Source organism: Scyliorhinus torazame, chromosome 18, assembly GCF_047496885.1.
Source record: "Scyliorhinus torazame isolate Kashiwa2021f chromosome 18, sScyTor2.1, whole genome shotgun sequence".
In the NCBI taxonomy this organism is placed as follows: domain Eukaryota; kingdom Metazoa; phylum Chordata; class Chondrichthyes; order Carcharhiniformes; family Scyliorhinidae; genus Scyliorhinus; species Scyliorhinus torazame.
The window spans coordinates 87,305,239-87,446,207 of record NC_092724.1 but is presented as its reverse complement, the minus strand read 5'-3'; the positions used below and the strand labels follow the sequence as shown (position 1 = coordinate 87,446,207).

Genomic DNA, 140,969 nt, shown 5'->3' with positions numbered 1-140,969 from the left:
CTCCTAAGTTATATTTCCTCTTAACCTTTCTCCTAATTTTCCTTGTCGTCGAACCCATATCTTCCTGTAACAACCTGCCGCGTCGCTTACCATTAATGTTTTCACTTCCCGTTTTATTTCTTTTAGTATTCCTGGTCCTATTCACTGAGCTCCCCTCAGTCACTGTACCTTGTACTGTCGCCCTTTTTGATTTTTGACTCTGGCTTCTCTGCCTTACACTTTCCCCCTTACTGCCTTTTATTTCTGTCCCTGTTTTACTACCTTCCAACTTCCTGCATCGGTTCCCATCCCCCGCCACATTAGTTTAAACTCTCCCCAACAGCTCTAGCAAACACCCCCCCTAGGACATTGGTTCCAGTCCTGCCCAGGTGCAGACCGTCCGGTTTGTACTGGTCCCACCTCCCCCAGAACCGGTTCCAATGACCCAGGAATTTGAATCCCTCCCTCTTGCACCATCTCTCGAGCCACGTATTCATCCTCTCTATCCTGACATTCCTACTCTGACTAGCTCGTGGCACTGGTAGCAATCCTGAGATTACTACCTTTGAGGTCCTACTTTTTAGTTTAACTCCTAGCTCCCTAAATTCAGCTTGTAGGACCTCATCCCGTTTTTTACCTATATCGTTGGTGCCTATGTGCACCACGACAGCTGGCTGTTCACCCTCCCCCCCCCCCCCCCCCCAGAATGTCCTGCAGCCGCTCCGAGACATCCTTGACCCTTGCACCAGGGAGGCAACATACCATCCTGGAGTCTCGATTGCGTCCGCAGAACCGCCTGTCTATTCCCCTTACAATCGAGTCCCCTATCACTATAGCCCTGCCATTCTTCTTCCTGCCCAGCTGCGCAGCAGAGCCAGCAAACGGTGCCATGAACCTGGCTGCTGCTGCCTTCCCCTGGTGAGCCATCTCCCTCAACAGTATCCAAAGCGGTATATCTGTTTTGCAGGGAGATGACCGCAGAGGACACCTGCACTGCCTTCCTACTCTTGCTGTCTTTTGGTCACCCATTTACTATCTCCCTCAGTACCTTTCACCTGCGGTGTGACCAACTCGCTAAACGTGCTATCCACGATGTCCTCAGCATCGCGGACACTCCAAAGTGAGTCCATCCGCAGCTCCAGAGCCGTCAAACGGTCTAACAGGAGCTGCAACTGGACACACTTCTTGCACGTGAAGGAGCCAGGGACAGTGGACATGTCCCTGAGCTCCCACATCGCACACGAGGAGCATGGCACGGGTCTGAGATCTCCTGCCATGTCTTAAACCTTCGGTTAACTTCAACAATTTCAATTTCCCCCCCCAAAATTTAAATAAATAAATAAACGATGAAGAAAAAAATAAATAAATATACCAATGAAAAGAAACAGAAAAACTACTTACCAGTCACTTAACAGGGATAAAACGCACTTCCTCCCCACCCAGCTTCGAATTCCCACCTCGATTCAAATTCCCAAACTCACTCTTAGCTGTGTCTCACTCCTGGCTCACTGGGAGAACTCACTGGGAGTGAGTTTACAAATGGCTCTTTTTAAACTGTCCTGAATTGACTCCCCTCCCCCACCTGCTTTTAGATCAAAGTAGATTAAAGTGACTGACACTTAACTGCCAACCAGCTATGTGAGTGGGTGGGGCAGCCCTTGTTAACCTACACTGCACAATACTAGCTTAATTTAAATTTCAGGAGTTTAAAAGGAGCTGCCTTACTGATTCAATTCAATTCAATTCCCACCTCGATTCAAATTCCCAAACTCACTCTTAGCTGTGTCTCACTCCTGGCTCTGTCTTCTCTCTGGCTCACTGGGAGAACTCACTGCTATGTATGGGAGAAGAAAGCCACGGGCCTGCCCGCCTGGTTGAGGGTAGAGGCCAGGGCAAAGTCAGACGCATCGCTCTTCACCTGGAATGGAATGGACTCGTCTACTGCGTGCATAGCGGCTTTGGCAAAATTTGCCGTGATGCGGTTGAAGGCGGGCCTCAGCCGTCAGGGGAAAAATGGTAGATTTAATGAGTGGGTGGGCCATGTTCGCATAATTGGGCATAATAGGAGAAGAACCCCAGCCATCTCTTCAGGGCCTTGGGGCAAGTGAAGTTCCAGGAGGGGGTCGGGGTCAGGCCCTAGTACCCCGTTTTCCACCATGTAGCCAAGGATGGCTAGGCTGGTTGTGCGGAAAACGTATTTCTCCTTATTATATGTGAGGTTAAGGAGCTTAGCGGTGTGGAGGAAATGTCGGAGGTTAGAGTCATGGTCCTGCTGGTCATGGCTGCAGATGGTGACATTATCCAGACACAGGAACGTGGCCCGCAGCCCGTACTGATCAACCATTCGGTCCATCACTCGTTGGAAGACCGAGACCTCATTGGTGACGCCGAAGGGGACCCTGAGGAAGTGATAGAGGCGGCCATCTGCCTCGAAGGCAGTGTATTGGCGGTCCTCCGGGCAGATAGGGAGCTGGTGGTACGTAGAATTCAAGTCAACAGTGGAGAAGACTCGATACTGCGCAATCTGATTGACCATATCAGATATGCAGGGAAGGGGGTACGCATCGAGCTGCGTGTACCGGTTGATCGTGACTGTCATAGATCATAGAATTTACAGTGCAGAAGGCCATTCGGCCCATCGAGTCTGCACCGGCTCTTGGAAAGAGCACCCTACCCAAGGCCAACACCTCCACCCTATCCCCATAACCCAGTAACCCCACCCAACACTAAGAGCAATTTTGGACACTAAGGGCAATTTATCATGGCCAATCCACCTAACCTGCACATCTTTGGACTGTGGGAGGAAACCGGTGCACCCGGAGGAAACCCACGCACACACGGGGAGGATGTGCAGACTCCACACAGACAGTGACCCAAGCCGGAATCGAACCTGGGACCCTGGAGCTGTGAAGCAATTGTGCTATCCACAATGCTACCGTGCTGCCCACCGTAGTCGATGACCATCCGGTGCTTCTCCCCAGTCTTGATGACCACCACTTGGGCTCTCCAGGGGCTGGTACTGGCCTCTATGATCCCTTCCCGCAGGAGTCGCTGGTCCTCTGTCCTGATAAAGGCCTTGTCCCAGGCACTGTATCGTCTGCTCCTAGTGGCGACGGGCTTACAGTTCGGGGTGAGTTTAGCGAAGAGCGAGGGTAGAGCGACCTTCAGGGTCGCGAGGCTACAGACAGTGAGGGGGGGCAGGGGTCTGGGCCACGGGTAAAATTGGGAGGGAACAGCGCGTTACCGTATATGGGTGGATGAAGCTGTCAGTGCTCCCGGAGTCGAAGAGGCAGGTTGTCTTGCGCCCGTTGATCCGATCGGCCATCATGGATTTAGTGAAGTGATGAAGTCGAGACTGGTCGAGGGTGATAGAGACGAGCTTTGGAAGGTGGGTGGGCTGGTCGAGAGTAGCGGAGGCCAGCGTACGACTGGGTGGGCAGGGGTTCCAGGAAGCGGCGGGGTGATTCCAAGATGGTGGTCCCCACGGGTCGCACTTGGTGGGTGGCGTAGAAGATGGCGGCCTCCACGGGTCGCACGTGGCGGCTGGCGTCGAAGATGGCAGCCACCACATGGCGGATGATGTGGTAGATGGGGGCAGTCCCGACAGGCAACACACAGCGCTGCTGCTGCTGGGTCTGGAAACTTTAGGAACAGGTCGGGCCTGGCAGACTTTGGCGAAGTGGCCCTTCTTTCTGCACCCGTTGCAGATCGCGCTCCGTGCTGGGCAGCGTTGTCTGGGGTGCTTACCCTGGCCACAGAAGTAGCATCTCGGGCCTCCGGAGTTGGCGGATTGATGCGTGGCACAGGCTTGCGACGCACCCGGGTCGGGTGATGGCGGCGCCCACGAGGGTGCCGCGTGGTCGGAGGTGAAGGCATCCAGGTTATGGAAGGCCACTTCCAGCGAATTAGAGAGCTGCACTGTCTCTTGGAGGCCGAGTGTACCCCTTTCTAGCAGGCGCTGGCCAATGTAGTTAGATTTTATGCCAGCGACATAGATGTCCCTGATCAGCATCTCCGTGTGCTGGACAGCTGATGCCGCCTGCCTACAGTTCCGGCCGAGTACCCGTAAGAATTCGGCCTGCGATTCTCCGGGGCATTGACGCCTCGCGGCAAGATGCCTAGCGTCCACCTCATTTACTGCCTTTACATACTGCCCCTTCAGCAGTGTTATCGCCTCCTCATACGAGGCAGCATCCCTGATAAGGAGGAAAACCTGCGGGCTTACCTGGGCGTTGAGGACTCGTAGCTTGTGGATGTGGGCGACGGCGTCAGATTGGAGGTAAGTTTCGAAGCAGCTTAGCCAGTGCTGGAATGTCGCAGTGGCGTCGGCTGCTTGGGGGTCCAGTTCCAGTCGATCATGCTTGAGTGATGCATCCATCTTAATCATTTAGCTTATTAAATTGATGTGCCATCAATTATACAAAGCCGAGTTGTGGAACGAAACTGTGGCTTTAATAAGCTAAACGAGAACCTGCTGGCAACTGATACCGAACTGGGGCAGGGCCAGAGTTCGGCCACCTTTATACAGAGCCTGAGGGGAGGAGCCACAGGCGGAGCCAGTAGAGACAACAAGCAATATATACAAAACAGTAACAGTGGTTTACCACAACATATACAATACAGTAACAGTGGTTTACCACGGTATATATAATACAGTAAGTGGTTTACTACATAGAACATACAGTGCAGAAGGCCATTCGGCCCATCGAGTCTGCACCGACCCACTTAAGCCCTCATTTCCACCCAATACCCATAACCCAATTACCCCTCCTGAACATTTTGAATACTAAGGGCAATTTAGTATGGCCAAACCACCTAACCTGCACGTCTTTGGACTGTGGGAGGAAACCAGAGCACCCGGAGGAAACCCACACACGGGGAGAACGTGCAGACTCCGTACAGTGACCCAACGGGGAATCAATTAAAAATCGATTCAAACATAGCATTAAAAATGGCAGCACTGGCATCAAATCAGCCTTCTCTGTATGCTACTGGGGGCTGTTCAATGCAGGCAAGTAAACCTCTTAACCAAGTTTCTTGCCCATTTCCGATCAGGAGTGTATATGTGGAGGTCAGGCTCCATTTTCAAGCATTAATTGGGTTGCAACTTGGGCCTATAACAAGCTTTGCACTGCCCCTCCATGAGCTCTCTGAGGGGAGAGATATGGTACACAGGGAGTCCAATGGGGCTGGGTATTGGGCTGGGAGTACACCGGGCAGCCAGGCCGGCCCTGCGGCCCTCGGTCAGTGAGTTTCTTGGTCTGATTCTAGGCCTGATCTCGGGTTTATGACAATACCTCAAAATGGATTCAACGTCTGCTCACAACACAACAGTGAGAGCCACGAGTAAAATAATCAGCTGAATGGGGCGGTACAGGTGAAATGAAGCGTTGGGTACACTGGGTATTCGGGTGAGATTCAGCGCCGGGACGGAGGCCATTATCTGACGTCTCTGTGGAGAGAAAAACCGCCCAACCCAGGCCGTGTAGAGCGCGCATGCGCCACCCATCCCACGCGGTCAGTCTTGTGGCCGCGCACGCGCAGTGAAAGGGGAAACTGGCTGGCCCGCGCATGCGTATCCTCTTGGCCCGGGCGGATGCGGCTGAACGATGAGGTGGAGTTGCGGGGCCGAGTGGTGGTTCTGGTCCCCTACAAAGTGACACACGTTCCCAGGTGGGAGAATGGTTGCGGTGGCGAGGGGAGCCACTCCGAGACGGTGCGGTTGTGGTTTTAACGGTGACATTAAAACCCTTCCTCTCCAAAAGGCACTGGTCCCGCGGGGGAAGATCCTGCAGGTGACCCCCTCCCCCAATTTGGGGCAACATGGTAGGATAGTGGTGGTTAGCACAATTGCTTTACAGCTCCAGGCTCCCAGGTTTGATTCCCGGCTGGGTCACTGTCTGTGTGGAGTCTGCACATTCTCCCTGTGTCTGCGTGGGTTTCCTCCGGGTGCTCCGGTTTCCTCCCACAGTCCAAAGATATTCAGGTTAGGCGGATTGGCCATGATAAATTGCCCTTAGTGTCCAAAATTGCATTTAGTGTTGGTTGAATGGGATTACTGGGTTATGGGGGTAGGGTGGTGTGGGCTTGGGTAGGGTGCTCTTTCCAAGAGTCGGTGCAGACCCGATGGGCTGAATGGCCTCCTTCTGCACTGTAAATTCTATGATTCCAGCACCCCGGTCCGTCCACACCCCGGCCCGTCCCGTCCCCTCCAGTCCCCACCACACCCCACCCACTACCCAAAGCATCCCCATCCACCCCCACCAAAACACCTCCCCACAAAGACCTCCCCAAAACACCCCTGTCCACTCCATCCACCCCTTCCCCTAAACACCCCCGTCATCTCACAAACACACCTGTCCCGCTCCCCACCCAAAAAAGCACCCCCCACCCCCTCACAAACACCTTCCCCCAACACCTCCCCACTCCCCTCACAAACACCTTCCCCCAACACCTCCCCACCCCCCTCACTAACACCCCCATCCAGCCCCTCCCCAAAACATCCCTGTCCACCCCCCCCAAAAAACACCCCCGCCCAAAAAAACACCCCTGTACACCTCCCCACCCCCCCTCAGAACCCCCCCCCCTCGTAAATACCTCCCCACCCCCTCGCAAAAACTCCTGTCCATATCCTCCCCAAAACATCCCTGTCCGCCTCCTCCCGAAACATCCCTGTCTACATCCTCCCCAAATCATCCCCATCCACCGCCCCCACAAACACCCCCGCCCACCCCCACAAACACCCCTGCCTGAAAAAAAAACCTGTCCAACCCCCAACCCCCCACCCCTCACAAACACCCCCGCCACAAACACCTCCGTCCACCCCCATTCCCAAAACATCTGTCCACCCCCTCCCCGAAACATCTCCGTCCACCCCCTGTCCGAAACACCTCTGTCCACTCCCTCCCCAAAACATCTCTGTCCACACCCTCCCCAAAACATCTGTCCACTCTTTTCCCCCCCAAAAAAACATCTCTGTGCATTCCCTCCCCAAAACATCTCAGTACACTCCCTCCCCAAAACATCTCTGTACACTCCCTCCCCAAAACATCTCTGTACACTCCCTCCCCAAAACATCTCCGTCCACCCAGTCCCCAAAACATCTCCGTCCACCTGTCTCCCCAAAACATCTCTGTCCACTCTCCCCAAAACATCTCTGTCCACTCTCCCCAAAACATCTCCGTCCACTCTCCCCAAAACATCCCCCCCTCCCCAAAACATCCCCCCCTCCCCAAAACACCCCCCCCTCCCCAAAACATCCCCCCCTCTCCCCAAAACATCCCCCCCTCTCCCCAAAACACCCCCCCTCTCCCCAAAACATCCCCCACCCCCTCTCCCCAAAACATCCCCCACCCCCTCTCCCCAAAACATCCCCCACCCCCTCTCCCCAAAACATCCCCCCCCTCCCCAAAACATCCCCCCCCCAAAAAAAACATCCCCCCCCCCCCCAATATTGTAGAACATAGTACAGCACAGAAGCAGGCCATTGGGCCCATCGAGTCTGCACCGACCCACTTAAGCCCTCACTTCCACCCTATCCCCGTAACCCAATAACCCCTCCTAACCTTTTTGGTCAATAAGGGTAATTTATCATGGCCAATCCACCTAACCTGCACGTCTTTGGACTGGGAAGAAACCAGAGCACCCAGCGGAAACCCACACAGACACGAGGAGAATGTGTAGACTCCGCACAGACAGTGACCCACGGGGGAATCGAACCTGGGACCCTGGCGCTGTGAAGCCACAGTGCTATCCACTTGTGCTACCGTGGTGCCCACGGTTTATCCCTCCCAAAACACCCCGTCCATCCCCCCCCCCCCTCTCCCAGCAAAGCACTCCCATCCACCTCCAAACCTTGCCCCCACCTCCTAAGGGGCAGTGTTTTAGGGAGGGAATTCCAGAGCTTAGCACCACGGCAGCTAAATGCATGGATGCTATTCTGAAGCAATGAAAATCAGGGATCTCTGTGTTAAAATCATGCTGGAATGAAATGCATCATTTTGGGTTGCCATCAAGAGTCGGTGTGAATAATTGGGGAAAGGTTAGATAATTATTGCAAGTGTATAAAAAACACTTTACACTGCGTGTTGGGGGAACAAGAGAATTTGTGCCTTTACTCTGTAAATCTTGGGAATAAACCTGGATTAAGAAAAAGACTGGCTTCAGATTCATCCTTTCCTCAATGTCTCAAGATTGACTTTAACACTTGGGGTTGCAGGACTGAAGAAGAGTCCAGAGATGGGGAACGGTGTGGCTTTAGACAAACTCAATCTATACTGTCAGAAGCTCTTCACAGGGAATGGTGCTTACGGAGAACGGGCTGGAAAGGAGATGAGGCCAAAATTAAATCAGCCATGATTGGATTGAATGGCAGAGCAGGCTCTGGGGGCTGAATAGCCTAATCCTGTAAAGTTCTTACTAGCGGATTTGGGAATTCCCACAGCCGCTTATATCCAAGCTGAAGAATTGGGCTAAAATGTCTGCAGTTTCCTGTGGTACTCACTAACAGGAGAACCTGATCACACATACATTGCAATTACCTCACACAGATGGTGTAATCTTGAATATAAAGAGAAAATACTGGACCATCTCAGCAGGTCTGACAGCATCTGCAGAGAGAAAAGGGTGCTAATGTTTCGAGTCTGGATGACTTGACAAAGCTTGACTTTGTGCAAAAGAAGGTGTAAAAAGCAAATCAGCCCAGTTGACATATTCCGATTTTATATTTTTATTGACTTCAATATAACTAGGTGAGCTCCAGACCCGCATGAATATGATTGACCCTGACCTTTGACTAGACGAGCAAGTTATTCAATTGTAACCTTAGCACTGCCACGTCACGTAGCCAGGGACCTGGGTTCGATTCCGACCTTGTCTTATGTGGAATTTGCACGTTTTCCCGGGTGCAACGGTTTCCTCCCACAGTCCAAAGATGTGCAGGTTAGGTGGATTGGCTATGCCAAATTGGCCCTTAATATCCAACAGTTAGGTGGGGTTACGAGTTAGGGCGGGGAATGGGCCCTCTTTCGGAAGGCCGGTGCAGACAGGATGGGTCAAAAAGCCTCCTCTGCACTGGAGGCATTCTATGATCCAAGAAGACATCTCACCACCACCTCAAGGACAAGTAACACGATGTCATGAGCATTAATATAAAAAAGTTCATAATTTTTAATCCATAGATTGTGACCATAGTGCTTTATTCTAAAAATAGTCGTCTTATCAATTATTTTTCTCCTGTCAGTTATAACCACAGACAATATATATGTTTGATGATTTATATTTAATTGTTTACAGGTATCACCAATGGATGCAATCAGAGGAGTTACAGAAGCTCACAGCCTCGGAGCCACTTACCTTGGAGCAGGAATACCAGATGCAGAGAAGCTGGCGGGAGGATGCTGACAGTAAGGACTTGTTCATAATACTAAGGTTTTCTTGGGCTGTCATTGAGCAGGCCAGCAGCAGAGAGCCAGATGTCCATTTTCTCTACGAGGACAAGACTGAATTTGTACAGGCTGTGTTCTATTTGTGTCCATCAAGCTGAAATGTAAATCATTCCATTTCAGGAGCCCAACATCCGCATCAACAATGTCAGCTCAGATTAGATGCTATTCTGTTGTTGGATAGGCCTGAACCCTAAACCAGGGTCATATTTTTATGTCTCTCATTGCCCAATTTTGGCGTGCTTTTTCCACTGAGATGTAACCAAATGTATTGAGATCCACATAGATGCATACAGCCAACCTGAATCCCCTCAAATCCGGGCTTAATATGAACCCTGGTTCCAGAGATAAAAGGCTAGTCTGTTAACCCCTGCACAAATTTGTCTAACAATAACTTGCTTTTATATAGTGCCTTTGGTGGTTTGTGCAGAAGGTCCCAAGTTATGAATTGTATCGCTAACTTATTTATTTGTTGAATCACAATTGGTAAGGTCTATATTAACCGGACGTAACCATAAATAGTTCTCCAATACAGTCCCCACCACTCAATCTAGATCAGATAAATAGTTCTCACTATTTGCCATTACCCTTAAGAGTGAATAACAAAGGCATTGTTTAATGCGCTGCCTGGTTTAAGTAGTTCAGTACTTATCAATTTAAAAGCTATGCTGATTTCAGTCAAAGTCTGCTGTTCATGCCGGTAACAATGAGGGGTGTTATATCATTACCGCAGCCTACTATGGTTTTGCCATGTACCTGTGCATAACAGGCAAACTGTATTGACACAAACATGCACCCCCATCACCCAAATATGGGGTGGAGTGACATCGAAACAAACCTGTTGGACTTTAACCTGGTGTTGTAAGACTTCGTACTGTGCTCACCCCAGTTGGACACAGTACGAAGTCTTACAACACCAGGTTAAAGTCCAACAGGTTTGTTTCGATGTCACTAGCTGTCGGAGCGCTGCTCCTTCCTCAGGTGAATGAAGAGGTATGTTCCAGAAACACATATATAGACAAATTCAAAGATGCCAGACAATGCTTGGAATGCGACCATTAGCAGGTGATTAAATCTTTACAGCTCCAGAGATGGGGTAACCCCAGGTTAAAGAGGTGTGAATTACATCAAGCCAGGACAGTTGGTAGGATTTCGCAGGCCAGATGATGGGGGATGAATGTAATGTGACACGAATCCCAGGTCCCGGTTGAGGCCGCACTCGTGTGCGGAACTTGGCTATAAGTTTCTGCTCGGCGATTCTGCGTTGTCGCGCGTCCTGAAGGCCGCCTTGGAGAACGCTTACCCGGAGATCAGAGGCTGAATGCCCTTGACTGCTGAAGTGTTCTCCGACTGGAAGGGAATATTCCTGCCTGGTGATTGTTGCGCGATGTCCGTTCATTCGTTGTCGCAGCGTCTGCATGGTCTCGCCAATGTACCATGCTTCGGGACATCCTTTCATGCAGCGTATGAGGTAGACAACGTTGGCCGAGTCGCACGAGAACGTACCGCGTACCTGGTGGGTGGTGTTCTCACGTGTAATAGTGGTATCCATGTCAATGGTCTGGCACGTCTTGCAGAGATTGCCATGGCAGGGTTGTGTGGTGTCGTCACTGTTCTGAAGACTGGGTAGTTTGCTGCAAACAATGGTTCGTTTGAGGTTGCGCGGTTGTTTGAAGGCAAGTAGTGGGGGTGTGGGGATGACCTTGGCAAGATGTTCATCATCATCAATGACGTGTTGAAGGCTGTGAAGAAGATGACGTAGTTTCTCCGCTCCGGGGAAGTACTGGACGACGAAGGATATTCTGTCGGTTGTGTCCCATGTTTGTCTTCTGAGGAGGTCGGTGCGGTTTTTCGCTGTGGCGCGTTGGAACTGTCGATTGATGAGTCGAGGGCCATATCCCGTTCGTACGAGTGCATCTTTCAACGTCTGTAGATGTCTGTTACGCTCCTCCTCGTCTGAGCAGATCCTGTGTATACGGAGCGCTTGTCCATAGGGTATGGCTTCTTTAATGTGTTTAGGGTGGAAGCTGGAGAAGTGGAGTATCATGAGGTTATCCGTGGGTTTGCGGTAAAGCGAAGTGCTGAGGTGACCGTCCTTGATGGAGTCGAGTGTGTCCAAGAATGCAACTGATTTTGGAGAGTAGTCCATGGTGAGTCTGATGGTTGGATGGAACTTATTAATGTCATCGTGTAGTCGTTTCAGTGATTCTTCGCCGTGGGTCCAAAGGAAAAAAATGTCATCGATGTATCTGGTGTATAACGTCGGTTGAAGGTCCTGTGCGGTGAGTAGGTCCTGTTCAAACTTGTGCATGAAGATGTTGGCGTATTGGGGTGCGAATTTGGTCCCCATGGCTGTTCCGTGCGTCTGGATGAAGAACTTGTTGTCGAAGGTGAAGACGTTGTGATCCAGAATGAAGTGGATGAGTTGCAGAATTGTGTCTGGAGATTGGCAGTTGTCGGTGTTGAGTACTGAGGCTGTTGCAGCAATGCCGTCGTCATGGGGGATGCTGGTGTAGAGTGCCGAGACGTCCATTGTGACGAGGAATGTTCCTGGTTCAACTGGTCCATGGGTGCTGAGTTTCTGTAGGAAGTCCGTCGTGTCGTGACAGAAGCTGGGCGTACCTTGTACGATGGGTTTCAAGATGCCCTCGATGTAGCCAGAGAGGTTCTCACACAAGGTCCCATTGCCTGAAACGATAGGGCGGCCTGGTGTGTTGGTCTTATGTATTTTTGGGAGGCAGTAGAGATCTCCAATGCGGGGAGTACATGGGATGAAAGCACCTATGGGTGCTCTGAAGATCTGGATCCAAGGTCTTGATCAGTCTGTTAAGGTGGCGGATGTGTTCCTTGGTCGGATCTGCGGGTAACTGTCTGTAGTGTTCTTGGTTGTTCAGTTGTCGGTATACTTCTTTGCAGTAGTCCGTTCTGTTCAGTACGACAGTGGCCCCTCCTTTGTCTGCTGGTTTGATGACGATGCTGCGGTTGGTCTTGAGAGCGTGGATGGCATTGCGTTGTGCTTGGGTGACGTTCGGGGCTGTCTTGTGAATGCGACTGATGAATCTGGCATTGACTTGACTCCTGACGGCTTGAGCATACATGTCGAGTCTAAGGCAGCGGCCTTCCGGAGGGGTCCAATTCGTCTCTTTCCTCTTCGGTTGCTGCACCGCAGATCTCTCGGTCTGCTGTTCCGGTTCATTGATAGTCTGCTTGGGTTCGCTGTTGGCCTCTTGGGGTCTGTGGAAGAATTCCCAGAGCCTCATTCGCCTGATGAATTCCTCCGTGTCTGCCGCGAGACTGATGTGGTCCATTTTGGTGTTGGTGCAGAAATTGAGCCCTCTGCTGAGGACTTCGATTTCGTCTGGTTGAAGGGTGTAGTCTGACAAGTTGACAATAGATTTCCCTGTATTGTTTTCTACTGTGGCACCGGGGGTGGCTTGGTTGCTGCCGGTGGTGATGCCAAGTTTCTCAAGCTTTCTGTTCTTGGTGTGCATATAGGTGGCATAGTATTGTTGTCTCATCTGTTTGGCGGTGTTCCGCAGCTGGTCCGCTGCGGAACACCGCATTTTGTATTTTGACAGAATGTACCTTCATTGTGTTGGACAAGCTGAGATGGGTGAGTGGTTCGTACACAGAAGAGGACTGCATGGTGGGAGATGTGAATCTGTTCCTCACGGATCCTGAAGACTCCACAATGGCTGAAATTGAAATCATGATTGCAGGTTAGCTACCAGTTACAGCACTGTCACTGGGATTTCTGTTAAATGTACAGTACTCATATTGGGCCACAATCTGCTGTTGTAGAGAGTAGCAGCATCTACCATTAGTTAAACATGGCCTGACTGTTTAATATTAATGATATTTTGAACTGCAAGTAGTTGGAAGTGCAAACGGAGTTGAGGCAAACCGGGCATCTGGGATGGCAAGCAGCTGTGTATCTCCTTAACCAATCAGATTGGAGGGTTGTGAAATTAACAGAAAGGACTGAGAAGGAAGTGTAAATTACAACGGGTGAATTCAAGATCAAATCAGGTACAGAAAGAGAAGTAGAGGGGGAAAGGAAGATTGCGTTGGGATAGAGCAAAGACTAATACAAAAGATAACAATTAAAATTAGATTACTCATTTTTAAATATGCAACAACGAAAACCTGAAGGGAAGGGATCTACGCATTTTAAGTAGTTAATGTTTGATACCATAGAACTTTATTGGCAGTAATTAACAATTAGCACGGTAGCACAGTGGTTAGCACTGTTGCTTCACAGCGTCAGGGTCCCGGGTTGAATTCCTGCTTGGGTCACTGTCTGTGCGGAGTGTTGCTAACTTTTGGTTGGTTCAATTGGCTCTGTTTTATAACCTTTGCTCTAGAGTCGCCAGGTATCTGTATGATACTGCCACGAGGTTCAATTCCAAGAAATGATCAATAACTCAATACACCAATTAGTAAGATTCAAATCAAAGCACATTTATTATACACAGTAAATCGCTACTCGTGCATAAACTCCACTTTCTAAGCTATTTCTATCACTAACAGGCCAATACTTAGCTTCGGACTGGCCCACCAGGTCAGGGGAACAAATGGCCTTTCGTTTGGATTCTGAGTCTGCAGGATTCAAAAGCTGGTATGGACTGGTAGCTAGGAGCGCCTATCTCGTAGCGAGCGTTGACTTGAGACTTACGTTCTTGGAGGCCGCCGGACAGGTCACTTTCAAGGGTTGCTTCGCGTTGCTGAGTGACCCTGTCAAGAAGGAGGATTTGAACTTGGGGGGCTTTACTTTATAGTCCCCAGGGGCTTCCCGCCTTTCGGGGCGGACCCCCGTACCTGGTTTCAAGTGACTGGACTTCGTTCCAATCGCTTCGTTTGATTTCTCCAATACTGGAGTTGTTCCCTGGTCGTTTGGCGGTCTTTAGGTGTCCGTTAACCTCTTTTGTGTTGGCTCCTGCTGGCGCCGAGGAGTCTGGCTTGGCCTTGTTTACCTCAAATGTTTCGATTGTTCCCGGGGATCGCTCATTACTATGTAGATGGCTGCTACATTACTATGCAGATGGCTGCTTGTATCGATGCTGTCTGGGTTTCTGCAGAGTCTAATACACAGTAAACTTGCACCTGCTAATTTTTGCCTGTGTTGGTTGAATTTCCCTTCAGCCTTTGGGGTTCTCCATTTTAAGTCGGGAAGTGGCCAACTCAGGTGGCTACAGGAGTCTACACATTCTCCCTGTGTCGGCGTGGGATTCCTCCGGGCGTTCGGTTTCCTCCCACAAGTCCTGAAAGACGTGCTGGTTTGGTAATTTGAACGTTCTGAATTCTCCCTCTATGTACCCGAACAGGTGCTGGAATGTGGCGACTATGGGATTTTCACAGTAACTTAATTGCAGTGTTGATGTAAGCCTACTTGTGACAATAATAAAGATTAAAAACAAATCAAACCCAGTCAATTACCGCCCTATCAGTCCACTCTCCATCATCAGCAAAGTGTGGAAGGAAGTATCGAGCAGCACTTACTCAGCTCACTAAAGAGAGACTGCCCTTGACATCAAGGCAGCATTTGACCAAGTATGGCATCAAGGAGGCCTAGCTAAACTGCAGTCAAGGGGAATCAGGGGGAAAACTCTTCGCTGGTAGGAGTCATAACCTGACACAAAGGAAAATGGTTGTGGTGGTTGGAGGCCAGCCATCTCAGCTAGAGGACATCACTGCAGGTGTTCCTCAAGGTCGTGTCCTAGGCCCAACCATCTTCAGCTGCTTCATCAATGACCTCCCTTCCATCATAAGGTCAGAAGTGGGGATGTTTGCAGATGACTGCATAATGTTCAGCTTCATTTGCGACTCCTCAGATAATGAAGCAGTCCATATCCAAATGCAGCAAGACCTGGACAATATTCAGGTTGGGCTGACAAGTGGCAAGTTACATTCGCGCCACACAAATACAAAGGCAATGACCATCTGCTACAAGAGAGGATCTAACCACCACTCCACATTCAATGGCATTACCATTGCTAAATTCCACAATCAACATCCTGGTGGTTACTACTGATCAGAAACTGAACTGGACTAGCTATATTAATACTGTAGGTACCAGGGCAAGTCAAAGGCTAGGAATTCTACAGCGAGTAACTCATCTCCTGAACCCCCCCCCCCCCCCCCCCCCCCACCCCCCCAACACACACACAAAAGAAGCCTCTCCATCATCTGCAAGGCACAACAAAATGAAATAGTCTCCACTTGCCAGGATGAGTGCAGCTCCAACAACACTAAAGAAGCTTGATACCATCCAGGACGAAGCCGTCCGCTTGATTACTCCCCTTTCCACAAACATTCAAACCCTCCACCACCGATGAACAGTTGGAGCCGTGTGTATCTCTACAAGTTGCACCGCAGTAACTCACCAAGGTTCCTTCGACAGCACCTTCCAAACTCATGACCATCAAGAAGGACAAGGGCTGCAGATACCTGGGAATCCCACCACCTGGAGGTTCCCCTCCAAGTCACTCACCACCCTGACTTGGTAATAAATTGCTGTTCCTTCAGTTTTGCTGCGGCAACACCCTGGAACTCCCTAACAGCACAGTGGGTGTGCCTATACCTCAAGGACTGCAGCAGTTCAAGAAGGCAACTCATCACCACCTTATCTTTATCTTTTTTGAACGCAACTAGGAATGGGCAACAAATGTTGGCCTAACCACTGACCCCCACATCCCGTAAATGAATAAAGAAAAGTGTGCACAGCCCTTAAATTGCTCCAAAACCACCCCATGCATCATTTCAGAGCAGCTCTGATCTTGCATATGTTTAGCCCTTCTCATGACTACCTGATGTCTCAAAGTGCTTCACAGCCAATAAAGTCACCGCTGTAATGCAGGTCCGCGGCAGCCAATTTACCCGCAGAAAACTTTCAGAAACAGCAATGTGATAATGACCAGATAATCTATTGTTTGTGATATTAATTGAGGGATAAATACTGGCCAGGACACAGGGATAACTGACCTGCTGTACTTGATTTTTAAAAAATTATTTGTTCATGGGATGAGGGCATTGCTGGCTGGGACAGCATTTATTGCCCATCCCAGAGGGTATTTAAAAGTCAACCACAATGCTGTGGCTCTGGAGTCACATGTAGGCCACACTGGAGTCACATGTAGGTTAGACCAGGTAAGATTTCCTTCCCCAAAGGACATGAGTCAACAGATGGGTTTTTACGACAATCGACAATGGTTTCATGGTCATCATTGGACTTTTAATCCCAGATCTTTTTTAAAATTCAAATTTCATCATCTGCCATGATGGGATTCGAACACAGGTACCCAAAGCATTAATCTAGGTCTCTGGATTACTAGTCCAGTGACAATACTGCCACGCCACTGTCTCCCCAGGACGCCAGACTCGATAGGCCAAATTGCCTAATTCTGCTATATCTTCTTCATCAGGCGAATGAGGCTCCGGGAGTTCTTCCACAGACCACGAGAGGCCGACAGCGAACCCAATGAGTCAACCAATGAACCGGAACAGCAGACCCAAGAGATCTGCGGTGCAGCAACCGAAGAGGAAAGAGTCGAATTGGACCACACCGGAAGGCCGCTGCCCTAGACTCGACATGTATGCTCAAACTGTCAGCAGTCACGTCAATGCCAGATTCATCAGTCGCATTCACAAGACAGCCCCGAACGTCACCCAAGCACAACGCAACGCCATCTGCGCTCTCAAGACCAACCGCAACATAGTCATCAAACCAGCAGACAAAGGACCGTCATACTGAACAGAACGGACTACTGCAAAGAAGTGTACCGACAACTCAACAATCAGGAACACTACGGACAGTTACCCGCAGATCTGACCAAGGAACACACTCGCCAACTCAACAGACTGATCAAGACCTTGGATCCAGACCTTCAGAGCACCCTATGTGCTCTCATCCCACGTACTCCCCGCGTTGGAGATTTCTACTGCCTCCCGAAAATACACAAGGCCAACACACCAGACCGGCCTATCGTGTCAGGCAATGGGACCCTGTGTGAGAACCTCTCTGGCTAGAACGAGGGCATCTTGAACCCATCGTACAAGGAACGCCCAGCTTCTGTCACGACACAACGGACTTCCGACAGAAACTCCGCACCCATGGACCAGTTGAACCAGGAACATTCCTCGTCACAATGGACATCTCGGCACTCTGCACCAGCGACTCCCATGATGACGACATTGCTGCAACAGCCTCAGTACTCAACACCGACAACTGCCAATCTCCAGACGCAATCCTGCAACTCAGCCGCTTCATTTTGGATCACAACGTCTTCACCTTCTCTTCATCCAGACGCACGGTATAGCCACGGGGACCAAATTCGCATCTCAATATGCCAATATCTTCATGCACAAGTTTCAACCAGACCTCCTTACCGCACAGGACGTTCAACCGACGTTATACACCAGATACATCGATGACATTTTTTTCCTTTGGACCCACGGCGAAGAATCACTGAAACGACTACATGATGACATCAATAAGTTCCATCCCACCACCAGACTCACCATGGACTACTCTCCCAAATCGTTTGCATTCTTGGACACACTCATCTCCATCAAGGACGGTCACCTCAGCACTTCGCTTTACCGCAAGCCCACGGATAACCTCATGATGCTCCACTTCTCCAGCTTCCACCTTAAACACATTAAAGAAGCCATCCCCAATGGACAAGCCCTCCGTATACACAGGATCTGCTCAGACGAGGAGGAGCGTAACAGACATCTACAGTCGCTGAAAGATGCCCTCATACGAACGGGATACGGTGCTCGACTCATCGATCGACAGTTCCAATGCGTCACAGCAAAAAAACGCAGCGACCTCCTCAGAAGACAAACACGGGAAACAACTGACAGAGTACCCTTCGTCGTTCAGTACTTCCCCGGAGCGGAGAAACTACGACATCATCTTCGCAGCTTTCAACACGTCATCGATGAAGATGAACATCTTGCCAAGCCAACCCCACGCCCCCACTACTTGCCTTCAAACAACCGCGCAACCTCAAATAAACCATTGTTTGCAGCAAACTACCCAGCCTTCAGAACAGCAACCACGACACCACACAACCCTGCCATGGCAACTCTGCAAGACGTGCCAGATCATCGACATGGATACCACTATTACACATGAGAACACCACCCACCAGGTACGCGGTATACTTGTGCGACTCGGCCAACGTTGTCTACCTCATACGCTGCAGGAAATGATGTCCCAAAGTATGGTACATGAAATGAAAATCGCTTATTGTCACAAGGAGGCTTCAAATGAAGTTACTGTGAAAAGCCCCTAGTCGCCACATTCCGGCGCCTGCTCGGGGAGGCTGTTACGGGAACATTGGCGTTACATTAGCGAGACCATGCAGACGCTGCGACAATGGATGAACGGACATCGCGTGACAATCGCCAGGCAGGAATGTTCCCATCCAGTCGGGGAACACTTCAGCAGACAAGGGCATTCAGCCTCTGATCTCCGGATAAGCGTTCTCCAAGGCGGCCTTCAGGACGCGCGTCAACAGAAAATCGCCAAGCAGAAATCTATAGCCACGTTCCGCACACATGAGTACGGCCTCAACTGGGAACTTGGATTCATGTCGCATTACATTCATCCCCCACCATCTGGCCTGGGCTTGCAAAATCCTACCAACTGTCCTGGCTCGAGACAATTCACACCTCTTTAACCTGGGGTTACCCCTACCTCTGGATCTGTAAAGACTTAATTACCTGCAAATGCTCGCATTCAAAGCATTGTCTTGCATCTTTGACTTTGTCTATATATATATGTTTCTGGAACATACCTCTTCATTCACCTGAGGAAGGAGCAGTGCTCCGAAAGCTAGTGATTTGAAACAAACTTGTTGGACTTTAACCTGGTGTTGTAAGACTTCTTACTGTGCTCATCCCAGTCCAACGTCGGCATCTCCACATCATGCCTATATCTTATGGTCTGTTTGCACCTGAAGTTGCTATTGCATTTGCACATAAACACGCCGTTATTCTGACAGCACATTATGTCCTCTGAAACTGAAAAACAGCCAGTACAATTCCAGATGGTGTCCTAAACTTGGGTTGCACCTAAGTACAGGTTTGAGATCTGTAACACGAACATTTGAATATTGCTGAAAAGTGCCGTTGAAGCTTTTTGTCACTGAAAACCATTAAGATTACCAGCCGGGCTAGCAATGTGACTCACGTGCATGCTCCCAAGCCACATATATTCATACACAGGGTGCTGTCCTTTGCAGACATAAGAAGCATGTTCATGATTTATGCCTTTTTTTTTAAACTAAAAAAAAACGTGGGAGACGGTCATTTCCTGGTTCATTCCCCAGGGCAATACTTGACCAATTAGTCGACCTGCCTGGTTTGATTTTAAACAAAAGCTTGACAGTTAGCTGTTCCCTGATGCATTCTCCATGGCAATACTTCTACCAATCAGTGTTCACTTGCCCACCAATCAGCATACTCTCCTCTTGCAGGATAAATTGTTGTTCCCATTAGAACTGGTATTCTTCTGAATTGTCCTGAGAAGTGCAAAATGTAAAGCTTCAACACCATGTCTTTTTTCTTCAGCTACTCAAGTTCTGTACTACCAAACAGATTTGATGTACCCCCCGGATTCCTCTGCTCATGTTGATGTACTCTTGGGGTCTCCAATGCACATATTCATCTACTGGAACATTAATTGAGACCCCTTACAAGTCCTGATCTATGGTGGTTCTACTGGTGTATTGTGTTCTGTGTGTTACACATGGTGTTTGTATTCCCTGGTGATATTAAATATTGCGTACTTGTATATTTTAGAGCCGAGTTACAGAGGAATGGGGTTTGGAAAGGAAACAACGATGATGATGATGTATTATGGTGAGAACATGTATTATCTGCTCTACCCTTCAGCTAACGATCCTCCAGTATTAAGCAACCTTCCACATACATGACCACCAACTACACTCCGCTCCACCTCTCACCTGCAAATTATTTCAGTCTAAATAATAAGTCTGTCCATTCTGAGATTCCTGTTCGAGTCGGCTCTCACTCTTTACTACGTTTCCTATCTGCCTTCAAATACAAGAGTAAAAGTGAATCGATGATATAGCGCCTTTATCATAGCAAAACACCCCAAAGTGCTCCCATAGGAATGGTTCCAAACAAAATTTACATGATTCACAGAGATATTAGGACAGATAAACCAAAGCTTGGTCAAAGAGGCACGGTTAAAGGCATTTCTTTAACGAGCTAGAAAGGATTAGAGAGGTAATTCCAGAGTTTAGAGTCTTGGTAGCTGAAGACATAGGTGCCAGTGTTGGAGCAATTAAAATCAAAGATGCCAAAAAATTAGAGGAACACCAATATCTCAGGGGAGATCAGAGATAGGGAGGGAAAAGGCAACGGAGGGATTTGAAAAGGAGGATGAGAATTTGAAAATGGGTGATGATTAAACAGGATTTGGTGAGAGTTAGGAGGGAAAGCAGTGGCGTAGTTGTATTGTTCAGTAATCCAGAGACCCAGAGTCATGCTCTGGGGACCCGGGTTCAAATCCCGCCATGGCATAAAACAATCTGGAATTCTAAAGGTGACCATGAGACCGTTGTCGATTGTCATAAAAACCCATCTGGTTCGCTAATGTCCTAATGGTTTGCTAGGGAAGGAAATCTGTTGTCTTTACCTGGTCTGGCCTACATGATCCACAGCAATGTGGTTGACTCTTAAATGCCCTCAAGGATACAGCTCAGGAACAGGCCCTTCGGCCCTCCAAGCTTGCGCCGACCATGGTATCGGCCTAAACTAAAACCGTATGCACTTACGGAGTTCGTATCATAGATTAACATAGAATTTACAGTGCGGAAGGAGGCCATTCGGCCCATCGAGTCTGCACCAGCTCTTGGAAAGATCACCCTACCCAAAGTCCTTCCATTCCCACCCTATTCATATATTTGTCTAGATGCTCCTTAAATGCCGCTATTGTACCTGCTCCCACCACTTCCCCGGGCAGCACATTGCATATGTGTAAAAAACTTGCTTCGCACATCTGTTCTAAACTTTTCCCCATGCACTTTAAACCTATGTCCCCTAGCACATAAATACTGCCCAGTGTGAATGAATAAAAATAAAGGATTTGGGTGGCCGATTTAGGTGAATTAAGAGATAGGAGGTACTGATAAAAAAGTAACAAAGGTATGGATGAGGGTGTCCATTTTATAGCAGCGCACTTCGAAAATAATGCAGGATGGACAGAGTCAGCATGGATTTATGAAGGGGAAATCATGCTTGATAAATCTACTGAAATTCTTCGAAGATGTAACCAGTAGAGTTGACAAAGGGGAGCCAGTGGATGTGGTACATTTAGACTTTGAGAAGGCTTTTAGCAAATAAGAGATTAGTGTGTAAAGAACAAAGAACAAAGAAATGTACAGCACAGGAACAGGCCCTTCGGCCCTCCAAGCCCGTGCCGCCCGACTAAACTACAATCTTCTACAATTCCTGGGTCCGTATCCCTCTATTCCCATCCTATTAAAGAACAAAGAAACTTAAAGCGCATGGGATTAGGGGTAATGTATTGAGATGGATAGAAACAAAGAGTAGGGATTAACGGGTCTTTTTCAAATTGGCAGGCAGTGACTCGTGGGGTACATAGATACATAGAAGATAGGAGCAGGAGGAGGCCTTTTGTCCCTTCAAGCTTGCTGCGCCATTCATCAAGATCATGGCTGATCACCCAACTCAATGGCCTGATTCTGCTTTCTCCCCATAGCCTTTGATCCCATTCTCCCCGGGTGCTATACCCAGCCGCCTCTTGAATATATTCGAAGTTTTAGCATCAGCTACTTCCTGTGGTAATGAATTCCACAGGCTCACCACTCTGTGTGAAGAAACGTCTCCTTATCTGTCCCAAATGGTTTACCCTGAATACTCAGACTGTTGACCCCTGGTTCTGGACACAGCCATCATTGGTAACATCTTCCCTGCATCTACCCTGTCTAGTTCTGTTAGAATTTTATAAGTCTCCACGAGATCCCCCCTCATTCTTCTGAACTCCAGTGAGAACAGTTCCAACCTAGTCAATCTCTCCTCATATGAGTCCCGTCATGCCTGGAATCAGTCTGGTAAACCTTCACTGCACTCCCTCGAGAGCAAGAACATCCTTCCTCAGAGAAGGAGACCAAAACTGCACACAATACTCACCAAGGCCCTGTACAATTGCAGCAACACATCCCTGCTTCTATACTCGAAACCTCTTGCAATGAAGGTCAACATACCATTAGCCTTCTTTACCGCCTGCTGCACCTGCATGCTTAACTTCAGCGAATGGTGCACAAGCACAAGGACACCCAGGTCCCGCTGCACACTCCCCTCTCCCAATTTACAACCATTCGGGTAGTAATCTGCCTTTGTGCTTCCAAAATGAATAACCTCACACTTATCCAAATTATACTGCATCTGCCATTGGTTTGCCCATTCGACCAACTTGTCCAGATCTTGCTGTAGGATCCCTGCATCCTCGTCACAATTCACCCTCCCACCTAATTTGGTATCATCTGCAAACTTTGAGATGTTACATTTTGTTCCCTCATCCAAATCTAATGAATCTAATATATATTGTGAATAGCTGGGAGTCCAGCACCGATCCCTGTGATACCCCACTAGTTACTGCCTGCCAATATGAAAAGGGCCCATTAATCCCTACTCTTTGTTTCCGTTCTGCCAACCAGTTTTCTATCCACCTCAATACATTTCCCCCAATCCCATGCGCTTTAATTTTGCACAATAATCTCTTATGCGGGACTTTGTCTGAAAGTCCAGATATACCACATCGACTGGCTCCCCCTTGACGACTGTACTGGTTACCTCTTCAAAGAATTCCAATAGATTTGTCAAGCATGATTTTCCCTTCATAAATCCAATCTGACTCTGACTGACCCTGCCACTGCTTTCTAAATGTTCCGCTGTAAAGTCCTTGATAATGGATTCAAGCATTTTCCCCACTACCGATGTTAGGCTTACTGGTCTGTAATTCCCTGCTTTCTCTCTACCTCCCATTTTGAATATCGGAGTGACATGAGCTGCACTCCAATCTGCAGGGACAGTTCCAGAGTCTATAGAATCCCGGAAGTTGACCATCAATGCAGCCACTATTTCCAGAGTCGTCACCTTAAGCACTGTGGAATGCAGATTCTCAGGCCCTGGGGATTTATCCACCTTCAATCCCATCAGTTTTCCCAGCACCATTTTTCTACTAATGTTGACCTCCCTCAGTTCATCCCTCTCACTAAACCTTTCATTCTCCAACATTTCTGGGATCTGATCTGTGTCCTCATTTGTGAAGACAGAACCAAAGTATGTATTCAATTGCTCAGCCATTTCTTTGTCCCTTATTATGCATTTCCCAGTTTCTGTCTGTTGGTGGCTTACATTTCTCTTTACCATACTCTTTCTCGTCACGTATCTACAGAAACTCTCAGTGTCAGTCTTTATGTGCCCTGCAAGCTTCCTTTCCGACTGTACTTTCCCCTTTTTAATCAATCCCTTTGTCCTTCTTTGCTGAATTCTAAACTGCTCCCAATCCTCAGACCTATTATTTTTCTTGGCCAATCTGTATGCTTCTTCTTTGTATCGGATACTATTTCTAATTTCCTTTGTAAGCCATGGATTGGCCCTCTTACCCCCTTTGCTTTTGTGCCAGACAGGAATGAACAGTTGTTGTTCCTCCATGCGTTCCTTGAATGTTTGCCATTGTCTATCCACTGTCATCCCTCCACTGAACGCAGAGATTGGTGCTAGGACCCCAGCTATTCACAATATATATTAATGATTTAAATGAAGAGGGCAGCACGGTGGCCCAGTGGTTAGCACTGCTGCCTCACGGCACCGGGAACCTGGGTTCAATCATGGTTCCGGGTCACTCCGAGTCTATGTGGGTCTCACCCCCACAACACAAAGTTGTGCAGAGTAGGTGGATTGGCCATGCTAAATTGACCCTTAATTGGAAAATTTTAAAATATTTTTAAAAAAATGATTTAGATGAGGGAACAAAATGTAATATTCCAAATTTGCAGATGACACCATGATGGATGGGAGGGTGAGCTGTTTGGAGAATGGAGAGATTCTTCATTGCGATTTGGACAAGTTGAGTGAGTGGGCAAATGAATGTCAGAAGCAGTATAGAACATAGAACAGTACAGCACAGAACAGGCCCTTCGGCCCTCGATGTTGTGCCGAGCATTGTCCGAAACCAAGATCAAGCTATCCCACTCCCTGTCATTCTGGTGTGCTCCATGTGCCTATCCAATAACCGCTTGAAAGTTCCTAAAGTGTCCGACTCCACTATCGCAGCAGGCAGTCCATTCCACACCCTAACCACTCTGAGTAAAGAACCTACCTCGGACATCCCTCCTATATCTCCCACCCTCTTATAGTTATGCCCCCTTGTAACAGCTACATCCACCCGAGGAAACAGTCTCTGAACGTCCACTCTATCTATCCCCCTCATTATCTTATAAACCTCTATTAAGTCGCCTCTCATCCTCCTCCGCTCCAAAGAGAAAAGCCCTAGCTCCCTCAACCTTTCCTCATAAGACCTATCCTGCAAACCAGGCAGCATCCTGGTAAATCTTCTTTGCACCCTTTCCAATGCTTCCACATCCTTCCTCTAATGAGGTGACCAGAACTGCACACAATACTCCAAATGTGGTCTCACCAGGGTCACGTATAGTTGCAGCATAACCCCGCGGCTCTTAAACTCAAGCCCCCTGTTAATAAACACGAACACACTATAAGCCTTCTTCACGGCTCTATCCACTTGAGTGGCAACCTTCAGAGATCTGTGGACATGAAACCCAAGATCTCTCTGTTCCTCCACATTCCTCAGAACCCTACCGTTGACCCTGTAATCCGCATTCAAATATTTTCTAACAAAATGAATCACCTCGCACTTATTAGGGTTAAACTCCAGCTCTGCATCCTATCAATGTCTCTTTGCAGCCTACAACAGCCCTCCACCTCATCCACTACTCCACCAATCTTGGTGTCATCAGCAAATTTACTGGCCCACCCTTCAGCCCCCTCCTCCAAGTCATTGATAAAAATCACAAATAGCAGAGGACCCAGCACTGATCCCTGTGTTACACCGCTGGTAACTGGTCTCCAGTCTGAAAAATTTCCACCCTCTGTCTTCTATGTGATAGCCAGTTACTTATCCAATTGGCCAAATTTCCCTCTCTTTCCACACCTCCTTACTTTCTTCATAAGCCGACCCATGGGGAACCTTATCAAACGCCTGACTAAAATCCATGTATACAACACCAACTGCTCTCCCTTCACCGACACACTTAGTTACCTCCTCAAAGAATTCAATCAAATTTGTGAGGCAAGACTTAACCTTCACAAATCTGTGTTGACTATCCCGGATCAAGCTCATCTTTCCAAATGGTCATAAATCCTATCCTTCAGGACCTTTTCCATTAACTTACTGACCACCGAAGTAAGACTAACCAGCCTATAATTACCAGGCTCTTTCCTATTCCCTGTCTTGAACAGAAGAACAACATTCGCCACTCTCCAGTCCTCTGGCACTATCCCCGTGGACTGCGAGGACTCAAAGATCAAAGCCAAAGGCTCTGCAATCTCATCCCTTGCCTCCCAAAGAATCCTTGGATATATCCCAGCTGGCCCAGGGGACTTGTCGACCCAAAGGTTATTCAAAATTGCTAATACATCCTTCGTCAGAACATTTACCTCCTCCAGCCTGTTAGACGTTTTAGTTGCTGTGAAATGAAGAGTCTAAAGTTCTTGTTCCTTTTCACCAAACACCATTTATTTCACTTCCACAGCCTCTGCACAAAACTCTTAACAATACACCAGCTGACAGAGGCCACCTGAAGCCCTTTACATATCAGTGTCAATTAATGGATACTTAACATAAATGAGACAACTAATTGCAATGTCTCTTAACCCATTACTTAACAGTCTCCCCTTCCTTGGAGAAAAAAAAAGAATTAGGTGAAAACAAAATTTCAAGAAACTGAAAAACACACATGATGTCCCACCACTTTTTTTTTTGTTTTGTTTTGTTTGGACGAGAAAGAAAACAAAACAGTCACAGAAACAAGCGCCCTTCATTAACAATATCCAAAAGTTTCTGTGAACCCGGCCCTCTTTTCGTAAAACAGTCTGACAGTTGATAGCTCCTGTCGACCCATTTAATTTTTGTTATTTCCCCTCTGTCCAACATCTGCTTCAAACTTGCGATGTCTATCCGTAACCTCTTTTCATTGACACTTTTTGTAGAGTGCACATTTTCCCACAGGAATTTATTGGCAATGTGACAGTCAATAGGTATATTACCCAAATCCCCTAATCCCAAAATTTCTTATCAATATCATACTTATATAAAAAGCCATATCCACCGCCTCTACAAGGCTTAACGTCTCAGCAGTCAAAGTGCTTTTTACCATTCTCCTTATTTTCTTTGTTTCCCACACAAGTGGGCAACATTTATCATTGTTCCCCAAAAGGAAAATTATAAAACCTCCTGCGCTTGAAACCCCATCACATAAATTTGCGTAGGACGCATCACTATAAACTATGAGTTTCAAGTGCTTAAGGTCACCTAAAACCGGGAACTTCAAAACACACTCCTGCATTTTTAGTTTGGCCAATGCTTTATTTGCTCTTATTATGTCTTCCACTTTGGGATCATTCATTTTTGTACTCAACTCTAAGACATCAAAACTCACGTCTAGTCTGTCTACCTAACCAGTTCAGTTGCCCAATTAAACTTCGTAGTTGCTTTTTTTCTATCTTTGAAACCATTGCGTCTTTTTCTGAAACTCGGCCACGACTAATTGCTATTGGGGTGATGCTTTCCAAATAAGATTGCTGACGTAAAGTTGCCCCTAATTTAGTCTGTCCAATTTCCAGTCCAATATATTTAAATGCACCGGAAGCCTGACTTCCAACCCTGAATTCTTTCCTCAAACCAGAGATCACAATAGCTTCAAAATCACTAGTCCCACCCCACAAAAAATCATCGACATGCATCATAAAAATGCCAGAAAGATTTCCTTCATACTGCCAGTAAAACATTGCAGGATCGGCTTTCAACTGGCAACAGCCTAACTTTAACAAAACTGACCTTACCGAAAAATACCAGACTTTAGATGCATCATTTAATCCATATTCACATTTGTTCAACTTCCAGAGTACCCCTTCTGTGTTAGCTGCTTCTTTAGGAGGACGGAGAAAAATGCCTCTCTGGAGCTGATGCCCGTGCAAAAAGGCAGCTTTTATATCTATAGATTTGCATTCCCATGCCTTTGTGGCTAATAGAGCCAAGAAGATCTTTAAAATAACCTTTCCTCCTGTAGGTGAATCTACCCTTAAATCCTGATCTTCTAAGTTTTCTTCAAATCCCCTTGCCACGAGCCTGGCCTTTGCCTTATAAGTTCCATCCGGAAGAACCTTTTCTGTGCAAATCCATCTGTGGGATAGAGCTCTTTGTCCCCTATCCGGTACTTCCGTGCATACCCCAAATTCACTCCAACTATGCAATTCTTGCTGTTTAGCTTCTTTAATAACTTTTTCATCTAATTTATTTGAAGCCACCAAAATCTCACATGCATGTGGGCTTCTACTCCTATTAGTATTCGTAGTCTTACTCATGTTCCGAGATCTTGACAAACTACGTCCCCTCTCCCGCCTGGTATCTCGTTCTGTACTGCTACTGCTTGATCTTTCCCATCTGCTGTGGGATGTCCTTTCAATAGTTCACAACCTTTTCCTGCAGACCTGTTCACTATCTGATGTACTATCTGAACTGGCACTGCGTTTCTGTGCCCTCCATTTTTGAACTTCGTTTTCCCAATTCAATGTCTTGACTCCTTCCCCTAAATGCTGTACATTCAACCAATGTTTATACTTTCCAGTGGCCTTCTCTGCTCTACTAATAACAGTTGCATCCTTCCATTGACTAGACCCTTCAGGCAAGTATGTCACTTTTGCACCAACTTTTGGCAGTTGCCCTTTTGGAAAAATGGCCTGTTTTAATTCACCAGAAGTGTTGTGTTCCTTCACAGAAACCCTGTCTATATCAGTTAATTGGTCCTCATAGTTCTGTAACACATGCGTACCAGGTGACTCTGGTTCCTCGTCATGTCTGTCTGCTCTGTCTAAATTTGAAAATTTGTAATCTGTACCCATTATCCTTGATGAATGGACCCTAACAGTTTGATTACCATGTTGCAAAATAATTGTTTTGCCATCTATGCCTATGATCTTCCCTGGGCCTTTCCATTCATCTTAAGGACCATGGCCACAATGTTGTTAAAATCCCTGGCCAAAGGTAGGGTTACTATCGGTCGTGCTGGTGTCCTTCTGTACTTCCTACAAACTTCACAGCGGTCACTAACCTGTTCTATCAGTTTAGTATAGTCGTCATCCCTTACCCCTGCATCCTTTAATAAGATTTTCAGCCTCCGAGGAGACGGATGTGCAAATTGCCTATGCAGTTTTAATGCCACAAGCCTTTTATCAGCTAAAGTCCCATTTTCAACTGCCATTAACACATCCTTAACCACTCTACTTGAAAAATTATTTGTCAGTAATGGAATACAATAGTGTCCCGTCTGTAAATTGTAAGTCCACCGTCTTTCCAAAAACTGTTGCCTTATCCTGTTCCATATCCAGTTTCATGTGTGCTTTCTTCATCGATAGTCTGCTCAGAAGCAAAGGTATCTCACTTGATACAACATCCGTGCTAATGAAATGATTCACTCCGACAGTATTGCAAGGGATCACCACTCTTTTCAGCGACTTCAGAGTATTGTCATCCCCAAACCTGAAACTTGTGGAACTTTCAAATTCCTTAACCTTGTTACAATTTTCAGCATTCAAAGAGTCCAGGTAACATTTTAACCAGTCAATTCCACACACAGTAGATGTGCAGCCACTGTCCAATACAGCACAGTTGAAGGATTCTGCAACCAACACCCTCATTACCGGCGTAAAACTGCTTGTCAATAGGACAATGCCTTCTTTCTGGTCACTATATTTTTCCTCTTCTGACTCTTCTGTGTCATGTGTCTCTTCAAACACTCTATCATAATGAGTTGGACAGTTGAAAGCATAATGGTATTGCGAGTCACATCGAAAACATTGATTTATCATGCCACGTGCATTTCTGGGGTTCATCTTCCTATTGTAGGTTCTAACTGGGTTTCTGTCTTCATAATTTCCTTGTCTCGGTCTCCGTCTATAGTCTTAAGCCCTGTTCGTAGCCATACGATTTTGCCATCCTGTTAGTAGTGTATCTTCCATATTCTGCCTTATTGCAGGCTGACCTATTTGGGTCATCAGAGCCATCGGAATCGAATGTTTCCCCAGAAACTTTTGTAAAGCTTTTGTCATCTGTTCGAATAAGGTATCCTTATCAGTAAACTGAACTCCTGTCAAAACCAGGAGCCTATCCATGTTGCTCACTCTAGCACAGTCAAGTAATTTAAAGGCCAACACAGACTGTGGAAATTCCAGATTGTGTTTCTGCAGCCTTTTATATAGTCTGCCAAATTCCATTATATAGTCTTCCATGAGATATCCTCCATTTTCCGGAACTTATCAAAATCCGACCATGCTTCATATGTACTTAACAAGTCATCTTTCTTATAAATCTTATCCATATAATGTAATAAAGTCTTCTTCTGAGTCTAACTCTTCCAATTCGAGCTCAGAAAGCACTTTGTTTCGGATTTTACTGCCATATGGTAGAGAAAGAGCCAATGCCATACCTTGTTTTCTCTTTCCCAAAGCAGTTACTTTAGTCCACATAACTACTGCACTTCTCCATTGGTCGTACGATTCCCTTTCAAAAAATAAGTGAGGATAGTCATATCCAGCCATCTTTATCCTGGGTTCAGCCATGTATCTTTTATTTTTCCCTTCTCACTCACTCCTTGGTTTGATCAGGAAAAGTTGTATCTTTCAAACCTTCACATTTGCACAGCACCCATCCTCTGCTACTATTGTTAGACGTTTTAGTTGCTGTGAAATGAAGAGTCTAAAGTTCTTGTTCCTTTTCACCAAACACCATTTATTTCACTTCCACAGCCTCTGCACAAAACTCTTAACAACACACCACCTGACAGAGGCCACCTGAAGCCCCTTTACATATCAGTGTCAATTAATGGATACTTAACATAAATGAGACAACTAATTGCAATGTCCCTTAACCCATTACTTAACACTGCCTACCCGCCTGTATCATACTCTCATCCTCAAAAACATGGCCCCTCTCCTTTGTGAACACTGAAGAAAAGTATTCATTCAACACCTCTCCTATTTCTTCTGACTCCATGCACAAGTACCAGCCTCCAGCTTCCCCGAACAGGCGCCGGAATGTGGTGACTAGGGGCTTTTCACAGTAACTTCATTGAAGCCTACTCGTGACAATAAGCGATTTTCATTTAATTTCATTTCAAGTTCCCACTACTGTCCTTGACCGCCCTAACCTCACCCTGGTCATTCTTTTATTTCTCACATAAGAGTAAAAAGCTTTGGGGTTTTCCTTGATTCGACCCGCCAAGGACTTCTCTTGCCCTCTCCTATCTCTCCTAAGCCCTTTTTTTTAGCTCATTCCTTGCTACCTTGTAACCCTCAAGCGACCCAACTGAACCTTGTTTTCTCATCCTTACATACTCTTCCTTTTTCCTCTTGACAAGACATTCAACCTCTTTTGTGAACCATGCTTCCCTCACATGGCCATTTCCTCCCTGCCTGACAGGGACATAGCTATTACGGACACGCAGTATTTGTTCCTTGAACAAGCTCCACTTTTCATTTGTGCCTTTCCCTGACAGTTTCTGTTCCCATCTTATGCTCCCTAATTCTTGCCTAATCGCAGCATAATTACCCCTCTCCCAATTATAAACCTTGCCCTGCCGTATGGCCCTATCCCTCTCCATTACAATAGTGAAAGACACCGAATTGTGGTCACTATCTCCAAAGTGCTCTCCCACAAACAAATCTAACACTTGGCCCGGTTCATTACCCAGTACCAAATCCAATGTGGCCCCTCCTCTTGTCGGCATATTGTGTCAGGAGACCCTCCTGCACACACTACAAAAACTGCCCCATCCGAACTGTTCAACCGTTTGAGGTTCCAATCAATATTTGGAAAATTAAAGTCACCCATGACAACTACCCTGTTTTGCAATTTCTTCCTCCACATCTCTTTTACTATTTGGGGGCCTAAAGAAAACTCCTAACAACGTGACCGCTCCTTTCCTATTTCTAACTTCGGCCCATATTACCTCAGTAGGCAGATCCCCTTCGCACTGCTTTTCTGCAGCCGTTAAACTGCAGATAGCACAATTGCTTCACAGCTCCAAGGATCCCAGGTTCGATTCCGGCTTGGGTCACTTTCTGTGCGCAGTCTGCCCATCCTCCCCGCGTGTGCGTGGGTTTCCTCCGGGTGCTCCAGTTTCCTCCCACAGTCCTAAGATGTGCAGGTTAGGTGGATTGGCCATGATAAATTGCCCTTAGTGTCCAAAATTGCCCTCAGTGCTGCGTGGGGTTATTGGGTTATGGGGATAGGGTGGAGGTGTTGACCTTGGGTAGGGTGCTCTTTCCAAGAGCCGGTGCAGACTCGATGGGCCGAATGGCCTCCTTCTGCACTGTAAATTCTATGATAATATCTATACCCCGGAACCTCCAACTATCATTCCTGTCCCTGTTCTAACCATGTCTCCGTAATGGCCACAACATCGTAATCCCAAGTACCAATCCACGTTCCAAGTTCACCTACCTTATTCCGGATGCTCCTTGCATTGAAGTAGACACACTTCAACCCACCTTTCTGTCTGTTGGTACAGCCCTGCGACCTTGAAACCCTCCTCAGTACCTCACTACTCTCAACACTGGCTTCTGGACTACAGCTCGTTTTCCCATCCACCTGACAAATTAGTTTAAACCCCCCCCCCGAAGAGCCGTAGCAAATTTCCCTCCCAGCATATTGGTGCCCCTCTGGTTCAGGTGCAAACCATCCTGTCTGTACAGGTCCCACCTTCCCCAGATTATAATCCAATTATCCATGTAACTGAAACCCTCCCTCCTACTGCACTGTAATGGCCTCCTTCTGCACTGTAAATTCTATGATAATCTATGATTAATCTAGGACAAAGGTTCGGCACAACATCGTGGGCCGAAGGGCCTGTTCTGTGCTGTATTGTTCTATGTTCTACACCCTCCCTCCTACACCATCCCTGCAGCCACATGTTTATCTGCACTCTCTCCCTGTTCCTCACCTCCCCAGCATGTGGCACTGGCAACAAACCAGAGATGACAGCATGGTCTGTCCTGGCTCTCAGCTTCCACCCTAGCTCCCTAAATTCCTGTTTTAAATCCCCGTCCCTTCTCTTACCTATGTCGTTGATACCGATGTGTACCACGACTTGTGACTGATCCTCCTCCCGCTTAAGGATTCTGAAAACACGGTCCGAGAGGTCACGGACCCTGGCACCCGGGAGGCAACATACCATCCATGAGTCTCTTTCGTTGCCACAGAACTGTCTATCTGTCCCTCTAACTATCGAGTCTCCAATAATTATTGCTCCCCTGCTCTCCCTCCTTCCCTTCTGAGACACAGGGACGGACTCAGTGCTGGAGATCCATTCACCGTGGCTTACCCCTGGTAGGTCATCCCCCTCAACAGTATCCAAAGTGGTATACTTGTTACTGAGGGGAACGACCACAGAGGATCCCTGCACTGACTGCTTCCTCCCAGCCCCTCTCACCATCACCCATCTATCTTGATTCTTCGGAGTAACTACTGTCTATGACCACCTCTGCCTCCCGAATGATCCAAAGTTGCTCCAGCTCCAGTTCCCTAACTCGGTTTCTGAGGAGCTGGAGATGGGTGCACTTCCCACAGGTGAAATCAGCAGGGACACTGACGTCGTCCCTCACCTCAAACATTCTGCAAGAGGAACATTGCACTGCCTTCCCTGCCATCCCCTCTAGATAAAACAAGAAAAAGAAAGAAAGAACTTACCAGTTATTCACTCTACCCATTAGGTTAAAGGCAGTGGAAGGGTGGAGGACACTACAAGTGTAGTGTCTAGGGTTTAGGAACCACCTAACTTAAATACAGGTAAAAATAAAACTCTTGACCAGCAACCACTGCGCACCGCACGAGAACAGCAATCAGCTGTCATGGGCCCACGCAAACAATTTAAATCTTTACTACTTACCCAGCAGTCACTCTGTCCTCACTCCGACCGGATTCAACTGGAAACTCCCAACAGTAAGTTTTTTTTTTAAATGTACTCCCCTACTCAGCAAGCACTCACTCAGCAACCACTGCGCCCCGCACGAGAACACCTCAGGGAAAAGAAAAACTACTTACCAGTCACCAGCCAATCACTTACCTGCAGGCTGTGACGTAACGTTTCAACTTCTTTCTACTTCTACCTGCCCTCGAGTCTCCCTCTTGATCTTTACTCGGCTGGGATCCTTACAGTGATTGTTTTTTTACAGTATATATTTTTTTCACATAAGAGTACCCAATTCTTTTTTTTCCAATTAAGGGGTAATTTAGCATGGCCAATCCACCTACCCCTCACATAGATACATAGAAGATAGGAGCAGGAGGAGGCCTTTTGGCTTTCAAGCCTGCTCCGCCATTCATCACGATCATGGCTCATCATCCAACTCAATAGCCTAATCCTGCTTTCTCCCCATAGTCTTTCATCCCATTCTCTCTAAGTGCTATATCCAGCCGTCTCTTGAATATATTCAAAGTTTTAGCCTCAACTACTTCCTGTGGTAATGAATTCCACAGGCTCACCACTCTTGGTGTGAAGAAATGTCTCCTTATCTCTGTCCGAAATGTTTGGGTTTGTGGGGGTGAGACCCACACAAACACGGAGTGAATGTGCAAACTACACACGGATAGTGATCGGGCCGGGATTGAACACCGGTCTTCACTGCCGTGAGGCAGCAGTGCTAACCACTGCGCCACCATGCCACCCTGGCAGATGCAGTATAATTTGGAGAAATGCGAGGTTATCCATTTTTGATAGCACAAATGAGAAGGCAGACTATTATCTGGATGGCCATAAATTAGGAGAGTGGAATGCGCAATGAGACCTGGGTGTCCTCATGCACCAGTCACTGAAGGTAAGCATGCAGGTACAGCAGGTGGTAAATAAGGCAAATGGTATGTTGGCCTTCAAAGCGACAGGATTCAAGTACAGGAGCAGGGATGTCTTGCTACAATTATACAGGGCCTAGGTGAGGCCACATCTGGAATACTGTGTGCAATTTTGGTCTCCTTATCTGAGGAAGGATGTTCTTGCTCAAGGGAGTGCAGTGAAGTTTACCAGACCGATTCCCGGGATGGTGGGACTGACTTATGAGGAGGATTGAATCGGTTAGGATTGTATTCATTGGAGTTCAGAAGAATGAGGGTGATCTCAGAAACCTATAAAATTCTAAGAGGACTAGACAGGGTAGATGCAGGAAGATTGTTCCCGATGGTGTTTGTGTCCAGAACCAGGGGTCACAACCTGACGATACAGGGTAGACTATTTAAAACAGATGAGAAATTTCTTCACCCAGAGAGTGGTTGGCCTGTGGAATTCGTTACCACAGGAAGTTGTTGAGACCAAAACATTGTATCTTTTCAAGAAGCAGTTAGATATGGCACTTAGGGCAAAGGGAATCGTAGGATATGGGGGGGGGAAAGAAGGATTAGGCTATTGAGTTGGATGATCAGCCATGCTCATAATGAATGGCGGTGCAGGCTCGAAGGGCCGAATGGGCGACTCCTATTTTGTATGTTTCTATGAATAGTGTAATTCAGCCTCAGACAGTCGCCTGGGAGAGGGATGGAGGAAGTGACATGGAAACAGTGTTTGTTACAGTCTGACAATGTGGTTTACAGCCAATGAACTGCTTCTTGAAGTGTAGTTGGAACTGTTAGAATGACATGGGAAGCGTTGCAGCCAATTTGCGCACAGCAATCTCCCACAGACAGCAATGTGATAATGACCAGGTATCCTGCTTTTTTGTGATGTTGATTTTGGGATACATATTGGTTATGACACCGAAGATAAGTCCCCTGCTCATCTTCAAAATAGTACCGTGCAGAGATAGCTGAGTACATGGTCTCAATCTTAATGACAAAGAAGTATATGTGCTCCTTGTACTTGTTGGTTGTGTGATAAACATCTGTTTATTTGGTTGCTTTTTTCCTCAGGAATGACCAAACTGGGGATAAAAACATTTCAAGCCAAAATCAACCTGGAAAATACAATCAGCATTGCTATGTTTCAAAACTTTCACTTTAAAGAGGTAATGCACCGTACTTATGTGCTAACTTTCCATTCCAACTCTCCACACTCTGATGGAAAATGCCTTCTGCATTTAACTGTTGGATCGGTATAACCGGTCAATAATTTCCTGTCTTCTGCCTCCCTTGTTAAACAAGGGTGTTGCATTAGCCATTTTCCAATCCTCTGGGACCCTCCCTCCCTCCAGTGATTCTTGGAAGATTACCACCAATGTCTCTACAATCTCCTCAGCTATCTGCTTCAGACGTCTGGGGTGTAATCCATCCAGTCAGGGTGATTTATCCACCTTCAGACCTTTTAGTTTCCCCAGCACCCTTCTCCTTCGTGATGGCCACGTCACTCACCTCTGCCCCCTGACTCTCTTGAAGTTCTGCCACTGGTATCTTCCATTGTGAAGACTAATGCAAAGTACCAATTCAGTTCCTCTGCCATTTCTTTGTCCCCATTAGTACTTGATAGCACTGTTTATGACTCCTTCCATCACTTTGCTGATGATGGAGAGTAGACTGATAGGGCGGTAATTGGCTGGATTGAATTTGTCCTGTTTCTTGTGTACAGGACACACCTGGGCAATTTTCTACTTTGCTGGGTAAATGCCAGTATTGTAGCTGTACTGGAACAGCTTGGCTAGGGGTGCAGCAAGTTCTGGAGCACAAATCTTCAGTACTATTGCCGGAACATTGTCAGGGCCCATAGCCTTTGCAGTATCCAGTTAACTTTATTTTTTTAATATAAATTTAGAGTACTCAATCATTCTTTCCAATTAAGGGGCAATTTAGCGTGGCCAATCCACCTATCCTGCACATCTCTGGGTTGTGGGATGAGACTCACTCAGACACGGGGAGAATGTGCAAACTCCACATGTACAGTGACCCGGGGCCGCCCGAGTGCTCAGTGCGTGTAGCAGCAGTGCTAACCATTGCGCCACTGTTCCGCCTATCCAGTTACCTTTGTTCAATTGTAAAACCATTACCATCTGATTCCAACTTCTTCCTCAAACTGCAGGGTGAATTCGATCATATTGTGGTCACTGCCCCCTAAGGGTTCCTTCAACTTAACTTCCCGAATCAAGCCTGCATCATTACACATCACCAAATCCAGAACTGCTTGTTTCCTAGAGGCTCTGTCATAAGCACCCCAAAAAAACATCTCGTAGACCTTCCACAAATTCCTTGGAATCCGCTACCAACCTGATTTTCCCAGTCCACCTGCATATTGAAGTCCCCCATGATTATTTTTTTAAAGTATTTTTATTCAGCAAATTTTCAACTATTTTACAATACAAAACAATCCCAAACAAAACCCCCTGACCCCACCTGTCAACTGTAACAAACTCCCGTAAATGCATGATAAACAAACCCCATCACTCCCCTCAGCGCAAACTTCACCTTCTCCAGGGTCACAAACTCCAACAGGTCCGCCCGCCACACCGAGGTACAGGTTGGAGACGCTGACCTTCACCACAACAAGACCCGCCTGCGAGCAATCAGCAAGCTGAAGGCTAAAATAACTGCCCTTGCACCCACCGCAGCCAGTCTGACACCCCAAATATGGCTTCTAACGGACCGGGCTCCACATCCACATGCAAGACCCCCGAGATGGTGCTGAACACCTCAAAAACCCTTCCAACTTTAGACAGGACCAAAACATATGTACATTGTTCGCAGGGCCCCTCCTGCATCGCTCACATACATCCTCCACCACCTCGAACAGCTGGCTAATCTTTGATTTTGTGAGGTGCGCCCTGTGCACTACCTTCAGCTGTATCAGCCCCAGCCTCGCACGCAGAGTTGAGGCAATTACCCACCATAGCACCTCACACAGACCCTCCTCCAGCACTACCCCAAACTCTTCCCCCCACCTTGCCTTAAGCCCCCCCATTAAGGCCACCTCAAAATCCTCCCATAAATCACCAAGATTATCCTCCCATCTCCAACCCCCCCCCCCCCCCCCCCCAAACAGTCAGCACCGTCTCCAACAATGAGGAGGCAGGCGCTATTGGGAAGACCTTCTTCGCAAAGTCCCGCACCTGCATATACCTGAAACCTTCACCCCATGCCAGCCCAAACTTCTCACCCAACTCCTCCAAACTCGCAAATCGCCCTCCCAGAAACAGAGCCTTCATTTCCTTATTCCTCCCTTTCTTCCCATCCCTGAAACCTCGCATCCATCCTCCCTGGCTCAAAGTAATATTGCCGTATAAGCCTTTTCTGTCTCCTGATTTATTTTCTACCCCACATCCTGGATACTGCTAGGGGGCCTGTATGTAACTCCCATCAGGATCTTTTTTATTCCGATTCCTCAACTCTACCCAAATAGATTCTACGCCTACTGACCCTTATCTCTTCTTCCTATTGTTTTAAATTAATTTCTTACTAACAAGACAACCCCACCCCTTCTGCTCATCTGCTTGTCCTTTTGATAGGACAAATATCCTTCAATATTAAGATCCCAGCCCTAAACCCCTTGCAGCCATGTCTCCGTGATGTCCATAACATTTTACCCGTCAATTTCAATGTGTGCAACATTTACCTTGTTTCGTATACTGCCCGCATTTAGGTACAACACCCTCAGTCCGGCGTTGACTGCCTCCCTTCTATTAGCTGTCCCCTTTTTTGTTGTGCTTGAAGTTAGATTCCTGCTGCTTTCTAGATTTTCTGTTCTATTACTTGTTCTGGAAACTTTAGTAACCTCTCCTGAGCTCTCAGCCCCTTTAACTTTGATGTCCTAATTCTCCATTTCCCCACCCCCCACACTATTTAATTTAAAGTTTTATCGACAGCCCTAATTATGTGATTCGCCAGGACTCTGGTCCCAGCTTGATTCAGGTGAAGACTGTCCCATTGGAACGCTCCATCCTTCCCTAGTACTGGTGCCAATATCCCATGAATTCAAACCCATTTCTCCCACACCAATCTTTGAGCCACGCATTTATCTCCTTAATCTTATTGACCCTGTGCCAATTAGCTCATGGTTCAGGTAGTAATCCAGAGATTATTACCTTTTTGGTTCTGCTTTTCAATTTAACCCCTGGCTAGTCATAGATCATAGAATTTACAGTGCAGAAGGAGGCCATTCAGCCCATCGAGTCCCTTGGAAAGAGCACCCTACTTAAGCCCAAGCCTATCCCCATAACCCTGTAACCCCACCTAACTTTTTGGACACGAAGGGACAATTTAGCATGGCCAATCCACCTAACCTCCACATCTTTGGACTGTGGGAGGAAACCGGAGCACCCGGAGGAAACCCACGTAGACACCGGGAGAAAGTGCAAACTCCACACAGACAGTTACCCGAGGCTGGAATTGAACCTGGGCCCCTGGAGCTGTGAGGCAGCAGTGCTCCACTGCCACCATGTTGCTCATATTCCTTCAGCAGAACCTCTATTCTTGTTCTACCTATGTCATAGATACCCATATGGGCCGCGGTAACTGTCTCTTTACCCTCCCACTCCAAGTTCCTCTGCAGCTCAGATGAGATATCCCGAACCTGAGCACCAGGTAGGCAACACAATCTTCGGGATTCTTGATCCTGGTCACAGAGAACAGTGTCTATGCCCCCAATTATACTACCACCGATTAGGACATTTCTTTCCCCCCACTTGGATGGTGCCCTGTACCACACTGCTGTGGTCAGTTTTCTCATGACCCCACAGTCTCCGCTCCCATCCGGAAAGGGAGGAAAAATATTGGATCTGTTGGACAAGGGTTTAGGCTCCTGCATCCCAACCTCCTGGATCCCTCTCCCTACCTCACTCACAGCCATACCCTCCTGACCCTGACCACTGGCCGAACTCAAGGTAGTTAAGCTAAGGGGTGTGACTGCGTCCTGAAATATAGCGTCCAGGAAAATCTTCCCTCTCCCTCATTTGTCACAGCATCCAAAGCTTGGACTTCAGCTCATCAACTCTGAGCCAAAGTTCCTCAACTACAGATGTGTTCGCTAAGAACCACAATGGGGTCCACCTGTTCCCACATCATGCAGGTACAACACATCACCTACCCCCCCCCCCCATCCTTATTTAATTTAATTAGTTTTTAATTTGGTTCTTTAATTTAAAATTTTCAGCTGGTTTTTAGTCTTTCTAACCTGTAAAACATTTCTCTTTTTTTATCTCTAACTGAAAGTAAATTAGAATAGGTAATGCAAATTAGCAGTTACTTACCAGTCCGCTTTCCTATGAGGTCACTGTTATGGTGAGCTCCTCCCACCTCCCGCTATTTTAACTCTCCGGGTCCGCCTCTATTAGCGAGAGGCAACACGGTTTGTATTAGCGCGAGGCAGCACGGTTTGTATTAGCGAGAGACAGCACGGTTTGTATTAGCGAGAGGCAGCACGGTTTGTATTAGCGAGAGGCAGCACGGTTTGTATTAGCGAGAGACAGCACGGTTTGTATTAGCGAGAGACAGTACGGTTTGTATTAGCGAGAGGCAGCACGGTTTGTATTAGCGAGAGGCAGCACGGTTTGTATTAGCGAGAGGCAGCACGGTTTGTATTAGCGAGAGACAGCACGGTTTGTATTAGCGAGAGACAGTACGGTTTGTATTAGCGAGAGGCAGCACGGTTTGTATTAGCGAGAGACAGCACGGTTTGTATTAGCGAGAGACAGTACGGTTTGTATTAGCGAGAGGCAGCACGGTTTGTATTAGCGAGAGGCAGCACGGTTTGTATTAGCGAGAGACAGCACGGTTTGTATTAGCGAGAGGCAGCACGGTTTGTATTAGCGAGAGGCAGCACGGTTTGTATTAGCGAGAGACAGCACGGTTTGTATTAGCGAGAGGCAGCACGGTTTGTATTAGCGAGAGGCAGCACGGTTTGTATTAGCGAGAGGCAGCACGGTTTATATTGGCGAGAGGCAGCACCGTTTTGTGAAGGGGAGGTCGTGTCTCACTAACTTAATAGAGCTTTTCGAGGAGGTCACAAAGATGATTGATGCAGGTAGGGCAGTGGATGCTGTCTATGTGGACTTCAGTATGGCCTTTGACAAGGTCCCTCATGGCAGACTGGTATAAAAGGTGAAGTCACACGGGATCAGGGGTGAGCTGGCAAGATGGATACAGAACTGGCTAGGTCATAGAAGGCAGAGAGTAACAATGGAAGGGTGCTTTTCTGATTGGAGGGCTGTGACTAGTGGTGTTCCGCAGGGTTTGGTGCTGGGACCTTTGCTGTTCATAGTATATATAAATGATTTGGAGGAAAATGTAACTGGTCTGATTAGTAAGTTTGCAGACGACACAAAGGTTGGTGGAATTACGGATAAGCAATGAGGACTGTCAGAGGATACAGCAGGATTTAGATTGTTTGGAGACTTGGGCGGAGAGATGGCAGATGGAGTTTAATCCGGACAAATGTGAGGTAATGCATTTTGGAAGGTCTAATGCAGGTAGGGAATATACAGTGAATGATAGAACCCTCAAGAGTATTGAAAGTCAGAGAGATCTAGGTGTACAGGTCACTGAAAGGGGCAACACGGGTGGAGAAGGTAGTCAAGAAGGCATACGGCATGCTTGCCTTCATTGGCCGGGGCATTAAGTATAAAATTTGGCAAGTCATGTTGCAGCTGTATAGATCCTTAGTTAGGCCACACTTGGAGTGTACTGTTCAATTCTGGTCGCCACACTACCAGAAGGATGTGGAGGCTTTATAGAGGGTGCAGAAGAGATTTACCAGAATGTTGCCTGGTATGGAGGGCATTAGCTATGAGGAGAGGTTCAATAAACTCGGTTTGTTCTCACTGAAACAACGGAGGTTGAGGGGCGACCTGATAGAGGTCTACAAAATTATGAGGGGCATAGACAGAGGTGGATAGTTAGAGACATTTTTCCAGGGTAGAGGGGTCAATTACTAGGGGGCATAGGTTTAAGGTGCGAGGGGCAAGGTTTAGAGGAAATGCATGAGGCACGTTTTTTTACACAGAGGGTAGTGGGTGCCTGGAACTCACTGCCGGAGGAGGTGGTGGAAGCAGGGACGAGAGTGACGTTTAAGGGGCATCTTGACAAATACATGAATAGGATGGGAATAGAGAGATACGGACCCCGGAAGTGTAGAGGATTTTAGTTTAGACGGGCAGCATGGTCAGCACAGGCTTGGAGGGCCGAAGGGCCTGTTCCTGTGCTGTACTGTTCTTTGTTCTCTCCGCTCTGTGTCTCACTCTGAAGCTGCTCTCCCTTTTCCCGCTGTTTTAACTCTCAAGGTCCGCTTCTCTCCGTGCTTTTTCCCACTCCGAAGCTGCTCTCCCTTTTCCCGCTGTTTTAACTCTCGGGGTCCGCCTAACTCCGTGCTGTTTCCCACTCTGAAGCTGCTCTCCCTTTTACTGCTGTTTTTAAAAAATATAAATTTAGAGTACCCAATTAATTTTTTCCATTTAAGGGGCAATTTAGCATGGCCAATCCACTTACCCTGCACATCTTTGGGTTGTGGGGAGGCGAAACCCATGGAAACACGGGGAGAATGTGCAAACTCCACACGGATAGTGACCCAGAGCCGGGATCGAACCTGGGACGTCGGTGCCGTGAGCCACCGTGCTGCCCTTTTTCCCCGCTGTTTTAACTCTCTGGGTCCACCTCTCTCCGTGCTGTTTCTCACTCCCTTTTCACGATTTCCCATTGTTAATTACAGATTATAGCAACAGGACTAGGCTTTTTAGTCCTTTAAAGCTGTTCCGCCATTCACTGAGACATTGGCTGATCTATCACCTAATTTTATATACCTGTCTCTGCCCCATATACCTTAATACCTTTAGTTTACAAAAATAAGAACTAGGAGCAGGAGTAGGCCATCTGGCCCCTCGAGCCTGCTCCGCCATTCAATGAGATCATGGCTGATCTTTTTTGGACTCAGCTCCACTTTCCGGCCCGAACACCATAACCTTTAATCCCTTTATTCATCCAAAAACTATCTATCTTTATCTTAAAAACATTTAATGAAGGAGCCTCAACTGCTTCACTGGGCAAGGAACTCCATAGATTCACAACCCTTTGGGCGAAGAAGTGCCTCCTAAACTCAGTCCTAAATCTACTTTCCCTTATTTTGAGGCTATGCCCCCTAGTTCTGCTTTCACCCACCAGTGGAAACAACCTGCTGCATCTATCCTATCTATTCCCTTCATAATTTTATAATTTTCTATAAGATCCCCCCCGCATCCTTCTAAATTCCAACGGGTACAGTCCCAGTCTACTCAACCTCTCCTCGTAATCCAACCCCTTCAGCTCTGGGATTAACCAAGTGAATCTCCTCTGCACACCCTCCAGCGCCAGTACGTCCTTTCTCAGGTAAGGAGACCAAAACTGAACACAATACCTCACTAACACCTTATACAATTGCAGCATAACCTCCCTAGTCTTAAACTCCATCTCTCTAGCAATGAAGGACAAAATTCCATCTGCCTCCTTAATCACCTGCTGCACCTGTAAACCAACTTTTTGCGACTCATGCACTAGCACACCCAGGTCCCTCTGCACAGTGGCATGTTTTAATATTTTATCATTTAAATAATAATCCCTTTTGCTATTATTCCTACCAAAATGGATAAACTCACATTTGTCAACATTGTATTCCATCTGCCAGTTCCTAGCCCATTCACTTAACCTATCCAAATCCCTCTGCAGACTTCCGGTATCCTCTGTACTTTTTGCTTTACCAACTCCAAATCATCTATGTAAATTGTGAACAATTGTGGGTCCAACACTGAACCCTGAGGAACATCACTAGCTACTGATTGCCAACCAGAGAAACACCCATTAATCCCCACTCTTTGCTTTCTATTAATTAACCAATCCTCTATCCATGCTACTACTTTACCCTTAATGCCATGCATCTTTATCTTATGCAGCAATCTTTTGTGTGGCACCTTGTTAAAAGCTTTCTGGAAGTCAAGATATACCACATCCATTGGCTCCCCGTTATCTACCGCACTGGTAATGCCCTCAAAGAATTCCACTAAATTAGTTAGGCACGACCTGCCCTTTATGAACCCATGCTGTGTCTGCCCAATGGGACAATTTCCATCCGGATGCCTCGCTATTTCTTCCTTGATGATAGATTCCAGCATCTTCCCTACTACCGAAGTTAAGCTAACTGGCCTATAATTACCTGCTTTCTGCCTACCTCCTTTTTAAAAAAAAAATATATATTTTATTAAAGTTTTCAAACACAATTTTTTCCCTTACAAATCAAAAAAAAAAGGTAACATGATAACTGCAAAATAACATTGTTTAACTAACATGGTAAACTAACCAAATACCACAAAGTAATACTCCCCCCCCCCGCCCCCTCTCCCCTCCAAAAACCCAAACAATTTGCCCCCCCCCCCCCCCCCCTTGGGTTGCTGCTGCTGGCCATCTATCTTCCCCCTAGCGTTCCGCTAGGTAGTCGAGGAACGGTTGCCACCGTCTGGTGAACCCTTGAGCTGATCCTCTCAGCGCAAACTTCATCTGTTTTAGTTTTATGAACCCCGCCATATCGTTTATCCAGGCCTCCAGTCGGGGGGGTTTCGCTTCCTTCCACATGAGTAAAATCCTACGCCGGGCTACTAGGGACGCAAAGGCCACGACATCGGCCTCTTTCGCCTCCTGCACTCCCGGCACATCCGCTACTCCAAATATAGCTACCCCCCAGCCTGGCTTGACCCGGACCTTCACCACCTTCGAGATCACTCCCGTCACTCCCCTCCAATATCCCTCCAGTGCCGGACACAACCAAAACATATGTGTGTGGTTTGCCGGGCTTCCCCCGCACCTCCCACACTTGTCCTCCACCCCGAAGAACCTGCTCAACCTTGCTCCCGTTATGTGTGCTCTATGCAGCATCTTAAATTGGATCAGGCTAAGCCTGGCACACGAAGAAGAGGAATTTACCCTGCTTAGGGCATCAGCCCACAAACCCTCCTCAATCTCCTCCCCGAGCTCTTCTTCCCATTTTCCCTTCAGTTCACCCATCAGCGCCTCCCCCTCTTCTCTCATCTCCCGGTATATCTCTGACACTTTGCCCTCCCCGACCCACACCCCTGAAAGCACCCTGTCCTGGATCCCTTGTGTCCGGAGCAGCGGAAATTCCCTCACCAGTTGTTTCGTGAACGCTCTCACCTGCATATATCTAAAGAAATGTCCCCGGGGCAGCTCATACTTTTCCTCAAGCGCTCCCAAGCTCGCAAATGTGCCGTCTATAAATAAATCTCCCACTTTCCTGATTCCTACCCGGTGCCAGCTCTGGAATCCTCCGTCCAGCCTCCCTGGGGCAAACCTATGGTTGTTTCTGATCGGGGACCACACCGAGGCTCCCAGCACACCCCTCTGTCGCCTCCATTGCCCCCAGATACTTAATGTTGCCGCCACCACTGGGTTCATGGTAAATTCTTTTGGGGAGAGCGGTAGTGGCGCCGTCACCAGCGCGTTTAGACTCGTCCCTTTGCAGGACTTCATCTTCAACCTTTTCCACGCCGCTCCCTCTCCCTCTATCATCCATTTACGAATCATCGCCACGTTGGCGGCCCAGTAGTAGTCTCCCAAATTCGGCAACGCCAGTCCCCCTCTGTTTCTGCTACGTTGTAGGAACCCCCTCCTTACCCTCGGGGCCTTCCCTGCCCACACGAAGCTCGTGATGCTCCTATCTATTTTTTTAAAGAAGGCCTTAGTGATCAGTATAGGGAGACATTGGAACACAAATAGGAACCTCGGGAGGACCATCATGTTAATTGCCTGCACTCTGCCCGCCAGTGACAGCGGCTGCCTGTCCCACCTTTTAAAATCCTCTTCCATTTGTAACACCAGCCGTGTCAGATTGAGTCTGTGTAAGGTTCCCCAGCTCCTGGCTGTCTGAATCCCCAGGTATCGGAAGTTTCTTTCCACTCTCCTTAGCGGTAGGCTATCTATCCCTCTACTCTGGTCCCCAGGGTGTATCACAAAAAGCTCACTCTTTCCCATGTTAAGCCTATATCCCGAGAAATCTCCAAACTCCCTCAATATCTGCATGACCTCTGTCATCCCCCCCACTGGGTCCGTCACATACAGCAGTAGGTCATCCGTGTAGAGTGACACTCGGTGTTCCTCCACCCCTCTCCATTTTCTGGAGTCTGTCAGCGCTATGGCCAGTGGTTCAATTGCCAGCGCGAACAGTAATGGGGACAACGGGCACCCCTGTCTTGTTCCCCTGTGTCGTCGAAAATACTCGACCTTTGCCGACTTGTGACCACACTTGCCGTTGGGGCCCCATAGAGGAGTTTAACCCAGCTGACAAACCCGTCCCCGAACCTGAGCCTCCTCAGCACCTCCCATAGATACTCCCACTCCACCCTATCAAATGCCTTCTATGCATCCATTGCCGCCACTATCTCTGCCTCCCCCTCTGCTGGGGGCATCATTATCACCCCTAATAGCACGTTGACATTTAGTTGTCTCCCCTTTATGAACCCTGTCTGGTCTTCGTGCACCACCCCCGGGACACAATCCTCTATCCTCGTTGCCAGCACCTTTGCTAGCAACCTGGCGTCCACATTTAGCAGTGAGATAGGCCTATAGGACCCGCACTGCAGCGGATCTTTATCCCGCTTCAAGATTAGCGATATCGTCGCCTCCGACATTGTCGGGGGTAGGGTCCCCCCTTCTCTGGCCTCGTTAAAGGTCCTTACCAGCAGCGGGGCCAACAAGTCCACATATTTTCTATAGAATTCCACTGGGAACCCATCTGGTCCCGGGGCCTTCCCTGCCTGCATGTTCCCCAGCCCCTTGGTAACCTCGTCCACCCCAATCGGCGCCCCCAGGCCTTCCACCTCCTGCTCCTCCACCCTCTGGAACCTTAATTGGTCCAAAAACTGCCGCATCCCCTCTTTTCCCTCCGGGGGTTGGGACCTATATAGTCTCTCGTAGAAGGTCTTAAACACCTCGTTTATCTTCCCTGCTCTCCGCACCGTGGCTCCCATTTCATCCCTAATTCCCCCTATCTCCCTCGCCGCTGTCCTCTTTCGCAGCTGATGGGCCAACAGGCGACTTGCCTTTTCCCCATATTCATATCTCATCCCCTGTGCCTTCCTCCACTGTGCCTCCGCCCTCCTTGTGGTCAACAGGTCGAACTCCGTCTGGAGTCGTCGCCTCTCCCTGTATAGTCCTTCATCCGGGGCCTCCGCATATTTTTTATCCACCCTCAAGATCTCCCCCAGTAGTCTTTCCCTTTCCTTGGCCTCTAATTTCCCCTTGTGGGCCCTGATGGAGATCAGCTGTCCTCTGACCACCGCCTTTAGTGCTTCCCATACTACTCCCACTCGGACCTCCCCGTCGTCATTGGCCTCCAGGTACCTTTCGATACATCCCCGCACCCTTCCGCAGACTTCCTCATCTGCCAGTAATCCCACATCCAGTCGCCAGAGTGAACGCTGCTCCCTCTCCTCTCCTAATTCCAGGTCCACCCAGTGTGGGGCATGATCTGAAACAGCTATAGCTGAGTACTCAGTTCCTTCCACTCTCGAGATCAGTGACCTTCCCAAAACAAAGAAATCTATCCGGGAGTACACCTTGTGAACATGGGAGAAGAAGGAGAACTCTTTGGCCATCGGCCTAACAAATCGCCACGGATCCACTCCCCCCATTTGGTCCATAAACCCCCTAAGCACCTTGGCCGCTGCCGGTCTTCTTCCGGTCCTAGATCTATCTAACCCTGGGACCAACACGGTGTTGAAGTCCCCCCCCCCCCCGCATTATCAGTTTTCCTACCTCCAGGTCCGGGATACGTCCCAGCATCCTCTTCATAAATCCCGCATCATCCCAATTCGGGGCATATACGTTAACCAGCACGACCTCCATTCCCTGCAGTCTGCCACTCACCATCACATATCTGCCTCCGCTGTCTGCTACAATGTTCCTAGCCTCGAATGACACCCGTTTCCCCACCAGTATGGCCACCCCTCTGTTCTTTGCATCCAGCCCTGAGTGGAACACCTGTCCCACCCATCCTTTCCTTAACCTAACTTGGTCCGCCACCTTCAGGTGCGTCTCCTGAAGCATGGCCACGTCTGCCCTCAGTCCTTTCAAGTGCGCGAACACTCGGGCCCTCTTAATCGGCCCTTTTAGGCCTCTCACGTTCCACGTGATCAGCCGAACTGGGGGGCTGCCTGCCCCCCTCCCCTGTCGACTAGCCATCACCCTCTCTGGGCCAGTCCCACGTCCCGGTTCCGCACACCCACCCGTTCCCCAGGCGGCGCATTCCCGCCCCGCCCACCTTTTCTTTTACCAGTTCCTCTTTGATCTCTGCAGCAGCAACCCAGTTATTCCCCCCCCCCCGCTAGATCCCCATCTAGCGTGGTTACTCCCCCCATATTGCTTCCGAAAGTCAGCTGACTTCAACTGACCCCGGCTTCTCCCGCTCTCTCCTTGACCCCCCCGTGTGGGGAACTCCCATCTACCTTGCGCCTATCTTCCCGCCATCATCTTTCTGGCGCGGGAACAAGAACAATAAGTCCCGTGTTCTCTAGAGCCGTCCTGCCCCTCGTGGCGCAGCTCCCTCTGCCGCCCCATCCCCCGCCTATGTCTCTTCTTCCCCCCCCCCTACCGGCGCCCACATTTCTCAGTGTCCCCCCCCTCCCCAATTTACATCTCTATATACATCAGCATTGGCGTTTCCCCTCCAACATCAGTCCCTCAGTTCTGATCCAGTTTCTCATTTTTAATGAAGGCCCATGCTTCTTCTGCCGTTTCGAAGTAGTGATGCCTCTCCTGGTGCGCCGGCTGCAACATCCCGAACTTCACCTTGTGTAGCACCTCCTTGGCTCGATTAAAACTCGCCCTCCTTCTCGCCACCTCCGCACTCCAATCCTGGTACACCCGTACCACCGCATTCTCCCATCTACTACTTCGTACCTTTTTGGCCCATCTCAGAACCACCTCTCTGTCATTGAAGCGATGAAATCGCACGATCGTCGCCCTAGGTGGTTCTCCCGCGTTTGGTCTCCTCGCAGGGACCCGATGGGCCCCTTCCACTTCCAAGGGGCCCGAGGGGGCCTCAGCTCCCATTAGCAAGCGTAGCATCGTGCTCACGTAAGCCCCGCCGTCCACTCCTTCCACTCCCTCGGGGAGACCCAGGATCCAAAGGTTCTTTCTCCGTGATCTGTTTTCTAGGACGTCAATCCTTTCAATGCACTTTTTGTGGAGTGCCTCGTGCGTCTGCATTTTGACCGCCAGGCCCAGGATCTCGTCCTCGTTGTCCTTCACCTTCTGCTCCATCACGCGGAGCTCCATCTCCTGGGTCTTTTGTGTCTCCTTAAGCCCCTCAATTGCTTGTAGCATCGGGGCCAGCACCTCCTTCTTAAGCAGCTCCACACACCGTCGCAAAAATTCGTCTTGGTCCAGCCCCCACGTCGCCTGGGCTCCCTCCGCCGCCATCTTGCTCCTTTTTCCTTCTGCCCCTGTCCTCAAGGATTCTTCGCGATCTGGCCGCTGCCGCCGCCGATATTTATCTTTTTCGTTGGGGGGTCACTCCCTGTTGTCTCACCCCACACCGGGTTTCGTCCCGAAAAAATTCCCCGTTGGGGCTCTTAAAAGAGCCCGAAGGTCCTTTCGAGCTGGAGCCGCCGAATCGTGCGGCTTAGCTGGTCATCGCCGCAACCGGAAGTCGCCTACCTCCTTTTTTAAACAGTGGTGTCACGTTTGCTAATTTCCAATCTGCCGGGACCACCCCAGAGTCTAGTGAACTTTGGTAAATTACCACTAGTGCATTTGCAATTTCCCTAGCCATCTCTTTTAGCACTCTGGGATGCATTCCATCAGGGTCAGGAGACTTGTCTACCTTTAGCCCCATTAGCTTGCCCATCACTATCTCCTTAGTGATAACAATCCTCTCAAGGTACTCACCTGTCATAGCCTCATTTCTATCAGTCAGTCCCTGGCATGTTATTTGTGTCTTCCACTGTGAAGACCGACCCAAAAAACCTGTTCAGTTCCTCGGCCATTTCCTCATCTCCCATTATTAAATCTCCCTTCTCATCCTCTAAAGGACTAATATTTACCATTTTATATATTTGTAGAAACTTTTACTGTCTGTTTTTATATTCTGAGCAAGTTTACTCTCATAATCTATCTTACTCTTCTTTATAGCTTTTTTAGTAGCTTTCTGTTGCCCCCTAAAGATTTCCCAGTCCTCTATTCGCCCACTAATCTTTGCCACTTTGTATGCTTTTTCCTTCAATTTGATACTCTCCCTTATTTCCTTAGATATCCACGGTCCATTTTCTCTCTTTCTACCATCCTTCCTTTTTGTTGGTATAAACCTTTGCTGAGCACTGTGAAAAATCGCTTGGAATGTTCTCCACTGTTCCTCAATTGTTTCACCATAAAGTCTTTGCTCCCAGTCTCTCATCCCATTGTAATCTCCTTTGTTTAAGCACAAAACACTAGTGTTTGATTTTATCTTCTCACCCTCCATCTGTATTTTAAATTCCACCATATTATGATCGCTCCTTCCGAGAGGATCCCTAACTATGAGATCATTAATCAATCCTGTCTCATTACACAGGACCAGATCTAGGACCGCTTGTTCCCTCGTAGGTTCCATTACATACTGTTCTAGGAAACTATCGCGGATACATTCTATAAACTCCTCCTCAAGGCTGCCTTGACCGACCTGGTTAAACCAATCGACATGTAGATGCAAAAATCTATCAATCTCAGTTTTAAAATCTAGAATTCATCTTGCATAAATTGCAGTTTGCATAAGAGAATTACAGACTTCTACCATCCTTTATGTAGAAGTGTTTCTTAATTTCACTCCTGAAATATCTGGTTCCAATTTTTAGACTATGCCCACGAGTCATGGACCAACTCATGTAAGCTTGTTGCTGTCCACCTACAGAATAAAAACAGAAGAGGATAGATTAGATACAGAGTAATGCTCCTCTACACTGTCACCATCAAACACCCCCAGGACAGATACAGAGTAAGGCTCCCTTTACATTGTTCTATCAAACACTCCCAGGGTTGTTAGAGCATGGGTTAATTTGAGAATAAAGCTCCCTCTATACTGTCCCCATAAAACACTTGCAGGACAGCTGCAGCACAGGGTTAGATACAGTGGCGAAGAAATGACAAATGGAATACAGTGTGGAAAAGTGTGAGGTTATGCACTTTGGTAGGAAGAATAGAGGCATAGACTATTTTCTAAATGAGGAAAGGCTTCGGAAATCCGAAGCGCAAAGGGACTTGGAGTCCTGGTTCAGGATTCTCTTAAGGTAAACATGCAGGTTTCAGTCAGCAGTTAGAAAAGCAAATGCAATGTTAGCATTCATGTCGAGAGAGCTAGAATATAAGAGCAGGGATGTATTGAAGAGGCTGTATAAGGCTCTGGTCAAACCTCATTTGAAATATTGTGAGCAGTTTTGGGCCCCGTATCTAAGGAAGGATGTGTTGGCCTTGGAGGGCGTCCAGAAGAGGTTCACGAGAATGAGGTGGTGAATCTGTGGATTTCATTGCTACAAAAGGCTGTGGAGGCCAAGTCACAGTGTCTTTAAGACAGAGATAGAGAGGTTCCTGATTAATAAGGGGATCAGGGGTCATGGGGAGACAGGAGGAGAATGGGGATGAGACAGATATCAGTTATGATCGAATGGCAGAGCAGACTCGATGGGTCGAATGGCCTAATTCTGCTCCTATATCTTATGGTCTGCACTTTTCCCATCAAACACTCCCAGGACAGGAACAGCATGGGGTTAGGTACAGAGTAAAGCTCCCTCATGGCAGGCTGCTGCAAAAGATTAAATCACATGGGGTCAGGGATGAACTAGCAGGATGGATTCAGAACTGGCTTGGCCATAGAAGACAGAGAGTAGCAGTGGAAGAGTGTTTTTCCAAATGGAGGTCTGTAACTAGTGTTCTGCAGGATCAGTACTGGGACCTCTGCTCTTTTTAATATATATAAATGACTTGGAAGAAAACGTAGCGGGTCTGATTAGCAAGTTGGTGGATGATACTAAGATTGCAGGAGTTGCGGATAGTGATGAAGATTGTCAGAGAATACAACAGGATATGGATAGGCTGCACAATTGGGCAGAGAAATGGCAGGTGGAATTTAACCCGGACAAATGCGAGGTGATGCGTTTTGGTAGATCCAATTCAGGTGGGAGCTACAAAATAATTGGCAAAACCATCAGGAGCATAGAGACACAGGGATCTGGGACTGCAGGTCCACAGATCCTTAAAAATGGCAGCACAGGTGGAAATGGTCGTAACGAAAGCATATGGCATGCTTGCCTTCATAGGACGGGGTATCGAGTATAAAAGCTCAAAAATTATGTTACAGTTATAAAGAACATTGGTTAGGCCACATTTGGAATACTATGTCTAATTCTGGTCATCGCACTACCAGAAGGACGTGGATGCTTTGGAGAGAATAGAGAAAAGGGTTACAAGAATGTTGCCTGGTATGGAGGAGATAAACTGGTATGTGAGGAGAGATTGAATAAACTGGGATTATTCTCCCAAGGGAGACGGAGGCTGAGGGGTGACCTGATAGAAGTTTATAAAATTATTCGGGGTATAGGAAGGGTGAAAAGTTGGAAGCTTTTTCCCAGGGCGGAAATGACAATTACAAGGGGGCACATGTTCAAGGTGAGGGGGGGAAAGGTTCAGTGGAGATGTGCGGGGCAAGTTTTTTTATTACACAGAGGGTGGTGGTGGCCTGGAATGCACTGCCAAGTGAGGTGGTTGAGGCAGATACGTTAGCGACCTTTAAGACTTATCTGGAAAGGCACATGAACAGACGGGGTACAGAAGGAGACAAGCGGTTGTTCTAGATTGGACACGTGTTCGGCGCAGGTACAGCACGGGGTTAGATACAGAGTAAAGCTCCCTATACACTGTCTCCATCAAATGTTCCCAGGACAGGTTCAGCACGGATCTGGGGTTGCCCTGGGATGGTTTGACAGGCAGTTTTCCCTTGGTCTCAGTGAGTTTGCTGATCTCCAGCTTAAGCCAGAGCTGGAACACAACTCTTGCTGTGAGGGGATGTGGAACAATAATTAGCCATAGTTTCTGCTCCTGTTCACTACTCCGCTGGAAAGCCATGTGTAAATGGATCAGGAAAGACTCAACATCCAAAGATGTGCAGGTTAGGTGGATTGCCCACGCTAAATTGCCCTTAGTATCAAAAAGGTTTGGGTGGGGTTACGGGAATAGGGTGGAGGTGTGGGCTTAGGTAGGGTGCTCTCTCCAAGGACCGGTGCAGACCCGATGGGCCGAATGGCCTCCTTCTGCACTGCAAATTCTATGATTCTAAGTTATGCTGTGAGCCCCTATAGCTTTCCAAATTATCCAACTTGGGGATGGATAATAAATGCTGCCCTTGCCAACAATGCCCAAATCCTTAGCACAAAAGAAAAAGCATAAAGAATAGTCAGTTGGAGAAATATATGTACAGGTGTTGAATGAGGACATGGGTGGGTTCAGCTGTGGCCCTATGCCCTGTCAAATAGCCCACAATTTCAACAAAGCTGACAAGAATCAGCGTTGCACAGAGTTTGAATGCATTTTAGTTTCCAGCTCTCTGCAATTTTCCATCTGTCTCTCCCAAAGACCCTGGCCCTCGCTGTGTTGCACTGATCTTTGATATATAAACAGCACAAAATTAAAAACTACATTTATTCTAATGCTTGTTAGAGAATTTTAGATTGGTGTTTGTTATTAGGAAAGTGCCTACCAGCAAGCCACAAATGGGCTTGTAGCGAACTGTTGGCAGAACACTGACATACTACACCCCATGTCACTTCACCGTGCTGTTAATATTCTGCTGGGATTTCTCTTCAAAGGATCTAAAAGTATTTTGTATTCTGATGTTCAAGGTTTCTGTCAGTGACGTCTTCCAGGAAGCAACGCTCTGGTTAACTATCGACAGCTGCAAGAGAAAGTGGCTTATCAAGCAAATGAAGCACGTCGAGGAGAAGCGGTATAGTCAGCGGCTGGAGGAAGCCATTGGGAATATCCACCAGTCTACTGACTGATGAGCAGCCTTAACAATGAGGACTGACTACCTCAAAAGCCTGCTATTGCCTGCAGAAGATGTTTGAGAGTACCATTCAAAGCATTTCAGGTTGAAATGTGTCTGGAATAAATGCAATTGATGCAGGCAGCCTCCAGGATTATAATGTCAGGCAGGGCTAATTGAACCTGTTGTTCGTCCCTGAGCCACACATACTCCCCTGATTAAGCTGAGTTAAAAATGACCTTGTTGCCCCCCCCCCCCCCCCCCCCCTGCCGGCTTTGTGCATAAATGTTCTCAGCATTAAGCTGCACAGGACAGAAAGGTTTGCAGCTTAGATATCCAGTGAGCTGTGAGTTCATGGGGCAGAGGTAGGGTGCTGCACCCGGCCCCGTGGTCCAGCTCACTTCCCAGAGGAACTGGACTGCAACGTGCACAGCTGGGTTGGGAAGACAAATGGCCTGTTACCATGCTATCCAACCGCTGCTGTTGGGCTGTAAACTGCTATGAGTCTACCTCCGAGGTGACAGCACATTGTTTGCTTTTTAAAAAAATTTAGAGTGCCTAATTAATTTTTTCCAATTAAGGGGTAATTTAGCATGGCCAATCCACCTACCCTGCACATCTTTGGGTTGTGGGGGCAATACCCACGCAAACATGGGGAGAATGTGCAAACTCCACATGGACAGTGACCCAGGGCTGGGATTAAACCTGGGAACTCGGCGCCGTGAGGCAGCAGTGCTAACCACTGTGCCACCGTGCTGCTGGTTGCTTTTTTAAAATAATATCCACAGCTATACAATGGAATATTCCACCTGTGTTATTTGCAACGGTTTTACCAGCCAGTAGCTGAGAGGATCCTGTCCAGGGTAATCTGGGAAACCTGAAACACAAATTGGGACACGTGGAGAAAGCAACAGCATTTGTAACTGGCAATTCAAAGTTAATCATTAAAAATCCATCTATTTCAAGCTTGAATTTGTAATCCGAGCAATAAATGGATGTTTATTTCTCAAGTGTGTAAATTTCACCATAGGAATTAGTAATCCAAGTCACAGTGATGCAAGCAGCAGGTTGATGAATATGTGGGATTAGAAAGTAAAACAAGCGTAGAATTCATCAAAACTGCTCCTTCCACAGCCCAAGTGCACTTCATCACAGACTCATTTAATCGCCACTGTGTATTTCCTCAATGGAGCACACATGGAACATAGAATTCACAGTGCAGAAGGAGGCTATTCGGCCCATCAAGTCTGCACCGACCCTTGGAAAAAGAACCCCGCTTAAGCCCCACACCTCCACCGTAACCCACCTAACCATCTTTGGACTGTGGGAGGAAACCAGAGGAAACCCACGCAGACACGGGGGGACATGCAGACTCCGCACAGACAGTCACCCAAGCCGGGAATCGAACCTGGGTCCCTGGTGCTGTGAATCAACTGCACTAATTAATCACCCTGCTGCCCAACAGACTGAGAAATCCAGCCATCTGACAGAATTCTGCCCTTTTCTTGCTGATCTCTGCCTCCCTTCAGCTGCCAACACTTCCACTGCAACCAAACCCAGGATGAAAAAGCTTCAAAGCCTACAAGCTCTCTGCTAGTAATGAGGCCAGGAGTGCTGGTGTTCAGCCTTGCACCAGCCGCCATCCAGCTGCTAATAGTGAACGGCTGCTGGCTCCTCCAGCAGTTACTTCAGACTACCAGGGCCAAGAGCTTCAAGGGACCTCATCTAGTGCACAGCAATGCAGCATCCCCTTCTGGACAACGGTGTCACTGGTTACTAGCAGCGGGCCTCCAGGTGAAGCTGTTTCCCTCTGGGTTGGGTTGAGGTAGGGAGCAAGGCCTCTGCATTGCCCCTTGCAGCAAGCTGTCAGTAACAGGGATGAAAGTGGAGGTCAGAGAGACCAAGACTTGTTGAACCGTTTTTTTTTAAACAGTGTGTTGCATATCAATATTTTAGACTGGAGGAATGCATGCCACTGCCAATTAAAAGCCTTGATGACCTTCCCCCCCCCCCCCCCCCCCCAATTACTGGAACACTTTCTTAGTTCCTGTCTAAACCTAGGGCAGAGAGAAAAGAAACAGGCACCCAACTTCAGGTAATGGCAAAATTAGAAGCAGTGTACTGGTTAAACCAGAAGAGAAAAATATTCAACAAGCGAATAAAGTATCAGGGACAGGTTGGAGGTATATCCCAAGTAGGGTTCCATGCAGGATGTTAGGAATAAACTAGATGAGCTGCCAGGCGCTAATTCAAATTGCCGATTATGGTGTAGCTATTACGGAGCCAAGGCTGCAGGATGGTCGGGACTGGTTATAAAGTTTACAGGAGTGGCAGAGAACATGGCAGAGGGGGTGGAGTAGCCTTACAGTTTAGAAATACTATCACCTCAATGGTGTAGGAGGATATAATGAGGGGAAAGCATCCAGAGGGTGGTGAAGAGCAATGTAGGCCACTAAAAGCTGAAAATTAAGATATTGTAATTGAGAATGGGTAACTGACAGACATGCTTAACAATTACTTTGCTTCTATTTACATTTGCCAAGGAGGATAACTTGCCAGAAGTCCTGAAAGAATTAATAGTCAATAGAGAACAGGGACTTATTAACATAAGTACAGCATCAGTAGCTAGGAAATTAATGGAACTAAAGAGTGACAAATCCCCAAGACCTGACAGATTCCATCCGAAGGAAGTAGGGAAGCACAGTATAAATGTCCGAACTATAAAGTTCCCTAGAATCAGGAGTAGTTCCTCTGGATTGGAAAATTGCACATGTCACTCCACTTTCTAAGAAGGTTGAATAGGGAAACTAGGCAATTACAGACCAGTTAGCCTAACATCTGTGGTGGATAAATTGCTGGAGTCTGTAATCCGGGATACGATAACTGAACACCTCAAAACATTTTGGTCGATCATGGAGAGCCAGCATAGATTCGTGAAGGGAAGGTCATGCCTGACAAATCTCATTGAACTTTTAGAAGAGGTGACTAAGGTAGTGGTCAGGGAAATGTCAAAGGATGTTATTTGTATGGCTTCCAGAAGTCAATTAATAAAGTCCCACATAAGAGACTGTTAACTAAGGTGGAAGCCAATTTATTGACATGGTTTGGAAATTGGTTGAGTGTGTTGCTCTATTAATAATGTTGTTGAACCACAAGCCTTCCCTTATATCGATCAAATTACCACACAACCAGTTAGTTCAAAAGATGGTTTATTTACATACACAAGGGTTATGTCGACATGCAAACACAATGGGCGGGATTCCCCCCTACCCGGCGGGGTGGGGGGGTCCCGGCGGGATGGAGTGGCGTGAACCACTCTGGCGTCGGGCCGCCCCAAAGGTCCGGATTTCTCCGCACCTTTAGGGGCTAAGCCCTCACTTTTAGGTGCTAGGCCCGCGCCAGAGTGGTTGCCGTCCCGCCGGCTGGCGTGGAAGGCCTTTGGTGCCACACCAGCCGGGGCTGAAGGGACTCCGCCGGCCGGCGGAGGTCCGCGCATGCACGGGAGCGTCAGCGGCTGCTGACATCATCCCCGCACATGCGCGGGGGGGTCACCTCTGCATCTGCCATCGCGGAGGCTATGGCCGACGCGGAGGGGAAAGAGTGCCCCCACGGCACAGGCCCGCCTGCGGATCGGTGGGCCCTGATTGCGGGCCAGGCCACCGTGGGGGCACCCCCCCGGGGCCAGATCGCGCCTGGTCCCGCCGGTAAGGGAGGTGGTTTAATTCACGCCGGCGGGACCGGCACATCCCATCGCGGTCTGGAGATTTGCCCGGGGGGGGGGGGGGGCCTGCCGACCGGCGGGGCGCGATTCCCACCCCTGCCGAATCTCCGGTGCCAGAGAATTCGGCGGCCGGCGGGAGCGGGATTCACGCTGCCCCCCGGCGATTCTCCGATCCGGCGGGGGGTCGGAGAATCCCGCCCGAATTCTACTATGAGTTAAACTACACCTATCAGCTACAATAACCTATACTTAACGTCAGGGCGACCAGCACTGTGCAAATGAATAAGGCCTTTATCTTGATGTCACTTGGCTGGTTCGAAGAAAGTGGCTCTGTCTCTGCTGGGCTCACCCATCAGGTAGCGATCGTTGGTCTTGAACTTAGCTGGTTGTTCCTGCTGCAATTGGGCTGGCACAGGCCGGAACCAAGAGAGACAGAACACATGGCTGTGTCCTCTTTTATCCCTCTGGGATTTTGCGCTCTTTGGGGCAGTCCTTAACCTTGGACCCAATAGTTCGACAGGGCCCTGATCACTGTCTTCGATTTTGGCCAATAAAGGGGGGGGGGTGCCTAGGTAGCTGGGTGGGTCCTTATCGGTCATTGACCTTGGCAGTTGTGCTTTCTGAGTAAGGGGAGTGGCGCTGATCAGTCTGTGGCTGTATCGGTTGCTTGATTGGAGTTCTATTGTCCTGGGAAAATGGGCCATTGAAATGCAAACGAGCGGGGGTTTCGATCAGGCCATCGGCTCTGTATCTGTCTGAGTCCTGGGTTAGCCATAATTCCCATGGTCCTTTTCAGGTGGCCATCTTAGATGGCTACATCCCGTCCTCTTGATCCTGAACGCGAAGCGTGGTGGATCACACTATCGATCCCTGTTCACCCTTGGTGGACTGGTCACCCTTGGTCAAGGCAAGGTTCTACTCTACTCTATCTTATGGTTTGGGTCATTGACCTAATATTCCATTAATACATTCATAAATTAATTCATCTCTAGCAGTCACTATAATTCAGGTCACTATAAAACATTTAATTTATCCCCACAGTTGATCTCTAGCTAATGCTATCTAAGCTACTCTCATGCTGCTGGTGAATATCAAATAACTTATATACAGTACAAAATTTAAAACAGCAGCATCACATTTCTACTTAATCTTAATAAAGTTAAAGAGGTACATGGTTTATTCTTAGTACATGCGTTTAATTTTGTTGAATTCCAAAGGGGGATCGGGAGGCTTTTGCCATTTACGGAGTCGGAGTGTCTGAATGACACTGCAGATTATTGCAATTACTAGAAGGGCCTCTACTATGTATGAAAGGGGATTCCATTTGGCAATGTTTTCGCACCAAGTGGGGGTTTCGATATCTGTCTTTAAGTGTGGTGTAGTGTCCGGGCTGGTGGTGGCCTGTTGTGTGGTAGTGTTCGGGGCTGGTGTGGGGTTTGGTAAAACAGTCCGTTGCGTGCACAGTTGCAGAAGTCCAGTGATGATCCAAACGCATGGCAGCAGTCCTTGCTTCATCCTGCGTTTTCTGTTTTCCGTGTAAACCTGGGGATACAAGCATAGTATCTGTTATTATCTATGGTTAATATCTCGTTTTAATAGTCTTCCTCTCCTTACTCCAATTACCTCCAATTGTCATCATGTGTGACTCCCTCAGTTTTTTTTTAAATACCATTTTGGAGAGACAAAAAATGGAAATCTTTAAAGTACAGAGAATCTCGCAGCTTGTGGTCGATGCGGAGAGTGGCGGACAATTTCTCCGACCAGTCTTTTCTTAAATCACAACCATGGGAGGCTGAGGCTTATCTTAACCAGCCGAATTTATAGTTTCGTCCCAGGGTTCAGAGGTAGTTCGCGTGTAGCAGCGTGTATAGCAACCAATTGTGTCCTATGTGTAAATAGCAGGTGGGGAGCAACCATTGGGGGTTGCGGAAGTTAAAGGAAAGAAGGGGTACAGAACGTGGCAAAATGCATTCTTTAAACCACAACCAAAGGGAGAGCAGAGAAGGTGAAACTAAGGCCTGCCAAAGACAGTGCAGAGTGTAGAGAACCATTCCAGAGTGTATGAAGTGACGGGAACGTGAGGTGCGTGTGGGCCGCTGCGGGATAAGAATGGGTGGAATCCCCGGGTAGGGCGGGGGTTAATGCCGTTACTCCACTATCCGAGCTTAACTGACCGGATATATTTGGGGTCCTCAGGTAGGGCGGGGATCAGTGCCATTACTCCCTACCGAGGTGACCTGGGTGGACGGTAAGAGTTTGTAGTCGTGTGTAAACTTGTCATAAAGACTGGGAGAACAGTGATCTGTTTCCCGATAAACCTGTGCCTTTAACTGACATTGGGTATCGTACCCTCGAATCAGAAGAGTAATTTTGTGTCGGGCGACATGAATTAGAGCCATGTAGTAGAAAAAATAAGGAAAAAGGCGGGCAGGCTCCTTCAGAACTTGGACACCTTAATACTTAGGCGGTGTCTCTTTCTCATCATCTGGACACCTCAGGGTTCCGTACCAAACAGTGTTGTAAAAGCATTACCGAACCGAGACTCAGTATCTGAATCATCACCATCTCCCGGTTGCCAGACTCGTGTCTGTCATTTCTGTGCCTTGGCCGCGTGGGCCGTCGGATAATCCGAATTGTCGTGCCTTACTAGTCTGCAAGAGTTGTCGCGGTGCCAAAGAGGGGCTTGTTTGTTGTGAGGCGTAGGGGCTGTGGGACTGGAGGGCAAGTTCCTGTGGTCGGGCGGTGGCTGTGGTGGTGGTTGGGGGAGGGCATATAGGGGGTCAAAGATATCTAAGTCGTGGTTCCGGGGTCTGGGGGCAGAGAGATTGCGCCAGTGTTCAGGGATAGTAATCAAATCCGGGAGGCTCTCGCTGTCGTCTGAGTCAAGTTCAAGGTGAAGGTCTACCTGTGGGTGGAGACAGGTTCGGGTCTGTGGGCGTGGATAAGGGATAAATGCCGGCATGGCTGGGGGAGGGTTGGCGTAGAGGTTGGACTAGGTTGTCGATGGGCGCGCGTAATCATCACCTATTGCCAGAGAGATGTGGTGGGTGTGGCTACATTGGGATCCGTAGACTTTGAGTTGGTTGATGTGGAACCAACCAGTTTTACCGTTGGGGTACGTTATCTTGTACACGGAGGGGCTCACTTTGTCGGAAATGGAGTAGGGTCCTGCAAATTTGAAGGAGAGGAAAGAACTGGGGTTGTAAAGTGAAACCATTACTTGCTGACGGACTGTGTATTCTACAGGGTGGACGGTTTTGTCAAAGCAGGCTTTACTCTGCTTCATTCTAGCGCCTAATCGGACAGCTGCAGCGAGTTGTGCCACTTTAATGTTATCTGTAATCTGTTGAACTGCTGTTTCGTGGGTGAGGGCGGTTACTGTAGGCCTTGCCAAATCGAGGCCTAATAAATATTCAATACCCTTCATGGGCCGTCCGGTCATGAGAGTGTGGGGGGTGAAACCTGTTGAACTGGAAACGGTGTTCCGAATAAACATGAGAGCAAATGGGAGGACCGTGTCCCACATGGTATTGTTCGATTGCACCATCTTCCTAATGGTCGCTTTTAAAGTTCGATTCATTCTCTCGACAATGCCGCTGGATTGGGCGTGATATGCTATATGGAATTTCTGCCTGATCCCAAAAATTTTGCATGACTCTGCCGGTGAAGTGAGAGCCTTGGGCTGACTCAATGAGCACAGGGCTAAATCGCTGGCTTTGAAAGCAGACAAGGCATGCCAGCAGCACGGTTCAATTCCCGTACCAGCCTCCCCGAACGGGCACCAGAATGTGGCGACTAGGGGCTTTACACAGGAACTTCATTTGAAGCCTACTTGTGACAAGAAGCAATTTTCATTTCATGCTGCCGGGGGGGCGGGGGGTGTCCGTGAGGGAAATGCTTCTACCCATTTAGTAAAGGTGTCGATTACAACCAGCACATACTTGAAACCATTTCTACAAGGGGGAAGGGGGCCAATGTAATCGATTTGCAAATTTGTCCAAGGGCCATTCACAGGTCGGGTGTGACGTAATTGTCCTTTCTTTGAGTAACATTCGGGATTGTTCTGAGCACAGATCAGGCAGCACGGTAGCATAGTGGTTAGCACAATTACTTCGCAGCTCCAGGGTCCCAGGTTCGATTCCCGGCTTGGATCATTGTCTGTGTGGAGTCTGCACGTTCTCCCCGTGTGTGCGTGGGTTTCCTCCGGGTGCTCCGGTTTCCTCCCACAGCCCAAAGATGTGCAGGTTAGGTGGATTGACCATGCTAAATTGCCCTTAGTGTCCCAAATTGCCCTTAGTGTTGGGTTGGGTTATGGGGATAGGGTGGAAATGTGGGCTTGGGTAGGGTGCTCTTTTCAAGAGCCGGTGCAGATTCGATGGGCTGAATGGCCTCCTTCTGCACTGTAAATTCCATGAAATTCTCGACATAATGGGTTACATCGCTTTTTAATTCAGGCCACCAACACAAAAGGTCTTAAATGGGCAATGGTATTGTCTATCCCCTGATGTCCGTGTCCGTCATGAAATTGGTAAATGAGCTGGTTTCTGTCCTGGGTGGGGACCACATAAATTCCGTTTTTCAAAACTATGCCGTCCTGTACAGTCAGTGCATCCTTCCATTTATCATAGGGGGCTGGGAAGTTGCCATCTAAAACCTGTTTGAGGGTGGCGTCTGCTTTTTGGGCTTGAGCTAGATCCTCAATATTGGTCTGGGAAACCTGGACTGAGTGTATCGGTTCGTTTTCGGGTGGTTGCCAGAAGTGACCATGGCGTGATCCTGCTTTGGCTAAGGCATCTGCCTTCACATTACCGGGTGGGGAGGAGCGATGATGACTTCTTACTTTAACAATACTGTATGTGCGATCTGAGGCTGTCTTGAGAATGTGCTTCAACAACGGGGCAGAGGGTAAGGGTTTTCCATCGGCTGAAACAAAACCTCGAGATTCCCACAGGGGCAGAAATTCTGTTAAACTGTTGCACACATACAGGCTGTCGGAGTGTATGTCTGCGGGGGTTGGACAAGAGTCGGGGTGCTGAATTACATAGGCTATGGCTGCGAGTTCTGCTGCTTGTGAACCTAGGTGGCCGGGAAATTTTAAAGAGATCTCTTCTAGTGGGCGTCCCTGCGCGTCTTCCACATAAATTCCACAACCAGTTATTCTAACTACATTTTCGATTGTGGCGGAACCGTCTACATACATTTTTAAAGCATTCCCTGTGGTTTGGAAATCCTGTGTGTTACTGCCTGCTCGTGGGTGTAGTGACTTTAGGATAAAGGGTCCTGTATGGTGTTGGGCTGCTATGATCTGGCACTCGTGGGGTTCCTGCATATTGGAGATTATCAGCCAGAAATGTGTGGGTTTTGGTGCGTTTTACCGTAATGCCCCTGCCTTGTAACAGTAGTGTCCAGCGAGCTGCTCTGATTTGGCTGACTGAACCGTCCTTTAACCTACCATCTAGTAATAGTTGAGTAAGGATGTGCTCGGTCAAGATCGTTACTAGGTTGAGGCCTGTGATGTACGCAAAGTACTGTACTGCCCAAAAGACTGTAAGCAAGTGCCATTCGCAGGCTGAGAATCCTTGCTCTACGGGGTCTAATACTCTTGAGGCATAGGCTCCAGGTCCTAAGTGATCATTTCGTTCTGCAGAAGTACTGCTGATAGGGTTCGGTCGGTGGTTGCTACTTCTATGGCAAAGGGCAAGTCTGGGACGCCTAGGCGCATTTTAAATCATCAATGACGTCTGTGTGCTGCGGAAGCCATTCCCATGGGGCGTTCTGTTTAAGGAGCTCTGAGAGTGGGGCTGCTTTAGTGGTAAAACCATCTATATGATTTCTGCAATATCCTACCAAACCTAGGAATGACCGGAGTGCAGTGACATTTTGGGGCAGGGACAATTTGAGGATGGACTCGATCCGTTTTTGCTCAATTTGTCTCTTCCCGTGGGTGATGCTGGCGTCTAAATAAACAACCTATTCCTTTAAAATCTGGTCCCTTTTGGGGTTTACCTTACATCTGATTGATTGCAGTAGGCCTAGTAATTCAGATAAGAGCTCTACGTGTTACTCTTTTGTGTCCATTTGCAAGAGCAAATCGTCTACGTATTGTATTGGGTATTCGAGTCGGGAAAATTTAGAAAGTCCGTTGGCCAATTGTCGGTATAAGATGGAGGGGGAGTAATGGAATCATGTCCACGTGTACTGCTGCCCTTGAAACATAAACGCGAATTTATACTGGCAGGCCCTGTCAAATGGGATGGACCAAAAGCCATTGCTGATGTCCAGCACTGTGAAGTATTTTGCCTGTACTCCCTGTTTGAGCATGGTCTCGGGACTTGCGGCAACAGTGGGGGCCGCTAAAGGGATTACCTTGTTAAGTTCTCGGTAGTCGATCGTTAGTCGCCATGAACCATCGGGCTTTTTTACGGGCCAAATTGGAGCATTATTTGTGGATGCTACGGGTTGAATAACTCCTTGGTCTAACAAACTGTTAATAACCTTCAAAATCTCACCCTCGGCTTGCTGTGGGAAACCGTATTGCTTTTGCGGCTTTGGATCGGGACCTGAAATCTTGACTGTACCTGGGATCTTCCCACAGTCATGTTTGTGTTGTGCGAACAAAGCTGTGTTTTATGAGGACCTCTCTAATTGTCTGGTCTTCACTAATTGTTTGTGGATTAAACCAACAGTCCCCTACTGAGCAAATCCTGTTTTCATAATCCCCTACTGTGAGCGTAGCGGGAGCCCTGGCTGTTTTGGCCATTCGCCAGACACATTTGTTGACTGGGTCAAACGAAAGGTAATGGGAGCTCATAAAATCAATACCTAAAATGTGCTCTACGGTTTGGGGTAAGTCAACTAAAACGACGGGGTATTTGGTGCTAATGTTCCCTATCTGAATTGGTACGGGAGCTGAGATATATCCTTGCTGAATGTGGCCGGTGAATCCACTCAGGGTGATGGTGTCTGTGGTGGGCCATTTGTCCTGTTGAAACATGGTGGAGGAGTTCAAAGTGGTACGGGATGTTGCCTTTTTTACCTACTGTAAATATGGCCGTCAATAAGGTTGCCCTTTTATATGAATATGATATGGTCTGAGTCGCCAGGTATTAAATGATACCGCCACAAGTTTCAACCGGGTAGCGATCAAAGAGCCAAACAACCAGTTAGTTAGTTCAAGATCAATGGTACTTTATTTACACACAAGATTATGTTGCACATGCAACATAAACACTACTAGTTAAACTACACCTAACAACTATGACAACCTGTACTTAACTTCAGGCACCTGGCTTAGGTCAGAGGAACAGTGGCCTTTGTTCGAATCTGGAGAAGTAACTGCTGTTCAGCAGGGCTCATCCGTCTGGTAGCGGGCGTTGAACTAGGGCTTGCTACTGGTGGTGCTGCGATTGTAGATAGACGTTGCCGGAGCGCCAGGTCCAAAAGAGATCGAACACATGGCAGTTTCTCTCTTTATCCTTGGGGAGTTTTGCGCTCTTTTGGGCGGTCCTTAGGTTTGGACCCCACTAATTGGGCAGTGCCCGATCACTGCCTTCGATCTGAGCCAATAAAAAGGGGCGGGTGCCTTGATGGCTGGGCGTGTCCTAAGCGGTCATTGACTCTGTTGTTGATGCTTCCGGAGTACAGGGAGTGGCGCCGAAATGTCTGGGCTTGTATCGGTTACCTGAGTATCAATCCTTTGGCTTACAGAGATGGGCCATTAAATGCTAATCGTGTGGGGGTTTCGATGCTGTCTGGATTCTCTGTTCACAAATATACATTCAGGCTCTGTGCCTGCCTGAATCTTACATTGTCCATATTTCCCGTTAAGCTTTGCGAACGTCCATGTTTCTTGTTGTAAGTGGCCATCCCAGATGGCTGCAGTCCGTCCTCTTGATCCTCAACGCGAAGCATGAAGGATCACACTACTGAATCTTCTCCTGTTCTCTGGTATGCCGGGTACCCTCAATCAAGGACAGATTCTATCCTGTTCTGTCCTATGGGTCGGAACATTTACCTAAGTTTTTTCTTAACACAACACACATCTATAAAAATTCTAAGGGGGCACTATAACATTCAAACATACATTTCAGTTTCTTTACACAAAAAGAGGTACCTCTAACTGTCCTTATCTAAACTACACTTATGCTGCTATCAAACAACCAAAGGAACTGATATTACAGTACAAAATAAAAAATAGCAGCATCACATTCCTACTTAACGCTTATGTCAATTTACAGAGAAAGTAATTTTATTAAAAACCGCAGAATTTATTAGGGAGAAAAAGGGTTCAAAAAGAGTGTGGTGTGGGGTCTGTTGAAGTCCGAGAAAAGGGGCTCTGAGTGTGTATACTGGAGGGCAGGAGGCTCTCCTTCACCATATCCAAAGTCTGATCGTCTGGATGACACTGCAAAGTATAGCTATAATCAACAGGGCTTCTACCGTGTACGAAAGGGAATACTACTTCATGATATTATCGCACCATGTGGGGGTATCAGTGGCTGTGTCTATGTGTGGTGCAGTGTCCGGGCTAGGGGTATCGTGTTGGGTGGTCATGTTTAGGGTTTGTGTGGTGAAGGATGTAGGGGTTGATAACAAGTGCAACTGTAGTGATCCAACGACGATCATCAGGTCCGTCTTCATTTTGTCTTTGTCTTCCTCTGTTTCCTGGTATATTTGTATCTTCCTGGGGGTACAAGCATATCTGGTATTATCTTGTTGTTTAATATCTCATTTGTCTGTCAGTTTCTCCTTAACATCAATTTCCCGTTTAGAATCGTCACCATATGTGACTCCCTCATTTTTTTTTTTTAAACCAACCATTTGGGAGACAAGACATCCGAAAAAGAAACTTTGTCACAGTGCGAGCACTCTCGCAGCCGGTGTTCGATGGGTTGAGTGGGCGGACAATTTCTCCGTCCAGTAGTGAGGTAGTTTTTGTTCTCTAGCAGCAAATTTGTTTCAACCAAGTGTTTTAACATGTAAATAGCAGGCGGGGGTTAGCAACCGAAGGGTCGCCGGAAAGCAAACAAAATTTGTGGCAAAGTGCATTCTTTAAATCATATTTTTAAAAGAACAGCGAAAACAGCGCGAGAGGAGAGAGAGCCGGGACAGCGAAAACAGCGCGGGAAGAGAGCCGGGAGATTTAAAAAGCGCGGGAGGAGAGAGCCGGGACAGTGCTGGGAGAGGTGAGTGCACAAAAGGTGTGGCAGGAGTGCCTTTAGACACGGAGTGCTGATTGGAACAGAGTGCATCTGAGTTTAGGTAAGTGACTGAGTTCGGGTGAGTGGCGAGAGAGGGCTGTGTTTTTGTTGGTGTTCGGGTTTATCCTTGAGGTTATATAAAAAAATAAAATTATTTAACTTAATTAACGAGTTGAATATGGCTGGACAGGTGATGTGCTGTTGCTGTATGATGATGGAACTGGTGGATCCCATTGAGACAGTCAGTGACCACATCTGCAGCAAGTGTTGGCTGCTCGAGGAACTTTGGCTCAGAATTGATGAGCTGGAGACCGAGCTGCACACACTGCGGCACATCAGGGAGAGGGAAAATTACCTGGACGCTTTGTTTCAGGAGGCAGTCACACCCGGTAGAATAAGTACTGTTAATTCAGACAGTGGTCAGGGACAGAGTGGTGTGACTGCAAGGGAGGCAGGTAGGGGGATCCTGAGTTTAGGAGCCTCAAACTCATCCTGAGTACTTGCTCCCTGTGTGGATGAGGAAGAGGGCTGTAGGGAGGATGCGTTGACTGACCACTGCACCGTGGTACAGGAAGCCATTCAAGAGGGGGGAGCAAAAAGACAAGTGGTAGTTGTAGGGGATTCTATAATTAGGGGGATTGATGGCATCGTTTGTAAGCCAGATCGAGAGTCCCGCATGGTATGTTGCCTGTTGTGCCAGGATGAGGGACATCTCTGATTGGCTTGAAAGGATTTTGGAGAGGGGGAGAGGGGGGGGGGGGGGGGGGGGGAGGATCCAGGTGTTGTGGTCCACATTGGGACTAACAACATAGGTAAGACTAGGAAAGAGGACCTGTTTGGGGATTATCAAACACTAGGGATTAAATTAAAGAACAGGTCCTCCAGGGTTATAATCTCTGGATTACAACCCGAGCCACGTGCCAATTGGCATAAGGTTGAGAAAATTAGGGAAGTTAACACGTGGCTAAAGGAGTGGTGCGGGAAAGAGGGATTCCATTTCATGGGGCATTGGCATCAGTACTGGGGCAGGAGGGACCTGTACCGTTGGGACGGTCTTCACCTGAACCATTCTGGGACCAGTGTTCTAGCGAATAGGATAAATAGGTTGGTCACAAGGACTTTAAACTAGCAAGTTGGGGGGAAGGGAAGTGTAAAGCTATGGACAGTATAATGGTTAATGGAGATCAAGGCAGCAGGTTACGTGACAGGTTATTATGTAGAGATATGGGTTCAAAGACAAGGAAAATTAGGAGAAAGGGTAAGAGGAAAAATAAATTGCGAAAAGTTACTGATCAAGGTGTTAGGATTCATAACAAAGACATAAAAAACAGCATAAGTGTACTTTACCTGAATGCTCGTAGTATACGAAATAAGGTAAATGAGTTGATGGCGCAAATCATCGTGAATGACTATGATTTAGTGGCCATTACTGAAACATGGTTAAAAGATGGTCACGACTGGGAGTTAAATATCCAAGGGTATCAGACTATACGAAAGGATAGAATGGACGGTAAGGGCGGTGGTGTAGCTTTGCTTTTTAAGGATGGCATCCGGGCAATAGTAAGGGATGATATTGGTGCCATGGAGGACAAGGTTGAATCAATTTGGGTGGAAATCAGGAATAGTAAGGCGAAAAGGTCACTGATAGGAGTAGTCTATAGGCCACCAAATAGTAACAGGATGGTAGGGCAGGCAATAAGCAAAGAAATAACGGATGCATGTAGAAATGGTACAGCGGTTATCATGGGAGATTTTAATCTGCATATCGATTGGTTTAACCAGGTTGGTAAAGGCAGCCTTGAGGAGGAGTTTATAGAATGTGCCCGGGATAATTTCCTGGAACAGTATGTAATGGAACCTACAAGGGAACAAGCAGTCCTAGATCTGGTCCTGTGTAATGAGGCAGGATTGATTAATGATCTCATAGTTCGGGATCTTCTTGGAAGGAGCGACCACAATATGGTGGAATTTAAAATACAGTTGGAGGATGACAAGGTAAAATCAAACACTAGTGTTTTGTGCTTAAACAAAGGCGATTACAATGGGATGAGAGAAGAACTAGCTAAGGTAGACTGGGAGTAAAGACTTCATGGTGAAGCAGTTGAGGAACAGTGGAGAACCTTCCGAGCGATCTTTCACAGTGTTCAGAAAAGGTTCATACCGACAAAAAAGAAAGGCGGTAGAAAGGGGAAAAATCGACCGTGGATATCTAAGGAGGTGAGGGAGAGTATCAAATTGAAGGAAAAAACATACAAAGTGGCAAAAATTAGTGGGAGACTAGAGGACTGGGAAGTCTTTAGGGGACAACAGAAAGCTACTAAAAAAAGCTATAAAGAAGAGTAAGGTAGACTATGACAGTAAACTGGCTCAGAACATAAAAGCAGATAGTAAAATATATAAGACAAAAAAAGAGTGGCTAAGGTAAATATTGGTCCATTGGAAGATGAGAAGGGAGATTTAATAATGGCTGAGGAGCTGAACAGGTTTTTTGGGTCAGTCTTCACAGTGGAGGACACAAATAACATGCCAGTGACTGATGGAAATAAAGATATGACAGGTGAGGACCTTGAGATGATTGTAATCACTAAGGAGGCAGTATTGGGCAAGCTAATGGGGCTAAAGGTAGACAAGTCTCCTGGCCCTGATGGGATGCATCCCAGAGTGTTAAAAGAGATGGCTAGGGAAATTGTAAACGCACTAGTGATAATTTATCAAAATTCACTAGACTCTGTGGTGGCCCCAGAGGATTGGAAAGTAGCAAACGTGACACCACTGTTTAAAAAAGGTCGGCAGAAAGCGGGTAATTATAGGCCAGTAAGCTTAACTTCGGTTGTAGGGAAAATACTGGAATCTATCATTAAGGAGGAAATAGCGGGGCATCTGGAGGGAAATTGTCCCATTGGGCAGTTGCAGCATGCGTTCACAAAGGGTAGGTCGTGTCTGACTAATTTGGTAGAATTTTTTGAGGACGTTACCAGTGCAGTAGATAACGGGGAGCCAATGGATGTGGTATATCTGGATTTCCAGAAAGCTTTTGACAAGGTGCCACACAAAAGGTTGCTGCATAAACTAAAGATGCATGGCATTGAGGGTAAAGTGGTAGCATGGGTAGAGGATTGGTTAACTAACAGAAAGCAGAGAGTGGGGATAAATGGGTGTTTCTCTGGTTGGAAACCTGTAACTAGTGGGGTCCCTCAAGGATCAGGGTTGGGCCCGCAGTTGTTCACAATTTACATAGACGATTTGGAGTTGGGGACCAAGTGCAACGTGGCAAAGTTTGCAGACGACACTAAGATGAGTGGTAAAGCAAAAAGTGCAGAGGATACCGGAAATCTGCAGAAGGATTTGGATAGGTTAGATGAATGGGCTAGGGTCTGGCAGATGGAATTCAATGTTGCCAAGTGTGAGGCTATCCATTTTGGGAGGAATAACAGCAGAATGGATTATTATTTAAACGGTAAGATGTTAAAACATGCTGCTGTGCAGAGGGACCTGGGTGTGCTGGTGCACGAGTCGCAAAAAGTTGGTGTGCAGGTGCAACAGGTGATTAAGAAGGCTAATCGAGTTTTGTCTTTCATTGCTAGAGGGATGGAGTTCAAGACTAGGGAGGTTATACTGCAATTGTATAGGGTGTTGGTGAGGCCGCATCTGGAGTATTGTGTTCAGTTTTGGTCTCCTTACCTGAGAAAGGACATATTGGCACTGGAGGGAGTGCAGAGGAGATTCACTAGGTTGATCCCAGAGTTGAGGGGATTAGATTATGACGAGAGGTTGAGTAGACTGGGACTGTACTCATTGGAGTTTAGAAGGATGCGGGGGGATCTTATTGAGACATATAAAATTATGAAGGGAATAGATAGGATAGATGCGGGCAGGTTGTTTCCACTGGTCGGGGAAAGCAGAACTAGGGGGCCTAGCCTCAAAATAAGGGGAGGTAGATTTAGGACGGAGTGTAGGAAGAACTTCTTCACCCAAAGGGTTGTGAATCTCTGGAATTCCTTGTCCAGTGAAGCAGTTGAGGCTCCTTCTTTAAACGTTTTTAAGAAAAAGATAGATGCCTTTCTAAAAAATAAAGGGATTCGGGGATATGGTGTATGGGCTGGAGAGTGGACCTGAGTCCACAAAGATCAGCCATGATCTCATTAAATGGCGGAGCAGGCTCGAGGGGCCAGATGGCCTACTCCTGTTCCTAGTTCTTATTTCATGGTTTAACTGAGGTGGGTTTAGGGCACATGGGGCCAGGTTACTGAGGAGGGGGGGGGGGCTCTGGTAGGGGTCACTGCACTAGCTAGAGAAGGTTGGCTAGTGAACGGGAGCGTGGAGGGGCCTTTTGTCGTTGCAGGTTTCGATTGACTTGGGAGGTGTGAATGGTGGGGGGGGAGGAGATCAATACTGGGTGGGGTGTTTGCAAGAGGAAGTAGATAGGGGGATTCTGAGAGGGGGGAGCTGTTTGATGGTAACAAAGGTATTGGGTGGGCCTGGCTGGATGGGCAGGGCCCGGGAGAATAGTGATGGCAGATAGGAGGGGTATGTGTGTGGCTGTGTGGTGGTGGTGGTGGTGGTGGGGGGGGGGGGGGGGGGGGGGGGGGGGGGAAAGAGACCCCTGGTCAGAGTAGTGACGTGGAAGATGAGGGAGTTAGGGGGACCAGTGAAGAGAGCGAGAGTTTTTGCGCATCTGAAGAGTTTAAAAGCAAATGTGGTGATGATGCAGGAGACCCATTTGAGAGTGTGGAGGATCAGGTCAGGTGTTTTATTCGGGGTTCTATAGTAGGGTTTAGTGGATGGAGGAATTGCAGGCAAAGTTTGACCTTTTGTCCACGGGGGAAGTGGTGCGTCAGTTGAGAAGGGTGAGGAAGGCTGTTTATGAGGACGGGGAGAAGGTCATGTTGGCAGGTCAGCTCCATAGTGAGGAAGATAGTTTGAGTGCGGGACAAGATGTGGGATTTGGTTTGAGTCATCGGACTCAAAACATTACCTCTTTTCTCTCCCTACAGATGCTGCCAGAACTGCTGAGATTTTCCAGCATTTTCTCTTTCGTTGTGGGAGTTGGTGGCGGCTCTGGAACAGATTAATAAGGTGTTTGAGGAGTTCTACAGGGACCTGTATAAGTTGGAACCACCGGAGGAGTGGGAGATGAGGGAGTTTTTGGATGGGCTCGAGTGCCCGAGGTTGGGGGAAGTGGAGAAGGCAGGGTTGGAAGAGCCGGTGGGGTGGAGGAGGTAAAATTGGATTGGATTTGGGTTTATTGTCCCGTTTACCAAGGTACAGTAAAACGTATTGTTCTGAGTACAGTCCAGGCAGATCGTTCCACAAATGAAAAACATAGGACATACAATTGCTACACCACCAAAACGATATGGAGGCTTTGGAGAGCATGCAGAGGAGGTTTACCAGGATGTTGCCTGGTATGAAGGGCTTTAACTATGGCGAGAGGTTGGATGAACTCAGACTGTTCTCACTGGAACGACAGAGGTTGAAGAGCAATGTTATAGAAGTCTACAATATTATGAGGGGCATAGACAGAACGGATAGTCAGAAGCTTTTTCCCCAGAGTGAAAGAATCAATTACATAGGGACATAGGTTTAAGGTGTGAGAGGTCTTTTACACAGAGGGTAGTGGGTGCCTGGAACTCGCTGCTGGAGGAGGTGGTGGAAGCAGTGACTTGGATATCAGGTGAAGCACACGGAGGTTCGTACTACGCAGTAGAGATCAGTTCAGTCATAAGAGGGTCATTCAGGAGTCTAGTAACAGTGGGGAAGAAGCTGCTTTTGCATCTGTTATGCATGTTCTCAGTATTTCCTGCCCGATGGGAGAGATTGGAAGAGAGAATAACCCGGGTGGGAGGGGTCTTTGATTATGCTGCCCGTTTTCCCAAGTCAGCAAGAGGTATAGACAGTCAATGGATGGGAGGCGGGTTCGTGAGATGGACTGGGCTGTGTTCACAAATCTCTGTAGTTTCTTACAGTCTTGGGTCAAGAAGTTGCCATACCAAGCTGTGTTGCAACCAGATAGGATGCTTTCTATGGTGAATCTGTAAAAACTGGCATTGTGGACATGCCGAATTTCCTTAGTTTCTGGAGGAAGTATAGGCGCAGTTGTGCTTTCTTGGTCATAACGTCGATGTGAGTGGACCAGGACAGATTATTGGTGATGTGCACATCTAGGAATTTGAAGCTGTCAACCATCTCCACCTTGGCACCATTGATGCAGACAGGAGTGTGTACAATAATTTGCTTCCTGAAGTCAATGACCAGCTCCTTAGTTTTGCTGATGTTGTGAGAGAGATGGTTGTCATTACACCATGCCGCGAGGTTCTATATCTCCCTCCTGTACTCTGACTCATTATTGTTCGACATCTGACCCACTAGGTTATGTCATCAGCATACTTGTAGATGGAGTTGGAGTCAAATTTAGACAGTCGTCTGTGTATAAGGAATATAGTAGAGGGCTAAGTACCCAGCCTTGCGGAGCCCCGGTATTGAGGACTATCGTGGATGAGGTGTTGTTGTTTGTCCTTACTGATTGTGGTCTATGGGTCAGGAAGTAAAGGATTCAGTTGCAGAGGGAGGAGTCAAGTCCTAGGTTTTGGAATTTTGATATGAGCTTGGCTGGGATTATGGTATTGAAGGTGGAATAGGATTCTGACGTAGGAGTCCTTGTTGCTGAGATGCTCCAGGGATCTAGGGACAGAGTGATACAGTCTGTTGTGGATCGGTTGTGGTGGTATGCTAACTGCAGTGGATCAAGGCATTCTGAGTATGGAGTTGATGTGTCTCATGACCAACCTCTCGAAGCACTTCATAATAATAGATGTCAAGACCACTGGATGGTAGTCATTGAGGCACATTGCTTGGTTCTTATTTGGCACCAGTATCATTGTGGTCTTCCTGAAGCAGTAGGAACCTCGGAGCGGAGTAGGGAAGAGGTCGAAGATGTCCACGAACATACCTGCCAGTTGGTCCGCGCAGGATCTGAGTGTACGACCAGGGACTCCATCAGGACCCTTTGCCTTCTGAGGGTTCAATTTCAAGAAGGCTGATCTGACTTCTGAGGCTGTGATGTCAGGTATGGGTGCGTTGGCAACAGCACTGCTCCCGATGGCCCCAGGGAAGTGTACAGTGATGGTGGCCACATTGAAGATCTGGAGGCAGTTTAGGCAGCATTTTAGGTTGGCAGCCGGGTCGGGGGGGGGGAATCTCGATCAGCGGGAATCATGGGTTTGAGCCAGGGAGTATGGACACAAGGTTCCAGGGATGGAAAGAGAGGGGGATTAAGGATCTGTTTCTGGGAGGGCGATTTGTGAGTTGGGTGAGAGGTTTGGGCTGGCACGGGGCAAAACCTTGAGGCATATGCAGGACTTTGAGGAAGGTCTTCCTGACTGTCCCAATGGCACCTGCCTCCTTGTTGCTGGAGGCGGGGTGGGTGGGGGGAGGGGGCGGATCATCTCGGGAACTTACGGGAGGATTCTGGAGGATAGGGTGTCCATGGAGGGGGTTAAAGCAAAGTTGGTGGAAGAGTTGGGATTGGTGCGAGATGCTGCGGAAGGTAAATGCCTCGACGTTGTGCACGAGGCTGGGGCTGATACAGCTGGAGGTAGTGTACAGGAAGCCCCTTACAAAGTCTAGGGTGAGCCGAATGTTCGAAGGGGTGGAGGATATCTGTGAAATATGGGAGTGGGGCCCTGCGAATCATGTTTTTGTCCTGCCCAAAGCTGGAAAGGTTTTGAAGGACTGTGCTCAGCACCTTTGCGTGAGTTCTGCATGTGGACGAGGAGCCCGGTCCCCTAGAAGCCATATTCGGTGTATTGGACCGGCCGGAGCTGTAGGCGGGTGCGGGGCAAATGTTTTAGGCTTCTCCTCATTGATTGCTCGTAGGCGGGTCCTGTTAGGGTGGAGGTCAGCTTCTCCACCCTGTGCAGTTGTGAGGATGTTATGAATTGTGAAACTTGAACATTTGTTGAATAAAAATACTTTCAATAATGTCGAACATATGAGCGGGGGGGGTGGGGGTGGTCATGTGTAAAACACTAAACTGTGAGGTAGACACAGGCTGCAAAGAGATACAGACAGGTTAAATGAGTGAGAGTATAATGTGGAAAAGTGTGAGGTTATTCACTTTGGTCGTAAGAATTGAAAAACAAGATTTTCTTTAAAAAAGGGAAAACTTAATATTGATGTTCGGAGAGACCTGGGTGTACTCAACAGTTAGCATGCAGATACAGCAAGCAATTCAGAAGGCAAACAGCATATTGGCCTTTATTAAAAAGGGATTGGAGTACAAGAATACAAAGTCTTATTACAGTTGTATAGGATTTTAAGACCAGCACAGCGGTATTGAGTACATCTCAGTCTCCATATCCAAGGAAAGATATACTTGCATTGGAAGCGATACACCAAAGCTTCACTAGATTCGATTCCTGGCTCAAACGTGGTTCCATGATGAGAGGTTGAATAAATTGGACCTATTTTCTGGAGTTTAGAAGAATGAAATGTAATCTCATTGGAACCTACAAGATTCTGAAGAAACTTGCCAGGGTAGACTCGGAGGCTGTTCCCCCATGTTGGGGAATCTGGAACATGGGTGCAAAGCCTCGGGATAATGGCCAAATCTTTGAGGATTGCGACGAGGAGAAACTTCCTCACACCAAGGGTTGTGGATCTCTGGAATTCTCTACCCCAGAGGGTTGCGGATGCTCCAACACTGAATATATTTAAGGCTAAGATAGACAGCTTTTTTGACTCTCGGAATCAAGGAATATGGGGAGGTGGTGGGAAAGGAGTTCAAGCCAAAGATCAATTATGACCGTATTGAATGGCAGGGTTGGCGAGAGGGGCCGTTGGTGTACTTCTATTTCGAGTTGCTGGGGACGTTCCAAGTAGTGATGCACTTTAATGCTCACAAAAGCAGCGCTGCAATCGGACAATATCCAACACCTTGTCTGCACATATTCAAACCTGTATTTGTTCATTGGCCTGGACTTGATGCCGGAGGGCTTGAGTTTTTTTATAGATAAAGTGGCAGGTCATCACACTGCTCACCTGCCTCTCAATTATATAGTCCTGGTGCCACTGCTGAACAAAACACTTTGCCTAGTCTAATGCACCAGCCTAGCTCAACACATTGCACTCTTTCAAGCGGAGTATTTTGAGAGTTTCAAATTTTACTCCTTGGATTTTGTGCATTCAATACCTAATGCTACTGTTGACATTCTTGATTGGACTGTGGGCACCTGGCGAACTCCCTTAACTGTTGTGTGAAGGAAACACAACCCACTCTCGTCACTCGGGTATACTTCAGTAAGGTTTGTATTCTCTTCCTTTATCTGGCCAGATCAGATGGCTGTTAAGAGTCCAACTGCATTCATCTCTCAGCACTTTTACAATTCCTGGTGTGTCAAATGCTACTTTCAATGATGTTCAAAGCTTTCTCGGTCGGTCCAAAGGTTTAATAGGTGAATAAAACCATTGGTTAAATCACCAGCAGCTGCAGTAGTCATTAAATGGTTGCTACCAGTATTGGGTGGCACGGTAGTACAGTGGTTAGCACGGTTGCTTCACAGCTCCAGGGTCCTGGGTTTGATTCCCGGCTTGGGTCACCGACTGTGCAGAGTGTACACGTTCTCCCCGTGTCTGTGTGGGTTTGCTCCGGGTGCTCCGGTTTCCTCCCACAAGTCCCGAAAGACGTGCTTATTAAATGAATTGGACATTCTGAATTCTCCCTCAGTGTACCCGAATAGGCGACGGACTTTGGCAACTAGGGAATTTTCACTATAACTTCATTGCAGTGGTAATGTAAGCTTACTTGTGACAATACAGTCACTCCTGTGTGAAATGCAGCCACATACAAATATTTCCCATAATTTTGATTATTTCTCCTTTGACCTGAAGTTGTCCTATATTGTCCTTCTGAGCAACCAAACATTGAGAATACATTTTTGAGCAATTTGACTAGAAACTGTCCTTAACTACCAATAAATATAGAATTGAAAATGCTCTCCTGTGATTAAAAATAACTTCACTCATAACACAGACATGTTCTCTTGGGAGATAATAATCTTTATTGTCACAAGTAGGCTTACATTAACACTGCAATGAAGTTACTGTGAAAATCCCCAAGTCACCACATCCGGCACCTGTTCGGGTACACGGAGGGAAAATTCAGAATGTCCAAATTACCTAACAGCACATCTTTTGGGACTTGTGGGAGGAAACCGGAGCACCCAGAGGAAACCCACGCAGACACGGGGAGAACGTGCAGACTCCATACAGACAGTGACCCAAGCCGGAATCGAACCTGGGACCCTGGAGCTGTGAAGCAACAGTATTAACCACTGTGCTACCGTGCCGCCCATTTGATGGGATCTGTGATTTCTCTTCCTTTGTTGTTTCTATGATGTGTGTGCAGGTTAATATTTCCAATATAAAAGTTTACATTGTCAAGATAGAAACCGGAGGCCTGGAACTTAAATCATCACGATTATTTTTCCTACCCATCTTACCTCACCAATTGAAGTGGGTGAGAAGCATTCGCGTTTTACTACAAATCATAAAAAGTGTTGCAATTTTCCAGCCCCTCGTTCTACAGTGACTTTGTGCTCTCTGGGGATGAGAAGATTCCACCATCTGGTGGGCTTCTGCCCTATTTTATTTTGACCCGTGCCTCCCATCAGCTACCACAGCCACAGACACTGGGGAGGGGTGTCTCAGAAAATCTCTGCCACAAGGCTGGCGGCACCATCATTCATCTCGCTAAGAGGTGAAAAGATGTTTTGAAAGCCTAGCTGCTTTATACTTGGCAGAACTGGAGTCTGGCCGGCCAGGGGTGGAGAGATGTTTCCATGACGTTCAGCAGATCTGGGGAGGGGTTTGTGTAGAGGTGTCGCTGAGTGAGTGGAGAGAGTTTGGGAGTCGGGGATGTTAAGTGAGTGACCGGGAGCAGTGTGGGAAGAGGGGCTGCTGAGGGAGGGGGTTTGAAAGGAGTTCGGGAGTGTGGAGGGAGTGGCAGGAGGGAGTTTGGGGAGAGGGGCTGCTGAGTGAGTGTCAGGAAGGATATGGGCAGCACGATAGCACAGTGGTTAGCACTGTTGCTTCACAGCTCCAGGTCCCAGGTTCGATTCCCGGCTTGGGTCACTGTTTGTGTGGAGTCTGCACTTTCTCCCCAGTGTCTGCGTGGGTTTCCTCCCACTAGTCCCAAAAGACGTGCTGTTGGGTAATTTGCACATTCTGAATTCTCCCTCTGTGTACCCAAACAGGTGCTAGAGTGCGGCAGCTAGGGTCTTTTTACAGTAACTTTGTTGCAGTGTTAATGTAAGCCTACTTTTGACAATAAAGATTATTATTAAGTTTGGGAAGAAGGGCTGCTGAGTGAGTTTCAGGAGGGAGTTTGGGGAGAGGGGCTGCTGAGTGAGTGGGAGAAGTGTTTGGAGAGAGGAGCTCTTCAGTGAGTTGGTAAAGGGGGTTTTGGGGGAGAGGCACTGCTGAGTGAGTGACAGGAGGGGGTTTGGGAGACGGGCTGCTGAGTAAGTGGAAGGGTTGGGGAAGATGGCACAATTACAATTGTGTGTAGGAGGTGGGAGAGAGGGACTTCACTGAAACTCTGTCTGCTGCATTCGTTACAAATTATAAAAAGGTGCTAAAATTATTTGATTCCTTGTTCCAAAAAATCTTTCGACCTTTTTGTCCTTAGCCACTCCTCCCTGGCATTCTGTTCTGGTAGGTAGAATTGAAAGGCAAGGAGGTTTTGTCCAATCTGTTTAGAACCATGGTTAGGTTACACCAGAAATACTGTCAACATTTGTGGCACATTTAGTAGAAAGGACAGTGAGGCACTGGAAAAGGTGCAACCGAGATTCACAACCAGACAGAGCATTTAGTCACCAGGAAATGCTGAGCATTTTTCCCTAGAAAATAGAATAAGGAATGGTGACCTGAATGGAAGCCATGGGGAGGGGTGGATTATGAAGAGGAGTATCTGGAGGCGTATGCGGAGTATAAATACAGACATAGACCAATTGAATTGACTGGCCTGTGCTGTACACTAAGTGGACCAGAGATAAACTTATTTCTTTCAGATTTCTCTGTGGTGGTAGGAAAAACTCTATTTGCTACCAGGATGAAATAAATGTACTTCCTCATCTTTTGTGGATCATTTCAGTGGAAATGTGCACATTTAGGGTCAAAGAGCATCAGCCCACTGGCAGCAAAGTTTTGAGACCAGCCAGGCCAGCAGAAAGAAACCTGGAAAACCTCCCACATCACCAATTGTCAGAATGAATATGATTCTGTCCTGGATGTGATTACCAGCAACAATAACAACAGAATCCAACCCCCGTAATCACTTGTGAACTCGCTGGTGTGTCAGTTGGTTGGATAACTGAGAGAATCTCTTCCCACAGATAGAGCAGGTGAACGGCCTCTCCCCAGTGTGAACTCGCTGGTGTCTCAGAAGGTGAGATAATTGAGTGAATCCCTTTCCACACAGGGAGCAAGTGAATGGTCTCTCACCAGTGTGAATTCGCTGGTGTTTTAGCAGGTAAAATGACCGAGTGAATCCCTTCCCACACACGGAGCAGGTGAACGGCCTCTCTCCAGTGTGCGCACGCTGGTGTGTCTGCATGGTGGATGATTGAGTGAATCTCTTCCCACACACAGAGCAGATGAATGGCCTCTCCCCGGTGTGAACGCGCTGATGTGTCTGCAGATGTGATGACTGAGTGAATCCCTTCCCACACACAGAGCAGGCAAAAGGCCTCTCCCCAGTGTGAACACGCTGGTGTATCAGTAGGGTAGATGAATCACTGAATCCCTTCCCACACTCTGAGCAGCTGAATGGCCTCTCCCCAGTGTGAACTCGCTGGTGTATTAGCAAGTGTGTTGACTGAGTGAATGCTTTCCCACAGTCAGAACATGTAAACCGCCTCTCCCCGGTGTGAACTCGCTGGTGTGTCAGCAGGTGTGATGACTGAGTGAATGCCTTCCCACAGTCAGGGCAGGTGAATGGCCTCTCCCCAGTGTGAACTCGTTGGTGCTTCTGCAAGGTGGATGAATGACTGAATTCCATCCCACAGTCAGAGCAGGAGAACGGCCTTTTTCCAGTGTGAACTCGCTGGTGTCTCAGCAGGTGAGATGAATCACTAAATCCCTTCCCACACTCGGAGCAGTTGAACGATCTCTTTTCAGTGTGAAGAAGCTGATGTCTCAACAAGTGTGATGACTGAGTGAATCCCTTCCCACATTCAGAGCAGGTGAATGGCCTCTTCCCAGTGTGAATGCGCTGATGAGATTCCAGCTCAGACGGGGAACGGAATATTTTCCCACAATCCTCACATTTCCATGGTTTCTTCATGGTGCGAGTGTCTTTCGGACTCTCCAGTTCTGGCGATCAGTTGGAGCCTCGTCTATTGTGTATGCTGCAATCATTAAGGCCCTTTTCAGTCAGTATACTGGAACACTCACTTGGTGAGTTGCGCGCGCGAGTGTGTATATATCTCAGCGCTTTTCCAGTTACAGTGATGTTTAAAACATTCTGAACGAGACAGAACAGACGAACATTTCTCCTTCTAGATTCAAAGGCCAATGATATTCAGGTCCTGATGAGTTGAATGACTCGGTCTGATCCTGACGGGATATTTGGGTTGAGATTTCAGTCTGCAAATCATGTGCTTTGAGTAACCTGTAAAAGGTGTTTACAAAAGTTCTCGCTGTCAGTACAGAATAGAAATTCAGAACAGATAATTCTAGTTTCCATGGAACATTCTTTCCTCTTTCGTTCCCCAAAAGCTTTAAGTCTCCATTCCATCTCCTTCCATTCTCACTGTGCTCAACCTAATATAGCCCTCCTGATTCTCCTAAAAATGCCAATTCATGGTGATCAACAGATCTATGCTCATCACTTACTGTCCAGGACTCAAAATTTTAAAGTATTCATGTGTATAATATTCAGTACTGTATTATTTGATTAGAGGTACACCAGGAACACGAAGACAAACTTTATTAAGGCAGCTGGAACTCACTACCTATGAGGATGGTGGAAGCAGAGATGATCAATGATTTTAAGATGAAATTGGGTGTTTAAAGGAGGTAAACCTATCTAGCCAAGTGGATGGGACTGAGCAGCTTTCTCTCCAGCAAGTAGACATGGGTTATACAATAACAGAATTAATAATAAATGATTGTTGTTATGAACAGCATATTTAATTTTTTTCCCTATAACCTATCCATGTCTTTAATTACTATACTGTCCCTGTAAATGTTGACCATCTGCAGGGAAACCACTTCTTTAATTGTGAACATTTAGCCAGACAAATAAATGGGTCGAGCTGAGGGAATAAAGGATGTCAATGCTTTAAAAGTAAAGTAAATAAAGTCACCATAATCCCAGACGACCATGGACTGCTTTCCCCTTTGAGAGAGAGAGCTGACTGGTGGTGATTTAACCTGAATAACCTCAGTTAGTATGGGGTTTGAACCCGCACTGCTGGCCTCACTCTGCATCATGAACCAGCCATCCAGCCAACTGAGGTAAACCAGTTTAAGAACAGTAGGAAGTCTGGTAAAGTCCAGGTTTATTTGAAATCACAAGCTTTCAGAGCGCTGCTCCTTCATCAGGTGAAGATTCATCAGGTGAAGGATGTTAAGGAAAATGCGAAAGATGTCATTTGAAACATGAAGATCTGATGATTAAAACCCAAGGAACATGAGAAAAAACAAAGTAACAGAAAGATCCTATAAACGTAAATGAAATGAAATGCTAAAAAATGATATAGCAGAAGGCCCTCGAAGGGTTAACTGCAGACAAAAGTTCTTTAGAATGCAGACAGCCATTATCACACAGACCTTGAGATAACGAAGCAGCTCATGCTGTAACCCGATATCTTTAGTTCAAATCGGAGAAATTTTTATAAAAGTTAAGTTTTAAATTACATAAAGGGAATGAGTTTTCTACCCTTTAATAGAAGTTAAATAGTTTGGCAAGCAATTGATTGGAATTGCCAGAATCTTAAGTTTGAATTACTTGAAATAAAATTTATTTGTGAATGATAGAAATTTAATTACACCAGTTAAAAGTGGAAATCTGGAGAGAACGGTTGATTTTAATACAGGACAATTCACCGCAGCTAACTGCTTCTTTTCAAAAAGCAGTCAACAGCTTTTTGTAAAATTGTTAAAAGAGAATATAACTTGAAACATTTAGGAATACAAGAAAATACAATGCTTAAAAAAGATAAGGGATTGAAAGGCTGGAATGCCACAGAATAATTAGCAGGAAGCCTCCCTGCCAGTGAGCTGACAAACCAAGGTCAAGCATAACATGAAGGCATTCTCATGTTAGACATTACGGATACTCAATGTGGAATCATATGGACAGAATGGGTATTGCGTTCAGGAGCAGAAGAAAATACTTTAAAATAATGTCATGTAATCTGCAAGGCTGTTAGAAGGGTGATATATACCCTGAATCACTCCCAGCCACGCTCTCACTCTCAGCTTGCAGGGTGATCTCAGTCATGGGAAGGACTGAACACGAGAGCCAAGCAGAGCCACAAAACAAGTGGGAGAAAACCAACAGATAGAGAGAGATTGTCAAGGAGGCCCAGGAAGGTCTGATCACCAACCAGGATAATCCAGAAGCAAGATCTTTTCACTTTTCTGTAAAGACTGATTTTATCTTTTAAAAGAAAAAGTAATAATAAAAGAAAAAGTAATAATAAAATAACTTAAAGATTTAACTTGAAACAGTGGTTATTACAAAAGCATACTTTACTTACTTAGCAATGCAGGACCCAGGATCGATGCTACTAAGTGGTAAGTCGATACAATTCTTCTAAGAAGATATGGGTTATGCCGGGGGGGGGGAAGGTAACTTGAATCACTAGTTTGATCTGAATAGCACCCACCTAAGTGCATAGGAGTCAGGGAGGGAGAATCCCTGTCCACCATTTAGAATATCTTGGCCCTTTTTTGGTATAGGGGGAATTCTAAGAATAGTGGTGAGGTTTTAACTTAAAGAAGCAGCACTCCGAAAGCTTGTGATTTCAAATAAACCTGTTAGACTTTAACCTGGTAATGTGAGACTTCTTACTTACGTAATTTGGACATTCTGAATTCTCCCCGTGTACCTGAACAGGCGCCAGATATGGCGACCAGGGGCTTTTCACAGTAACTTCATTGCAGTATTAATGTAAGCCTACTTGTGACAATAAAGATTATTATTCTTAAACCGGTGACCACCTCAGTCCAGTGCCGGCATCTCCACATCAAGATTAAGAATAGACGGAACAGAGTTTGCACTTTTTCTTATCCCTTCAGAATTTTAGGAGCAATGTGAAGGGAAAGTGTTTTACTCACAGCTGTTGAAGGGAAGAGGGTTTCAGCGTGCACAAAGACTCGGAGAGCTGCATCTTAGCTGGGCAGCAATGAGCAATTCAATAATCTCCGGGGTCATTGGAACAAAGTCTGCGCTCTGATTGGCGGGAGGAACAAAGTGTTCCCAATCGACCATCGGTCAATAATTGAAGCTGGCCCCACGTGAGAGTTGGAGCCTCTTGGCCACGGACAGGATGGGCTCGGTGAAACTCTCAGACCCTAAATCCCCAGCCAGTCAGAAAAGGTCTGCGCCCTCTCCCGCGTCCACCCTGCACATGCGCAGTCCCGGGCCGTATGGGTGTTTGTGGCGTACGCTCGGTCTCAGCCAATCGGTACTCATGCCCCGGCTTCCACTGCGCAGGCGCCCTACACGAGCACAGCCCGGATTAGCCGTTAACGGTCGCGACTGTAACACCAAACCCCATTCCGCAAAGAAATGGACACCGACCACCAGTAAGTGGGGAGATTTTGGGGGGGGGGGGGTAAGTGGGGAGATTTTGGGTGGTGGGGGGGGGGGGTAAGTGGGGAGATTTTGGGGGGGGGGCGGTAAGTGGGGAGATTTTGGGGGGGCGGTAAGTGGGGAGATTTTGGGGGGGGGGGTAAGTGGGGAGATTTTGGGGGGGGGGGGTAAGTGGGGAGATTTTGGGTGGTGGGGGGTAAGTGGGGAGATTTTGGGGGGGGGGCGGTAAGTGGGGAGATTTTGGGGGGGGGGCGGTAAGTGGGGAGATTTTGGGGGGGGGGCGGTAAGTGGGGAGATTTTGGGGGGGGGGGCGGTAAGTGGGGAGATTTTGGGGGGCGGTAAGTGGGGAGATTTCGGGGGGGTAAGTGGGGAGATTTTGGGGGGGCGGTAAGTGGGGAGAATTTGGGGGGGCGGTATGTGGGGAGATTTTGGGGGGGGGTAAGTGGGGAGATTTTGGGGGGGGGCGGTAAGTGGGGAGATTTTGGGGGGGGGGCGGTAAGTGGGGAGATTTTGGGGGGGGGGTAAGTGGGGAGATTTTGGGGGGGGGGTAAGTGGGGAGATTTTGGGGGGGGGCGGTAAGTGGGGAGATTTTGGGGGGGGGCGGTAAGTGGGGAGATTTTGGGGGGGCGGTAAGTGGGGAGATTTTGGGGGGGGGCGGTAAGTGGGGAGATTTTGGGGGGGGGGTAAGTGGGGAGATTTTGGGGGGGGGGCGGTAAGTGGGGAGATTTTGGGGGGGGCGGTAAGTGGGGAGATTTTGGGGGGGGGCGGTAAGTGGGGAGATTTTGGGGGGGGGGGGCGGTAAGTGGGGAGATTTTGGGGGGCGGTAAGTGGGGAGATTTCGGGGGGGTAAGTGGGGAGATTTTGGGGGGCGGTAAGTGGGGAGAATTTGGGGGGGCGGTATGTGGGGAGATTTTGGGGGGGGGGTAAGTGGGGAGATTTTGGGGGGGGGCGGTAAGTGGGGAGATTTTGGGGGGGGGGCGGTAAGTGGGGAGATTTTGGGGGGGCGGTAAGTGGGGAGATTTTGGGGGGGGGGTAAGTGGGGAGATTTTGGGGGGGGGGTAAGTGGGGAGATTTTGGGGGGGGGGCGGTAAGTGGGGAGATTTTGGGGGGGGCGGTAAGTGGGGAGATTTTGGGGGGGCGGTAAGTGGGGAGATTTTGGGGGGGGGTAAGTGGGGAGATTTTGGGGGGGGGCGGTAAGTGGGGAGATTTTGGGGGGGGCGGTAAGTGGGGAGATTTTGGGGGGGGGGCGGTAAGTGGGGAGATTTTGGGGGGGGGGCGGTAAGTGGGGAGATTTTGGGGGGCGGTAAGTGGGGAGATTTCGGGGGGGTAAGTGGGGAGATTTTGGGGGGGCGGTAAGTGGGGAGAATTTGGGGGGGCGGTATGTGGGGAGATTTTGGGGGGGGGGGTAAGTGGGGAGATTTTGGGGGGGGGCGGTAAGTGGGGAGATTTTGGGGGGGGGGCGGTAAGTGGGGAGATTTTGGGGGGGCGGTAAGTGGGGAGATTTTGGGGGGGGCGGTAAGTGGGGAGATTTTGGGGGGGGGCGGTAAGTGGGGAGATTTTGGGGGGGGGGTAAGTGGGGAGATTTTGGGGGGGGGGCGGTAAGTGGGGAGATTTTGGGGGGGGCGGTAAGTGGGGAGATTTTGGGGGGGGGCGGTAAGTGGGGAGATTTTGGGGGGGGGGGCGGTAAGTGGGGAGATTTTGGGGGGCGGTAAGTGGGGAGATTTCGGGGGGGTAAGTGGGGAGATTTTGGGGGGGCGGTAAGTGGGGAGAATTTGGGGGGGCGGTATGTGGGGAGATTTTGGGGGGTATGTGGGGAGATTTTGGGGGGGTAAGTGGGGAGATTTTGGGGGGTATGTGGGGAGATTTTGGGGGGGCGGTAAGTGGGGAGATTTTGGGGGGGCGGTAAGTGGGGAGATTTTGGGGGGGGAAGTGGGGAGATTTTGGGGGGGGAAGTGGGGAGATTTTGGGGGTGAAGTGGGGAGATTTTGGGGGGGCGGTAAGTGGGGAGATTTTGGGGGGCGGTAAGTGGGGAGATTTTGGGGGGGTAAGTGGGGAGATTTTGGGGGGGGGGGGTAAGTGGGGAGATTTTGGGGGGGGGTAAGTGGGGAGATTTTGGGGGGGGGCGGTAAGTGGGGAGATTTTGGGGGGGGGCGGTAAGTGGGGAGATTTTGGGGGGGGGCGGTAAGTGGGGAGATTTTGGGGGGGGGCGGTAAGTGGGGAGATTTTGGGGGGGGGCGGTAAGTGGGGAGATTTTGGGGGGGGCGGTAAGTGGGGAGATTTTGGGGGGGGGGGGCGGTAAGTGGGGAGATTTTGGGGGGGGCGGTAAGTGGGGAGATTTTGGGGGGGGCGGTAAGTGGGGAGATTTTGGGGGGGGGCGGTAAGTGGGGAGATTTTGGGGGGGGGGCGGTAAGTGGGGAGATTTTGGGGGGGCGGTAAGTGGGGAGATTTCGGGGGGGTAAGTGGGGAGATTTTGGGGGGTCGGTAAGTGGGGAGAATTTGGGGGGGGCGGTATGTGGGGAGATTTTGGGGGGTAAGTGGGGAGATTTTGGGGGGTATGTGGGGAGATTTTGGGGGGGCGGTAAGTGGGGAGATTTTGGGGGGGGAAGTGGGGAGATTTTGGGGGGGGAAGTGGGGAGATTTTGGGGGTGAAGTGGGGAGATTTTGGGGGGGCGGTAAGTGGGGAGATTTTGGGGGGGCGGTAAGTGGGGAGATTTTGGGGGGGTAAGTGGGGAGATTTTGGGGGGGTAAGTGGGGAGATTTTGGGGGGGCGGTAAGTGGGGAGATTTTGGGGGGGCGGTAAGTGGGGAGCATTTGGGGGGGCGGTATGTGGGGAGATTTTGGGGGGTATGTGGGGAGATTTTGGGGGGGTAAGTGGGGAGATTTTGGGGGGTATGTGGGGAGATTTTGGGGGGGCGGTGAGTGGGGAGATTTTGGGGGGGGGAAGTGGGGAGATTTTGGGGGGGGGGGGAAGTGGGGAGATTTTGGGGGTGAAGTGGGGAGATTTTGGGGGGGCGGTAAGTGGGGAGATTTTGGGGGGGCGGTAAGTGGGGAGATTTTGGGGGGGCGGTAAGTGGGGAGATTTTGGGGGGGTAAGTGGGGAGATTTTGGGGGGGTAAGTGGGGAGATTTCGGGGGGGTAAGTGGGGAGATTTTGGGGGGGCGGTAAGTGGGGAGAATTTGGGGGGCGGTATGTGGGGAGATTTTGGGGGGTATGTGGGGAGATTTTGGGGGGGTAAGTGGGGAGATTTTGGGGGGGTAAGTGGGGAGATTTTGGGGGGGCGGTAAGTGGGGAGAATTTGGGGGGGCGGTATGTGGGGAGATTTTGGGGGGTATGTGGGGAGATTTTGGGGGGGTAAGTGGGGAGATTTTGGGGGGTATGTGGGGAGATTTTGGGGGGGCGGTAAGTGGGGAGATTTTTTGGGGGGTATGTGGGGAGATTTTGGGGGGTAGGTGGGGAGATTTTGGGGGGTAAGTGGGGAGATTTTGGGGGGTATTTGGGTGGGGAGATTTGGGGGGGTAAGTGGGGAGATTTGGGGGGGCAGGTGGGGAGATTTGGGGGGGGTAGGTGGGGAGATTGGGGGGGGGCAGGTGGGGAGATTGGGGGGGGCAATTGGGGAGATTTGGGGGAGGTATGTGGGGAGATTTGGGTGGGGAGATTTGGTGGTGAAATTTAGGGGGGTAAGTGGTGAGATTTAGGGGGGTAAGTGGGGAGATTTGGGGGGGTATGTGGGGAGATTTGGGGGGGTATGTGGGGAGATTTGGGGGGGTAAGTGGTGAGATTTGGGGGGTAAGTGGTGAGATTTGGGGGGTAAGTGGTGAGATTTAGGGGGGTAAGTGGGGAGATTTGGGGGGTATGTGGGGAGATTTGGGGGGGGCAAGTGAAGAGATTTGGGGGGGGCAAGTGGGGAGATTTGGGGGGTATGGGGAAATTTGGGTGGGGAGATTTGGGGGGGGGAAGTGGGGAGATTTTGGGGGGGCGGTAAGTGGGGAGATTTTGGGGGGGCGGTAAGTGGGGAGATTTTGGGGGGGCGGTAAGTGGGGAGATTTTGGGGGGGCGGTAAGTGGGGAGATTTTGGGGGGGCGGTAAGTGGGGAGATTTTGGGGGGGGGAAGTGGGGAGATTTTGAGGGGGGGAAGTGGGGAGATTTCGGGGGGGCGGTAAGTGGGGAGATTTTGGGGGGCGGTAAGTGGGGAGATTTTGGGGGGTAAGTGGGGAGATTTTGGGGTGGGGAGATTTTGGGGGGGGAAGTGGGGAGATTTTGGGGGGTATGTGGGGAGATTTTGGGGGGGCGGTAAGTCGGGAGATTTTGGGGGGTATGTGGGGAGATTTTGGGGGGTAGGTGGGGAGATTTTGGGGGGGTAAGGGGAGATTTTGGGGGGTATGTGGGGAGATTTGGGTGGGGAGATTTGGGGGGGTAATTGGGGAGATTTTGGGGGGGCAGGTGGGGAGATTTTGGGGGGGCAGGTGGGGAGATTGGGGGGGGCAAGTGGGGAGATTGGGGGGGGGCAAGTGGGGAGATTTGGGGGAGGTATGTGGGGAGATTTGGGTGGGGAGATTTGGGGGGTATGTGGGGAGATTTGGGTGGTGAGATTTAGGGGGGGGTAAGTGGTGAGATTTAGGGGGGGTAAGTGGGGAGATTTGGGGGGTATGTGGGGAGATTGGGGGGGTAAGTGGGGAGATTTGGGGGGCTAAGTGGTGAGATTTGGGGGGGTAAGTGGGGAGATTTAGGGGGGTAAGTGGGGAGATTTGGGGGGTATGTGGGGAGATTTGGGGGGGCAAGTGAAGAGATTTGGGGGGGCAAGTGGGGAGATTTGGAGGGTATGTGGGGAAATTTGGGTGGGGAGATTTGGGGGGTAAGTGGGGAGATTTGGGTGGAGAGATTTGGGGGGTAAGTGGGAGATTTGGGGGGGTAAGTGGGGAGAGTTGGGGGGTAAGTGGGGAGATTTGGGGGGGTAAGTGGAAGATTTGGGGGGGTAAGTGGGGAGATTTGGGGGGGGTAAGTGGGGAGATTTGGGGGGGTAAGTGGGGAGATTTGGGGGGGTAAGTGGGGAGATTTGGGGGGGTAAGTGGGGAGATTTGGGGGGGTAAGTGGGGAGATTTGGGGGGTAAGTGGGGAGATTTGGGGGGTAAGTGGGGAGATTTGGGGGGTAAGTGGGGAGATTTGAGGGGTAAGTGGGGAGATTTGAGGGGTAAGTGGGGAGATTTGAGGGGTAAGTGGGGAGATTTGAGGGGTAAGTGGGGAGATTTGAGGGGTAAGTGGGGAGATTTGGGGGGTAAGTGGGGAGATTTGGGGGGTAAGTGGGGAGATTTTGGGGGGGCGGTAAGTGGGGAGATTTTTTGGGGGGTATGTGGGGAGATTTTGGGGGGGGGTAAGTGGGGAGATTTTGTGGGGGTATGTGGGGAGATTTGGGGGGGGCAAGTGGGGACATTTGGGGGGGCAAGTGGGGAGATTTGGGGGGGGCAAGAGGGGAGATTTGGGGGGTATGTGGGGAGATTTGGGTGGGGAGATTTGGGGGGGTAAGTGGGGAGATTTGGGGGGGTATGGGGAGATTTGGGTGGGGAGATTTAGGGGGGTATGTGGGGAGATTTGGGGGGTACGTGGGGAGATTTGGGGGGTACGTGGGGAGATTTGGGGGGTACGTGGGGAGATTTGGGGGGTAAGTGGGGAGATTTAGGGGGGTATGTGGGGAGATTTGGGTGGTATGTGGGGAGATTTGGGGGGGGCAAGTGGGGAGATTTGGGGGGGGCAAGTGGGGAGATTTGGGGGGTATGTGGGGAGATTTGGGTGGGGCGATTTGGGGGGTAAGTGGGGAGAATTGGGGGGGTATGTGGGGAGACTTGGGTGGAGAGATTTGGGGGGGCAAGTGGGGAGATTTGGGGGGTAAGTGGGGAGATTTGGGGGGTAAGTGGGGAGATTTGGGGGGGTAAGTGGGGAGATTTGGGGGGGTAAGTGGGGAGATTTGGGGGGGTAAGTGGGGAGATTTGGGGGGGTAAGTGGGGAGATTTGGGGGGGTAAGTGGGGAGATTTGGAGGGGTAAGTGGGGAGAATTGGGGGGTATGTGGGGAGATTTGGGTGGGTAAGTGGGGAGATTTGGGGGGGTAATTGGGGAGATTTGGGTGGGGAGACTTAGGGTGGGTAAGTGGTGAGATTTAGGGGGTAAGTGGGGAGATTTGGGGGGTATGTGGGGAGATTTGGGGGGGAGATTTGGGGGGGTAAGTGGGGAGATTTGGGGGGGTGAGTGGTGAGATTTAGGGGGGTAAGTGGGGAGATTTGGGGGTGGTCTGTGGGGAGATTTGGGGGAGGAGATTTGGGTGGGGAGATTTAGGGGGTAAGTGGTGAGAGTTAGGGGGGTAAGTGGGGAGATTTGGGGGGTATGTGGGGAGATTTGGGGGGTAAGTGGGGAGATTTGGGGGGTAAGTGGTGATATTTAGGGGGGTAAGTGGGGAGATTTGGGGGTGGTATATGTGGAGATTTGGGTGGGGAGATTTGGGGGGGTAAGTGGGGAGATTTGGGGGGTAGGTGGTGAGATTTAGGGGGGTATGTGGGGAGATTTGGGTGGGGAGAGTTGGGGGGGAAGTGGTGAGATTTAGGGGGGGTAAGTGGGGAAATTTGGGAGGGGGAGATTTGGGGGGTATGTGGGGAGATTTGGGGGGGGCAAGTGGGGAGATTTGGGGGGGCAAGTGGGGAGATTTGATGGGGTATGTGGGGAGATTTGGGGGGTAAGTGGGGAGATTTGGGGGGGTAAGTGGTGAGATTTAGGGGGCAAGTGGGGAGATTTGGGGGTGGTATGTGGGGAGATTTGGGGGAGGAGATTTGGGTGGGGAGACTTAGGGGGGTAAGTGGTGAGATTTAGGGGGGTAAGTGGGGAGATTTGGGGGGGGTATGTGGGGAGATTTGGGGGGGGTATGTGGGGAGATTTGGGGGGGTATGTGGGGAGATTTGGGGGGGGTAAGTGTGGAGATTTGGGGGAGTAAGTGGGGAGATTTGGGGGGTAAGTGGGGAGATTTGGGGGTGGTATATGTGGAGATTTGGGGGGGTAAGTGGGGAGATTTGGGGGGTAAGTGGTGAGATTTAGGGGGGTAAGTGGGGAGATTTGGGGGTGCAGATTTGGGGGGGGTAAGGGGAGATTTGGGGGGGGCAAGTGGGGAGATTTGGGGGGGGCAAGTGGGGAGATTTGGGGGGGGTTAGTGGGGAGATTTGGGTAGGGAGATTTGGGGGGTAAGTGGTGAGATTTGGGGGGTATGTGGGGAGATTTGGGGGGTAAGTGGGTAGATTTGGGGGGTAAGTGAGGATATTTTGGGGGAAAAGTGGGGAGATTTGGGGGGGTAAGTGGGGAGATTGGGGGTGTATGTGTGGAGATTTGGGTGGGGAGATTTGGGTGGGGAGATTTGGGTGGGGAGATTTGGGTGGGGAGATTTGGGTGGGGAGATTTGGGTGGGGAGATTTGGGTGGGGAGATTTGGGTGGGGAGATTTGGGGGGGAAGTGGGGAGATTTTGGGGGGGAAGTGGGGAGATTTTGGGGGGGAAGTGGGGAGATTTTTGGGGGGGAAGTGGGGAGATTTTGGGGGGGAAGTGGGGAGATTTTGGGGGGGGTAGTGGGGAGATTTTTTTTGGGGGGAGTGGGGAGATTTTGGGGGGGGGAAGTGGGGAGATTTTGGGGGGGAAGTAGGGAGATTTTGGGGGGGCGGTAAGTGGGGAGATTTTTTGGGGGTATGGGGAGATTTTGGGGGGGTAAGTGGGGAGATTTGGGGGGGCGCAAGTGGGGTGATTTGGGGGGGTATGTATGGAGATTTGGGTGGGGAGATTTGGGGGGGTAAGTGGGGAGATTTGGGGGGTATGTGGGGAGATTTGGGTGGGGAGATTTGGGGGGATATGTGGGGAGATTTGGGGGGGTATGGGGAGATTTGGGGGGTATGAGGGGAGATTTGGGGGGGTAAGTGGGGAGATTTGGGGGGGTAAGTGGGGAGATTTGGGGGGGTAAGTGGGGAGATTTGGGGGGGTAAGTGGGGAGATTTGGGGGGGTAAGTGGGGAGATTTGGGGGGTAAGTGGGGAGATTTGGGCGGTAAGTGGGGAGATGGGGGGGGTAAGTGGGGAGAAGGGGGGGAAGTGGGGAGATTTTGGGGGGTAAGTGGGGAGATTTGGGGGGGGTAAGTGGGGAGATTTGGGGGGGTAAGTGGGGAGATTTGGGGGGGTAAGTGGGGAGATTTGGGGGGTAAGTGGGGAGATTTGGGGGGTAAGTGGGGAGATTTGGGGGGGTAAGTGGGAGATTTGGGGGGGTAAGTGGGGAGATTTGGGGGGGTAAGTGGGGAGATTTGGGGGGGTAAGTGGGGAGATTTGGGGGGGGTAAGTGGGGAGATTTGGGGGGGGTAGGTGGGGAGATTTGGGGGGGTAAGTGGGGAGATTTGGGGGGGTAAGTGGGGAGATTTGGGGGGGTAAGTGGGGAGATTTGGGGGGTAAGTGGGGAGATTTGGGGGGGTAAGGGGAGATTTGGGGGGGAAGTGGGGAGATTTTGGGGGGGGAAGTGGGGAGATTAGGGGGGGTAGGTGGGGAGATTTGGGTGGGGAGATTTGGGGGGGGTAAGTGGGGAGATTTGGGAGCGGTAAGTGGGGAGATGGGGGGAGTAAGTGGTGAGATTTGGGGGGGTGGGTAAGTGGGGAGATTTGGGGGGGTGGGTAAGTGGGGAGATTTGGGGGGTAAGTGAGGATATTGGGGGGTATGTGGGGAGATTTTGGGGGGTATGTGGGGAGATTTTGGGGGGTAAGTGGGGGGGGATGTGGGAGTTTTGGGGGGTAAGTGGGGAGATTTGGGGGGGTAAGTGGGGAGATTTGGGGGGGTAAGTGGGGAGATTTGGGGGGTAAGTGGGGAGATTTGGGGGGTAAGTGGGGAGATTTGGGGGGTAAGTGGGGAGATTTGGGGGGGTAAGTGGGGAGATTTGGGGGGGGGAAGTGGGGAGATTTGGGGGGGGAAGTGGGGAGATTTTGGGGGGGGAAGTGGGGGAGATTAGGGGGGTATGTGGGGAGATTTGGGTGGGAGATTTGGGGGGGGGTAAGTGGGGAGATTTGGGAGCGGTAAGTGGGGAGATGGGGGGAGTAAGTGGTGAGATTGGGGGGGTGGGTAAGTGGGGAGATTTGGGGGGGTGGGTAAGTGGGGAGATTTGGGGGGTAAGTGAGGATATTGGGGGGTAAGTGGGGAGATTTTGGGGGGTAAGTGGGGAGATTTTGGGGGGTAAGTGGGAGATTTTGGGGGGGTAAGTGGGGAGATTTGGGGGGGGGTAAGTGGGGAGATTTGGGGGGTAAGTGGGGAGATTTGGGGGGGTAAGTGGGGAGATTTGGGGGGTAAGTGGGGAGATTTGGGGGGGAAGTGGGGAGATTTGGGGGGGGAAGTGGGGAGATTTTGGGGGGGAAGTGGGGAGATTAGGGGGGTATGTGGGAGATTTGGGTGGGAGATTTGGGGGGGTAAGTGGGAGATTTGGGAGCGGTAGTGGGGAGATGGGGGGAGTAAGTGGGGATATTTGGGGGTGGGTAAGTGGGAGATTTGGGGGTAAGTGAGGATATTTTGGGGGGTATGTGGGGAGATTTTGGGGGGGTAGGTGGGGAGATTTTGGGGGGTATGTGGGGAGATTTGGGTGGGAGATTTGGGGGGGTAAGTGGGGAGATTTGGGGGGGGGTAAGTGGGGAGATTTGGGGGGTAAGTGGGTGAGATTTGGGGGGGTATGTGGGGAGATTTTGGGGGGGGGTAAGTGGGGAGATTTGGGGGGTATGTGGGGAGATTTGGGTGGGTAAGTGGGGAGATTTGGGGGGGTAAGTGGGGAGATTTGGGGGGGTAAGTGGGGAGATTTGGGGGGGTAAGTGGAGATTTGGGGGTAAGTGGGGAGATTTGGGTGTTATGTGGGGAGATTTGGGTGGGGAGATTTGGGTGGGGAGATTTGGGGCGGGTAAGTGGGGAGATTTGGGGGGGCAAGTGGGGAGATTTGGGGGGTGGATGTGGGGAGATTTGGGGGGGTAAGTGGGGAGATGGGGGGTAAGTGGGGAGATGGGGGGGGTAAGTGGGGAGATGGGGGGTAAGTGGGGAGATGGGGGGGTAAGTGGGGAGATGGGGGGGGTAAGTGAGGAGATTTTGGGGGGGTAAGTGGGGAGATTTGGGGGGTAAGTGGGAGATTTGGGGGGTAAGTGGGGAGATTTGGGGGGTCAGTGGGGAGATTTGGGGGGTAAGTGGGGAGATTTGGGGGGTAAGTGGGGAGATTTGGGGGGGTAAGTGGGGAGATTTTGGGGGGTAAGTGGGGAGATTTTGGGGGTAAGTGGGGAGATTTTGGGGTAAGTGGGGAGATTTTGGGGGGTAAGTGGGGAGATTTTGGGGTTAAGTGGGGAGATTTTGGGGGGTAAGTGGGGAGATTTGGGGGGTAAGTGGGGAGATTTTGGGGGGTAAGTGGGGAGATTTTGGTGGGGTAAGTGGGGAGATTTTGGGGGGGTATGTGGGGAGATTTGGGTGGGGACGATTTGGGGGGGTAAGTGGGGAGATTTGGGGGGGTAAGTGGGGAGATTTGGGGGGGCAAGTGGGGAGATTTGGGGGGGTTATGTGGGGAGATTTGGGGGGGTAAGTGGGGAGATGGGGGGTAAGTGGGAGATGGGGTAAGTGGGGAGATTTTTTGGGGGTATGGGGAGATTTTGGGGGGGGTAAGTGGGGAGATTTTGGGGGGTATGTGGGGAGATTTGGGTGGGGAGATTTGGGGGGTAAGTGGGGAGATTTGGGGGAGGGGCAAGTGGGGAGATTTGAGGGGGGGGCAAGTGGGGAGATTTGGGGGGAGCAAGTGGGGGTATGTGGGGTGATTTGGGTGGGGAGATTTGGGGGGTAAGTGGGAGATTTGGGGTGTATTTGGGGAGATTTTGTGGGGAGATTTGGGGGGAGATTTGGGGGGGTAAGTGGGGAGATTTGGGGGAGTATGGGGGGCAAGTGGGGAGATTTGGGGGGTATGTGGGGAGATTTGGGGGGTATGTGGGGAGATTTGGGTGGTAGAGATTTAGGGGGGTAAGTGGGGAGATTTGGGGGGGGTATGTGGGGAGATTTGGAGTGGGGAGATTTGGGGGGGTACGTGGGGAGATTTTGGGGGGTACGTGGGGAGAATTTGGGGGGGTAAGTGGGGAGATTTGGGGGGGTAAGTGGGGAGATTTGGGGGGGTATGTGGGGGAGATTTTGGGGGTAAGTGGGGAGATTTGGGGGGGGTAAGTGGGGAGATTTGGCGGGGGTAAGTGGGGAGATTTGGGGGGTAAGTGGGGAGATTTGGGGGGTATGTGGGGAGATTTGGGTGGGGAGATTTGGGGGGCAAGTGGGGAGATTTGGGGGGTGGATGTGGGGAGATTTGGGGGGTAAGTGGGGAGATGGGGGTAAGTGGGGAGATGGGGGTAAGTGGGGAGATTGGGGGGGTAAGTGGGGAGATTTTGGGGAGTAAGTGTGGGAGACTTGGGGGGTAAGTGGGGAGATTTGGGGGGTAAGTGGGGAGACTTGGGGGGTAAGTGGGGAGACTTGGGGGGTAAGTGGGGAGACTTGGGGGGAAAGTGGGGAGACTTTGGGGGGTAAGTGGGGAGATTTTGGGGGGTAAGTGGGGAGATTTTGGGGGTAAGTGGGGAGATTTTTGGGGGGATAAGTGGGGAGATTTGGGGAGGGTAAGTAGGGAGATTTTGGGGGGGGAAGTGGGGAAATTTTGGGGGGGTAAGTGGGAGATTTCGGGGGGGTAAAGTGGGGAGATTTTGGGGGGTAAGTGGGGAGGTTTTGAGGGGTGCTAAGTGGGGAGATTTGGGGGTAAGTGGGGAGATTTGGGGGGGTAAGTGGGGAGTTGTGGGGGGGGTAAGTGGGGAGATTTTGGGGGTGTATGTGGGGAGATTTGGGTGGGGAGATTTGGGGGGGGTAAGTGGGGAGATTTTGGGGGGGGTAAGTGGGGAGATTTGGGGGGGTAAGTGGGGAGATTTGGGGGGCAAGTGGGGAGATTGGGGGGGGTTATGTGGGGAGATTTGGGGGGGTTATGTGGGGAGATTTGGGGGGGTTATGTGGGGAGATTTGGGGGGTTAAGTGGGGAGATGGGGGGGTTAAGTGGGGAGATGGGGGGGTTAAGTGGGGAGATGGGGGGGTTAAGTGGGAGATGGGGTGGTTAAGTGGGGAGATTTTGGGGGGTAAGTCGGGAGATTTGGGGGGGTAAGTGGGGAGATGGGGGTAAGTGGGGGAGATGGGGGTAAGTGGGGAGATTTTTTGGGGGTATGGGGAGATTTTGGGGGGGTAAGTGGGGAGATTTTGGGGGGTATGTGGGGAGATATGGGTGGGGAGATTTGGGGGGTATGTGGGGAGATTTGGGGGGGGGCAAGGGGGGAGATTTGAGGGGGGGGCAAGTGGGGAGATTTGGGGGGGCAAGTGGGGGTATGTGGGGTGATTTGGGTGGGGGGATTTGGGGGGTAAGTGGGGAGATTTGGGGGGGGGCAAGTGGGGAGATTTGGGGGGCAAGTGGGGAGATTTGGGGGGGCAAGTGGGGGTATGTGGGGTGATTTGGGTGGGGAGATTTGGGGGGTAAGTGGGGAGATTTGGGGAGATTTGGGTGGGGAGATTTGGGGGGTAAGTGGTGAGATTTAGGGGGTATGTGGGGAGATTTGGGTGGGGTATGTGGGAGATTTGGGGGCGGTAAGTGGGGAGATTTGGGGGAGTATGGGGGGGGGCAAGTGGGGAGATTTGGGGGTTATGTGGGGAGATTTGGGGGGGTATGTGGGGAGATTTGGGTGGGGAGATTTGGGGGGTAAGTGGTGAGATTTAGGGGGGTAAGGGAGATTTGGGGGGAGGTATGTGGGGAGATTTGGGGGGTAAGTGGGGTGATTTGGGGAGGGGCAAGTGGGGAGATTTGGGGAGGGGCAAGTGGGGAGATTTGGGGGGGCGCAAGTGGGGAGATTTGGGGGGCGCAAGTGGGGAGATTCTGGGGGGGTATGTGGGGAGATTTGGGGGGGGCAAGTGGGGAAATTTGGGGGGTATGTGGGGAGATTTGGGTGGGGAGATTTGGGGCGGGTAAGTGGGGAGATTTGGGGGGGCAAGTGGGGAGATTTGGGGGGTGGATGTGGGGAGATTTGGGGGGTAAGTGGGGAGATGGGGGTAAGTGGGGAGATGGGGGGTAAGTGGGGAGATGGGGGGTAAGTGGGGAGATGGGGGGTAAGTGGGGAGATGGGGGGTAAGTGGGGAGATGGGGGGGTAAGTGGGGAGATTGGGGGGTAAGTGGGGAGATTTGGGGGGTAAGTGGGGAGATTTGGGGGGTAAGTGGGGAGATTTGGGGGGTAAGTGGGGAGATTTGGGGGGTAAGTGGGGAGATTTGGGGGGTAAGTGGGGAGATTTGGGGGGTAAGTGGGGAGACTTGGGGGAAAGTGGGGAGACTTGGGGGGAAAGTGGGGAGACTTGGGGGGAAAGTGGGGGAGACTTGGGGGGAAAGTGGGGAGACTTTGGGGGCGTAAGTGAGGGAGATTTTGGGGGGTAAGTGGGGAGATTTTGGGGGGTAAGTGGGGAGATTTTGGGGGGTAAGTGGGAGATTTTTGGGGGGATAAGTGGGGAGATTTGGGGAGGGTAAGTTGGGAGATTTGGGGGGGGGGAAGTGGGGAAATTTTTGGGGGGGTAAGTGGGGAGATTTCGGGGGGTAAGTGGGGAGATTTGGGGGGGGTAAGTGGGGAGATTTGGGGGGCAAGTGGGGAGATTTGGGGGGGTTATGTGGGGAGATTTGGGGGGTTATGTGGGGAGATTTGGGGGGGTTATGTGGGGAGATGGGGGGGTTAAGTGGGGAGATGGGGGGGTTAAGTGGGGAGATGGGGGGGTTAAGTGGGGAGATGGGGTGGTGTTAAGTGGGGAGATTTTGGGGGGTAAGTCGGGAGATTTGGGGGGGTAAGTGGGGAGATGGGGGGGTAAGTGGGGAGATGGGGGTAAGTGGGGAGATTTTTTGGGGGAATGGGGAGATTTTTGGGGGGTAAGTGGGGAGATTTTGGGGGTATGTGGGGAGATTTGGGTGGGGAGATTTGGGGGGTAAGTGGGGAGATTTGGGGGGGGCAAGAGGGGAGATTTGAGGGGGGGGCAAGTGGGAGATTTGGGGGGGCAAGTGGGGGTATGTGGGGTGATTTGGGTGGGGAGATTTGGGGGGTAAGTGGGGAGATTTTTGGGGGATAAGTGGGGAGATTTGGGGAGGGTAAGTTGGGAGATTTTGGGGGGGGAAGTGGGGAAATTTTGGGGGGGTAAGTGGGGAGATTTCGGGGGGTAAGTGGGGAGATTTGGGGGGGGTAAGTGGGGAGATTTGGGGGGCAAGTGGGGAGATTTGGGGGGGGTTATGTGGGAGATTTGGGGGGGTTATGTGGGGAGATTTGGGGGGGTTATGTGGGGAGATTTGGGGGGTTAAGTGGGAGATGGGGGGGTTAAGTGGGGAGATGGGGGGGTTAAGTGGGGAGATGGGGGGGTTAAGTGGGGAGATGGGGTGGTTAAGTGGGGAGATTTTGGGGGGTAAGTCGGGAGATTTGGGGGGGTAAGTGGGGAGATGGGGGGTAAGTGGGGAGATGGGGTAAGTGGGGAGATTTTTTGGGGGTATGGGGAGATTTTGGGGGGGTAAGTGGGGAGATTTTGGGGGTATGTGGGGAGATTTGGGTGGGGAGATTTGGGGGGTAAGTGGGGAGATTTGGGGGGGGCAAGAGGGGAGATTTGAGGGGGGGGCAAGTGGGGAGATTTGGGGGGGCAAGTGGGGGTATGTGGGGTGATTTGGGTGGGGAGATTTGGGGGGTAAGTGGGGAGATTTGGGGGGGGCAAGTGGGGAGATTTGGGGGGGGCAAGTGGGGAGATTTGGGGGGCAAGTGGGGGGTATGTGGGGTGATTTGGGTGGGGAGATTTGGGGGGTAAGTGGGGAGATTTGGGTGGGGAGATTTGGGGGGTAAGTGGTGAGATTTAGGGGGTAAGTGGGGAGATTTGGGTGGGGTATGTGGGGAGATTTGGGGGGTAAGTGGGGAGATTTGGGGGAGTATGGGGGGGGCAAGTGGGGAGATTTGGGGGGTTATGTGGGGAGATTTGGGGGGGGTATGTGGGGAGATTTGGGTGGGGAGGTTTGGGGGGTAAGTGGTGAGATTTAGGGGGGTAAGGGGAGATTTGGGGGGAGGTATGTGGGGAGATTTGGGGGGTAAGTGGGGTGATTTGGGGGGTATGTGGGGAGATTTGGGGAGGGGCAAGTGGGGAGATGTGGGGGGGCGCAAAGTGGGGAGATTTGGGGGGGCGCAAAGTGGGGAGATTTGGGGGGGTATGTGGGGAGATTTGGGGGGGGCAAGTGGGGAAATTTGGGGGGTATGTGGGGAGATTTGGGTGGGGAGATTTGTGGGGGTAAGTGGGGAGATTTGGGGGGGTTAAGTGGGGAGATTTGGGGGGGGGTGAGTGGGGAGATTTGGGGGGCTAAGTGGGGAGATTTGGGGGTGTATGTGGGGAGATTTGGGTGGGGAGATTTGGGGGGCATATGTGGGGAGATTTGGGGGGTATGTGGGGAGATTTGGGGGTGGTAAGTGGGGAGATGGGGGGGTAAGTGGGGAGATGTAGGGGTAAGTGGGGAGATGTAGGGGTAAGTGGGGAGATGTAGGGGTAAGTGGGGAGATTTGGGGGGGTAAGTGGGGAGATTTGGGGGGGTAAGTGGGGAGATTTGGGGGGGTAAGTGGGAAGATTTTGGGGGGGTAGGTGGGGAGATTTTGGGGGGGTAGGTGGGGAGATTTTGGGGGGGTATGTGGGGAGATTTGAGTGGGGAGATTTGGGGGGTAAGTGGGGAGATTTGGGGGGGTAAGTGGGGAGATTTGGGGGGCAAGTGGGGAGATTTGGGGGGGCAAGTGGTGAGTTTTGGGGGGGTGGATGTGGGGAGTTTTGGGGGGGTGGATGTGGGAGACTTGGGGGGGAAAGTGGGGAGATGGGGGGGTAAGTGGGGAGATGGGGTTGTAAGTGGGGAGATGGGGTTGTAAGTGGGGAGATGGGGTGGTAATTGGGGAGATGGGGTGGTAATTGGGGAGATTTGGGGGTAAGTGGGGAGATTTGGGGGGTAAGTGGGGAGATGGGGGGTAAGTGGGGAGATGGGGGTAAGTGGGGAGATTTTTGGGGGGGCAAGTGGGGAGATGTGGGGAGACTTTGGGGGGGTGTAAGTGGGGAGATTTGGGGGGTAAGTGGAGATTTGGGGGGGTTAAGTGGCGGAGATGGGGGGGTAAGTGGGGAGATGGGGGGTAACTGGGGAGATTTTGGGGGGTAGAGTGGGGGAGATGTGGGAGATTTGTGGGTGGTAAGTGGGGAGATTTGCGGGGGTAAGTGGGGAGACTTGTGGAATAAGTGGGGAGTTCTGGGGGGTAAGTGGGGAGATGGGGGGGTTAAGTGGGGAGATGGGGGGGTTAAGTGGGGAGATGGGGGGGTTAAGTGGGGAGATGGGGGGGTTAAGCGGGAGATTTTGGGGGGGTAAGTGGGGAGATGGGGGGGTAAGTGGGGAGATTTTGGGGGGTAAGTGGGGGAGATTTTGGGGGGGTAAGTGGGGAGATTTTGGGGGGGTAAGGTGGGGAGATTTTGGGGGGGTAAGTGGGGAGATTTTGGGGGGGTAAGTGGGAGATTTTGGGGGGGTAAGTGGGGAGATTTTGGGGGGGTAAGTGGGGAGATTTTGGGGGGGTAAGTGGGGAGATTTTGGGGGGGTAAGTGGGGAGATGGGGGGTAAGTGGGGAGATGGGGGGGTAAGTGGGGAGATTTTGGGGAGTAAGTGGGGAGATTTGGGGGGTAAGTGGGGAGATTTGGGGGGTAAGTGGGGAGATTTGGGGGGTAAGTGGGGAGATTTGGGGGGTAAGTGGGGAGATTTGGGGGGTAAGTGGGGAGATTTGGGGGGTAAGTGGGGAGATTTGGGGGGTAAGTGGGGAGATTTGGGGGGTAAGTGGGGAGATTTGGGGGGGAAAGTGGGGAGACTTGGGGGGAAAGTGGGGAGACTTGGGGGGAAAGTGGGGAGACTTGGGGGGAAAGTGGGAGACTTGGGGGAAAGTGGGGAGATTTTGGGGGGTAAGTGGGGAGATTTTGGGGGGTAAGTGGGGAGATTTTGGGGGGTAAGTGGGGAGGGAGATTTGGGGAGGGTAAGTAGGGAGATTTTGGGGGGGGGAAGTGGGGAAATTTTGGGGGGGTAAGTGGGGAGATTTCGGGGGGGTAAGTGGGGAGATTTGGGGGGGGTAAGTGGGGAGATTTGGGGGGCAAGTGGGGAGATTTGGGGGGGTTATGTGGGGAGATTTGGGGGGGTTATGTGGGGAGATTTGGGGGGGTTATGTGGGGAGATTTGGGGGGTTAAGTGGGGAGATGGGGGGGTTAAGTGGGGAGATGGGGGGGTTAAGTGGGGAGATGGGGGGGTTAAGTGGGGAGATGGGGGGGTTAAGTGGGGAGATGGGGGGGTTAAGTGGGGAGATGGGGGGGTTAAGTGGGGAGATGGGGTGGTTAAGTGGGGAGATTTTGGGGGGTAAGTCGGGAGATTTGGGGGGGTAAGTGGGGAGATGGGGGGTAAGTGGGGAGATGGGGTAAGTGGGGAGATTTTTTGGGGGTATGGGGAGATTTTGGGGGGGTAAGTGGGGAGATTTTGGGGGGTATGTGGGGAGATTTGGGTGGGGAGATTTGGGGGGTAAGTGGGGAGATTTGGGGGGGGCAAGTGGGGAGATTTGAGGGGGGGGGCAAGTGGGGAGATTTGGGGGGGGCAAGTGGGGGTATGTGGGGTGATTTGGGTGGGGAGATTTGGGGGGTAAGTGGGGAGATTTGGGGGGGGCAAGTGGGGAGATTTGGGGGGGGGCAAGTGGGGAGATTTGGGGGGGGCAAGTGGGGGTATGTGGGGTGATTTGGGTGGGGAGATTTGGGGGGTAAGTGGGGAGATTTGGGGAGATTTGGGTGGGGAGATTTGGGGGGTAAGTGGTGAGATTTAGGGGGTAAGTGGCGAGATTTGGGTGGGGTATGTGGGGAGATTTGGGGGGTAAGTGGGGAGATTTGGGGGAGTATGGGGGGGGCAAGTGGGGAGATTTGGGGGGTTATGTGGGGAGATTTGGGGGGGTATGTGGGGAGATTTGGGTGGGGAGGTTTGGGGGGTAAGTGGTGAGATTTAGGGGGGTAAGGGGAGATTTGGGGGGAGGTATGTGGGGAGATTTGGGGGGTAAGTGGGGTGATTTGGGGGGTATGTGGGGAGATTTGGGGAGGGGCAAGTGGGGAGATTTGGGGGGGCGCAAGTGGGGAGATTTGGGGGGGCGCAAGTGGGGAGATTTGGGGGGGTATGTGGGGAGATTTGGGGGGGGCAAGTGGGGAAATTTGGGGGGTATGTGGGGAGATTTGGGTGGGGAGATTTGTGGGGGTAAGTGGGGAGATTTGGGGGGGTTAAGTGGGGAGATTTGGGGGGGGTGAGTGGGGAGATTTGGGGGGCTAAGTGGGGAGATTTGGGGGTGTATGTGGGGAGATTTGGGTGGGGAGATTTGGGGGGCATATGTGGGGAGATTTGGGGGGTATGTGGGGAGATTTGGGGGTGGTAAGTGGGGAGATGGGGGGGTAAGTGGGGAGATGTAGGGGTAAGTGGGGAGATGTAGGGGTAAGTGGGGAGATGTAGGGGTAAGTGGGGAGATGTAGGGGTAAGTGGGGAGATTTGGGGGGGTAAGTGGGGAGATTTTGGGGGGGTAGGTGGGGAGATTTTGGGGGGGTAGGTGGGGAGATTTTGGGGGGGTATGTGGGGAGATTTGAGTGGGGAGATTTGGGGGGGTAAGTGGGGAGATTTGGGGGGGTAAGTGGGGAGATTTGGGGGGCAAGTGGGGAGATTTGGGGGGGCAAGTGGTGAGTTTTGGGGGGGTGGATGTGGGGAGTTTTGGGGGGGTGGATGTGGGGAGACTTGGGGGGGGGAAAGTGGGGAGATGGGGGGGTAAGTGGGGAGATGGGGTTGTAAGTGGGGAGATGGGGCTGTAAGTGGGGAGATGGGGTGGTAATTGGGGAGATGGGGTGGTAATTGGGGAGATTTGGGGGGTAAGTGGGGAGATTTGGGGGGTAAGTGGGGAGATGGGGGGGTAAGTGGGGAGACTTGTGGAATAAGTGGGGAGTTCTGGGGGGGTAAGTGGGGAGATTTTTGGGGGGTATGTGGTGGAATTTGGGGGGTATGTGGTGGGATTTGGGGGGTATGTGGGGAGATTTGGGGGGTTATGTGGGGAGATTTGGGGGGGTGTAAGTGGGGAGATTTGGGGGGGTGTAAGTGGGGAGATTTGGGGGGGGTAAGTGGGGAGATTTGGGGGGTAAGTGGGGAGATTTGGGGGGTAAGTGGGGAGATTTGGGGGGTAAGTGGGGAGATTTGGGAGGGTAAGTGGGGAGATTTTGGGGTAGTGGGGAGATGGGGGGTAAGTGGGGAGATGGGGGGGTAAGTGGGGAGATGGGGGGGTAAGTGGGGAGATTTCGGGGGGGCAAGTGGGGAGATGTGGGGGAAGTGGGACTTTGGGGGGTGTAAGTGGGGAGATTTGGGGGGTAAGTGTGGAGACTTGGGGGGGGTTAAGTGGGGAGATGGGGGGGTAAGTGGGGAGATGGGGGGTAACTGGGGAGATTTTGGGGGGGTAAGTGGGGAGATGTGAGGAGATTTGTGGGTGGTAAGTGGGGAGATTTGCGGGGGTAAGTGGGGAGACTTGTGGAATAAGTGGGGAGTTCTGGGGGGGTAAGTGGGGAGATTTTTGGGGGGTATGTGGTGGAATTTGGGGGGTATGTGGTGGGATTTGGGGGGTATGTGGGGAGATTTGGGGGGTTATGTGGGGAGATTTGGGGGGGTGTAAGTGGGGAGATTTGGGGGGGTAAGTGGGGAGATTTGGGTGGGTAAGTGGGGAGATTTGGGAGGGTAAGTGGGGAGATTTGGGAGGGTAAGTGGGGAGATTTGGGAGGGTAAGTGGGGAGATTTGGGAGGGTAAGTGGGGAGATTTGGGAGGGTAAGTGGGGAGATTTGGGAGGGTAAGTGGGGAGATTTTGGGGGATAAGTGGGGAGACTTGGGAGGGTAAGTGGGGAGATTTTGGGGGATAAGTGGGCAGATTTTGGGGGATAAGTGGGGAGATTTGGGGGGTAAGTGGGGAGATTTGGGGGGTAAGTGGGGAGATTTTGGGGGTAAGTGGGGAGATTTTGGGGGTAAGTGGGGAGATTTTGGGGGTAAGTGGGGAGATGGGGGGTAAGTGGGGAGATGGGGGGTAAGTGGGGAGATGGGGGGTAAGTGGGGAGATGGGGGGTAAGTGGGGAGATGGGGGTAAGTGGGGAGATGGGGGTAAGTGGGGAGATGGGGGTAAGTGGGGAGATGGGGGTAAGTGGGGAGATGGGGGTAAGTGGGGAGATGGGGGTAAGTGGGGAGATGGGGGTAAGTGGGGAGATGGGGGTAAGTGGGGAGATGGGGGCTAAGTGGGGAGATGGGGGCTAAGTGGGGAGATGGGGGCTAGAGTGAGGGGAGATGGGGGGCTAAGTGGGGAGATGGGGGCTAAGTGGGGAGATGGGGGCTAAGTGGGGAGATGGGGGCTAAGTGGGGAGATGGGGGCTAAGTGGGGTGATGGGGGCTAAGTGGGGAGATGGGGGGTAAGTGGGGAGATGGGGGGTAAGTGGGGAGATGGGGGGTAAGTGGGGAGATGGGGGGTAAGTGGGGAGATGGGGGGTAAGTGGGGAGATGGGGGTAAGTGGGGAGATGGGGGGTAAGTGGGGAGATGGGGGGTAAGTGGGGAGATGGGGGGTAAGTGGGGAGATGGGGGGTAAGTGGGGAGATGGGGGGGTAAGTGGGGAGATGGGGGGTAAGTGGGGAGATGGGGGGTAAGTGGGGAGATGGGGGGGTAAGTGGGGAGATGGGGGGGTAAGTGGGGAGATGGGGGGGTAAGTGGGGAGATGGGGGGGTAAGTGGGGAGATGGGGGGGTAAGTGGGGAGATGGGGGGGTAAGTGGGGAGATTTTCGGGGGGGCAAGTGGGGAGATGTGGGGAGACTTTGGGGGGTGTAAGTGGGGAGATTTGGGGGGTAAGTGTGGAGACTTGGGGGGGGTTAAGTGGGGAGATGGGGGGGTAAGTGGGGAGATGGGGGGTAACTGGGGAGATTTTGGGGGGGTAAGTGGGGAGATGTGAGGAGATTTGTGGGTGGTAAGTGGGGAGATTTGCGGGGGTAAGTGGGGAGACTTGTGGAATAAGTGGGGATTGTGGAATAAGTGGGGAGTTCTGGGGGGGTAAGTGGGGAGATTTTTGGGGGGTATGTGGTGGAATTTGGGGGGTATGTGGTGGGATTTGGGGGGTATGTGGGGAGATTTGGGGGGTTATGTGGGGAGATTTGGGGGGGTGTAAGTGGGGAGATTTGGGGGGGTAAGTGGGGAGATTTGGGTGGGTAAGTGGGGAGATTTGGGAGGGTAAGTGGGGAGATTTGGGAGGGTAAGTGGGGAGATTTGGGAGGGTAAGTGGGGAGATTTGGGAGGGTAAGTGGGGAGATTTGGGAGGGTAAGTGGGGAGATTTGGGAGGGTAAGTGGGGAGATTTTGGGGGATAAGTGGGGAGACTTGGGAGGGTAAGTGGGGAGATTTTGGGGGATAAGTGGGCAGATTTTGGGGGATAAGTGGGGAGATTTGGGGGGTAAGTGGGGAGATTTGGGGGGTAAGTGGGGAGATTTTGGGGGTAAGTGGGGAGATTTTGGGGGTAAGTGGGGAGATTTTGGGGGTAAGTGGGGAGATGGGGGGTAAGTGGGGAGATGGGGGGTAAGTGGGGAGATGGGGGGTAAGTGGGGAGATGGGGGGTAAGTGGGGAGATGGGGGTAAGTGGGGAGATGGGGGTAAGTGGGGAGATGGGGGTAAGTGGGGAGATGGGGGTAAGTGGGGAGATGGGGGTAAGTGGGGAGATGGGGGTAAGTGGGGAGATGGGGGTAAGTGGGGAGATGGGGGTAAGTGGGGAGATGGGGGTAAGTGGGGAGATGGGGGCTAAGTGGGGAGATGGGGGCTAAGTGGGGAGATGGGGGCTAAGTGGGGAGATGGGGGCTAAGTGGGGAGATGGGGGCTAAGTGGGGAGATGGGGGCTAAGTGGGGAGATGGGGGCTAAGTGGGGAGATGGGGGCTAAGTGGGGTGATGGGGGCTAAGTGGGGAGATGGGGGGTAAGTGGGGAGATGGGGGGTAAGTGGGGAGATGGGGGGTAAGTGGGGAGATGGGGGGTAAGTGGGGAGATGGGGGGTAAGTGGGGAGATGGGGGTAAGTGGGGAGATGGGGGGTAAGTGGGGAGATGGGGGGTAAGTGGGGAGATGGGGGGTAAGTGGGGAGATGGGGGGTAAGTGGGGAGATGGGGGGTAAGTGGGGAGATGGGGGGTAAGTGGGGAGATGGGGGGTAAGTGGGGAGATGGGGGGGTAAGTGGGGAGATGGGGGGGTAAGTGGGGAGATGGGGGGGTAAGTGGGGAGATGGGGGGGTAAGTGGGGAGATGGGGGGGTAAGTGGGGAGATGGGGGGGTAAGTGGGGAGATGGGGGGGTAAGTGGGGAGATGGGGGGGTAAGTGGGGAGATGGGGGGGTAAGTGGGGAGATGGGGGGGTAAGTGGGGAGATGGGGGGGTAAGTGGGGAGATGGGGGGGTAAGTGGGGAGATGGGGGGGTAAGTGGGGAGATGGGGGGGTAAGTGGGGAGATGGGGGGGTAAGTGGGGAGATGGGGGGGTAAGTGGGGAGATGGGGGGGTAAGTGGGGAGATGGGGGGGTAAGTGGGGAGATGGGGGGGTAAGTGGGGAGATGGGGGGGTAAGTGGGGAGATGGGGGGGTAAGTGGGGAGATTTTTGGGGGGGTAAGTGGGGAGATGTGGGGAGATTTGGGTGTATGTGGGGAGATTTGGAGGGGGGTAAGTGGGGAGATGGGGGGTAAGTGGGGAGATGGGGGGTAAGTGGGGAGATGGGGGGTAAGTGGGGAGATGGGGGGTAAGTGGGGAGATGGGGGGTAAGTGGGGAGATGGGGGGGTAAGTGGGGAGATGGGGGGGTAAGTGGGGAGATGGGGGGGTAAGTGGGGAGATGGGGGGGTAAGTGGGGAGATGGGGGGGTAAGTGGGGAGATTTTCGGGGGGGCAAGTGGGGAGATGTGGGGAGACTTTGGGGGGTGTAAGTGGGGAGATTTGGGGGGTAAGTGTGGAGACTTGGGGGGGGTTAAGTGGGGAGATGGGGGGGTAAGTGGGGAGATGGGGGGTAACTGGGGAGATTTTGGGGGGGTAAGTGGGGAGATGTGAGGAGATTTGTGGGTGGTAAGTGGGGAGATTTGCGGGGGTAAGTGGGGAGACTTGTGGAATAAGTGGGGAGTTCTGGGGGGGTAAGTGGGGAGATTTTTGGGGGGTATGTGGTGGAATTTGGGGGGTATGTGGTGGGATTTGGGGGGTATGTGGGGAGATTTGGGGGGTTATGTGGGGAGATTTGGGGGGGTGTAAGTGGGGAGATTTGGGGGGGTAAGTGGGGAGATTTGGGTGGGTAAGTGGGGAGATTTGGGAGGGTAAGTGGGGAGATTTGGGAGGGTAAGTGGGGAGATTTGGGAGGGTAAGTGGGGAGATTTGGGAGGGTAAGTGGGGAGATTTGGGAGGGTAAGTGGGGAGATTTGGGAGGGTAAGTGGGGAGATTTGGGAGGGTAAGTGGGGAGATTTTGGGGGATAAGTGGGGAGACTTGGGAGGGTAAGTGGGGAGATTTTGGGGGATAAGTGGGCAGATTTTGGGGGATAAGTGGGGAGATTTGGGGGGTAAGTGGGGAGATTTGGGGGGTAAGTGGGGAGATTTTGGGGGTAAGTGGGGAGATTTTGGGGGTAAGTGGGGAGATTTTGGGGGTAAGTGGGGAGATGGGGGGTAAGTGGGGAGATGGGGGGTAAGTGGGGAGATGGGGGGTAAGTGGGGAGATGGGGGGTAAGTGGGGAGATGGGGGTAAGTGGGGAGATGGGGGTAAGTGGGGAGATGGGGGTAAGTGGGGAGATGGGGGTAAGTGGGGAGATGGGGGTAAGTGGGGAGATGGGGGTAAGTGGGGAGATGGGGGTAAGTGGGGAGATGGGGGTAAGTGGGGAGATGGGGGTAAGTGGGGAGATGGGGGCTAAGTGGGGAGATGGGGGCTAAGTGGGGAGATGGGGGCTAAGTGGGGAGATGGGGGCTAAGTGGGGAGATGGGGGCTAAGTGGGGAGATGGGGGCTAAGTGGGGAGATGGGGGCTAAGTGGGGAGATGGGGGCTAAGTGGGGTGATGGGGGCTAAGTGGGGAGATGGGGGGGTAAGTGGGGAGATGGGGGGGTAAGTGGGGAGATGGGGGGGTAAGTGGGGAGATGGGGGGTAAGTGGGGAGATGGGGGGTAAGTGGGGAGATGGGGGGTAAGTGGGGAGATGGGGGGTAAGTGGGGAGATGGGGGTAAGTGGGGAGATGGGGGGTAAGTGGGGAGATGGGGGGTAAGTGGGGAGATGGGGGGTAAGTGGGGAGATGGGGGGTAAGTGGGAGATGGGGGGTAAGTGGGGAGATGGGGGGTAAGTGGGGAGATGGGGGGTAAGTGGGGAGATGGGGGGGTAAGTGGGGAGATGGGGGGGTAAGTGGGGAGATGGGGGGGTAAGTGGGGAGATGGGGGGGTAAGTGGGGAGATGGGGGGGTAAGTGGGGAGATGGGGGGGTAAGTGGGGAGATGGGGGGGTAAGTGGGGAGATGGGGGGTAAGTGGGGAGATGGGGGGGTAAGTGGGGAGATGGGGGGGTAAGTGGGGAGATGGGGGGGTAAGTGGGGAGATGGGGGGGTAAGTGGGGAGATTTTTGGGGGGGTAAGTGGGGAGATGTGGGGAGATTTGGGTGTATGTGGGGAGATTTGGAGGGGGGTAAGTGGGGAGATGGGGGTAAGTGGGGAGATGGGGGGTAAGTGGGGAGATGGGGGGTAAGTGGGGAGATGGGGGGTAAGTGGGTAGATGGGGGGTAAGTGGGGAGATTTTTTGGGGGGGTAAGTGGGGAGATTTTTGGGGGGGGTAAGTGGGGAGATGTGGGGAGATTTGGGTGTATGTGGGGAGATTTGGGGGGTAAGTGGAGATTTTGGGGGGTAAGTGGGGAGATGGTGGGTAAGTGGGGAGATGGTGGGTAAGTGGGGAGATGGTGGGTAAGTGGGGAGATGGTGGGTAAGTGGGGAGATGGTGGGTAAGTGGGGAGTTGGGCGGGTTAAGTGGGGAGATGGGGGGGGTAAGTGGGGAGATGTGGGGAGACTTTGGAGGGGTAAGTGGGGAGATTTGGGGGGTAAGTGTGGAGATTTGGGGGGGTTAAGTGGGGAGATGGGGGGGTAAGTGGGGAGACTTGTGGAATAAGTGGATTTGGGGGGTATGTGGTGGGATTTGGGGGTATGTGGTGGGATTTGGGGGGTATGTGGTGGGATTTGGGGGGTATGTGGTGGGATTTGGGGGGTACGTGGGGAGATTTGGGGGGTGTAAGTGTGGAGATTTGGGGGGGTTAAGTGGGGAGATGGGGGGGTAAGTGGGGAGACTTGTGGAATAAGTGGGGAGTTCTGGGGGGGTAAGTGGGGAGTTTTGGGGGTAAGTGGGGAGATTTTTGGGGGGTATGTGGTGGGATTTGGGGGGTATGTGGTGGGACTTGGGGGTATATGGTGGGATTTGGGGGGTATGTGGTGGGATTTGGGGGGTATGTGGTGGGATTTGGGGGGTATGTGGTGGGATTTGGGGGGTACGTGGGGAGATTTGGGGGGTGTAAGTGGGGAGATTTGTGGGGGGGGTAAGTGGGGAGATTTGGGGGGGTAAGTGGGGAGATTTGGGATGGTAAGTGGGGAGATTTGGAGGGTAAGTGGGGAGATTTGGGGGGTAAGTGGGGAGATTTTGGGGGGTAAGTGGGGAGATTTTGGGGGATAAGTGGGGAGATTTGGGGGGTAAGTGGGGAGATTTGGGGGGTAAGTGGGGAGATTTGGGGGGGAGTAAGTGGGGAGATTTGGGGGGTAAGTGGAGATTTTGGGGGGGTAAGTGGGGAGATGGTGGGTAAGTGGGGAGATGGGGGGGTAAGTGGAGAGATTTTGGGGGCGGTTAAGTGGGAGATGGGGGGGTAAGTGGGGAGATGGTGGGTAAGTGGGGAGATGGTGGGTAAGTGGGGAGATGGTGGGTAAGTGGGGAGATGGGGGGGTAAGTGGAGAGATGGGGGGTAAGTGGGGAGATTTTGGGGGGGTAAGTGGGGAGATTTTGGGGGGGTAAGTGGGGAGATTTTGGGGGGGTAAGTGGGGAGATTTTGGGGGGTAAGTGGGGAGATTTTGGGGGGTTAAGTGGGGAGATGGGGGGGTTAAGTGGGGAGATTTTGGGGGGGTGATGTGGGGAGATTTGGGGGGGGTAAGTGGGGAGATTTGGGGGGTAAGTGGGGAGATTTGGGGGGGTAAGTGGGGAGATTTGGGGGTTAAGTGGGGAGATTTGGGGGTTAAGTGGGGAGATTTTGGGTGGGTAAGTGGGGAGATTTTGGGTGGGTAAGTGGGGAGATTTTGGGGGGGTAAGTGGGGAGATTTTGGGGGGGTAAGTGGGGAGATTTTGGGGGTAAGTGGGGAGATTTGGGAGGGTAAGTGGGGAGATTTGGGAGGGTAAGTGGGGAGATTTGGGAGGTAAGTGGGGAGATTTGGGAGGTAAGTGGGGAGATTTGCGGGGTAAGTGGGGAGATTTGGGGGGTAAGTGGGGAGATTTGGGGGGTAAGTGGGGAGATTTGGGGGTAAGTGGGGAGATTTGGGGGGTAAGTGGGGAGATTTGGGGGGTAAGTGGGAGATTTGGGGGGTAAGTGGGGAGATTTGGGGGGTAAGTGGGGAGATTTGGGGGGTAAGTGGTGAGATTTGGGGGGTAAGTGGGGAGATTTGGGAGAGTAAGTGGGGAGATTTGGGGGGTAAGTGGGGAGATGGGGGTAAGTGCGCAGATTTTGGGGGGTATGGGGAGATTTGGGGGGGTCAGTGGGGCGATTTTGGGGGGTCAGTGGGGAGATTTGGGGGGTAAGTGGGGAGATTTGGGGGGTAAGTGGGGAGATTTGGGGGGGTAATTGGGGAGTTTGGGGGGGTAAGTGGGGAGATTTGGGGGGTAAGTGGGGAGATTTGGGGGGGGTAAGTGGGGAGATTTGGGGGGGGTAAGTGGGCAGATTTTGGGGGGTTAAGTGGGGAGATGGGGGGTAAGTGGGGAGATTTGGGGGGGTAAATCGAGATTTTGGGGGAGGTTAGTGAGGAGATGGGGGATTAAGTGGGGAGATGGGGGGGTTAAGTGGGGAGATGGGGGGGTTAAGTGGGAGATGGGGGGGTTAAGTGGGGAGATTTTGGGGCGGTAAGTGGGGTGATGTGGGGAGATTTGGGGGGTAAGTGGGAGATTTGGGGGGGTAAGTGGCGAGATTTGGGGGGGTAAGTGGCGAGATTTGGGGGGTAAGTGGGGAGATGGGGGGTAAGTGGGGAGATGGGGGTAAGTGGGGAGATGGGGGTAAGTGGGGAGATGGGGGGTAAGTGGGGAGATTTGGGGGGGGTAAGTGGCGAGATTTGGGGGGGGTAAGTGGGGAGATGGGGGGTAAGTGGGGAGATTTGGGGGGGTAAGTGGCGAGATTTGGGGGGGGTAAGTGGGGAGATGGGGGGTAAGTGGGGAGATGGGGGTTAAGTGGGGAGATGGGGGTTAAGTGGGGAGATGGGGGGTAAGTGGGGAGATGGGGGTAAGTGGGGAGATGGGGGGTAAGTGGGGAGATGGGGGGTACGTGGGGAGATGGGGGGGTAAGTGGGGAGATGGGGGGTAAGTGGGGAGATGGGGGGATAAGTGGGGAGATGGGGGGTAAGTAGGGAGATGGGGGGTAAGTGGGGAGATGGTGGGGTAAGTGGGGAGATGGGGGGTAAGTGGGGAGATGGGGGGGTAAGTGGGGAGATGGGGGGGTAAGTGGGGAGATGGGGGGGTAAGTGGGGAGATGGGGGGGTAAGTGGGGAGATGGGGGGGTAAGTGGGGAGATGGGGGGGTAAGTGGGGAGATGGCGGGGTAAGTGGGAAGATGGGGGGTTAAGTGGGGAGATGGGGGGTTAAGTGGGGAGATGGGGGGTTAAGTGGGGAGATGGGGGGTTAAGTGGGGAGATGGGGGGTTAAGTGGGGAGATGGGGGGTTAAGTGGGGAGATGGGGGGTTAAGTGGGGAGATGGGGGGTTAAGTGGGGAGATGGGGGGGTAAGTGGGGAGATGGGGGGGGTAAGTGGGGAGATTTGGGGGGGTATGTGGGGAGATTTGGGGGGCTATGTTGGGAGATTTGGGGGTATGTGGGGAGATTTGGGGGGGTAAGTGGTGAGATTTGGGGGGTAAGTGGGGAGATTTGGGAGGGTAAGTGGGGAGATTTGGGGGTGTAAGTGGGGAGATGGGGGGTAAGTGCACAGATTTTGGGGGGTATGTGGGCAGATTTTGGGGGGTATGTGATGAGATTTGGGGGGTATGTGGGGAGATTTGGGGGGTATGTGTGGAGATTTGGGGGGTATGGGGAGATTTGGGGGGTTATGTGGGGTGATTTTGGGGGGGTCAGTGGGGAGATTTGGGGGGTAAGTGGGGAGATTTGGGGGGTAAGTGGGGAGATTTGGGGGGGTAAGTGGGGAGATTTGGGGGTAAGTGGGGAGATTTGTGGGGGTAATTGGGGAGATTTGGGGGGGTAATTGGGGAGATTTGGGGGGGTAAGTGGGGAGATTTGGGGGGGTAAGTGGGGAGATTTGGGGGGGTAAGTGGGGAGATTTGGGGTTTAAGTGGGGAGATGGGGGGGTTAAGTGGGGAGATGGGGGGGTAAGTGGGGAGATTTTGGAGGGTAAGTGGGGAGATTTTGGGGGGTAAGTGGGGAGATGGGGGGGTAAGTGGGGAGATGGGGGGGTAAGTGGGGAGATTTTGGGGGGTAAGTGGGGAGATTTTGGGGGTGTAAGTGGGGAGATTTTGGGGGTGTAAGTGGGGAGATTTTGGGGGTGTAAGTGGGGAGATTTGGGGGGGTAAGTGGGGAGATTTGGGGGGGTTAAGTGGGGAGATGGGGGGGTAAGTGGGGAGATGGGGGGTAAGTGGGGAGATGGGGGGGTAAGTGGGGAGATTTTGGGGGGGTAAGTGGGGAGATGTGGGGAGATTTGTGGGGGGTAAGTGGGGAGATTTGTGGGGTAATTGGGGAGACTTGGGGGATAAGTGGGGAGTTCTGGGGGGGTAAGTGGGGAGTTTTGGGGGGTAAGTGGGGAGATTTGGGGGGGTGGGTAAGTGGGGAGATTTGGGCGGGTAAGTGGGGAGATTTGGGGGGGTAAGTGGGGAGATTTGGGGGGGTAAGTGGGGAGATTTGGGGGGTAAGTGGGGAGATTTGGGGGGTAAGTGGGGAGATTTGGGGGGTAAGTGGGGAGATTTGGGGGGTAAGTGGGGAGATTTGGGGGGTAAGTGGGGAGATTTGGGGGGTAAGTGGGGAGATTTGGGGGGGTAAGTGGGGAGATTTGGGGGGGTAAGTGGGGAGATTTGGGGGGGTAAGTGGGGAGATTTGGGGGGGTAAGTGGGGAGATTTGGGGGGGTAAGTGGGGAGATTTGGGGGGGTAAGTGGGGAGATTTGGGGGGGTAAGTGGGGAGATTTGGGGGGGTAAGTGGGGAGATTTGGGGGGGTAAGTGGGGAGATTTGGGGGGGTAAGTGGGGAGATTTGGGGGGGTAAGTGGGGAGATTTGGGGGGGTAAGTGGGGAGATTTGGGGGGGTAAGTGGGGAGATTTGGGGGGGGTAAGTGGGGAGATTTGGGGGGTAAGTGGGGAGATTTGGGGGGGTAAGTGGGGAGATTTGGGGGGGTATGTGGGGAGATTTGGGGGGGTGTAAGTGGGAGATTTGGGGGGGTAAGTGGGAGATTCGGGGGGTAAGTGGGAGATTTGGGGGGTATGTGGGGAGATGGTGGGTAAGTGGGGAGATGGTGGGGTTAGGTGGGGAGATGGGGGGGTTAAGTGGGGAGATGGGGGGGTTAAGTGGGGAGATGGGGGGTTAAGTGGGGAGATGGGGGGGTTAAGTGGGGAGATGGGGGGTTAAGTGGGGAGATGGGGGGGTTAAGTGGGGAGATGGGGGGTTAAGTGGGGAGATGGGGGGTTAAGTGGGGAGATGGGGGTTAAGTGGGGAGATGGGGGGGTTAAGTGGGGAGATGGGGGGGTTAAGCGGGGAGATTTTGGGGGGTAAGTGGGGAGATGGGGGGGTAAGTGGGGAGATTTTGGGGGGGTAAGTGGGGAGATTTTGGGGGGGTAAGTGGGGAGATTTTGGGGGGGTAGGTGGGGAGATTTTGGGGGGGTAAGTGGGGAGATTTTGGGGGGGTAAGTGGGGAGATTTTGGGGGGGTAAGTGGGGAGATTTTGGGGGGGTAAGTGGGGAGATTTGGGGGGTAAGTGGGGAGATTTGGGGGGGTAAGTGGGGAGATGGGGGGTAAGTGGGGAGATGGGGGGACGAAGTGGGGAGATTTTGGGGGGTAAGTGGGGAGATTTTGGGGGGTAAGTGGGGAGATGTGGGGAGATTTGTGGGGGGTAAGTGGGGAGATTTGGGGGGTAAGTGGGGAGACTTGGGGGATAAGTGGGGAGTTCTGGGGGGGGTAAGTGGGGAGATTTGGGAGGGTAGGTGGGGAGATTTGGGAGGGTAAGTGGGGAGATTTGGGGGGTAAGTGGGCAGATTTTTGGGGGGTAAGTGGGCAGATTTTTGGGGGGTAAGTGGGCAGATTTTTGGGGGGTTAAGTGGGGAGATTTGGGGGTTAAGTGGGGAGATTTGGGGGTTAAGTGGGGAGATTTGGGGGTTAAGTGGGGAGATTTGGGGGGTATGTGGGGAGATTTGGGGGGTATGGGGAGATTTGGGGGGTATGTGGGGTCATTTGGGGGGGTAAGTGGGGAGATTTGGGGGGGTAAGTGGGCAGATTTTGGGGGGGGTAAGTGGGGAGATGGGGGGGTAAGTGGGGAGATTTGGGGGTAAGTGGGGAGATTTGGGGGGGTAAGTGGGGAGATTTGGGGGGGTAAGTGGGGCGATTTGGGGGGTAAGTGGGGAGATTTGGGGGGTAAGTGGGGAGATTTGGAGGGGGGTAAGTGGGGAGATTTTGGGGGGGTAAGTCGGGAGATGGGGGGGTAAGTCGGGAGATGGGGGGGAATGTGGGGAGATTTGGTGGGGGGGTAAGTGGGGAGATTTTGGGGTGGTAAGTGGGGAGATTTTGGGGGGGTCAGTGGGGAGATTTGGGGGGGTGTGAGTGCGGAGATTTTGGGGGGGGAGATGTGGGGAGATTTTGGGGGGGTAAGTCGGGAGATTTGGGGGTTAAGTGGGGAGATTTTGGGGGGCGGGTAAGTGGGGAGATGGGGGCGTAAGTGGGGAGACGGGGGGGTAAGTGGGGAGATTTTTTGGGGGTAAGTGGGGGAGATGTGGGGAGATTTGGGGGGGGTAAGTGGGGAGATTTTCGGGTGTAAGTGGGGAGATTTTGGTGGGTATGTGGGAGCTTTGGGGGGTAAGTGGGGAGATTTTGGGGGGGTTAAGTGGGGAGATTTTGGGGGGGTTAAGTGGGGAGATTGGGGGGGGGTAAGTGGGCAGATTTGGGGGGGTAAGTGGGGAGATTGGGGGTAAGTGGGGAGATGGGGGGTAAGTTTCAGTTGGGGCGATGGATAGTTACAAGGTAGCGAGGAAGGATCTAAAGAGAGAGCTAAGACGAGCAAGGAGGGGACATGAGAAGTATTTGGCAGGAAGGATCAAGGAAAACCCAAAAGCTTTCTATAGGTATGTCAGGAATAAGCGAATGACTCGGGACAAAGTAGGACCAGTCAAGGACAGGGATGGGAAGTTGTGTGTAGAGTCTGAAGAGATAGGCGAGATACTAAATGAATATTTTTCGTCAGTATTCACTCAGGAAAAAGATAATGTTGTGGAGGAGAATGCTGAGCTCCAGGTAAATAGATTAGATGGCATTGAGGTACGTAGGGAAGAGGTGTTGGCAATTCTGGACAGGCTGAAAATAGATAAGTCCCCGGGACCTGATGGGATTTATCCTAGGATTCTATGGGAGGCCAGGGAAGAGATTGCTGGACCATTGGCTTTGATTTTTATGGCATCATTGGATACAGGAATAGTGCCAGAGGACTGGAGGATAGCTAATGTGGTCCCTTTGTTCAAAAAGGGGAGCAGAGACAACCCCGGCAACTATAGACCGGTGAGCCTCACGTCTGTAGTGGGTAAAGTCTTGGAGGGGATTATAAGAGACAAGATTTATAATCATCTAGATAGGAATAATATGATCAGGGATAGTCAGCATGGCTTTGTGAAGGGTAGGTCATGCCTCACAAACCTTATCGAGTTCTTTGAGAAGGTGACTGAACAGGTAGACGAGGGTAGAGCAGTTGATGTGGTGTATATGGATTTCAGCAAAGCGTTTGATAAGGTTCCCCACGGTAGGCTATTGCAGAAAATACGGAGGCTGGGGATTGAGGGTGATTTAGAGATGTGGATCAGAAATTGGCTAGCTGAAAGAAGACAGAGGGTGGTGGTTGATGGGAAATGTTCAGAATGGAGTTCTGTCACAAGTGGAGTACCACAAGGATCTGTTCTGGGGCCGTTGCTGTTTGTCATTTTTATCAATGACCTAGAGGAAGGCGCAGAAGGGTGGGTGAGTAAATTTGCAGACGATACTAAAGTCGGTGGTGTTGTCGATAATGTGGAAGGAAGTAGCAGGTTACAGAGGGATATAGATAAGCTGCAGTGCTGGGCTGAGAGGTGGCAAATGGAGTTTAATGTAGAGAAGTGTGAGGTGATTCACTTTGGAAGGAATAACAGGAATGCGGAATATGTGGCTAATGGAAAAGTTCTTGAAAGTGTGGATGAGCAGAGGGATCTAGGTGTCCATGTAAATAGATCCCTGAAAGTTGCCACCCAGGTTGATAGGGTGGTGAAGAAGGCCTATGGAGTGTTGGCCTTTATTGGTAGAGGGATTGAGTTCCGGAGTCAGGAGGTCATGTTGCAACTGTACAGAACTCTGGTACGGCCGCATTTGGAGTATTGCGTACAGTTCTGGTCACCGCGTTATAGGAAGGACGTGGAGGCTTTGGAACGGGTGCAGAGGAGATTTACCAGGATGTTGCCTGGTATGGAGGGAAAATCTTATGAGGAAAGGCTGATGGACTTGAGGTTGTTTTCGTTGGAGAGAAGAAGGTTAAGAGGAGACTTAATAGAGGCATACAAAATGATCAGAGGGTTAGATAGGGTGGACAGTGAGAGCCTTCTCCCGCGGATGGAAATGGCTAGCACGAGGGGACAGACCTTAAACTGAGGGGTAATAGATATAGGACAGAGGTCAGGGGTAGGTTCTTTACGCAAAGAGTAGTGAGGCCGTGGAATGCCCTACCTGCTACAGTAGTGAACTCGCCAACATTGAGGGCATTTAAAAGTTTATTGGATAAATATATGGATGATAATGGTATAGTGTAGGTTAGATGGCTTTTGTTTCGGTGCAACATCGTGGGCCGAAGGGCCTGTACTGCGCTGTATTGTTCTATGTTCTATGTTCTAAGTGGGGAGATGGGGGTTAAGTGGGGAGATGGGGGTTAAGTGGGGAGATGGGGGTTAAGTGGGGAGATGGGGGTTAAGTGGGGAGATGGGGGTTAAGTGGGGAGATGGGGGTAAGTGGGGAGATGGGGGGTAAGTGGGGAGATGGGGGGAGTAAGTGGGGAGATGGGGGGAGTAAGTGGGGAGATGGGGGAGTAAGTGGGGAGATGGGGGAGTAAGTGGGGAGGTGGGGGAGTAAGTGGGGAGGTGGGGGAGTAAGTGGGGAGGTGGGGGAGTAAGTGGGGAGGTGGGGGAGTAAGTGGGGAGGTGGGGGAGTAAGTGGGGAGGTGGGGGAGTAAGTGGGGAGGTGGGGGAGTAAGTGGGGAGGTGGGGGAGTAAGTGGGGAGGTGGGGGAGTAAGTGGGGAGGTGGGGGAGTAAGTGGGGAGGTGGGGGAGTAAGTGGGGAGGTGGGGGAGTAAGTGGGGAGGTGGGGGAGTAAGTGGGGAGGTGGGGGAGTAAGTGGGGAGGTGGGGGAGTAAGTGGGGAGGTGGGGGAGTAAGTGGGGAGGTGGGGGAGTAAGTGGGGAGGTGGGGGAGTAAGTGGGGAGGTGGGGGAGTAAGTGGGGAGGTGGGGGAGTAAGTGGGGAGATGGGACAAAGTGGGGGGATGGGGGTGGGTTGCTGGGGGGGTAAATGGGGAGATGGGGGTGTAGATTGGGGGGTAAGTGGAGAGATGGGGGTGGTAAGTGGGGAGATGGGGGGGTAAGTGGGGAGATGGGGGTTAAGTGGGGAGATGGGGGTTAAGTGGGGAGATGGGGGTTAAGTGGGGAGATGGGGGTTAAGTGGGGAGATGGGGGTAAGTGGGGAGATGGGGGGTAAGTGGGGAGATGGGGGGAGTAAGTGGGGAGATGGGGGGAGTAAGTGGGGAGATGGGGGAGTAAGTGGGGAGATGGGGGAGTAAGTGGGGAGGTGGGGGAGTAAGTGGGGAGGTGGGGGAGTAAGTGGGGAGGTGGGGGAGTAAGTGGGGAGGTGGGGGAGTAAGTGGGGAGGTGGGGGAGTAAGTGGGGAGGTGGGGGAGTAAGTGGGGAGGTGGGGGAGTAAGTGGGGAGGTGGGGGAGTAAGTGGGGAGGTGGGGGAGTAAGTGGGGAGGTGGGGGAGTAAGTGGGGAGGTGGGGGAGTAAGTGGGGAGGTGGGGGAGTAAGTGGGGAGGTGGGGGAGTAAGTGGGGAGGTGGGGGAGTAAGTGGGGAGGTGGGGGAGTAAGTGGGGAGGTGGGGGAGTAAGTGGGGAGGTGGGGGAGTAAGTGGGGAGGTGGGGGAGTAAGTGGGGAGGTGGGGGAGTAAGTGGGGAGGTGGGGGAGTAAGTGGGGAGATGGGACAAAGTGGGGGGATGGGGGTGGGTTGCTGGGGGGGTAAATGGGGAGATGGGGGTGTAGATTGGGGGGTAAGTGGAGAGATGGGGGTGGTAAGTGGGGAGATGGGGGGGTAAGTTGGGAGATGGGGTGGGGGAGTTAAGTGGGGAGATGTGTGGAGTAAGTGGGGAGATGGGGGAGTAAGAGGGGAGATGGGGGAGTAAGAGGGGAGATGGGGGAGTAAGAGGGGAGGTGGGGAGATGGGGGGGGCTAAGTGGGGAGATGGGGGGGCTCAGTGGGGAGATGGGGGGGGCTAAGTGGGGAGATGGGGGGGGCTAAGTGGGGAGATGGGGGGGCTAAGTGGGGAGAGGGGGGGGCTAAGTGGGGAGATGGGGGGGCTAAGTGGGGAGATGGGGGGGGCTAAGTGGGGAGATGGGGGGGCTAAGTGGGGAGATGGGGGGGCTAAGTGGGGAGATGGGGGGGGCTAAGTGGGGAGATGGGAGGGCTAAGTGGGGAGATGGGGGGGCTAAGTGGGGAGATGGGGGGGCTAAGTGGGGAGATGGGGGGGCTAAGTGGGGAGATGGGGGGGCTAAGTGGGGAGATGGGGGGGCTAAGTGGGAAGATGGGGGGGCTAAGTGGGGAGATGGGGGGGCTAAGTGGGGAGATGGGGCAAAGTGGGGGGATTGGGGGGGGGGTAAATGGGGAGATGGGGGTGTAGATTGGGGGGGTAAGTGGGGAGATGGGGGTGGTAAGTGGGGAGATGGGGGTGGTAAGTGGGGAGATGGGGGTGGTAAGTGGGGAGATGGGGGTGGTAAGTGGGGAGATGGGGGTGGTAAGTGGGGAGATGGGGGGGATAAGTGGGGAGATGGGGGGGATAAGTGGGGAGATGGGGGGGTAAGTGGGGAGATGGGGTAAGTGGGGAGATGGGGTGGGGTAGTTAAGTGGGGAGATGTGTGGAGTAAGTGGGGAGATGGGGAGTAAGAGGGGAGATGGGGGAGTAAGAGGGGAGGTGGGGAGATGGGGGGGCTAAGTGGGGAGATGGGGGGGCTCAGTGGGGAGATGGGGGGTAAGTGGGGAGATGGGGGTAAGTGGGGAGATGGGGGGTAAGTGGGGAGATGGGGGTAAGTGGGGAGATGGGGGTAAGTGGGGAGATGGGGGTAAGTGGGGAGATGGGGGGAAGTGGGGAGATGGGGGGTAAGTGGGGAGATGGGGGGAGTAAGTGGGGAGATGGGGGGAGTAAGTGGGGAGATGGGGGAGTAAGTGGGGAGGTGGGGGAGTAAGTGAGGAGGTGGGGGAGTAAGTGGGGAGGTGGGGGAGTAAGTGGGGAGGTGGGGGAGTAAGTGGGGAGGTGGGGGAGTAAGTGGGGAGGCGGGGGAGTAAGTGGGGAGGCGGAGGAGTAAGTGGGGAGGCGGGGGAGTAAGTGGGGAGGCGGGGGAGTAAGTGGGGAGGCGGGGGAGTAAGTGGGGAGGCGGGGGAGTAAGTGGGGAGGCGGGGGAGTAAGTGGGGAGGCGGGGGAGTAAGTGGGGAGGCGGGGGAGTAAGTGGGGAGGCGGGGGGGCTAAGTGGGAGGTGGGGGGGGCTAAGTGGGGAGATGGGGGGGCTAAATGGGGAGATGGGGGGGCTAAGTGGGGAGATGGGGGGCTAAGTGGGGAGATGGGGGGGCTAAGTGGGGAGATGGGGGGGCTAAGTGGGGAGATGGGGGGGCTAAGTGGGGAGATGGGGGGGCTAAGTGGGGAGATGGGGGGGCTAAGTGGGGAGATGGGGGGGCTAAGTGGGGAGATGGGGGGGCTAAGTGGGGAGATGGGGGGGGCTAAGTGGGGAGATGGGGGGGCTAAGTGGGGAGATGGGGGGGCTAAGTGGGGAGATGGGGGGGCTAAGTGGGGAGATGGGGGGGCTAAGTGGGGAGATGGGGGGGCTAAGTGGGGAGATGGGGGGGCTAAGTGGGGAGATGGGGATAAAGTGGGGGGATTGGGGGGGGTAAATGGGGAGATGGGGGTGTAGATTGGGGGGGTAAGTGGGGAGATGGGGGTGGTAAGTGGGGAGATGGGGGTGGTAAGTGGGGAGATGGGGGTGGTAAGTGGGGAGATGGGGGTGGTAAGTGGGGAGATGGGGGGAGTAAGTGGGGAGGTGGGGGAGTAAGTGGGGAGGTGGGGGAGTAAGTGGGGAGGTGGGGGAGTAAGTGGGGAGGTGGGGGAGTAAGTGGGGAGGTGGGGGAGTAAGTGGGGAGGTGGGGGAGTAAGTGGGGAGGTGGGGGAGTAAGTGGGGAGGTGGGGGAGTAAGTGGGGAGGTGGGGGAGTAAGTGGGGAGGTGGGGGAGTAAGTGGGGAGGTGGGGGAGTAAGTGGGGAGGTGGGGGAGTAAGTGGGGAGGTGGGGGAGTAAGTGGGGAGATGGGACAAAGTGGGGGGATGGGGGTGGGTTGCTGGGGGGGTAAATGGGGAGATGGGGGTGTAGATTGGGGGGTAAGTGGAGAGATGGGGGTGGTAAGTGGGGAGATGGGGGGGTAAGTGGGGAGATGGGGTGGGGGAGTTAAGTGGGGAGATGTGTGGAGTAAGTGGGGAGATGGGGGAGTAAGAGGGGAGATGGGGGAGTAAGAGGGGAGATGGGGGAGTAAGAGGGGAGGTGGGGAGATGGGGGGGGCTAAGTGGGGAGATGGGGGGGCTCAGTGGGGAGATGGGGGGGGCTAAGTGGGGAGATGGGGGGGGCTAAGTGGGGAGATGGGGGGGCTAAGTGGGGAGAGGGGGGGGCTAAGTGGGGAGATGGGGGGGCTAAGTGGGGAGATGGGGGGGGCTAAGTGGGGAGATGGGGGGGCTAAGTGGGGAGATGGGGGGGCTAAGTGGGGAGATGGGGGGGCTAAGTGGGGAGATGGGAGGGCTAAGTGGGGAGATGGGGGGGCTAAGTGGGGAGATGGGGGGGCTAAGTGGGGAGATGGGGGGGCTAAGTGGGGAGATGGGGGGGCTAAGTGGGGAGATGGGGGGGCTAAGTGGGAAGATGGGGGGGCTAAGTGGGGAGATGGGGGGGCTAAGTGGGGAGATGGGGCAAAGTGGGGGGATTGGGGGGGGGTAAATGGGGAGATGGGGGTGTAGATTGGGGGGGTAAGTGGGGAGATGGGGGTGGTAAGTGGGGAGATGGGGGTGGTAAGTGGGGAGATGGGGGTGGTAAGTGGGGAGATGGGGGTGGTAAGTGGGGAGATGGGGGTGGTAAGTGGGGAGATGGGGGGGATAAGTGGGGAGATGGGGGGGATAAGTGGGGAGATGGGGGGGTAAGTGGGGAGATGGGGTAAGTGGGGAGATGGGGTGGGGTAGTTAAGTGGGGAGATGTGTGGAGTAAGTGGGGAGATGGGGAGTAAGAGGGGAGATGGGGGAGTAAGAGGGGAGGTGGGGAGATGGGGGGGCTAAGTGGGGAGATGGGGGGGCTCAGTGGGGAGATGGGGGGTAAGTGGGGAGATGGGGGTAAGTGGGGAGATGGGGGGTAAGTGGGGAGATGGGGGTAAGTGGGGAGATGGGGGTAAGTGGGGAGATGGGGGTAAGTGGGGAGATGGGGGGAAGTGGGGAGATGGGGGGTAAGTGGGGAGATGGGGGGAGTAAGTGGGGAGATGGGGGGAGTAAGTGGGGAGATGGGGGAGTAAGTGGGGAGGTGGGGGAGTAAGTGAGGAGGTGGGGGAGTAAGTGGGGAGGTGGGGGAGTAAGTGGGGAGGTGGGGGAGTAAGTGGGGAGGTGGGGGAGTAAGTGGGGAGGCGGGGGAGTAAGTGGGGAGGCGGAGGAGTAAGTGGGGAGGCGGGGGAGTAAGTGGGGAGGCGGGGGAGTAAGTGGGGAGGCGGGGGAGTAAGTGGGGAGGCGGGGGAGTAAGTGGGGAGGCGGGGGAGTAAGTGGGGAGGCGGGGGAGTAAGTGGGGAGGCGGGGGAGTAAGTGGGGAGGCGGGGGAGTAAGTGGGGAGGCGGGGGGGCTAAATGGGGAGATGGGGGGGCTAAGTGGGGAGATGGGGGGGCTAAGTGGGGAGATGGGGGGGCTAAGTGGGGAGATGGGGGGGCTAAGTGGGGAGATGGGGGGGCTAAGTGGGGAGATGGGGGGGCTAAGTGGGGAGATGGGGGGGCTAAGTGGGGAGATGGGGGGGGCTAAGTGGGGAGATGGGGGGGCTAAGTGGGGAGATGGGGGGGGCTAAGTGGGGAGATGGGGGGGCTAAGTGGGGAGATGGGGGGGCTAAGTGGGGAGATGGGGGGGCTAAGTGGGGAGATGGGGGGGCTAAGTGGGGAGATGGGGGGGCTAAGTGGGGAGATGGGGATAAAGTGGGGGGATTGGGGGGGGTAAATGGGGAGATGGGGGTGTAGATTGGGGGGGTAAGTGGGGAGATGGGGGTGGTAAGTGGGGAGATGGGGGTGGTAAGTGGGGAGATGGGGGTGGTAAGTGGGGAGATGGGGGGGATAAGTGGGGAGATGGGGGGGATAAGTGGGGAGATGGGGGGGATAAGTGGGGAGATGGGGGGGATAAGTGGGGAGATGGGGGGGTAAGTGGGGAGATGGGGGGGTAAGTGGGGAGATGGGGTGGGGTAGTTAAGTGGGGAGATGTGTGGAGTAAGTGGGGAGATGGGGAGTAAGAGGGGAGATGGGGGAGTAAGAGGGGAGGTGGGGAGATGGGGGGGCTAAGTGGGGAGATGGGGGGGCTCAGTGGGGAGATGGGGGGTAAGTGGGGAGATGGGGGTAAGTGGGGAGATGGGGGTAAGTGGGGAGATGGGGGTAAGTGGGGAGATGGGGGTAAGTGGGGAGATGGGGGTAAGTGGGGAGATGGGGGGAAGTGGGGAGATGGGGGGTAAGTGGGGAGATGGGGGGTTAAGTGGGGAGATGGGGGGAGTAAGTGGGGAGATGGGGGGAGTAAGTGGGGAGATGGGGGGAGTAAGTGGGGAGATGGGGGAGTAAGTGGGGAGGTGGGGGAGTAAGTGAGGAGGTGGGGGAGTAAGTGGGGAGGTGGGGGAGTAAGTGGGGAGGTGGGGGAGTAAGTGGGGAGGCGGGGGAGTAAGTGGGGAGGCGGAGGAGTAAGTGGGGAGGCGGGGGAGTAAGTAGGGAGGCGGGGGAGTAAGTGGGGAGGCGGGGGAGTAAGTGGGGAGGCGGGGGAGTAAGTGGGGAGGCGGGGGAGTAAGTGGGGAGGTGGGGGAGTAAGTGGGGAGGTGGGGGAGTAAGTGGGGAGGTGGGGGAGTAAGTGGGGAGGTGGGGGAGTAAGTGGGGAGATGGGGGGGCTAAGTGGGGAGATGGGGGGGCTAAATGGGGAGATGGGGGGGCTAAGTGGGGAGATGGGGGGGCTAAGTGGGGAGATGGGGGGGCTAAGTGGGGAGATGGGGGGGCTAAGTGGGGAGATGGGGGGGCTAAGTGGGGAGATGGGGGGGCTAAGTGGGGAGATGGGGGGGGCTAAGTGGGGAGATGGGGGGGGCTAAGTGGGGAGATGGGGGGGGCTAAGTGGGGAGATGGGGAGGCTAAGTGGGGAGATGGGGGGGCTAAGTGGGGAGATGGGGGGGCTAAGTGGGGAGATGGGGGGGCTAAGTGGGGAGATGGGGCAAAGTGGGGGGATTGGTGGGGGTAAATGGGGAGATGGGGGTGTAGATTGGGGGGGTAAGTGGGGAGATGGGGGTGGTAAGTGGGGAGATGGGGGTGGTAAGTGGGGAGATGGGGGTGGTAAGTGGGGAGATGGGGGGGATAAGTGGGGAGATGGGGGGGTAAGTGGGGAGATGGGGGGTACATGGGGAGATGGGGTGGGGTAGTTAAGTGGGGAGATGTGTGGAGTAAGTGGGGAGATGGGGAGTAAGAGGGGAGATGGGGGCGTAAGAGGGGAGGTGGGGAGATGGGGGGGCTAAGTGGGGAGATGGGGGGGCTCAGTGGGGAGATGGGGGGTAAATGGGGAGATGGGGGTAAGTGGGGAGATGGGGGGTAAGTGGGGAGATGGGGGTAAGTGGGGAGATGGGGGTAAGTGGGGAGATGGGGGGTAAGTGGGGAGATGGTGGTTAAGTGGGGAGATGGGGGTAAGTGGGGAGATGGGGGTAAGTGGGGAGATGGGGGTAAGTGGGGAGATGGGGGGTAAGTGGGGAGATGGGGGTTAAGTGGGGAGATGGGGGGAGTAAGTGGGGAGATGGGGGGAGTAAGTGGGGAGATGGGGGAGTAAGTGGGGAGGTGGGGGAGTAAGTGGGGAGGTGGGGGAGTAAGTGGGGAGGTGGGGGAGTAAGTGGGGAGGTGGGGGAGTAAGTGGGGAGGTGGGGGAGTAAGTGGGGAGGTGGGGGAGTAAGTGGGGAGGCGGGGGAGTAAGTGGGGAGGCGGAGGAGTAAGTGGGGAGGCGGGGGAGTAAGTGGGGAGGCGGGGGAGTAAGTGGGGAGGCGGGGGAGTAAGTGGGGAGGCGGGGGAGTAAGTGGGGAGGTGGGGGAGTAAGTGGGGAGGTGGGGGAGTAAGTGGGGAGGTGGGGGGCTAAGTGGGGAGATGGGGGGGCTAAGTGGGGAGATGGGGGGGCTAAGTGGGGAGATGGGGGGGCTAAGTGGGGAGATGGGGGGGCTAAGTGGGGAGATGGGGGGCTAAGTGGGGAGATGGGGGGGCTAAGTGGGGAGATGGGGGGGCTAAGTGGGGAGATGGGGGGGCTAAGTGGGGAGATGGGGGGGCGAAGTGGGGAGATGGGGGGGCGAAGTGGGGAGATGGGGGGGCGAAGTGGGGAGATGGGGGGGCTAAGTGGGGAGATGGGGGGGCTAAGTGGGGAGATGGGGGGGCTAAGTGGGGAGATGGGGGGGGCTAAGTGGGGAGATGGGGGGGGCTAAGTGGGGAGATGGGGGGGGCTAAGTGGGGAGATGGGGGGGGCTAAGTGGGGAGATGGGGGGGGCTAAGTGGGGAGATGGGGGGCTGAGTGGGGAGATGGGGGGGCTGAGTGGGGAGATGGGGGGGCTAAGTGGGGAGATGGGGGGGCTAAGTGGGGAGATGGGGGGGCTAAGTGGGGAGATGGGGGGGCTAAGTGGGGAGATGGGGGGGCTAAGTGGGGAGATGGGGCAAAGTGGGGGGATTGGGGGGGGGGTAAATGGGGAGATGGGGGTGTAGATTGGGGGGGTAAGTGGGGAGATGGGGGTGGTAAGTGGGGAGATGGGGGTGGTAAGTGGGGAGATGGGGGTGGTAAGTGGGGAGATGGGGGTGGTAAGTGGGGAGATGGGGGGGATAAGTGGGGAGATGGGGGGGATAAGTGGGGAGATGGGGGGGTAAGTGGGGAGATGGGGGGGTACATGGGGAGATGGGGTGGGGTAGTTAAGTGGGGAGATGTGTGGAGTAAGTGGGGAGATGGGGAGTAAGAGGGGAGATGGGGGAGTAAGAGGGGAGGTGGGGAGATGGGGGGGCTAAGTGGGGAGATGGGGGGGCTCAGTGGGGAGATGGGGGGTAAATGGGGAGATGGGGGTAACTGGGGAGATGGGGGGTAAGTGGGGAGATGGGGGTAAGTGGGGAGATGGGGGTAAGTGGGGAGATGGTGGTTAAGTGGGGAGATGGGGGGAGTAAGTGGGGAGATGGGGGGAGTAAGTGGGGAGATGGGGGGAGTAAGTGGGGAGATGGGGGAGTAAGTGGGGAGGTGGGGGAGTAAGTGGGGAGGTGGGGGAGTAAGTGGGGAGGTGGGGGAGTAAGTGGGGAGATGGGGGGGCTAAGTGGGGAGATGGGGGGGCTAAGTGGGGAGATGGGGGGCTAAGTGGGGAGATATGGGGGGGCTAAGTGGGGAGATGGGGGGGCTAAGTGGGGAGATGGGGGGGCTAAGTGGGGAGATGGGGGGGCTAAGTGGGGAGATGGGGGGGCTAAGTGGGGAGATGGGGGGGCTAAGTGGGGAGATGGGGGGTAAGTGGGAAGATGGTGGTTAAGTGGGGAGATGGTGGGAGTAAGTGGGGAGATGGGGGGAGTAAGTGGGGAGATGGGGGGAGTAAGTGGGGAGGTGGGGGAGTAAGTGGGGAGGTGGGGGAGTAAGTGGGGAGGTGGGGGAGTAAGTGGGGAGGTGGGGGAGTAAGTGGGGAGGTGGGGGAGTAAGTGGGGAGGTGGGGGAGTAAGTGGGGAGGTGGGGGAGTAAGTGGGGAGGTGGGGGAGTAAGTGGGGAGGTGGGGGAGTAAGTGGGGAGGTGGGGGAGTAAGTGGGGAGGTGGGGGAGTAAGTGGGGAGGTGGGGGGGCTAAGTGGGGAGATGGGGGGGCTAAGTGGGGAGATGGGGGGGCTAAGTGGGGAGATGGGGGGGCTAAGTGGGGAGATGGGGGGGCTAAGTGGGGAGATGGGGGGGCTAAGTGGGGAGATGGGGGGGCTAAGTGGGGAGATGGGGGGGGGCTAAGTGGGGAGATGGGGGGGGCTAAGTGGGGAGATGGGGGGGGCTAAGTGGGGAGATGGGGGGGCTAAGTGGGGAGATGGGGGGGCTAAGTGGGGAGATGGGGGGGCTAAGTGGGGAGATGGGGGGGCTAAGTGGGGAGATGGGGCAAAGTGGGGGGATGGGGGGGGTAAATGGGGAGATGGGGGTGTAGATTGGGGGGGTAAGTGGGGAGATGGGGGTGGTAAGTGGGGAGATGGGGGTGGTAAGTGGGGAGATGGGGGTGGTAAGTGGGGAGATGTGTGGAGTAAGTGGGGAGATGTGTGGAGTAAGTGGGGAGATGGGGGAGTAAGAGGGGAGATGGGGGAGTAAGAGGGGAGGTGGGGAGATGGGGGGGCTAAGTGTGGAGATGAGGGGGCTCAGTGGGGAGATGGGGGGCTAAGTGGGGAGATGGGGGGCTAAGTGGGGAGATGGGGGGCTAAGTGGGAGATGGGGGGCTAAGTGGGGAGATGGGGGGCTAAGTGGGGAGATGGGGGGCTAAGTGGGGAGATGGGGGGCTAAGTGGGGAGATGGGAGGGCTAAGTGGGGAGATGGGAGGGCTAAGTGGGGGAGATGGGAGGGCTAAATGGGGGAGATGGGAGGGCTAAGTGGGGGAGATGGGAGGGCTAAGTGGGGGAGATGGGAGGGCTAAGTGGGGGAGATGGGAGGGCTAAGTGGGGGAGATGGGAGGGCTAAGTGGGGGAGATGGGAGGGCTAAGTGGGGGAGATGGGAGGGCTAAGTGGGGGAGATGGGAGGGCTAAGTGGGGGAGATGGGAGGGCTAAGTGGGGGAGATGGGAGGGCTAAGTGGGGGAGATGGGAGGGCTAAGTGGGGGAGATGGGAGGGCTAAGTGGGGGAGATGGGAGGGCTAAGTGGGGGAGATGGGAGGGCTAAGTGGGGGAGATGGGAGGGCTAAGTGGGGGAGATGGGAGGGCTAAGTGGGGGAGATGGGAGGGCTAAGTGGGGGAGATGGGAGGGCTAAGTGGGGGAGATGGGAGGGCTAAGTGGGGGAGATGGGAGGGCTAAGTGGGGGAGATGGGAGGGCTAAGTGGGGGAGATGGGAGGGCTAAGTGGGGGAGATGGGAGGGCTAAGTGGGGGAGATGGGAGGGCTAAGTGGGGGAGATGGGAGGGCTAAGTGGGGGAGATGGGAGGGCTAAGTGGGGGAGATGGGAGGGCTAAGTGGGGGAGATGGGAGGGCTAAGTGGGGGAGATGGGAGGGCTAAGTGGGGGAGATGGGAGGGCTAAGTGGGGGAGATGGGAGGGCTAAGTGGGGGAGATGGGAGGGCTAAGTGGGGGAGATGGGAGGGCTAAGTGGGGGAGATGGGAGGGCTAAGTGGGGGAGATGGGAGGGCTAAGTGGGGGAGATGGGAGGGCTAAGTGGGGGAGATGGGAGGGCTAAGTGGGGGAGATGGGAGGGCTAAGTGGGGGAGATGGGAGGGCTAAGTGGGGGAGATGGGAGGGCTAAGTGGGGGAGATGGGAGGGCTAAGTGGGGGAGATGGGAGGGCTAAGTGGGGGAGATGGGAGGGCTAAGTGGGGGAGATGGGAGGGCTAAGTGGGGGAGATGGGAGGGCTAAGTGGGGGAGATGGGAGGGCTAAGTGGGGGAGATGGGAGGGCTAAGTGGGGGAGATGGGAGGGCTAAGTGGGGGAGATGGGAGGGCTAAGTGGGGGAGATGGGAGGGCTAAGTGGGGGAGATGGGAGGGCTAAGTGGGGGAGATGGGAGGGCTAAGTGGGGGAGATGGGAGGGCTAAGTGGGGGAGATGGGAGGGCTAAGTGGGGGAGATGGGAGGGCTAAGTGGGGGAGATGGGAGGGCTAAGTGGGGGAGATGGGAGGGCTAAGTGGGGGAGATGGGAGGGCTAAGTGGGGGAGATGGGAGGGCTAAGTGGGGGAGATGGGAGGGCTAAGTGGGGGAGATGGGAGGGCTAAGTGGGGGAGATGGGAGGGCTAAGTGGGGGAGATGGGAGGGCTAAGTGGGGGAGATGGGAGGGCTAAGTGGGGGAGATGGGAGGGCTAAGTGGGGGAGATGGGAGGGCTAAGTGGGGGAGATGGGAGGGCTAAGTGGGGGAGATGGGAGGGCTAAGTGGGGGAGATGGGAGGGCTAAGTGGGGGAGATGGGAGGGCTAAGTGGGGGAGATGGGAGGGCTAAGTGGGGGAGATGGGAGGGCTAAGTGGGGGAGATGGGAGGGCTAAGTGGGGGAGATGGGAGGGCTAAGTGGGGGAGATGGGAGGGCTAAGTGGGGGAGATGGGAGGGCTAAGTGGGGGAGATGGGAGGGCTAAGTGGGGGAGATGGGAGGGCTAAGTGGGGGAGATGGGAGGGCTAAGTGGGGGAGATGGGAGGGCTAAGTGGGGGAGATGGGAGGGCTAAGTGGGGGAGATGGGAGGGCTAAGTGGGGGAGATGGGAGGGCTAAGTGGGGGAGATGGGAGGGCTAAGTGGGGGAGATGGGAGGGCTAAGTGGGGGAGATGGGAGGGCTAAGTGGGGGAGATGGGAGGGCTAAGTGGGGGAGATGGGAGGGCTAAGTGGGGGAGATGGGAGGGCTAAGTGGGGGAGATGGGAGGGCTAAGTGGGGGAGATGGGAGGGCTAAGTGGGGGAGATGGGAGGGCTAAGTGGGGGAGATGGGAGGGCTAAGTGGGGGAGATGGGAGGGCTAAGTGGGGGAGATGGGAGGGCTAAGTGGGGGAGATGGGAGGGCTAAGTGGGGGAGATGGGAGGGCTAAGTGGGGGAGATGGGAGGGCTAAGTGGGGGAGATGGGAGGGCTAAGTGGGGGAGATGGGAGGGCTAAGTGGGGGAGATGGGAGGGCTAAGTGGGGGAGATGGGAGGGCTAAGTGGGGGAGATGGGAGGGCTAAGTGGGGGAGATGGGAGGGCTAAGTGGGGGAGATGGGAGGGCTAAGTGGGGGAGATGGGAGGGCTAAGTGGGGGAGATGGGAGGGCTAAGTGGGGGAGATGGGAGGGCTAAGTGGGGGAGATGGGAGGGCTAAGTGGGGGAGATGGGAGGGCTAAGTGGGGGAGATGGGAGGGCTAAGTGGGGGAGATGGGAGGGCTAAGTGGGGGAGATGGGAGGGCTAAGTGGGGGAGATGGGAGGGCTAAGTGGGGGAGATGGGAGGGCTAAGTGGGGGAGATGGGAGGGCTAAGTGGGGGAGATGGGAGGGCTAAGTGGGGGAGATGGGAGGGCTAAGTGGGGGAGATGGGAGGGCTAAGTGGGGGAGATGGGAGGGCTAAGTGGGGGAGATGGGAGGGCTAAGTGGGGGAGATGGGAGGGCTAAGTGGGGGAGATGGGAGGGCTAAGTGGGGGAGATGGGAGGGCTAAGTGGGGGAGATGGGAGGGCTAAGTGGGGGAGATGGGAGGGCTAAGTGGGGGAGATGGGAGGGCTAAGTGGGGGAGATGGGAGGGCTAAGTGGGGGAGATGGGAGGGCTAAGTGGGGGAGATGGGAGGGCTAAGTGGGGGAGATGGGAGGGCTAAGTGGGGGAGATGGGAGGGCTAAGTGGGGGAGATGGGAGGGCTAAGTGGGGGAGATGGGAGGGCTAAGTGGGGGAGATGGGAGGGCTAAGTGGGGGAGATGGGAGGGCTAAGTGGGGGAGATGGGAGGGCTAAGTGGGGGAGATGGGAGGGCTAAGTGGGGGAGATGGGAGGGCTAAGTGGGGGAGATGGGAGGGCTAAGTGGGGGAGATGGGAGGGCTAAGTGGGGGAGATGGGAGGGCTAAGTGGGGGAGATGGGAGGGCTAAGTGGGGGAGATGGGAGGGCTAAGTGGGGGAGATGGGAGGGCTAAGTGGGGGAGATGGGAGGGCTAAGTGGGGGAGATGGGAGGGCTAAGTGGGGGAGATGGGAGGGCTAAGTGGGGGAGATGGGAGGGCTAAGTGGGGGAGATGGGAGGGCTAAGTGGGGGAGATGGGAGGGCTAAGTGGGGGAGATGGGAGGGCTAAGTGGGGGAGATGGGAGGGCTAAGTGGGGGAGATGGGAGGGCTAAGTGGGGGAGATGGGAGGGCTAAGTGGGGGAGATGGGAGGGCTAAGTGGGGGAGATGGGAGGGCTAAGTGGGGGAGATGGGAGGGCTAAGTGGGGGAGATGGGAGGGCTAAGTGGGGGAGATGGGAGGGCTAAGTGGGGGAGATGGGAGGGCTAAGTGGGGGAGATGGGAGGGCTAAGTGGGGGAGATGGGAGGGCTAAGTGGGGGAGATGGGAGGGCTAAGTGGGGGAGATGGGAGGGCTAAGTGGGGGAGATGGGAGGGCTAAGTGGGGGAGATGGGAGGGCTAAGTGGGGGAGATGGGAGGGCTAAGTGGGGGAGATGGGAGGGCTAAGTGGGGGAGATGGGAGGGCTAAGTGGGGGAGATGGGAGGGCTAAGTGGGGGAGATGGGAGGGCTAAGTGGGGGAGATGGGAGGGCTAAGTGGGGGAGATGGGAGGGCTAAGTGGGGGAGATGGGAGGGCTAAGTGGGGGAGATGGGAGGGCTAAGTGGGGGAGATGGGAGGGCTAAGTGGGGGAGATGGGAGGGCTAAGTGGGGGAGATGGGAGGGCTAAGTGGGGGAGATGGGAGGGCTAAGTGGGGGGAGATGGGGGGGTTAAGTGGGGGGAGATGGGGGGGTTAAGTGGGGGGAGATGGGGGGTTAAGTGGGGGGAGATGGGGGGGTTAAGTGGGGGGGAGATGGGCCGGTTAAGTGGGGGGATGGGCCGGTTAAGTGGGGGGATGGGCCGGTTAAGTGGGGGGATGGGCCGGTTAAGTGGGGGGATGGGCCGGTTAAGTGGGGGGATTGGCCGGTTAAGTGGGGGGATGGGGGTGGGGAGCTGGGAGGGGGGGTAAATGGGGAGATGGGGGTGTAGATTGGGGGGGGTAAGTGGGGAGATGGCGTGGTAAGTGGGGAGATGGGGGGGTAAGTGGGGAGATGGTGGGGTAAGTCGGGAGATGGGGGGTAAGTGGGAGATGGGGGGGGTAAGTGGGGAGATGGGGTGGGGGAGTTAAGTTGGGGGATGTGGGGGGGGTAAGTGGGGAGATGTGGGGAGATGGGGGTGGTAAGTGGGGAGACGGGGGTGGTAAGTGGGGAGATGGGGTGGTAAGTGGGAGATGGGGTGGTAAGTGGCGAGATGGGGGGGTAAGTGGGGAGATGGGGGTGTAAGTGGGGAGATGGGGGGTAAGTGGGGAGATGGGGGTTAGGTGGGGAGGTTGGGGGGGTAAGTGGGGAGGATGGGGGGTAAATGGGGAAATGGGTGGGGAGATGTGGGGGCAAGTGGGGAGATGTGGGGGCAAGTGGGGAGATGTGGGGGCAAGTGGGGAGATGTGGGGGCAAGTGGGGAGATGTGGGGGCAAGTGGGGAGATGTGGGGGCAAGTGGGGAGATGTGGGGGCAAGTGGGGAGATGTGGGGGCAAGTGGGGAGATGTGGGGGCAAGTGGGGAGATGTGGGGGCTAAGTGGGGCGATGTGGGGGCTAAGTGGGGCGATGTGGGGGCTAAGTGGGGAGATGTGGGGGCCAAGTGGGGAGATGTGGGGGCTAAGTGGGGAGATGGGGGGCTAAGTGGGGAGATGGGGGGCTAAGTGGGGAGATGGGGGGCTAAGTGGGGAGATGGGGGGGCTAAGTGGGGAGATGGGGGGGCTAAGTGGGGAGATGGGGGGGCTAAGTGGGGAGATGGGGGGGTTAAGTGGGGGGATGGGGGTGGGGAGCTGGGGGGGGGGTAAATGGGGAGATGGGGATGTAGATTGGGGGGGTAAGTGGGGAGATGGGGGGGTAAGTGGGGAGATGGGGGGTAAGTGGGGAGATGGGGGGGTAAGTGGGGAGATGGGGGGGCTAAGTGGGGAGATGGGGGGGCTAAGTGGGGAGATGGGGGGGCTAAGTGGGGAGATGGGGGGGCTAAGTGGGGAGATGGGGGGGCTAAGTGGGGAGATGGGGGGGCTAAGTGGGGAGATGGGGGGGCTAAGTGGGGAGATGAGGGGGCTAAGTGGGGAGATGGGGGGGCTAAGTGGGGAGATGGGGGGGCTAAGTGGGGAGATGGGGGGGCTAAGTGGGGAGATGGGGGGGCTAAGTGGGGAGATGGGGGGGCTAAGTGGGGAGATGGGGGGGGCTAAGTGGGGAGATGGGGGAGGCTAAGTGGGGAGATGGGCGGCTTAAGTGGGGGGATGGGCGGGTTAAGCGGGGGGATGGGGGTGGGGAGCTGGGGGGGGGGGGTAAATGGGGGATGGGGGTGTAGATTGGGGGGGTAAGTGGGGAGATGGGGGGGTAAGTGGGGAGATGGGGGGGTAAGTGGGGAGATGGGGGGGTAAGTGGGGAGATGGGGGGGTAAGTGGGGAGATGGAGGGGGTAAGTGGGGAGATGGGGGGGTAAGTGGGGAGATGGGGGGGTAAGTGGGGAGATGGGGGGTTTAAGTGGGGAGATGGGGGGGTAAGTGGGGAGATGGGGGGGCAAGTGGGGAGATGGGGCAAGTGGGGAGATGGGGGGGCAAGTGGGGAGATGGGGTGGGTTAGTTAAGTGGGGAGATGTGGGGGGTAAGTGGGGAGATGTGGGGAGATGGGGGTTCAAGTGGGGAGATGGGGGGGTAAGTGGGGAGATGGGGGGGTAAGTGGGGAGATGGGGGGTAAGTGGGGAGATGGGGGGTAAGTGGGGAGATGGGGGGTAAGTGGGGAGATGGGGGGTAAGTGGGGAGATGGGGGTTAAGTGGGGAGATGGGGGTTAAGTGGGGAGATGGGGGTTAAGTGGGGAGATGGGGGATAAGTGGGGAGATGGGGGTAAGTGGGGAGATGGGGGGTAAGTGGGGAGATGGGGGGTAAGTGGGGAGATGGGGGGTAAGTGGGGAGATGGGGGGTAAGTGGGGAGATGGGGGTAAGTGGGGAGATGGGGGGTAAGTGGGGAGATGGGGGGTAAGTGGGGAGATGGGGGGTAAGTGGGGAGATGGGTGGTAAGTGGGGAGATGGGTGGTAAGTGGGGAGATGGGTGGTAAGTGGGGAGATGGGGGTAAGTGGGGAGATGGGGGTAAGTGGGGAGATGGGGGTAAGTGGGGAGATGGGCCGGGCTAAGTGGGGGGATGGGCGGGTTAAGTGGGGGGATGGGCGGGTTAAGTGGGGGGATGGGCGGGTTAAGTGGGGGGATGGGGGTGGGGAGCTGGGGGGGGGTAAATGGGGAGATGGGGGGGTAAGTGGGGAGATGGGGGGTAAGTGGGGAGATGTGTGGGGGAGTTGTGGGGAGATGGGGGGCAAGTGGGGAGATGGGGGGCAAGTGGGGAGATGGGGGGGCAAGTGGGGAGATGGGGGGGCAAGTGGGGAGATGGGGGGGCAAGTGGGGAGATGGGGGGGCAAGTGGGGAGATGGGGGGGCAAGTGGGGAGATGGGGGGGCAAGTGGGGAGATGGGGGGCAAGTGGGGAGATGGGGGGGCAAGTGGGGAGATGGGGGGGCAAGTGGGGAGATGGGGGGGCAAGTGGGGAGATGGGGGGGCAAGTGGGGAGATGGGGGGGCAAGTGGGGAGATGGGGGGGCAAGTGGGGAGATGGGGGGCAAGTGGGGAGATGGGGGGGCAAGTGGGGAGATGGGGGGGCAAGTGGGGAGATGGGGGGGCAAGTGGGGAGATGGGGGGGCAAGTGGGGAGATGGGGGGGCAAGTGGGGAGATGGGGGGCAAGTGGGGAGATGGGGGGCAAGTGGGGAGATGGGGGGGCAAGTGGGGAGATGGGGGGGCAAGTGGGGAGATGGGGGGGCAAGTGGGGAGATGGGGGGGCAAGTGGGGAGATGGGGGGGCAAGTGGGGAGATGGGGGGGCAAGTGGGGAGATGGGGGGGCAAGTGGGGAGATGGGGGGGCAAGTGGGGAGATGGGGGGGCAAGTGGGGAGATGGGGGGGCAAGTGGGGAGATGGGGGGGCAAGTGGGGAGATGGGGGGGGCAAGTGGGGAGATGGGGGGGGCAAGTGGGGAGATGGGGGGGGCAAGTGGGGAGATGGGGGTGGCAAGTGGGGAGATGGGGGTGGCAAGTGGGGAGATGGGGGTGGCAAGTGGGGAGATGGGGGTGGCAAGTGGGGAGATGGGGGTGGCAAGTGGGGAGATGGGGGGGGTAAGTGGGGAGATGGGGGGGGTAAGTGGGGAGATGGGGGGGGTAAGTGGGGAGATGGGGGGGGTAAGTGGGGAGATGGGGGGGGTAAGTGGGGAGATGGGGGGGTAAGTGGGGAGATGGGGGGGGTAAGTGGGGAGATGGGGGGGGTAAGTGGGGAGATGGGGGGGGTAAGTGGGGAGATGGGGGGGTAAGTGGGGAGATGGGGGGGGTAAGTGGGGAGATGGGGGGGGTAAGTGGGGAGATGGGGGGCAAGTGGGGAGATGGGGGGGCAAGTGGGGAGATGGGGGGGCAAGTGGGGAGATTGGGGGGCAAGTGGGGAGATGGGGGGGCAAGTGGGGAGATGGGGGGGCAAGTGGGGAGATGGGGGGGCAAGTGGGGAGATGGGGGGGCAAGTGGGGAGATGGGGGGGCAAGTGGGGAGATGGGGGGGCAAGTGGGGAGATGGGGGGGCAAGTGGGGAGATGGGGGGGCAAGTGGGGAGATGGGGGGGCAAGTGGGGAGATGGGGGGGCAAGTGGGGAGATGGGGGGGCAAGTGGGGAGATGGGGGGGCTAAGTGGGGAGATGGGGGGGGCTAAGTGGGGAGATGGGGGGTAAGTGGGGAGATGGAGGAAGGTAAGTGGGGAGATGGGGGGGTAAGTGGGGAGTTGGGGGAGCAAGTGGGGAGATGGGGGGGCAAGTGGGGAGATGGGGGGGCAAGTGGGGAGATGTGGGGGATAGTGGGGAGATGTGGGGGCAAGTGGGGGATGGGGGGGTAACTGGGGAGATGATGTGGGGTGGTAAGTGGGAGATGAGAGGGGGTAAGTGGGGAGATGGGGGGTGGGGTAAGTGGGGAGATGGGGGGGCTAGGTGGGGAGATGGGGGGTAAGTCGGGAGATGGAGGAAGGTAAGTCGGGAGATGGAGGAAGGTAAGTGGGGAGATGGGGGGGTAAGTGGGGAGATGGGGGGGTAAGTGGGGAGATGGGGGAGTAAGTGGGGCGATGGGGGAGTAAGTGGGGAGATGGGGGAGTAAGTGTGGAGATGGGGGAGTAAGTGGGGAGATGGGGGAGTAAGTGGGGAGATGGGGGAGTAAGTGGGGAGATGGGGGAGTAAGTGGGGAGATGGGGGAGTAAGTGGGGAGATGGGGGGTAAGTGGGGAGATGGGGGGGGTAAGTGGGGAGATGGGGATAAGTGGGGAGATGGGCGGGTTAAGTGGGAGATGGGGGTGTAGTTGGGGGTAAGTGGGAGATGGGCGGGTTAAGTGGGGAGATGGGCGGGTTAAGTGGGGAGATGGGCGGGTTAAGTGGGGAGATGGGCGGGTTAAGTGGGGAGATGGGCGGGTTCAGTGGGGAGATGGGCGGGTTCAGTGGGGAGATGGGCGGGTTCAGTGGGGAGATGGGCGGGTTCAGTGGGGAGATGGGCGGGTTCAGTGGGGAGATGGGCGGGTTCAGTGGGGAGATGGGCGGGTTCAGTGGGGAGATGGGCGGGTTCAGTGGGGAGATGGGCGGGTTCAGTGGGGAGATGGGCGGGTTCAGTGGGGAGATGGGCGGGTTCAGTGGGAGATGGGCGGGTTAAGTGGGGAGATGGGGGTGGGGAGATGGGGGAGGTAAGTGGGGAGATGAGGGTGTAGATGGGGGGTAAGTGGGGAGATGGGGGTGGGGAGCTGGGGGGGTAAGTGGGGAGATGGGGGGGCTATGTGGGGAGATGGGGGGTGGGGCGGCCGTGGGGGAGGCGCGGGGCAGCCGTGGGGGGGGGGGCGGAGCGGCCGTGGGGGGGGGCGCGGGGCGGCCGTGGGGGTGCGCGGGGTGGCCATTGTGGGGCCGTGGGTAGGAGATGAGGGGGTAAGTGGGGAGGCTGGAGGGTTAGGTGGATGAGGTGGGTGTGTAAGTGTTGGGGGCTAAGTGGGGATGGGTGGGGCGTTGCGGGGTTAAGTGAGGTAGTGTGGGGGCTATGTGGGGAGGTGAGGGGGTTAAGTGGGGAGGTGGGAGGGGTAAATGGGGAGTTTGGGCAGTATGTGGGGATGTTGGGGGGAAGTGGGGGTGGATAGGTGGGGATGAAAGTGGGCGGGTTGGAAGTGGGGGGCCAGGGGGGTTATGTGGGGGGGGGGGGGGGGGGGTAGTGGCTGCCTTAAGGGACAAGGCCAAACTACCCATCTTTTCAGTGACCCTTCAGCTGAGAGGGAGCCTGGAATCAATAATAATAATCTTTATTGTCACAAGTAGGCTTACATTAACACGGCAATAAAGTTACTGTGAAAAAACCCTCGTCGCCACATTCCGGCACCTGTCTGTCTTTCAGGAATGGGGATGCCATTGAATGTCAAGGGGAGCTGATCCGAATCTTTCTTGTTGGAGATGGTCATTGCCTGGCACTTGCCTGAAATGGATGTTACTTGCCACCCCAAAATGGAATATTGGTGCATATAGAATCCCTGCAGTGCTGATCAAGGCCATTTGGCCTACTCAGTCTGCACTGACCCACTGAAAAAACACCCTACGTGGGCCCAATACCCACCCTATCCCTGTAACCCTTCCTAACTTACACATCTTTTGACATTAGGCACAATTTAGCATCGCTAATCCACCTAACCTGCACATTTTAAGACTGTGGGAGGAAACCCTCGCAGACACGGGAGAATGTGTCACGACTGATCTGATGTGATAATCTTTAACTCCACTTTCCCGCCTTAGCCCCATAAACCTTGATTCCCTTACTGATTAATAATTTGTATCTTAGCCTTGAGCATACTTAACAACCCAGCCTCTACAGTCCCATGTGGCAAAGAATTCCACAGATTCACTACCCTCAGAGAATAAATTCCTCCTCATCTCTTATATGTGGGGAGGTGGGGGAGGCTCACAACACTGAATTTTGTTGCAATTGTGCAGGGTGTTGGTGAGGCCCCACATGGAATACTGTATACAGTTTTGTGGTCCCCTTACCTAAAATAGGATATTGTAACATTGGAGACAGTTTAAAGGAGATTTACCAGGCTAATTCTTGAGATGAAAGGGTTGCCCTATCAAGGGAGACTAAATAGTTTGGGTCTATATTCCTTGGAGTTTAGAAGAGTAAGGGGTGACGTTATTCAAACATAAAAGATACTGAGGGCGCTTGACAGGGTAGATGGTGAGATGTTTTCAATGGTGGGAGAGTCTCAAACAAGGGCACAAAGATACAAGATAAAGGGCGGTCATTTAAAACTGAGGTGCATAGAAATTTCTTCTCGCAAAGGATGGTTATCTCTGGAATTCTCTCCCCTGGAGGGTGGTGGAGGCTGGATCATTCAAAAGTATTTAAAGTGAAGGTGGCTAAATATTTGATAGATCGAGGAACATTGGGCGATGGGGAAACGGCACAGAAAAGGAGTTGAGGCCGGCATAAATCAGCCATGATCGTATTGAATGGAGGGGCAGGTCTGAAGGACCTGGTGGCCGACTCCTGCTTGTGTTCTTGAATCATACAACAGTATAGCACATTTACAGGCCATTTAGCCTTTTCAAAGGTGTAAGCCAGTTAGTCCCATTCCCCCACTCTGCCCATATCCGTTAAATTATTTTTCCTTCAAGTATTAATCTAATTCCCTGTTTAAAGCCCTTCTCTTGGGCAGTTGGGGGTGGGCAATAAATGCTGGCCTAGCCAGCAATGCCCATATCCCATGAAAGAATAAATTTTACAAAATTGAATCCTTTCCCTCCAGCCTACCAGAAAATGCATTCCAAACCTAACCATCGTTATGTAAAAAGGCTTTTTTCTCATGTTGCCTCTGGTTTTCTTTTAACCGTTTACTTTAAAACGGTGGAATTGTTCTGGTACTGAAAACATTTTCTTTTCAGTTATTTATTTGAAACCCCCTCTTGTCAAATGTCCTCAGCTCGAGCGGAGAATAGCCTAGCTTTTCCACTGGGAGACCAGTATTATCAGGGATTGCTGGCCTTGCCAGTGGAGCTCATATCCAATGATGGAATAAAATGAACAACCATTGACTGCCAGTTAGACCCATCAATAGAGGAAAAAATGTAAAAACTTTACAACAAATTGTCATTTTCCAGAGAAGAGAGAGAGTGTGGGGACAGGGATTTACAGCTTTGGTGCAACGAGAGAGGAAAACTTGTTTCATAGAAACTAGAATTATCTGTGCTGAATTTCTATCCTGTGCTGGCATTAATGATTTCTTGTAAACTCCTTTTGCAGGGTGTTAGAAGGTGAGGATTTGCAGACAGGGAACTGAAACCCAAAATTACATCAAGCTCTGATAGTCACTTAATTCATCAGGACCAGAATATCATCGGCCTTTGAATGTAGAAGGAGAAGTATTTGTCTGTTCTATTGTGGTAAAATATTTCAAACATCAGTGTGACTGGAAAGCACCGATTCTCTCACACACACACATTAGAGTAGCGTTCCAGTCCACTGACTGCGGAAGGAGCTTTAATGAATTGACATTGCACCATACAGAGCAAGGAGAGACCGTGCATGTGTTCTGTGAGTGAGCAAGCCTTCAACTGATCGCTGAACCCGGGGTGTCACAAGGATACCCGTGCCATGGAGAAGCCATGGAAATGTGGGGACTGTGGGAAAGGATTCCGTTCTCCGTCTGAGCTGGAAACTCATCGACGCATTCACACCGGAGAGAGACCATTCACCTGCTCTCAATGTAGGAAGCGATTCACTCAGTCATCACACTTGCTGTTACACCAGCGGGTTCACACCGGGGAGAGGCCGTTCACCTGCTCAGAGTGTGGGAATGGATTCAGTGATTCATCCACCCTACGGAAGCACCGGCGCGTTCACACCGGGGAGAGGCCGTTCACTTGCACTTTGTGTGGGAAGGGATTCACGCAATCATCCAGCCTGCTGAGACACCATGGCAGTCACACCAATGAGAGACCTTTCAAATGCTCTGACTGTGGCGGTGGCTTCAAAAGCTCTCAGGAACTGATGGTCCACCAGCGCATTCACACTGAGGAGAGACCATTCAGCTGCTCTCACTGCTCAAAGAGGTTTAGAAAGGCATCCAACCTGCTGATGCACCAGCGAGTTCACACTGGGGAGAGGCCGTTCACCTGCTCCATGTGTGGGAAAAGATTCACTCGGGTATCTCATCTGCAGACACACCATCGAGTTCACACCGGGGAGAGGCCATTCACCTGCTCTCTCTGTGGGAAGAGATTCACTCAGGTATCCAGCCTGCAAACACACCAGCGAGTGCATAAGTGATTATAGGGGTTGGATTCTGTTGTTGTTGCTGCTGGTAATCACATCCAGGACTGAACCATATTCATTTTGACAATTGGTGATGTGGGAGGTTTGGCGGGTTTCTTTCTGCTGGCCTGGCTGGTTTCAAAACTTTGCTTCCAGTGGACTGATGCTCTTTGACCCTGTGAATGCGCATTTCCACTGAAATGATCCACAAAAGATGAAGTACATTTATTTTATCCTGGGTAGTAGATTGTGTTTTTCCTACCACCACAGGTAAATCTGAAATAAATATTTGTTTTGGTTCCATTGAGTCTACAGCATAGAGTCTGGCCAGGTGGCTCAATTAGTCCATGGTAGTGTCTGTCCTCCACATATGGTAGTGTTTGTCCTCTTCCCACCAACAGGATATCCTCCCTTAACAAACCCATGCTGACTGTCTTTGATTTCTCCTTGACTTTCTAAATGATGATTTATAGTCATGATGTGGAGATGCCGGCATTGGACTGGGGTGAGCACAGTGAGAAGTCTTACAATACCAGGTTAAAGTCTAACAGGTTTGTTTCAAACACTAGCTTTCGGAGCACCCCATTCACTTGAGGAAGGAGCAGTGCTCCGAAAGTTAGTGTTTGAAACAAACCTGTTGGACTTTCACCTGGTGTTGTATGATTTATAGTGACAGCGACAAGGGTCGAGAGAAGCCCCAGTCAATATACTGAGAGAAACACGGGTGGGGGGCGGGGGGTGAGAGAAAGAGAGATCCCAGTCAGTAACAAAAGACTTGAGTCCAAACACAGATCTAGATTAGCAGATTCGAGTAAGCACTGTATGTGGATCAATGTTGTTAACTGGCTGAAATGAATCAATTAAAGGACAGTTTAACTATCTCAATAATCCAACACTAGATATATCTGCTTCATGCAGAACAGGATTGCACCGTTCCCAATATTAGAGGTCGTAGTGCCTGTTTTAATGGGGACTGTGACCGGTTCTAATGTTTGTCTCTTTGTCTCAAGGGTTCAAATGAGTTTTTATGAAGCTTTTTCATATCCGATACATATCAAGCCCATTTAATGTATCCAGTTTATTGATCTGATCCAGAGAACATGCTTATTAACTAAACACCTTGTTACCTCCCTTGTTAATAAACAGGGAATGTGCCGGATTAAACTGACTTTCCTTCGGGTCCCGCC

At 52.3% G+C, this 140,969-nt stretch overlaps 2 protein-coding genes and 1 long non-coding RNA gene across 9 annotated transcripts; 2 read left to right on the top strand and 1 right to left on the bottom strand.

Moving 5' to 3' along the window:
* The first annotated feature begins 5,522 nt into the window (after window positions 1-5,522).
* Window positions 5,523-54,727, top strand: nat9 (N-acetyltransferase 9). 5 transcript variants are annotated; one of them, XM_072482991.1, is made up of 6 exons: window positions 5,523-5,652; window positions 9,274-9,383; window positions 13,001-13,141; window positions 20,232-20,291; window positions 35,674-35,768; window positions 53,580-54,727. In XM_072482991.1, exons 1-6 carry the CDS (start codon window positions 5,576-5,578, stop codon window positions 53,736-53,738), a joined length of 642 nt encoding a protein of 213 aa, XP_072339092.1. In that variant the 5' UTR covers window positions 5,523-5,575; the 3' UTR covers window positions 53,739-54,727. The 5 variants fall into 5 exon arrangements, with proteins under 5 accessions (XP_072339092.1, XP_072339091.1, XP_072339095.1 ...); XM_072482990.1 differs by having other exon boundaries at window positions 12,962-13,141; XM_072482994.1 differs by lacking the exon at window positions 13,001-13,141.
* A 9,883-nt stretch (window positions 54,728-64,610) lies between these two features.
* Window positions 64,611-83,282, bottom strand: LOC140395347 (uncharacterized). Of its 3 annotated transcripts, none has more exons than XR_011936164.1 (2): window positions 82,991-83,282; window positions 64,611-66,126 (listed from the first exon to the last, which is right to left on the bottom strand). XR_011936164.1 is itself a non-coding variant. In XM_072482987.1 (2 exons), the coding sequence occupies exon 2, from the start codon at window positions 79,986-79,988 to the stop codon at window positions 78,978-78,980; it is 1,011 nt and encodes a 336-aa protein (XP_072339088.1). In that variant the 5' UTR covers window positions 79,989-80,315; window positions 82,991-83,282; the 3' UTR covers window positions 74,884-78,977. The 3 variants fall into 3 exon arrangements, 2 of the variants coding, with proteins under 2 accessions (XP_072339088.1, XP_072339089.1); XM_072482987.1 differs by lacking the exon at window positions 64,611-66,126 and adding an exon at window positions 74,884-80,315; XM_072482988.1 differs by lacking the exons at window positions 64,611-66,126; window positions 82,991-83,282 and adding exons at window positions 74,884-80,315; window positions 82,411-82,980.
* A 28-nt stretch (window positions 83,283-83,310) lies between these two features.
* LOC140395348 (uncharacterized) lies at window positions 83,311-140,085 on the top strand. The gene is made up of 2 exons (XR_011936165.1): window positions 83,311-83,461; window positions 138,772-140,085. It is a non-coding gene; the product is annotated as an uncharacterized lncRNA (long non-coding RNA).
* The last annotated feature ends 884 nt before the right edge of the window (window positions 140,086-140,969 follow it).

Bases quoted from the DNA above. Each gene is read 5' to 3' on its own strand.
- nat9 (XM_072482990.1), top strand. From the start codon at position 5,576: ATGCGGCTGAACGATGAGGTGGAGTTGCGGGGCCGAGTGGTGGTTCTG. The intron at 13,142-20,231 runs GTTAGCTACCAG...TGTATATTTTAG, and splicing joins AATTGAAATCATGATTGCAG to AGCCGAGTTACAGAGGAATG. The intron at 35,769-53,579 runs GTAATGCACCGT...CTGATGTTCAAG, and splicing joins AAAACTTTCACTTTAAAGAG to GTTTCTGTCAGTGACGTCTT.
- LOC140395347 (XM_072482987.1), bottom strand. From the start codon at position 79,988: ATGAAGAAACCATGGAAATGTGAGGATTGTGGGAAAATATTCCGTTCC.